This window comes from Chiloscyllium punctatum, chromosome 32, assembly GCF_047496795.1.
Source record: "Chiloscyllium punctatum isolate Juve2018m chromosome 32, sChiPun1.3, whole genome shotgun sequence".
In the NCBI taxonomy this organism is placed as follows: Eukaryota; Metazoa; Chordata; class Chondrichthyes; order Orectolobiformes; family Hemiscylliidae; genus Chiloscyllium; species Chiloscyllium punctatum.
In genome coordinates, this window is record NC_092770.1 from 6,199,484 (window position 1) to 6,341,879 (window position 142,396).

General features: G+C 40.3%; 3 protein-coding genes across 6 annotated transcripts; 1 reads left to right on the forward strand and 2 right to left on the reverse strand.

Moving 5' to 3' along the window:
- The first annotated feature begins 8,832 nt into the window (after nt 1–8,832).
- LOC140457847 (interleukin-1 receptor-associated kinase 4-like) lies at nt 8,833–35,693 on the forward strand. 3 transcript variants are annotated; one of them, XM_072551540.1, is made up of 12 exons: nt 8,833–8,929; nt 12,213–12,377; nt 14,317–14,462; nt 19,624–19,827; nt 21,448–21,608; nt 25,289–25,362; nt 25,453–25,567; nt 25,690–25,799; nt 27,950–28,133; nt 32,313–32,375; nt 32,715–32,873; nt 32,960–35,693. In XM_072551540.1, the coding sequence occupies exons 2-12, from the start codon at nt 12,217–12,219 to the stop codon at nt 32,999–33,001; spliced, it is 1,419 nt and encodes a 472-aa protein (XP_072407641.1). In that variant the 5' UTR covers nt 8,833–8,929; nt 12,213–12,216; the 3' UTR covers nt 33,002–35,693. The 3 variants fall into 3 exon arrangements, with proteins under 3 accessions (XP_072407641.1, XP_072407640.1, XP_072407642.1); XM_072551539.1 differs by lacking the exon at nt 8,833–8,929 and adding an exon at nt 8,950–9,262; XM_072551541.1 differs by lacking the exons at nt 8,833–8,929; nt 12,213–12,377; nt 14,317–14,462 and adding an exon at nt 14,642–17,338.
- Nucleotides 35,694–42,189: 6,496 nt separating this feature from the next.
- Nucleotides 42,190–57,918, reverse strand: slc35e3 (solute carrier family 35 member E3). Its single transcript, XM_072551543.1, has 5 exons — nt 57,224–57,918; nt 53,281–53,391; nt 51,223–51,381; nt 49,695–49,777; nt 42,190–48,362 (listed from the first exon to the last, which is right to left on the reverse strand). The coding sequence occupies exons 1-5, from the start codon at nt 57,620–57,622 to the stop codon at nt 48,176–48,178; spliced, it is 939 nt and encodes a 312-aa protein (XP_072407644.1). The 5' UTR covers nt 57,623–57,918; the 3' UTR covers nt 42,190–48,175.
- Nucleotides 57,919–67,774: 9,856 nt separating this feature from the next.
- nup107 (nucleoporin 107) lies at nt 67,775–119,655 on the reverse strand. Of its 2 annotated transcripts, none has more exons than XM_072551545.1 (28): nt 119,530–119,655; nt 118,127–118,221; nt 112,894–112,977; nt 112,335–112,432; nt 111,109–111,259; nt 107,431–107,534; nt 105,733–105,860; nt 102,273–102,321; nt 99,324–99,395; nt 96,173–96,261; nt 95,409–95,484; nt 94,993–95,106; nt 94,799–94,889; nt 94,626–94,702; nt 91,933–91,992; nt 91,652–91,797; nt 91,496–91,544; nt 88,196–88,265; nt 87,917–88,035; nt 87,390–87,428; nt 83,575–83,725; nt 80,250–80,362; nt 79,770–79,872; nt 76,879–77,039; nt 76,348–76,473; nt 76,155–76,268; nt 72,417–72,584; nt 67,775–68,647 (listed from the first exon to the last, which is right to left on the reverse strand). In XM_072551545.1, exons 1-28 carry the CDS (start codon nt 119,553–119,555, stop codon nt 68,540–68,542), a joined length of 2,781 nt encoding a protein of 926 aa, XP_072407646.1. In that variant the 5' UTR covers nt 119,556–119,655; the 3' UTR covers nt 67,775–68,539. The 2 variants fall into 2 exon arrangements, with proteins under 2 accessions (XP_072407646.1, XP_072407645.1); XM_072551544.1 differs by having other exon boundaries at nt 118,127–118,242; nt 119,530–119,648.
- Nucleotides 119,656–142,396: the final 22,741 nt, after the last annotated feature.

The window sequence follows — 142,396 nt, forward strand, 5'->3', positions numbered from 1 at the left end:
TTCAGCCGCCATTATACACAGTACCTTAATATTAAGTTCCAAATACAACTGACTGGTCTCTGTACTAGAAAATCAGCAACTGATCAATATAATTGATTTGGATTATTACCTGGAATGAATTTCTACCCTATTTAGTTGTGGAAATTCTGAGCTACATATGCGGACGCTGAAGATTCTAATAGTGCCCTACTAAATTTTCTGAACTTGATTAAATTTATGCATAGAGGTATTTTCTGAAGCTGGTATGTGTGCACAGTTGGCAGTTTCAAAATTACATGTAAAAAAGAACCTATAGTGAAAAATTACATTATAGCAGAATTGCAATTTTAGCTAACATAGAAAAGTACAGCACAGAACAGACCCTTTGGCCCACGATGTTGTGCCAAGGATTAATCCTAATATAAAATAACTTAACCTACGCATGCCTCAATTCACTGCTATCCATGTGCATGTCCAGCAGTCGCTTAAATGTCCCTAATGCCTCTGCTTTCACCTCCACCACTGGGAACGCATTCCATGCATTCACAACCCTCTGTGCAAAGAACCTTCCTCTGATGTCCCCTCTATACCTTTCTCCTAATATCTTAAAACTATGACCCCTGCACCAGTCAATCCTGCCTTGGGGAAAAGTCTCTGGCTATTGACTATCCATGCCTCTCATTATCTTGCATACCTCGATCAGGTCACCTCTCTTCCTCCTACTCTTCAGAGAGAAAAGCCCGAGCTTAGTCAACCTCGGGCAAGCCCTCCAGTCCAGGCAGCATCCTAGTAAACCTTCTTTGCACTCTCTCCAAAGCCTCTGTATCTTTCCTATAGTAGAGCGACCAGAACTGGACACAATATTCCAAGTGTGGTCTCACCAGGGACTTGTAGAGCTGTAGCAAAACCTCGCGGTTCTTAAACTCGATCCTCCTGTTAATGAAAGCCAAAACACCATATGCTTTCTTAACAATCCTATCCACTTGGTGGCAGCTTTGAGTGATCTATGTACTTGAACACCAAGATCCCTCTGTTCCTCCACACTGCCAAGAATCTTATCTATTATCCTATATTCAGCATTCGAGTTTGACCTTCAAATCTTGGATGATATAAGAAATTAGACAAAAGTAAAAACAGACACTTATTGGAAGAGAGGAGTTAAAGCAGGGCAAGTGTTGAATGTCCAAAAGATCACTGATCCAAATGCTTTTATTTCCAATTTCCACTAATCACGTGGGTTGTTTTCTTTCATTTGCCACCAATCCGAAAGATATATTATTAATTCAGTTCCTTGATTTTAAATAACCAATCTTTCTTTTCCTATTCCAATGCTGGAATTAAAGACTCAGATTTAAAGTGCAAATGTCATTTCAGCAGAAACCAATCAGAAAAAAAAAAGATGAGTTGAGACAATGACAATTTGGAAAGTGGAGCAATTGAAGCTGAGAATACAGCCCTGGATTTTCAAAATAAATTAGAACAAAGTATTGGGGGGCGGAGACATGTTAACTATGAATACTTTGTAAGAAGCTTTGGGAATAAAACTTGGCAGCATGTGTGATAGGTACACTCGTTGTATGGTAATCAAACATCCCAGGATAAAGGAATGGGCAATCCTGGGTATTATTATGCTCAGCAGTTGGAATGTTTACTTATAATGGAACAGCCATGAAGTGAATTGTGTACTAAGCTATGTAACTAAAGCATAGTTAAAGTTTAAGGCAATTATGCTTATATTGTAGTGTTCCAGTTAGACTACATGTTGAGTTATGTGGAAGTTCTAGCCACTAAAATGTAAGAAAGAAATTCATGACTTGGGAATAAAAATCCATATGAAGGGTGATCCTAATTGGAATATCTTACCACGAAAGATTCTATAATTAATATTTTGAATGATGAAATGATAAAATGATCTATACCGTTCCATATAGAAATCCACTTCTTGTTTTCAAAATTATCCATTTTATTGGAGAAATCAGGATCAAACTTTCCTGTTTGCTGTGGTCAGTGATGAGGAATGTGAAATTTAAAATTGTTACTAAAAGAGGGAAAAGGGTTTGAGAAACTTGTGGAGTGGGTTATTGGAGTGTGAGATGCTTGGCCACAGTACAGGAAATAGGGTGTATAGAACAATTCAAAATGAACTCCATGATGGTTTGTTTTCTGTTCTGGTGACACCAACTTTCTGGGAAGAATCACATAGACAAACTTTATACAAACTTTGCAGAAATACATCAGTATACTTAAGCATTTTGAAACCAAGCTACACAGCTAGACAGGCATGTTTCAGTTTGCCATGCACATTATACAAATCAAATGTCAGAAAGCCAAGTTGCAGGATTGAAAAGTTAAGTCTTAGAAAAGCCCTAATTTGCAATGAGATTCTGCTCAATTTAATTAGATAAAGCCATACTGTGTAGCTGCATAGAGAATTCCAGAGATACCTGGACAGAATGATTTAGGGCACTAAAGGCATATAACTTAGAGGCCATCTCCTTAACTCCAAGCAGACCAATTTATCTCTCTCCAAGAGGGACACTTATTAGACAAGTGAAGCATTGACAACAGGTAGTACTACAACTGGCATGGTCAGCAGTTCAATTTACTATGAATATGATTGCACTGTCACCATTCTCAAGACCACAGATTAGCTCTATCCTACCAAACAATGATTCTAATAGTTGGAGTTGCAGCACATCACCATTATTTGTTTACTTTTGCAATAAGTCATTGAAGACCTCAACTCTTGAATTTTTGAGCTCATATTCTTACACTTAATTTAAAAGTAGCATCTATTAGCAGTTATTGCAAGCCCCAGATTTCTCAGAAACTATAAAGTGGCCAAATGCAATAATCAAGTAGATGAACCAATCTGGTAACATTTTGTGATGCATCACAAATGTTAATGTTCTTTACATCCACACCTAAAATGAAGTAGCAAGTATATTCGTCACAGATTGCTCAATGTTGAGAGACTTTGGCCCCTATTATGAGATAATTTAAATAATATTTCAGCATAAATTATGACTTTTCAATTGACAGAAGCATAAATTCAATTTTAATGTTATATATTTAAATTACAGTAACAGTAAATTTCTGTGTAATTGAATGAGTGCTTGACTGGATAAAGTGATTTTATCATAGACTTTTTTTTAACAGATTTACATTCTACTGCAGGACATTGCTATTTAGAATATATAATTCTGATGAAAAGAAAAAATATAAATACAAGCCTACTTTACAAAAATGTATAAATACATTTATGTATTAATAAAGACCTAATCATTTATTTGGTATGCCATTGTAAAGTACAAAATGCATATCAATTATTGGTTATAGCAATATAACATGCTGGCTTAGCACAAATTATATATAAATATTTATATTATTAATTATAGGGAAATATTAATGTAACTTGCCAGATGGGAAACCCACTGGACTAGGTGAAATACTGATTTTACCCTCTGATAATTGAGGCCAATGTGAATATAACCTGAGGGTTGGGAAACTGATGGAATTGGGTGTAAAACATTTTACACCACACACAATTTTATTCTCCATGAAAGTTAATCAGTAATATTGTTTGGAAATCTAAAATCAGCATGCAGCTTGATCTAGTGGGTTTTCACTTGGCAAGCTTAAATTGTCTCCTACACCTCTAACCATAGGATTTGCTTTAAAATGTTTTAAATCCCAGTTATTCATTTGGGCACAAACAAGAACATCTTTCGTTTTATTTAGTGTATCATTGTTGTCCATAGATTGCTTATCATGACTAATTTAGGCCATATCACAATGGGAAAGTAGAAGATGCAGGCTAGAAGAACTATCTGCCATTATAACAAACCCATGCTGTCAAACTAATCCTGAAGAAGGGCTCATGCCCGATTCTCCTGCTCCTTGGATGCTGCCTGACCTGCTGCGCTTTTCCAGCAACACATTTTGAGCTCTGATCTCCAGCATCTGCAGTCCTCACTTTCTCCTGTCAAACTAATCAGCCCTTGTACATATTCTGCAAAGTGTTAAAATAAAACACACCAGACAATGTCAGTATCTTTTGCAATAGTAAGTAAAATAATTCATAAACACAAGTTTATGTAAAGTCCACACAGCGCAGATTTTAAAGTTTGCAGTTCCCTCTTTTAATGAGCTGAATCTGTGACACTGCATCACAATTGATGAGCTGACGCCCTCTAGTGGAGAACGAGCGGTTATATTAGCAGGATTCCCAGTTAGCATTAGAATTGCAATCAATAAGAGAAATTCAGATTTCATTTATAAACTTCAAGATCCTAATTTGAAAATGTACTAACGTATACCTCTATAATTCCTTGCTGACTGGCTAAAATAGGAACATCACTTGGGCCAAGGTCCCCCCAAACCCCAAAGACACACCATCCTGACTTGGAAGTATTTTACCATTGCTTCACTGTTGCTGGGTCAAAATCTTGGATCTCCCTTCCTAAAAGTCCTGTCCATGCACCTGCACTAGATGGATGGCAACAGTTCAAGAATGCAGATCTCTCTATCCTTCTCAAGGGCAATTAAAGATGGGTGACAAATGATAACAGCCAACAATATTCACATCTCGTGAAAGAATGAAAATGAGGGTGGCAACTTCTGCTTTCTACTGAACATACCAAGGATTCAGGATATGATTTAGCAATTTATTGGTTAAGTATAATCTTGAGCATCTCCAAAGGTGAAAGTAAACAGAATCAATTTTTTTTACTGTAGCTGAAAATTTTGAAAACATATATTACAAACAGAAACATAGAACCCTTCTAATAGCTGAATTTCAGTAATTCATCATAATGTGATCATGATTGGTCATTATTTTTGAAAGCTGGTTTGAGCACTGCCTAAAGTCAAACACATGTACTCTTACCTCTACTGTCATACATTGCCCACTAAAGGGTATGTAGGAGAATAATTAATTCTCAATACAAATAGATTGCGTGTTTAAATGGAACTTTAAATTGAAAGCCACAATAGTTCAACTCTTAAAAATGAACAACTGAAATATAACTTCTATCCATACCAATAACTGCATCATAGAGTGTAGTAATCAAACAGAATTTTGGCTCGCAGTCACTAGTGTGTGGTACATACTGTGAAACAAGTTGTACCAGGAATTATATTGTTCATAATGTTTAGCTGTCTGCTACACTAAAGTTAGAGAGCAAGAAAATCTGTATCCATATTCTAGTCCATGTGTATTTTTCATATGAAAATACAGTCAGGATCAAGTTAATATGCTTTTGTAAAATCCACAAGACATTTTAAAATTTGTTTTAGTATCTTAAGCATAAATAAAGGTAATTTCAAGGGTGCCTTTGCAAAGAAATTCCAGAGAAAGGTGCAGTGGGTTTTGTCATGGTTCATCCTGCTTTTGACGCAGGACTCTGTATTCCTTCGTCTGCTCCCCAGGATGTTCAGCGAGATAAGCATCAACTGCACCCAGAGGACCATGAACTTGGTAAAAGATACTCTTTGGTCTTCCCAAAACTTGTTGGTCTTCCGGAACAAGGTGTTGACCCTGACTGAGTATTGTAGACTCACACATTCCACGGTCCAGGACTACAGTACATAGTACAAAGCTTCGGGCAGCTGTCACCATGGCACGGTTGGAAAAGACCACTGTCCGAGGCTATTACTGCCAAAATGGAGTCTGTTCAGTTATCGGACCCTCCTAGTACCTCAACTATATGTAAATATAATCTAGTTCAAGTAAGCGATGCCTTTGGTTTTGTTTGTTAGATAGAATCAAACTCCAATGCTTGTTTGTTTTCTTCATATGCTACTGAACAGAACTGCTTTACTGATTTTTTTTGTGAATAAACTATATTCTGGAAATGAAAAAATGAACAGAATGAACTAGAGTGAACTTGGAAAATATGTTAAAAGGTAGAATTGTTGGTGTGCAATGCAACATATTTAAGGAGATATTTCACAACTTTCAGCAATGATATCTTCCATTAGAAATAATGTAAGAAAGATGAACTATCTATAACTAAGGAATTTAAGAATGGTGTTAAACTGAAAGGAAAAGCATACAATATGAAAAATCAGATGGTTTTTAAGAGATGTATTTTATCCTGGATGTTTTTATGAAGAAAGATTGAGACAGAGGTGACAAGCAGTCTGCTCAAAGCCAACAAAATAAACATTTTGAGAGATCTTGGGTTTATTTTTAAAGTTGGAACAATAGAAGCAGCCTGAATGGGTGGGGTCAAACGCCCACAAAACCAGGAGTTTTAGTTTTAGCTTTCTGCATTTGCTGGGGTCTTTAAGATGGATGTGGAAGCACTTATTCCTCTCTCTGTTAGATCTAAAAGTTCGGGTTCTTTTCCTGCTCTCAGGATTGCGACAATCTATTTTACTGAATTTGCCTTTGCCAAGGCAAAGGATGTTACCATATTGGAACAGTTAATCAGTAGTAGTTAAAATATTTTTTGTTAAGCATTTTGAAACAGTTAAGCCAATTATTTTATTTTTATTTTGTCTGCATAACTGTAGTGCAAAAATAAAGCATGTTTTGCTAAAATCAAGAGGTTTGACCAATCAAATTCCATGTGAAATGCAACACCTTATACTACCTTTAAAAGAAGAAAAAGTTAGGTGTAGGCTATCTTCTTAATATATTTTGAGGGTGTTTGGTCTAGTCCATAACACATACTAGATCAGAAGGCTGGAGTGATCTTAGAACAAACAAGGAATACCTAAGAAAAAGAGAGAAATTAGAACATGAGCTAAAGCTAGCTGGAAACATAAAAATAGATGGTAAAGGTGTCTAAAAATACTTAAAAAGGAAAAGAGTAACTAAAGCAGGTATTGCTATCTTAGATGATGAGTTAGGGGAATAATGAGAGACAAGAAACTGGCAAAAACTTTGAATAGGTATTTTCTGTCTGTCTTCACTACCAAAGAAACAAAAAAACCCCAAGAATATTTAAAGAGATGAATGGGAGAGAGGAAATTAACCATCATAATATTCAGGAAAAGGGAGAAAATAAGAAAATGATCAGCTATTGCTGACAAGTCTCTTAGATACGGTAGCCAGTATCTTAGGATTTGAAAAGAAATGGCTGCAAAGACAATATATGCGTTAAGTGCAATCGTCAATAATTCCACTGATTTTTTTAAAGGTTCCAGTGGATTGGAAGACAACAACTTAATACCTCTATCAAGAAAGGAGGGCATCAGAAAGCAGGAAGCTGTAGACCAGTTAGCCTAACAATTATCATTGAAAAAAACATTGAAATGCATTAAGGTGGTAAACTTAAAAATCATATCAATAGACATCAATTTGGTTTTGTGAAATGGATATCACATTTCACTCATTTATTAGGCTTTATGAGGAACTTACTGGCAAGGTGATTAAAGGGGACTCGATAAAGATGATGCTCGAGAATTTCAAAAAAGCTTTCAATGATAAGGTGCCATATCAAAAATTCCTACATAATGTAAATGCTCATGGTGCAGGATTTGCAAATAAGTATCATTAGAGGATTGGCTGGCTAACAGGGAGGAGGGTGTATGAATAAATGGGTCACTTTTGGATTGTCAAGCTGTAATTAGTAGAGTGCTATTATGAATTGTGAACATTGCTAACAATGCCAGCATTTGTTGCACACCCCTAATTGTTCTTTAGAAGATGGCAGTGAATTGCATTTTTGAAACATGACACTCTAAATGATGCAGGTACTCCTACAGAGCTGTTTGGAAAAGAGTTGCAGAATTTTGATGCACTTGTACAGTGAAGAACAGCAACATAGTTCCAAGTCAGGATAATGTGTGACCTGAAGGGGAACTTTCAGGTGGTGTTCTCATGCATCTGCTGCCCTTGCCCTTTTCTACTGGGCAGGTCATAAGTTTGGAAGCTGTCAAATGAGACTTGGTTAGCTGTTGCAGGGCATCTTGTATCTAGTATGGGTTTACTCATTCCACAATTTGCAAACTCAGATCTGGTCTTTTAGCCATAGTATTTGTATGGCCGTTCCAGTCCAATTTCTGTTCAATGGTAACCCAAATATTGATGATGACTGGTGACAGGTGACAATCACATGGGACATCAAGGGGATATTTATAGATTCTCTCTTCTTGGAGCTGCTCATTATTTGGTTCTTTTGTGCACATAGAGCAAGAAAGTTATGATGAATCTGTGCAGTACACTGGTTCAGCACTACACCAGGAAGGATGTGAACATATGGGAGATGGCACAGAAAATATTTACAAAAAATGCTGGAGGTCATAGCAGGTCAGGCAGCGTCCATGGAGAGAATGCAAGCTAACATTTCAAGTCTAAATTACTCTTCTCAGAGTTCTTATGAAGAGTTACCTAGACTTCCTTTCTCTCTTTGGATGCTGCTTAATCTGCTGCGACCTCCAACATCTTTTGATTTCAGTTCAGTTTCCAGCATTCGCAGTAAGTTGCTTTTACAAAAATGCTCCCAGGAATGAGATGCTTCTGTTACGTGAATAGATTGGAGAAGCCAGAACTGATATCCTTGGGAGAACAGAAAATTATGAGAAGATTTGACAGAGATGTTAAAACTCTTGGAGGTCAGAAAAGTGTGTGGTTGGGGCCCCCATCCTCTTGGTCTCATCCTCGAAACTGCAGGAATCAAAGATGAACATCCCTGGACATAACTACCCAGTAACCCAAGAGGTAATCAAAGACGAGGGGGAAAAAAAAACAATAGGCTGATTGATCACCAAATATCACCTACTCAACCACTAAAGAATGGCTACCTTCTATTCGTAACCCAGTCTTGAATTTAAAGAGAAATGAGGAAATAGCAGGAGGAAACAGACTCTGAGAAAAACCTTCAAAAAGCAGAACTCCAACTTCCGGTCACCGGGAGGAAACGGGTGCGTGGGGCGTGGCGAGCGGAAGTGACGTTGTCAGAGCGGTTAATTACCCGGAGTGAGGATTAGGAGTGAGCGAGTGAGTGAGGGTTGTGTTGCCATGGTAACGGGAGGGGGCGGTGTGGGCCCCGCGCTCCCCGCGCTCCCCGCGCGTGCTGAAGTTCAGCCCTCGCGGTATTCGGGAGTTTGACGGTTGGTCAGGGTCGGCGCTGTCCTGCTGTGTCCCGCCCATAAGGTGTGGAGTTGCGGTGAACGCCATTCGGCTTCCAAGGCTTCATCCGGATTTAAATCATGTCGATGGTTCAGTGCAGTCCCTGGGGACGGGAGGGATGAACTGCCTTACTCCTGGGCCTGTATCGTTAAGTTTTGAGTTGTACAGTCTTGCAATGGCATCAGAGTATCTTACTGTAAGGTACATATCATCTTCTCATAAAACGTCATTTATTTCAATAACAACGGCAGCAGCCTGTCTCTAATGCGGAGTGTTTGTCCGGGGGTGGGGGGTTCACACTCCAGTATAGTGTTGATGCAGTGTCAAGGGTGATAATTTAAAGCAAGATCCTCTCTGCCCTCACAGCTAAAAGCAAACGATCCCATAGCACTATTGTTAAAATAAAGCGAGTCGTTTTGATGCCCTGGACAGTATTTATGACTGGACCGATGTGTCTCTGTCGATATTGCAGTTGTTGTTGATGGTAATGTGTTTTCTATCCACACAGTAAAGTTGCTAAATTTGATGATACGAAGATGGATAAGGTTCTAAAGAGGACATAAGGTGGCTGCAAAAGGATATAATTAGGTTGAGTGAGTGAGCAAACCTGTGACAAATTGAGGATAAATGGAAAAATGTGAAATTGTCCATTTTTGGTGGTGAGACTGTGTATAGGATATAAGCAGCAGGGAAAAAAGTTAAGGTCTGAGTTTTGTGAAACGGAAGGTTCAGCTGAGCATGACTCCGATCAGATAAAAAACATAGTTAACAATAGGATGTGGGTTAACAAGGTGGAAAAGCAGTCATTATGTAGAGCCATTTAACAATATTGGAAGCATTCAGTTATGCAAGATCAGCTAACAAGGGGAAAAATTTTCCATTGTATGAATCAAGTTAACAAGATTAAAAACATTCATTGTATAACAGTGAAGAGCTTGGTCTCTGCTATTGATACTCGTTGATTGTACGGGTCACCCAATTAATGTATGTTTTCTTATCTGAATGCTCCTGAATCTGGGCAGCACGGGGGCACAGTGGTTAGCACTGTTGCCTCACAGTGCCAGAGATCCAGGTTCCTCCCTGTAAAATGACTATAGTTCATTGAGAAACTGCTGTTCCAGAGAAGACTGTGAACTCATGTCTCTGTGCACATGGGCGATCGATCTCTCTCTCTCCAGGGCCCATAATAAAGATGGAGGTAAAACTACATTGTCTCTGAGGGTTTTTCTTTTACTGGTAGGGGAAGGAATGGGACGACAGTGGGAATAATCTAAATTATGCATAATTGGAAAGTTCTCAGGTGCAAAAGGATTTGGTGTTCTCATGACACACAAAGTTGATGTGCAAATATGGAAAGTATTTAGAAAATCTAATAAAATGTTATCACTTACTGTGAAGGGAACTAAATACAAAAGTAAGAAGTTTATGCTTCAGCTATAGAGAGCATTAGTGAGACCACATTTGGAATACTACATAGTACAGTATTGGTCTCTGTTTAAGGAAAAGTAAATACATCAGAAGCAATTCAGAAAAGGTCTACTGGACCAATTCCTAGAATAGGTAATCTGGCTGATGAAATTTTATCCACTGGAGTTTCAGAGGAAGTGGGTGACTTGATTGAACATTTATTTTTGGATTTTTTTTGACAAGATGGATGTAGAAAGGATGTTTCTTGTGGGAAAGTTTAGAACTAAGGATCACTGCTTAAAAATAAGGAGTTATCCAAAAAGAGATGAGAATTGTTTTCTCCGATTTCAGTCTTTGGAGCTCCCTTTCTCTGGGGACAGTGTAAGCAACATTGTTGAATGTTTTTATGGCAGTCGTAGATGGATTCTTGATGAGCAAGTCAGTAGAAAGTTAATGGAAGTTAAGTGGGAAGAATAATCAGATCAGCTATGATTTAACTGGTAGAGCAGGTTTGAGGCCAAATGGCATAGTCCTGTTCTTAATTTGTATAATCATAGTTGCTAGGACTATCCTTGCACTCCTTCTTGAGGAAAGTGTGGCGTCTGCCACTCAAATACGATTTGCACATCTTTAAAAGCTTGATAAATGAAAACAAGCCCTTTCATTATCTCCACTCTGACATCCTTTGGTTCCTGCGCTACAAATCATCTGGATGAGGCTTTAGATCTACCCTATCCATTGCTAGCTTTTTTGGCACCTTTCAACTTTCAGACTATCTATTGTCTCCATTTCTACCAGTACTTTATCAGACTGCTCTTCTTTAGTAAACACAATACAAAGTACTCTTTAAGTATTCTGGTCTACACTGTACTAAGTATATATCACTGTTTTTGACTGTAATGGCACTCAATCCATCTCTTACTACACTTACAACTTCCTGCACCTTTTTTGATCACATTTTATGTTAACTGTCTTTTTATGCCCATGCTATGCTTGCAAATTTATTTTCCACTTCCTTTCCCTTCTAAACTTAATGTATTTGACCTGGTTTTCATTTGAAGAATTCACCTGACATCTATCATGCCCACTCTTTTTTTGTTTCACTCTTCCACCTCCAACGTATGTACCCTTTATATCCTTCCTTAAATATGGAAACCAGAATTCTACGCCATATTCCAGCTGTGATTTCACCAACACTGCAATTGTAACAAGACTGGATTATATTTGTAAAGGGATTGGAGTACAATGAAAGTCACCATGCTCTTTGTCTTTCTACTTGCTTACTGCACCTGCATGCTAACTTTGAGTTCCTTGTACAAAAGCACCCAAGTCTCTTAACGCTTACTCCTAATTTCCCAACACTGATTTTAACTGTTAGTCAGCTGCTTCCTTTGATCAACAGAAATGTGATTGAGGCTCAGCTTTCCAAGTCGGCTGAGTCTGCCTGCTGTTGCTTTCGGACAGAGACAAAAAGACCCTGCAAATTCTGGAATCCAAAATAGACAGGCAGGAGGTTGCCTGGCTTGCTGTGTTCTTCCAGTCTCCTGCCTGTCTATGTTGATTCCAGACAGACAGGTTGCAAGGTTTGTCAGCTCTGCTAATAAGTGAAAATTGATCCTTGAGTTTTCTTTTGCAAACATTTGTCCCATTTCCTCCCGAGCTTTTGCCTTCTGATCCTGGTATTATTTATGTTTGTTTTGCTTTTGTAAAACTGATTCAAATATTTATTTTTTAATAAATGAAGGAAAATGAATAAATCATTGACTCCACAATCCTACATCCGCCACCTGAAGCAGAGGCTCATCCAAGAACTATCAGACATGCTGGATCCACAAGATGGTTGGAAGAAACTAGCAGTAAGCATAAAAAAGTCTACAGGAGAACTAAGATACAGCCAGTTACATATAAGGTAGGTAAGATTGTTGAAGGGATGCCATTAATTGAAGATAGTACATGATGCTGAGGAAGATCCCAGTAAACACCAAATAAGTTGACCTTTGGCGCACATTCACTGCTAATTTGAAGCCAGTGTTAATTTCTAGCCAATTACCATAGCAAAATCTGGAAAAGTCAAATAGTTAACCACTTTTCAGGTTGATACAAAAGATCACATGGTCAAACACAATTACTCTACATTTTAAGTCGATCTGTGTGGAGTTCTTTCACACCTTTGGAGCAGGTTGAACATGAATCCAGGCCTCCTTGCTCAAGAGTTCAGGACACTACCACTGTGACATTACTCAAATGTTCTAAAGATAGTAATTTGTACCTATGAAACGTTGGCTTAAGAGTCCAGCTTTAAGAAATTGCTTTTAATTACAGCAAAACATCCAATCTACACCCTGCAATATTAATTGCAGATACGGATGAAGTTTATTCTCGAAGTTGTTTTACACTATCATGCATGGAACTGATCAAATGCAGAAGGTATCAGATTGAAAAGCAACTAAGCATTTAATTCACTTACGAGGCTGGCTTTTATGCCTCCAACCCTCCCACGCTGGTATTGAGATGAGAGGTGTGGGAGTGGGTAGCTCGTAAAATCTATGCCATGGCACCAATGTCAAAACTTGCACCCCCTACCTGCTACAGTTTTATCAGAAGTATGTGGGCACTGAGAGGCCAGTCTGCTTGTGAGTGAGTTGAGACTGTTGACTGCCCACAAGGGCCTCTCCCAGCTGCCACCAGTATTTAATCAAATGAGGAGAGACCCCTGCCAAGCCTGGTAGCTTTCACTACATGTGTGATGGTAGGAAAGGGGGAGTTTTCCCCAAATATACCTTTTAACGCCAGTTACATGGCCCCTTACCATGCAGTCCCAGCAATGGTAACCACTGCTAGCAGTGCTACTGCAACCAGAGAGTAGTTGGCCAATAGATTGCCCTTCAGCTCTCAGAGGCAGGACGTTCTCTCTACAGCGGTGTGGAAGTCTTGCCTTAAACCAATAATGGCCTGGTGACCCTAAATGTACACAAGGCGGACTTTGACACCTTCATATCTACTTGGCCATACTGTGTTGGTGTGCAAGGATTCCAAAATGTTAATCCAGCAGTTATAGGTGTTTTTAAAATATATCTTTTAAAAGTTGCTTAGAAGGCACTTCAAAATGGATGTGTCCTCTGCTTTATCTGCAATGGCAGGAGGCAGCTCCTTCCACACTGATACCAGAACCAAAGGGACCATTGATTTGATTTATTGTCACATGTATTTATTATAAATACAGTGAAAACATTGTTTAGTGTCCCCATGTATGGCGCCATGTTAAAACAGAGAAAATAAACCAAAACACAGCATAATGTTCCCCATCCAGATGGAGAGCTTGCCTATTGCCTTTAATTAACTGTTGACTATAGAGACTTTTATTCAGCTTATTGAAGAGCATCAGGACACACTATAGCCATAGAGATGTACAGCATGGAAACAGACTCTTTGGTCCAACCTGTCCATGCCGACAAGATATCCTCATCCAATCTAGTCCCACCTGCCAGCACCCAGCCCAATATCCCTTACCTAGGAATCAACCTGTTCAGAGATGTTATTGCATACTCTGGAGTAGATGGGATATGAACCCAGGCCTCTCTGGTCTGGGGCAGGGACACTACCACTGCACCAAAAGAGGGGCCCCTTGAATGTTAAGTATATTCATTAGACATTAATCCGCCAATTTATGGAAAGTCAGTGCTGGGTGACTACTAATGATATTGCACAATTAGGATACATCTCTTTGGTTCTGATATCTGGGTGCCAACTCAAAAATCTGTCCACGGTTTCTTGCTGAGGCAGCATTAGTTTTAATGTGGACTTTGGCCAAACAGTTTTACATGGAACCAAACAATTTTTGTGTTCAGGAGATTTGAAGGATTGATTCCTAAGGGCAGGAGCCCTACTGCAGAGCTTCTGTTTGACTGGGGAACAACCAATGCCACAGTCAATGACTTTGTGGAAATCTTGATCCAAAATAATTTTCTAGCTGCAGCTAGCTTGGTACTTCCAGGTAAGGAATTTTTTTTTAGTTTACTGTATACTTGACTCGAATATTAATGTAAGCATTTGTTAAAAGTTGTCTGTTGTGCTTTGAAAAATGCAAAGCATTGAAACATCCTATGTAGTAGCATTTCCAGCAGCGCATGCATTCTTACTTTTGCTTTTTCTTCTGAGTTGTGTATTATAAATATTTCAAGTATTCTTTTCAAAATAACATCATGATAAAGAATTAAATAAGCCTTTTCATTCAGTCCTTTTTGTCTAATGAGTAGATCTCCCATGAAGTTACGGTTAAAGATGATTAAATAAAGTCAAACAGCATTTATTGCAGGAGATTAGTGATATTTCTGGGCTTAATTTTATGATAAATGTCAGCAATTGCAAAAAAACTGTGTAAAGCCACTTTCATGATTATTAAAAGTATATTCACCTAGATATTTTTGATTAACCTTTTTAAAAGGTAATGATGTTTCGTATAGATAAGATGTAATTTGTAAGAAATTTGTGTAGCAGTGTTAGGAAGTTGGAGAATTGGTGGAGATGACATTTGAAGGATGGGCCTGGAGCTTGCAAGAAGTAATCAGAGTGCAATTCCACACCCCCAAAAACCCCAGTAGTGGTAAGAAAGGCAAATAATTTGGTGAGCTAGGCTTGGTGAGATACTTGCATTTGCTTATCTCATCTGTTACATGCTTTGTCATCTTGCCAGCAATTAAAGCCCTTAAGTCAATTACCAGCCCCAATGTTCCAAGTGCCACCAGACAATTACCTGCCATCTTGGCGGATAAGAAAATTGACTGGACACCCCGCCTGCTAGGTTAGGGAAGGAGGACTCTCCATTTTCACCAATCTGGAACCAGTCAGGTTAGCAATTTGGTGAAAGAAAGTTGCCATTAAAGTTACACCTTGTCTCTAACCCCCAACTGTCCTACCCTCATGACCTCCACTCTGCAAGATTCCAAAATAAACCACCTACCTTCTCACTATTGGATCTCAAGGGGTGCAATTCTTCACTAACTCAGTTAGCAAGAATAATAGAGTCATAGAGATGTACAGCATGGAAACAGACCCTTTGGTCCAACCCGTCCATGCCGACCAGATATCCCAACCCAATCTAGTCCCACCTGCCAGCACCTGGCCCATATCCCTCCAAACCCTTCCTATTCATATATCCATCCAAATGCCTCTTAAATGTTGCAATTGTATCAGCCTCCACCACATCCTCTGGCAGCTCATTCCATACATGTACCACCCTCTGCGTGAAAAGGTTGCCCCTGAGGTCTCTTTTATATCTTTCCCCTCTCACTCTAAACCTATGCCCTCTAGTTCTGGACTCCCCAACCTCAGGGAGAAGACTTTGTCTATTTATCCTATCCATGCCCCCTCAGCCTCCGACACTCCAGGGAAAACAGACCCAGCCTGTTCCCTATGGCTCAGATCCTCCAACTCCCGCAACATCCTTGTAAATCTTTTCTGAACCCTTTCAAGTTTCACAACATTTTTCCAAAAGAAAGGAGACCAGAATTGCATGCAATATTCCAACAGTGGCCTAACCAATGTCCTGTACAGCCGCAACATGACCTCCCAACTCTTGTACTCAATACTCTGACCAATAAAGGAAAGCATACCAAATGCCTTCTTCACTATCCTGTCTACCTGCGACTCCACTTTCAAGGAGCTATGAACCTGCACTCCAAGGTCTTTTTGTTCAGCAACACTCCCTAGGACCTTACATTAAGTGTATAAGTCCTGCTAAGATTTGCTTTCCCAAAATGCAGCACCTTGCATTTATCTGGCAGGCATGATATGTTACCTGGGAGAGTGTCTAATCAAATGTTTTCAGATATTTTACGGAGAGGTCAGACTTATACAATCAGTCCTGGTATGTTGGTTGTGTCATAGTCATACAGCACAGAAATAGACCCTTCAGTGTAACTCATCTGCGCCAACTAGACACTCCAATTTGAGCTCGTCTCATTTGCCAGCATTTTGCCCATTTCCCTCTAAATACTTCCTATTCATATACCCATCCAGATGACTTTTAAATACTGTAGCTTAACCTGCCTCCATCTCTTCCTCTGGCAACTTGTTCCATACATGCACCACCCTCTCCGTGAGTGTGGCCATTTTAGTGGGAGGAGCAGATAAGTTGCCTTGGATAAAAGTGCAGTAGCAGATGTTGGCTCAACACGGTGAAGAAGATGCGGGCAGGATCAGACAAGCGTAGAACTATTTTATTGATGCTGCTGGAAGGACATGAAGCTATGTAAGCACAGGGACATTAAGAACCAATCTGGGAGGAATCAAACAGAAGTAGAATTAAGCCTGACGAGAAGAAATAAGAAACATTTGACAAAAAATAACATGATGAAATCATTTTACAGCTTAAAGATAGTCAAGAAGACTTGTTGGAGATTTTTATGTTTAGAAAGAAAATTATGGGTTCAGTAATAGTGTCAGTTCTACAATGTACACTACTTTATCTTCCACACATTCCTGAGTTTAGAAACTCATCCACATCAACCTCTTGAATTTAAATTATTTAAAGTGACAGTTTAAAAATAATTTAATAAAGTTGTTGCAATGTTTTATTGTGTAAGAGATGGTGATGATGAAAATTTCTCATTAACTCTTAAGGGCAGCATAATTGCCATTTCTTAGCTCTCAATTTACTTCTCTGTCCTTTTACTTTTATTAGATATTTTACGCAATTTACTTAGCTTCCCAACTTTTTTAGTCTTCTGGCTAAAACTGTACCTTCTGGCTCAGTTAATCCCTGCTTCTATGTCAAGACATGCAAGTTGTTCATGTTCTCAGAATGAACGTTCAACACTCCACACTTTACATCTCCTTGTATTGGGGTAGAACCAGATTACATCTGCAATTGTAAGTACATATACTCAGAAGGACATTTTGAGATTTCATAGCTAATGGACAGAAAATCTAACTTATTTACCATTTGAAGATACAAGTTTAATTTAACATGCCAAATATAAATGAAAAAGAGTGGTCTTGGTGATTTACCAAAGCATATGTGTCTTGTGCTAATGGTAAATGTTGAACTTCATAAATCTGATATGCATGTTACATGTTTAAGTTTGCAGTTTATTACACTTGATTTATGAGTCCTGCTGCTTGGAACATTTTATCGTGCTATCGCACAATCTCCAATTATAGTTTTCTGACTTAGCCATTTTCATCTGAATTGCTAGTCATGTTCTTCTTTAACCACATTAGCTCTGGCTGAGTTGGTAGATCTCTCACCAGAATAGAACACTCTGGTATCAAGTTACACTCCTGAAACTTGAGCACCAAAGTCTAGGTTGCACTCCTGTGTAGAGCTCAAAACAAAGCTGTAATGTTGCAGGATGACAAGTTAAAGCAACATTCTGTCTGTTCTCTCAGGTGAATATAAAAGATTCCTTGGGAGATAACTCTGATGACCTGACCAATATTTATCACTCAATCAACATTGTGAGAAACAATTTATCTAGTCATTTATGCTGTTTGTGTTTGTTTTGCACAAGGTCTGTGTAACTTGTTTTCTACACTACAGCACAGAAAGCATTTCGAATGTACTTAATTGACTGCAAGGCATTTTATGATGTCCTGAGGTGATGAGCTGTATAAATAAAATAATTTTCAGTTCTTTCCAGTAAATTATTCTTATGCATCAACCACTGAAAATATGATAAGTCCAATTTGCTAACCCAAGATTCTGAAGGTATTGACATTGTCAGCTATTCCCACCAGTAGAACAGTATATCCAATCCAAAAGAAGAATGCCTTGATATATCATAGCTTCAGATTAGCAGATTGCAGGTGAGATTGTCATGTTACCGTGCCAACTAGTTAGAGCAGAGATCCATGCTAAATCATCATTTGGTTTCAAGATCTGACAGAGAAAGAACATTCAAGCCCTGCAAGTGTGGCTGAGCCTGTGAGAAATTTGTGCGTTGGTGATTGGAGAGAAAGTGAAGTTGCTACAAAGTGAAAACCATGGCACAAAGCAAAAAGCAGACATTGCTAAAGAGTCAGAGAATCCACCATCAAGTTTGTCAATGTTTTGAAGTACAAGGCAAACAAGCAAGCATTCTCTCCAGCAAGAAAGAGGATGAGAATGGTTCCCTAGCATTGAAGAAGCTGTTAATGTGGTTCAAGAGAACTATGCCATCTCTGGTAATTCTGCAAGAGGGGGAAGCTGCCCTAGCATAGAGGCTGGGCCACAAGGAGTTCACCTGCTGTGATGGATGGCTGGACTGATTCACGACATTTTTCAACTCTGGTACTCCAGCATCTGCAGTCCTCACTTTCTCCTAGTTGATCTTAACCTACTGCGAATCCTCTTGCAAGGATGCCTACCTTGAAGAAGCTCTCCTCCTCCCTCTACAAGGATCTCAAGTGAGTCCCTCTCTCACTGCACCCCTCAGGTCATCTCCTCTGCCCTGAAACAGACTCGCTACTACAGCCACATCTCTTTCCACAGCACCTGCCTACGGAACCGACTGACCCCGCATGGACTCCGGACTACATTCGGACCAACACAATTTGGACCCAACCAGGACAACCAGTACCTGCAATAAATCCGAAGCCTCCAGCAACAGACCTCCCTCTGGATCCTCATTTCCACTCTCGCAGCCATGCACCATCACCTACACTCCCTGCAGTTAGCCCTTCCCCAGCTCAGGACAACACTCTCCCAGACCTGCAAAGGACCTCTGCTGTTCTTCATCCTCAGAAAAATTCATACACGGAACAAACACTCTTTCCTAGCCATTATCAAACATCAAAGAAAGTAAGTACAAAAAACTTTCACGTACTCACCCTCACACTCCGGATTCCTCGACCGTTCCTGAACCTTCTCGCGACCTCCGGAGCCGCTCGGGTGCCATTGCCCATGCGGTCGTTGCAGCCAGCACTGCCGCAGTGAACGATGATGTCACTTCCGTCCCCACCGCCGCACGGATAACACCCACCACCGACCATGCAGCCTCCGTGATCGCCGCCCAGACAACCGCCTCCACGATCATCAGGAAGACCATAGTTGTTTTAACTATCCTTATGTCTATTTCTAAAGGGGAAGAGGGATTTATTTAGCAGAACATAATACCATGACCTAAAGGTTTTATTTAGTGCTTTTTTAAACTATGATTTATGATTTTACTTAACAGATAAAGTACCATTGACTACACCATCTGCTTCATTACCTGAAAAAAATGATACCCGTATCTGTGACTCTGCCTATAAGCCAATTCTACAGGTCTCTAATAACGAACACACCCGCCTCTATCCAGACAGCAGCACTGAGAAAGAAACTGCCTTAATGGTAAACAGTTCAACACCACCATGTTCATCTTATGACAGTTCAGAAATAAGTAAGTCAGTTGTTTTGCAGCATTGCATGTATGATATATGAACAATGTGCTTAAAGATTTCAAAATAAATTTTAATTGTCATGCTGAAGAATTTGCAGAACTTGAAATGGAGTGCCCAAAACCAAGAATTAATAAGATTACTCTGTTCAAAATGGGATATGTAACATCACTATCATTAACTTGTACCCAATGCATATGCTGGTACAATTAATTGTCCATTTCATACCCACAGATACCAAGCAATCTGCTTCATAGCCATTGACTTGTAACATTCTTTTCTGGTGTGACATCAATAATAAAAGTTGCAGTGCTTATCTTAGGAGTATTTTGCCAGTCAGATATTTATCCTCTTAATGTTCTACTCGATTCTAACATTCCTTGAATTAGAAACTTGGTGGTATATTTTGACATCCAGTAAAATTCAGTCTCATTATTCTCATGGACAAGGATTTAACCGGAGTAGCATTTTAGAACTAAAACACTACTCAGGTTAATTCCTTGTCCATAGAGATCGTTTCTGTTCAACCTATTAACAATAATTTTGAAACAATTTTGCCACTGACAAGTTAGAGGTATTACTGCTGAAATTCTGGCAGCAGAAGTAAAGAAAATTGTAGCCAGCATTTTATATTTGCAAACTGGACTGTTGCTGTCCTATGAAAATGAAAATCTCATGTGATGATGTTGTGTTGTGAACCTGTACTATGGTAGTGAACAGGTGCCAAAATTGGCAGCTATTTAAAACAAAATTATTAACGTGCTGTGAGCTTGATAACAATCAATTCAGCAGAAAATTGAACTGGCCACATAATAATGTGGTTGGTAAGGGTTCTTGGCACAGTGGTAGATTCCATACCTCTGAGCCAGGAGACCTGGGTTCAAGTCTCACCTGCTCCAGAAATATGTACGGTAACATCTCTGAATAGTTTTTTTAAGGAAAGAGAAACATAATTTATTTGGTTTGGTAAGGTAGGCAAGAATAGGAATACCACTTTAACTGCGATGAAAAGAAAGAAGGAACAGAATGAGTATCATGATGAATAAGGGACACCTCCACTCTCATTCGTGTCTCTTTGTTTGGTTTCCAAAACCCACTCCTTCCAAGCCTGCATAAGTGTCCAATTGCTCACTAACCATCAATGTTTCTTGCAGACCCAGCCATGCCTGTTACTGAGTTCTAACACTGCTGGAGCTGCTAACCAGTCTAGTTTGCTCGAAGATCAAAGGCAGAACCTTTTTTGTTCTACTTCTGTGAGATGGCCTTTTTTTTCAGTCAACTGGTTCACAGCCAATTGATGATAGGGGATGGGAAGTGACTATAAAATTCACTCGAGTTTTACAACAATATTTAATGGCTCCAAACTCAAGTCATTTTATACATTCTGTAAATACTTTTTCTATTATGTCTCAATATTTAAAATGACCAATTATGTGTAAGTAATCCTGTTCTTTGAGTGTTAAGATGAATATCAAAATTAATATGAAACATTTCTATGTAAAGGCTGATATCGCTTAATGTTAAAATGTGGTGAAATTCAGGAAACAAAATATTAATTAGATTTTAAAAATTTGGGAACTATCATTTTGGTAGTTTACTAATGTTCTGAATTTCTCTTTCAGATCTTCACAATTTCAACTATTATGAGTTAATGCAGAGGACTGGTAACTTTGATGAGCGTCCAGTATCGGACGGTGGCAGTAAGATTGGTGAGGGGGGGTTTGGAATTGTCTACAGAGGCTACATAAATAACAGAATGGTGGCTGTGAAAAAATTGACAGCAGTGAGTATTAATTTCTAATGTATAATTGAGCTGCAAGCACATTTTTTTATTTTGCCTCATTTTATTTTTTATGAAACTAAGTTATAGATTGATTAAGTTTTTTGCTGATCAATAATTCAAGAAAAATATTATGAATTGTACCAGAAATCTGTACAATTACTATGTGTGTATTTAAGGTGATTGAGAAAAGAACGAGAAATAACATGAGGAATACCTTTTCTAACAATGACTGATTAGATTCAGGAATGTATTATCTGAGAATGTGTTGGAAGCAGATTCAATTTTGGCTTTCAGACAGGAAATGGGTAATTTTCAGAAGAGTAGACTGAAATTACTGGCCTACAGGGAAAAGATGAAAGAGTGGGACCAGCTGAGTTGCCTTTACAGAGAACTAACATGGATACAACAGACTAAACAGCTGCCACCAATGATGCAATAATTATTCTATGGGGCTAAATTTTAAAGTGCATCATGCCACCAACCCTCACCCCGCCCACCACCACCACAACCAGTACCCCATATACCTTGTCTAAAACATCTGTAAACCAACGGCCCATTAAAAAGCCCTGTGGCCATTATATGCTCAATGAGTTGTTAATTATCTAAAAACAAGACTACGTTTTCATTCTTTGAAGGGATATAGGTGTCATAGAATGTACAGCACAGAAACAGACTTTTCAGTCCAACTCGTCCATGCCAACCAGATATCCCAACCCAATCTAGTCCCACCTGCCAGCACCCAGCCCATATCCCTCCAAACCCTTCCTATTCATTTACCCATTCAGATGCCTTTTAAATGTTGCAATTGTACTAGCCTCCACCACTTCCTCTGGCAGCTCATTCCATACACGTACCACCCATCACTAACAAGGTTGGCAATTATTTTTCACCCATAATTTGCTTGAGAAAGTGAAGGTGAACAACTTGTTTGAATTTTTGCAGTCAGTCCATAGGGAAAGGTAGATTCACAGTGCTCAGAAGGGGATGTTCAAACACTGAACGAATTCATAAGTCCAGTGTACTTGGGACAAAAATTTAGTACACAAAGGAAAATCATCAAAAACTATCTTCCATGATACAAGAAGTACAGAGGAACCTTGATTATCTGGCATCTGATTATCCAAATATTGGATTACCCGGCAAGATCCCGATGCTTGGCTAAACTGTTATCCAGCATTTGATTATCCAGAATTCAATTAATCGAACAACATACTTCCCGCCCATATCCTTCGGATAATCGAGGTTCCTCTGTATTTCAAATGGTCTTACAAATATCAGAAATAAAGATTCAACCATTTAACCTCAACAGTATATCTCCATCTCTTCTCTGTTCTTTCTATATATCCTCCGTGCTATCTGTCTCCTCTCTCCTCTCCTTTGCTTTCTTCACCCCCAACCTACCTTCAAAGATGCTGGCAGACGGCTGTAAAATCTTTTTTTTGATTCTGATTATTATTGCATGTCACTTTGCCTCAATTGTGAATGGTCCTACCTCTGTATCATTGTCCTGAGTTCAAATTCCACTCCTTAATCCATGTAGGTCAGTACTTAAATCTAGTTCTAGGGAGTGGTGTCAGCCATTCTGTCTTTTGGATAAGACACTTAAAAGTAAATTCTTACATTTCTTAAAAGATTCTCTACCAGGAAACTCTAAAGAATCTCTGAAATTAGATCAAGGCCATTCAGGAATAAAATAGGGAAGCATGTTTTCATTCAAAGGTTGTGAAGTTGTGCATTTTTCTCCCTTGCATAAATGCTGTTGCTTTCAAATGATGTTTGCAAGACTGAGATGGACAGATTTTAATTAGGTATGCTTGTCAAAGAATGTGGAGCAAAACTGGAATCGAGTCGAAGTACAGATCAGGTACGATAAATTTGTGGGGTTGAAGGGCTGACAGGTCTTGTTCTGTGCAAAGAAGAGTAGGAAGTTTTTCACAGTCGTCAACTGATCATGTATCACTTGAGTAACTAGTGTTTCTGAGTCCTGTTTGATTCATTTAAGGATTGGAACGTTTACATCTGATCGAGCATGTTATGACAGTCCAGAAAGCATTACAAAACTCTTTTAAAATCATGAGATTTTTCAGTATATGTGCAAAAAGGAGTTGCCATGTGATTATGTGGTGCATTCATTGATCAGTATTTCTCCCTCAGTCACCCTCTCTATATGAGTTTGTAAATATTGCAAGTTGTATCAATTTTTAGTGTGGTGTTGTGCTTTAACTTGACCTAAAAAGGTTCAGAGACTAGGCAGTTAAATAGGAAATGCAGTGGTAATGTGAAGATGTTAATTAGGTTTTTATTTTAAATATTAGATTATGACAGTGCTTCCTTTACATCTTTCCTTTCAAGTTCTTATATAGATTTCAGTACTTGATTATAATGTTCAGAGCATAGAATTTACAGAACCAATTTTAAATTGTTGGACTTGATTTGTCTATTGCTGCTTTGCCACATAGAACCACAGTTAGAATTCAGATCACCTCTGCTTTAGAACACTAAAGCTAGGAGTAGGTCTGGGCACTTCAGTCTGCTTGGCCATGGAATACGATCATGGTTGATTTCACCTTGGCCTCAACTCTCCTGCCCATTCCCACAATCCTTCAACCCATTAAGTAAAAATATGTCTAACTCCTCCTTAAACTTACTGTACATCCTAGCATCCATCTCAGTCTGGATTAGTGAATTCTATAGATTCATAACCCTTTTCTGTTTTAAATCTGCTACCCATTATCCTAAAACTAAGACTTCTCATTCCAGATTGCCCCACAAGAAGAAACATCCTCTCTCGAAGTCAACTTTGTCAATCCCCTTAAGCATCTAGTATACCTCAATTATAATTCCTGTCATTCTTCTAAACCCTGTAGAGTGTAGGCTGAGAAGAAACTGCTCAGTCTGTCTTCATAACACAAACCCCTCATCTCTGGAATCAAGCTAGTAAGTCTCCTGTGAACTGACTCCAGAGCAACTACAGTGCAACAAGTAAAACTGCACAAAATTTCACTAATGTCTTGTACAGTCGCACCAACATTTCCTTACTTTTATACTCTATCTCTTTAGCAATAAATGCTAAAATTCTCTTTGCCTTCCTTATCACCTGCTGTTCCTGTGTATTAGTTTTCTGTGATTCAAGCACCCAGATCCCTCTGCACCAAAGCACTCTGACATTTCTCTCCATTTAGGTAATTTCTAATCTTCTGACCAAAATGGATAACCTTATACTTCATTGATTCCAGGTGCTGATTTTGGCCCATTCACCTGACCCATCTATATCCATTTGTAAATTTCTTATTTCTTCATTGCAGTCCACTTTCCCACCTATTTTAGTGTCATCTTCAAATTTGACTACAGTTTTATCCTTGTATCCCAAGTTATTAGTCAGCATTGTAAATAGTTGACTGAACCCTGTGCTACATCTTGCCAACCAGATAAAGACCCACTTATCCCAATATTCTGCTTTCCATTAGTTAGCCAATCCTCTATCCAAACTAATAAATTATCTCTGACCATAAATATACTTTCTATTACATTATTTATAAACAACAATAAAAAGCATTTATATTGGGCCCGTAAGTTTCGTACAGCAATTCACATAATGCAGCACCAAGCAACTTTTATTATTAAATGACGTGTATTTTAGTCACTGATTATAAAACTCAGCATTTAATTTTATTGTTTAGGCACTGGATCAGCATAATGTCAGCATGGGGGAGCTGAGACTTCAGTTCAGTCAAGAAATTAAAACTTTGGCTAAGTATGTCAAGTTTTTAGAAATAGTTTACACCAATAATTCTCAAAGAATACTGTTTAATCTAATGATAGCCATAATGTGACATATTTATAGATTAAAGCATGAAAACCTGGTTGAGTTACTTGGCTTTTCCAATGATGGAGAACACCCTTGCCTGGTATATGCTTATATGCCTAATGGGTCACTGCTAGACAGATTGGCATGTCTGGTAAGTACAATTGTACTTGGTAACAGTCAAAATGTGGTTATATTTATTTTGAAGAGCCTGTTTAACAGTAAACTATAATATTCTTTTCAGTATTAAACTGATTCATTCCAAAATCCTTTCAGAATAACACAGCTCCACTTTCTTGGAATAAAAGATGCAATATTGCTGGAGATACAGCCAATGGACTAAAATATTTACATGACAATAATCATATCCATCGTGATGTTAAAAGGTAAAGAACATAAATATGTTTACTGTTTCATTGCACTTCATATTTTGTTCTCAGGATATTTAATTTGATTATTGCTGAGAATAAAACTTGCATTCATCAGGACATTTCACAAGAAATACTAAACTAAAGGCAGAATAACAATGATACTACTGATTACTCGATATCATTAGAAGTATTTCTGTGGAGAATGCAGCAGTTAATGATAGACAGTTAACAGCCAGTCTTTTTAAAATTTTAAACCAGTCAGGTTGACTTAGCCAAAAATATGTTCTTCCCATCACACAAATAAATAATGTAGTACAGTAGCACCTTGACTTACGAACTTAATCCGTTAAGGGACCCGGTTCGCGAACCAAAAAGTTCGCGAACTGAATCAATTTTTCCCATTGTTCGGATAGCGTAAGAATGCTTGATCGGCTGTTCACAGCGCACGTGCCAAAGACGAACTGAATGAGATCACGCGGGGCCCGAGAGCTTTTGCATTCAACAAGCGCATAGCAAAGCAGAACAATGAAACCAAGTGGTCGCACACAGGCTTTTTGCATTCGTATCTTGAATTCCGTACGTACATTGAAGCAAACTTTTACATACTGTTCGTAAACCAATTTGTATGTGAACAGGGTCGTTCGTATATCGAGGCGCTACTGTATATGAATTTCAGTGCCAATGTGATGCTAGGTGAGTATATTGTCCAACCCAAAGACTGACTGATCATTTCAAACAGAATGACCCCATCACTGTTAACAAGTAAAGTGCTAACTATACATAACCAGCCCACGCTTGCAAAACTCTCAACAGTGTCCAACATTAGATGTGATTCCATTATTCAACAGCATATGCTATATAAACCTGAGTCTAAAAAGATTTATGCTGATGACCAATTTAGGATTGCGTAATAGGGCATGTTTGCATATCCTGGAAACTACAAATTAATGAGGTCATAGATTCGTTCACTGAGCTGGTGTGTTTTTCTGCAGACGTTTCATTGCTTCATGAGGTGACATAGTGTGGGTCTTCAATAAAGTGTTGGTGGTCTATCCTGCCTGCTATTTGTGTCTCTGCTTTTTTGATACTTCCAGTTCTGTATTGGAGTGGTTTGTATATGGGGTCCAGTTTAATGTGTTTATTGAGTCAGTTATGGTTGGAGAGCCAGGCCTCCAAGAACTCTCTTGCATCAGAAATACGCGAGAAAATTCTTTGAGGCCAGGCACTCCAACTGTAACTCACTCAATGAACACATAAATACCAGGTGTGATAGACCACCAACATTTTATCGAAGATGCACTGATAATGTCACCTAGTGAAGCAACAAAGCGTCTGCAGAAATACACACCAGCTCGGTAAATGAATCTACGACTTCATCCACCATCTGAGCTATGAATCTTTTCAAAAATTCTAAACTTCATATTAATACACAGGACCATATACTTTGCAGACAGGAAGAACATGTACATTCACTGTATCTGTGTGAATACAGCAAAATAAGCATAATTTTTTCATTCATTTCTCAGAAAAATACATTGATGGGATTCAACATGCTTTGTTTAAAATGTAAACAACATTGGCAGATAACTGTCAGTTATCATTAACTGATGTATTCTCCATGGCAACACTTCTGTCTATAGTCAAAAACCACTTGCCAACAAATCTGCACTCTCCATTTGTATAGTATAAATGTTGTTCTCCCTTTGGGTATTTCTTGCAATTTGTCCTGAAAAATGTAAGATGAAAAGCTCTGACAAAAATCAGTCTTTTTTGCAGCAATATTCAAGTTCTGTACTGCAAAATTAATTTTTTGATAATTCTAATTCTTACAGTTGTCCATAAAACGAAAGTCAAATAAATTATTGATTATTAGAACCCCTGCATTATAATGGATTCTTTCACACACCTAGTTCACACTGTACAAAATAGTGCGAGGAAACATAATTTTAACAATATTTAATTAATATTTAATTTTCAGCATTGAAGTTTCCATTTCATAGTTCTTTCTGAGGCACAGTACTTAATATAATATAATGAGCACAGAATATGAATTTTAGTAACCCTAAGAAGCTGATATAATATGCATATTTGCCATGACTTCAACATGCCCTTGCATATAGATTTTTGCTCCTTAAAGATTGTATGCTGGTCATTTTGTTTTTCAGTGCAAACATCTTGTTGGATGCTCTATTTGTTCCTAAGATTTCAGACTTCGGACTTAGTCGAGCATCATCACGTTTAACACAAACAATGTTAACTGAGACAATTGTCGGCACAACTGCATACATGGCTCCAGAGGCAATGCGTGGGGAGATTACTCCAAAGTCGGATGTTTTTAGCTTTGGCATTGTAAGTAATAGTGATATTTCTCCTGAGGTTCAACAAGTCAAATTTTTTCCACTTAGTAAAACCGTTTGAGTGTATATCTCAGAAAACTAAAGTTACTTATAAGCTTCAAATGTGTATGAAAGGATTTTCCCTTGCCCTTCGCTGAAAACGAGCAGCATGTTCTTGACTTTTTTCTGAGAGCTATTGGCAGGCGTTTGGGGTGGTCTTGACTCTCAACCCTGGAATCTGGGCTGGAGTCCATCCTAAACACCTCTGGAATAAGTCAGGGAAACCCACACATTCTGTGTGTGTTAATTTTATATTCACTAAATAGTGACAAAAGCACAAAGTAAAAATGAAGTTTTAGAGCCGTGATCAGTGTAAGTTACAACAAAATGACAGGGGGGTGCCAGTAGCATGGTAATAATGTCACTGAACTAATCATCCAGAATCCCAGACTAACATTCTGCAGACATGGGTTCAAATCCCACCAGGGCAGATGGTGAACTTTGAATTCAAGATTGATAAATAAGTTAGCCTGATAAATAAGTTAACCACTGTTCATTGTCATTTTAAAAAAAACCCATCTAGTTCATAAATGTCCTTTAAAGAAGGAAATCTGTCATCCTTACCTGATATAAGTGATGAAAAATGTGTTGCTGGAAAAGTGCAGCAGGTCAGGCAGCATCCAAGGAGCAGGAGAAATGACGTTTCGGGCATAAGCCCTTCTTCAGGAAGGGCTGCTCCTTGGATGCTGCCTAACCTGCTGCGATTTTCCAGCAACACATTTTTCAGCTCTGATCTCCAGCATCTGTTGTCCTTACTTTCTCCTAATACTAGTGATGCCTCTCAGTAGTGTGGTTGACTCTTAACTACTCTCTGGGCAATTAGGGATGGGCAATAGCTGCTGTCCTAGTCAGTAACACCTATATCCCATGAAAGAATAGAGAAAACAACCAAACAGATTGTAGTGAATTATACTGCATATTCCATATTGCACTTAACCCAATTATCAACAACATCCTTTTCCACTTCTTTCATCTTTTGTTACTGGGTCACTGTTATTTTCAACCACACCCATCTGATCATACAACGAACAATCCAAGCACTTGTTTCTTTTCCCACTGTTGTATTGTTACCTCTGGAGTCCTCCAAAGATCAACTCTTAGCCCTGTTGTCTTCCTTATCTACAACTGCCCTTTTGCCACATTGTTTACACACATAGGCTTTCATATACACTCATGAGCTCTGAGCCTCAATCATCTTAAGACTGTTAGACATCCAGTCTTAGTAGTCTGTAATTTGTTCCAATTGAACATTGAGAAGTCTGAAACTATTATATTCTGCCTTTCTACAAATTCAGTGCCCCTGTCATTTTGACCATAGCCTCAGGCTGACCCAGATTATTTGCAGTTTTACGGCATTGTTTGACCTTGAGCTAAAGTTCCAATTCTGTTTACTCATCATGAATAAAAACTCAGAAAATCTGCTGCTTTTGCTCCTGTTTTCACCTTCCTGCTCCAAAAATCCTCAACTGTTTTGTTGTCTCCACATTTTACTAGTTCACTGCTGTCTTGCCATCTCCTCACTGTTGGGAATCACAACTTTAACTGCCTCAGGTCATATGAGTAGGAGTAGGCAATTCAGCTTCTCAACCCCACTCTGCTGTTTTGAATCATTAGCTTGCCATCCATCTTGCAATTTTTCTAGTTTGTCCCTCCATTGTTTGATGCTTTTAAACAGAAATCTTTCAGACTCTGTCTTGAACTTACTTAATAACTGAAAATCCACATTGCTTTGAGGTGAAGAAGTTCTAAGTCATCTCATTCCTAAATGGTTTACCTTGTTTGTATACACAATGGCCAGAGGAAATATCTTTACTGTATCTACTCTGTCTATCCCTTTAAGAATTTTGTAAGTTTCTGAGACCACCTCTCATTATGATTGTGGTTGTAGGAGGTCAGCCATCTGAGCTGTGATGCTCCTCACTTGCCTGGATGAGCATCTCCAACAACATTAAGGAGCTTGAATTCCGAAGTCAGCAGTCTATGCAAATAGCTTCCAGTAGGCTCCAGGAAATATTCACTTATTTCTTATAACTGGGAAAGCTTTCCTCAAAACATTCAGCAAATCTTGAACTGGAGGATAACTAGAAAGCAACCAATTCAAACTATGGTTTTTCTACATTTTCATCATTTGGCTGGCCAGCACTGTTCCATCATTGATTGATCAATTCAACATCCAATAGCTGCCAGTTCTTGAGCATAACATATCCTAGTGTTGAAGTGTCTGCTGTAGTCTTAAAACAATTACTAACCTGTAATTAACTTGCCAGGTCAGTTCCCATAAGAAAATGTCAGTTTGCTCTTTTTTTCCAAAAAAAATCAAGCTGCTGTTAAAGTTTACTTTTCAAATTCAGCTCCAGACCAAAATGAAATATCATAATAATGAATGCCTCAACACATGTTCTTGCCCACTCCCTCAGCCTAGTTAAATCACTTTGAAACCTGTTTGCATCCTTTTCACAACTTGTGTACCCACCAGGTTTTGTATCCTTTGGAAATTTGGAAGTTTACAATCGGTCCCCACATCCAAATCATTTATGTAGATTGTGAACAGCTAGGGGTCTAAGTACTTATCCCTGTAGTTGTCCACTGGTCAATCCTGTCAATCTGAGAATGACCCATTTATTTCTATTCTCTGCTTTCTGCCAGTTCCCATTCCTCATTCTGTGCTATTACTTTCAATTCAATATGCTTTAGTTTTTGTTTATTAACCTGTGTATGACTTTATGGAAAGCTCTCTGAAAATTCAAGTACATCGCATCCACTGGTTCTCCCTTATTGACCGTTAGTAACAACCTCAACAAAACTATAGCTTTATCACATATGACTTTCCATTCCTAAACCCATGTTGACTCTGCCAAGTCAAGCAATTGTTTTCTACATATCCAGTAATCACATGCTTTATAACAGATCTTAGTATTTTCCCTGGTCTTGTTATCAGGCTAACAGGTCTGTAATACCGCATTTTCTGTCTCTTTAAACAATGGGGTTACATTTGCAATGTTGCAGTTTGAAGGCCCTACTGCAGAATTAGAATTTTAGAAGATGATAACCATTGTATCACCATCTGTCGTCATCTCTTTCAATACGTGGTAATGAGATCCTGAGATTTTTAATTTTTCAGCCCAGTTAATTTTTTCCAAAGCTAATTTTTTAATTAATATTATTTCTTTCAGTTCCTCAATGTCACTGGATACTTAGATCTTAATAGTGTCAGCCTTGTTTTGTCCTACTCTTTGAAGAAAGACACAGTACTTATTTAACTTCTGTCATTTCTCTATTTCTTTTCATAAATTGTCCTGTCACTGCCTCTATTGGGACCACATATGTCCTTATGAATCTTTTCCTTTTTTTAAAAACATACCTACAGAAGCTTTTACAATTCATTTTATGTTTCTTACTGTTTTACATTTCTATTCTGCACTCTTTCGTTATCAATTTCTCTTTTGTTGAATTCTAAAATTTTCCCAGAAGTCAGGTTTACAATTCTTTTAGCAACTTTATGACCTTTTTTCTTTGTTTTAATACTGTCTGAAAGGAATGTATGTCTTTTGAAAACCAAGCATTAATTCTGACTATAGACTCCTCGTTTTGAGTAAGGGTGTTTCATAATTTCCCATGAATACACTGATCCTGTTCCTTATTATTGGTACTATCCTATCTTCTTTTTCCTTTTTGCCTAAACCACATAAATGTAAATATTCTTTTGTTTTAATTTCCCAGTCTTTAATCCATGTTTTGGAACTCCTTCTGTTAACCCTTTCTTGTCTCAATCTCTTGCTTGAAGTACACATTTAAAATCCAACTTCTTAGACACTGCTGCTCCATTTTGTTGATTACTCTTCTGAGAAAACAGTTTTGCCAATGACCTCCTTCGGGATTTCTTTGTAGTCAGGCACCCTGTCTGATTGAGGGACTTGGCATCAGGAAGAGGTAGAAGTGGTTGATGAAGGCTGCCACCAATAACCCCCACTTGCCAGGGACTGCAGTTTCAGGCTAAATGTGTTGGACATCATCCTCCCCAGTGGAATTGCAGATTCACTGACTGGTATTGCAAGCTGTTGTAGTTTTAAAACATTCAAGATAACTTGTGAAAAATATGAGTAACTGTTCTATTCCTCTTGTTGCACCATAGGTCTTGTTAGAATTAATAACAGGACTTCCACCTGTTGATGAATCGCGTGAACCACAATTACTGGTAATGCAACATTTTCATATATACATTTGTAGAAATGACCTGGGTATCAATGCAACTTGATACAATTGATGTCCAGCTGGGGAAGATTTAAAAAGTTTCAATCCTCCCTCCCAACTCCTGCTTTGTCTCTCCCCCTTCAGTCTAAGATATCAGATTCAACAACAAAAGAACACTGACAAATCTAAGGATTTAGATACACTGATCAACCATTGAATTCTTTAATCAATGAAATACAATGTTTATAAGTATCAAATTTGATTTCCTTACTGAGGTCTTTAGAATTCCAGTAAATAATTATAGGTGCAATCTGATTTTTTTACTTTACCGTTAATCCTCAAGTTTGATATCAAAGAAGAAATTGAAGATGAAGAAATGTCTATCGAGGATTACATTGATAAAAAGATGCAGGATCAGGACTCTGTGACAATTGAGAAAATGTATTTAACTGCAAGTCAGTGTTTAAATGAAAAGAAGAATAAGAGACCAGATATTAAAAAGGTTTGTACTTTGTTATATTTATTCCATTTACAATTATATAAATATTTTTTAAAATATTGCATTAAAAGCAGTTATGTTGTTTACAGGTATACGATTCATTGCAAGAGATATCTTCAGTTGCTTCATAATGAGAGGAAGTCTGGAGCCTCTGTTACAAGTCACATCAAACGTTATTGAGAATATAATACAAAGTTTGGATTTCTGATAGCCACATTATTCTGGTTGGTGTTGTTTGAGTATGAGATGAGGAATCTCAAATTAGACATAGGTGTCATCTTTGTAAACTCCAGCAAATAGAGGCTTAAACTGCTTAATCTCTCCTTTATATGACAAGCCTTTCATCTCTGGAATTAATTCTCAGAATTGTTTCTCCCCCCTTTATGTTTTAGTACCTTTTGGAAGTTTTCTAAGAGATCTACAGTGAAGACAGGCACAATGTATCTATTAAATTCCCTTAAATTTCCAGATAACCATCAGTAGGTTTAGTAACTCTCTTCCATTTAAGTACATGTAAAATCTTAACATTTGTTTATATATTACAGGCTAGCTTTTTCCTCATACTCTTTTTAAGCCTATTCTTTGCTGTTTCTTAAAACTTGACCAATCTTCTGATTGTTACAAATTTGTACAGTTTTTCTTTAGATTGATGTAATCCTTAACTTCTTCATTTAGCCACAGATGATGTCTCTTGCCTTCTCACTGGAATAAATCTTCACTGAATGTTCTTAAAATCTCCTTAAATCTCCACTGCCATATCTTTTAATCTATTTTCCCAGTTCAGTTCTGCCTTCATAGATACTTCTTAATCAACCTGTTCAGACATGTAATAAGTGTAGTGCAGGTGGGACTTGAAAACAGGCCTTTTTGCTGAATTTACATAAACTGTATCCACTAAATCCCTCTTGAAATTCAGTCAATTTAAATAAAACTAAGGAGTGAACATAAGGTAAAGGCAGATAAATAGAATTAAGCTACAAATGAACCATTGTTTAACAGAATTATAGAATAGGCTCAAGAGGCTGAATTGCTTGCACTTTTGTATATATTGGGAATATTTCTGTAACCCTTATGTAAAATCTAAAACATGTCAACTAACTGGGTCCCAGCTCAAAAGTAAAATACTGTAGATACTGTAAACCTGAAATATTTACAGTTTTTTGTATGATCAGTTCCACAGCAGCTCTGAAGTGGTGGTGCTATTCCCAAGCATTTTTAAAGTCTATTTTCTTATAGGCAGTCAAGATTGTAAATTTGGAAGTGCAGTCAAAGGTATTTTGGCAAGTTACTGCAATGCACCTTGATTTGGATACACTGTCAGTGGTGAGATGAATGAATATTTAACATGGCAGGTTGGGTGTCAGTCAAACTTTTCTTTAAACTGTGTTGATCTTGACTGTTATTGACTCGCTCATTCAAGAAAGTGAAGATGTATTCCATCACACTTTGATTGTGCCTTATAGATGAGTAACAGACTGTGGTGAGTCAGGAGATGAATTACTTTATGGAGAATTTCCAACCCTTGACTGCTGTTGTAACCACTTTTTTTTTAAACAGCTGGTTCAGTTAAGTATCTGGTCAATGGTAACTTCCAGACTAGTGTCAGTGAAAAGTCTTTGTACTTGCATTAATGCTCCTCTTGGGCTGACATTTTAGACTGCCAATTTAAGTATTTTTAGTCAGTGTACACAAGCTTGATTCTCTCCTTTACATGAGTCAATTCTAGTTGTCTGTTTATCATCTATAAGATTGCGATTCTATTTTGATTCTGATAATTACTTTTAAACTTCACAGATGCTCTTGGTCTGTAAACAGTACTTATACCACTTTGTTACAATTTTGGCAGAGATTGAGAGTTCAGTTGTGTGGCCAAAGCAAAAATGCAGTTTTCACAGTAATTTCTTCTCTCGTATAAACTGAGATTTTTACCCTTTCACACAACGTAAATGAGGCATGGATGATAACCTGGTTATTGCATTATCTTTGCACTATGTGTGTTCTTCTATCCATTTAAAGAAGAAATGTCAGAGCATATTACTGGAATTAAAACTAATAGGCAAGTTTGTTTACAATTCAAGATAATTACAAAGGGAAACAGCAAATTAGTAGTAGCAATGTACTAAAATTGTGTTTTTGTAATGCGAAGTGTACTTTTTTTTCTATGTTGTAATACTACCTCACTGAACTGCTAAGAAATTAAAATGAAGTTGATATAGTGATCATTGCATGATAAACCCATTCATTACCCATTGATTTTAATGCTTCTTCTGGGGCTATTGCCAAACGTATTTAAACCACTTGAGCATAAATACTATTTTGATAGACTACTGTACAACTTTCTAGAAAAGAAATGACTGGTCAGTACTTTTCTAATAGAAATACGACTTCTCTTAGACTCAACTGTTGGTGCTGATGTTATATTTGCAACTGCCCTACATACTAACTTCCCTGATGAATTATTAAGTATAATATTTTCATGACTATTGTATTTTAGAATGTAGCCATTTGCAAGCCTAGATAATGATTTAATCTGTACATTGGCTCATTATGAGCCATTAATAAATTTCTAAGTATAATTTAGAATTTGCTATCTGTAAAAACATTTATAACAGTCAGAATTGAGATGTTAACAAGTGAAATATTTGTCATTCACATGTTAGATTTAAGATTGCACATGTGGCAGATTATTTGCAATGTAAAGTGCAACAAAATCTTTATAAAGCCATGATGGTCATGTATATGTGCTTCCATTTATTTTGTAATACAAAACTGAGAATATATTTGATCTATGAAAAATTCTTTGAATTAAAATCATAAAATCAATTTCTACACCAATTTGTTTCTTTAACGGTTAAGAAATAACATTGATCATATTTAACCCACTACTATATTTCACTGCAAATAAATGTTAAGTCAAAGTGTAATTTTTATCCCATAGCAATCCTAATCATACATCTATTGTAAAGATTTCAATTGTGGTTAATAATACTCATTTTCCAACAAGAGAATTTTCATCAAGTACTGCATAAAATATTGAACAACCAATGCTTAAATTGTGTAATCAGCAAGCTCTTAGATTGTGCAGGATGCTACTTAAAAATTGAGAAAAGCGAAGACATGCAATCGTGAAAAAGTAAAATCACAAACTAATATTTTAGGTTAAAAGTAAGACTGTTACCTTCTACGTGAGTTATCATTCTGATGGATTAACATGATTGATTTGGTCGCAATGGAATAAAGCAATACTCAACAGCACTAAAAAATTCTTATTAAATATTAGTGGATTTATTTGTTTTGTAACATTACAAACTACATACATTCTCATCATTATAATATTTCACCATCTAAACCACTCCATGGTGACCAAACATCTGAAAACAAACCTTCCAGCTCAGCGAGCAAACTTACAACCTGAACCTCAACCTGAGCTACAAATCTTCTCAAAAACCATAAACACTTTGGTCACTATCTGAATGACTTGATCATTTGTCACACAGCCAATTTCTATGGCTTCATTATATGAATCTTCCTTGTCTTCATCACAATCATTGGTAGTCCAGGTAATCTCAGCATCATTGCTCCATAAGTAATCAGCCTCAGGATGTACATTCACCATTCTCCATTTTGGATTCACTTGTTCACAATACTGGTGATCAATTTCACTGTACCTGTTTAAATCTATTGGCAAAATTTTTATCAAGAATGTGTTTACATAATTCTGCATTTAGACAAATATTTTCACCTCTAGGTATGCACTTAGACAGCCCCCACCCTATTCCCTTAACCCCACATTTACAATTGTTAATCCACCTAATCTGCATATCCCTGGACACTATGAGGCAATTTAGCATAGCCAATCTATATCACAGGGTTGCTTTGTCCTGAATGGTTTCAAGCTGCTTCAACTTTGTTGGGAACTGTATCCACTGAGGCAAGTGGAGAATCTTCCATCTCGATCCTGAATTGTGCCTTGTACTTAGTGGACAGACTTTGGGAAGTTAGATGGTGAGTTCTTGCTGCAGGATTCCTAGCCTTTGACCTGCTCATTGGTATGGTATTTAGGTGGCCGGTCCAGTCTAGTTTCTGGTAAAACAGAAACTGCCAAGATGTACTTGAAGACGTATTCAGTGATGGCCATGTAATGAACATCATGTGGTGATGATTAGATTCTCTTGTTGGAGGTGGTCATTAGTACCACACAAGTGGCAGGCAACATTAGGTATTTCTGGCCAGCCCAAATGTTGACCAGTTCTTGCTGCATATGGACACAGGCTGCTTCAGCAGGAGAAATGCTGAACATTGCGCAGTAAACATCCCCACTTTTAACCATACAATGAAGGGATGATCATTGCTCAAGCAACTCAAATCATTGTTGAAGAGGAGAGAGACCGTATTGTTGAAGAGGAGAGTGTGAAACGGACTGGTAAACTAGAAGAGATACTTGTTGGGAAAGAAGATATGTTGGGCATTTTGAAAAACTTGAGGATAGACAAGTCCCCCGGGCCTGACGGGATATATCCTAGGATTATGTGGGAAGCAAGAGAGGAAATTGCAGAGCCGTTGGCAATGATCTTTTCGTCTTCACTGTCAACGGGGGTGGTACCAGGGGACTGGAGAGTAGCGAATGTTGTGCCCCTGTTCAAAAAAGGGAATAAGGATAACCCCAGGAATTACAGGCCAGTTAGTCTTACTTCGGTGGTAGGCAAAGTAATGGAAAGGGTACTGAGGGATAGGATTTATGAGTATCTGGAAAGGCACTGCTTGATTAGGGACAGCCAGCACAGATTCGTGAGGGGTAGGTCTTGCCTTACAAGTCTTATTGAATTCTTTGAGGAGGTGACCAAGCATGTGGATGAGGGTAGAGCAGTGGATGTAGTGTACATAGATTTTCGTAAGGCATTTGATAAGGTTCCCCATGGTAGGCTTATGTGGAAAGTCAGGAGGCATAGGATAAAGGGAAATTTGGCCAGTTGGATAGAAAACTGGCTAACCGGTCGAAGTCAGAGTGGTGGTAGATGGTAAATATTCAGCCTGGAGTCCAGTTACAAGTGGAGTTCTGCAAGGATCAGTTCTGGGTCCTCTGTTGTTTGAAATTTTTATTAATGACTTGGAAGAGGGGGTCGAAGGGTGGGTCAGTAAATTTGCAGATGATACGAAGATTGGTGGAGTTGTGGATAGTGAGGAGGGCTGTTGGCTGCAAAGGGACTTAGACATGATGCAGAGCTGGGCTGAGGAGTGGCAGATGGAGTTCAACCCTGTCAAGTGTGAGGTTGTCCATTTTGGAAGGACAAATAAGAATGTGGAATACAGGGTTAATGGTAGGGTTCTTAGTAAAGTGGAGGAGCAGGCGGATCTTGGGGTCTATGTTCATAGATCTTTGAAAGTTGCCACTCAGGTGGATAGAGCTTGTAAGAAGGCCTATGGTGTATTAGCGTTCATTAGCAGAGGGATTGAATTCAAGAATTGTGAAGTGATGTTGCAGCTGTACAGGACCTTGGTTAGGCCACATTTGGAGTACTGTGTGCAGTTCTGGTTGCCTCACTTTAGGAAAGATGTGGAAGCTTTGGAGAGGGTGCAGAGAAGATTTACCAGGATGTTGCCTGGAATGGAGAATAGGTCGTACGAGAGGATAGGTTGAGAGTGCTAGGCCTTTTCTCATTGGAACGGCGAAGGATGAGGGGTGACTTGATAGAGGTTTATAAGATGATCAGAGGAATAGAGTAGACAGTCAGAAACTTTTTCCCCGGGTACAACAGTGTTACAAGGGGACATAAATTTAAGGTGAAGGGTGGAAGGTATAGGGGGATGTCAGGGGTAGGTTCTTTACCCAGAGAGTGGTGGGGGCATGGAATGCGCTGCCTGTGGGAGTGGCAGAGTCAGAATCATTGGTGACCTTTAAGCAGCAATTGGATAGGTACATGGATGGGTGCTTAAGCTGGGACAAATGTTTGGCACAACATCGTGGGCTGAAGGGCCTGTTCTGTGCTGTATTGTTCTATGTTCAATGTTCTATTGGACCTAAAATCCAAATATGAGGCATACCTGTAATGGTATAGTGGAACTGAAATGATTGACCTTCAAAAATCATAACCTTCTTTCTTTATGCTACAGCTGACTCTGAAAATTGAAGAGCTTCCCCACCCTTGATTCACATTGACTCCAGTTTTGCCAGGGCTGCTTAATGTCATCCTCAGTCAAATACTGTCTTGATGTGAAGGTCTTGTCTTTGGAGTTTGGCTCTTTTCTCCATGTTTTAACCAGAGTTGTAATGAGATGAGCAGCAACTACCTATGGTGGAAATCAAACTGAGTGAGCAGGTTATTGCAAGTACCACTTGATAGCACTGTTGATGACCGCGTTCATCTCTTTGCTGACAATTGAGAGTAGACTGATAGGACAATTCCTTCTGATGTCATTAATGCCCTATATGTGGGCAGGATATACCTGGGCAATTTTCCAGTGCCAGATAGATGCTAGCATTGTAGATGTACTGCAACAGCTCAGCTGGGCATGTAGACTTGTGCTTCAGAATAATTGACAATGTTGTCAGGGCCCATAGCCTTCATAATATCCAGTGCTTTGGCAATTTCTTTATATTACATGGAGCTGGAAGACAGGTGTCTGTGATATTGGAAGCCTCAGGCCTTTCTTCAGCACTTTTGACTCAAGATGAATGGAAATGCATCAGCGTGCTCTTTTGCACTGATGTGCTGGGATCTCCTATCCTTGAGGATGAAGGTATTTGTGAAGTCTTCATCTCAGTTGTTTGATTGTCCACAACGACATGGTGTTGCAGCAAGTGCAGAGCTTAGATTTGATCCTTTGGTTGCAGGATCACTTAGTGTCTACTGTTTGGATTGTGAATAGTCCTGTCTTGTAGCTTAAGGAGATTAACACATTCTGCTGAGTTCTGCTCCGGACATACCCTCCTGTACCCATTGAGCTAGGGCTGATCTACCACAGGAAACGTCAGACCATATGGTTACAGATTATAATTGAATACAATTATTCTGCTGCTTATCGCATGCAATTCTGGTTTCCTTCCTATCGGAACGATGTTGTGAAACTTGAAAGGGTTCAGAAGAAATTTACAAGGATGTTGCCAGGGTTGGAGGATTTGAGCTATATGGAGACGCTGAACAGGCTGGGGCTGTTTTCCCTGGAGCATCAGAGGCTGAGGGGTGACCTTATAGAGGTTTACAAAATTATGAGGGGCATGGATAGGGTAAATAGGCAAAGTCTTTTTCCTAGGGTCGGGGAGTCCAGAACTAGAGGGGAAAGATATAAAAGAGATCTAAGGGGCAACTTTTTTACACAGGGTGGTATGAGTATAGAATGAGCTACCAGAGGAAGTGGTGGAGGCTGGTACAATTGCAACATTTAAGAGACATTTGGATGGGTATATGAATAGGAAGGATTTGGAGGGATATGGGCTGGGTGCTGGCAGGTGAGACTAGATTGGGTTGGGATATCTGGTCAGCATGGACGGGTTGGACCAAAGGGTCTATTTCCATGCTGTACATCTCTATAACTCTGATGATGGTTCACATTAAATTATAGATGCTCAGTTTTGAGCTGCTGGATCTATTCAAAGTCAACCTGATTTAGCCATATATGGTAGTAATGCCACACCTCACAATGGAAGGTATTCTCAATATGTCTTTGTTTCCACAATGACTGGTAGTGGTCACTCTCCTACCTATATTGTCATGCACATTTGTGATAGATTGATTGGTGAGGACGAGGTCAAGTCTTCTTGAAATTACATTCTAATTTCACCATTATCCTTGGTGAGATTTGAGCCTCCTACAGCATTAGCCTGGGGTGCTCAATTACTTCTCCATTGACAGTATCACCACTCCTTTGCCTCGTCTTGACATATGCTCAAGACTTGGCATTCCAGCTACAGAACAAGGATTTTTTTTTAAAAGTGAAGATTATGTAAATTATTTTAGAAAATGGAGACTTGCACCAAATGCTGCCAAGGCTGTTGGTTCAACCTTCCACATGAACAACTCAAAGACCAGAAAGAAACGCATGTCCACTTCTGAAATCAACTGACCCAAAACACCTCACTTGTTACCATATGTTGTCCTATTGGCAACTCCCCCAAAACAACTTCAGAACAATATTAATCTCACAAGAAAACTGGCAGGTATGAACTTGTCACTTATTACGCATTGTTTCACCTGCCTGATTTATCCAAGAGCAGAAAAATTGTAGATATCCTGGACGGCACGAGGATTATTTCTGGGCCAACATGGTTCAGACAGATTCTCACAATAGCACTCTGAACCTTTTGTTGCTGCAGGAAAATCATCTTCAAAGAATACTATCAGCTAACAACTACAAAATTGACACAGAACCTCAAACAAAAAAATGTGTACCTGTCAGAAATCATTTAGTTCTTACTGGAACACACTCCATGCCCCACAAACTGATGACAAAACTACTCTTTGATGGCATATCCTGGTTAACTTCAAACATCACTAACTGTAATCTGATTACGACTTAGGTTAATTAAGTCCTAGATTTCAACCCTCTATGGAAGATATCAGCAAATCTCACCGCTTGAGAACAGACCAAGGAAGATGTGGTCACTGGCTCTCCAAGTGGAATATGAGGAATAATCCAAATTGTGACTACAGCCATTCAAGTCATACCTTTGTGCACACACTGAATTCCTGCCCAGAAAGACAGACTTCTGGTGACATCATAATCTTTCACATTAATGCCAAGGGGATTATTAATATGAACACTGAACTATAATTGTTTTTTGGTTCAGTCACCTAGTTAATTCTTCTAAATGGATCAGACATGTATGTTTTTCAGAGAAAGTGAGGACTGCAGATGCTGGAGATTAGAGTCAAGACTGTGGTGCTGGAAAAGCACAGCAGGTCAGGCAGCATCCGAGAGGCAGGAGAGTCAACATTTCAGGCATAAGCCCTTCATCAGGAATGAAGGAATTCCTGATGAAGGAATTCCTGATGAAGGACTTATGCCTGAAACATTGATTCTCCTGCTCCTTGGATGCTGCCTGACCTGTGTTTTTCCAGCACCACATGCTTGACTGTATATGGTTTTGGACAAGTTGGAATCTCCAATATTATGAATCTATTGGGGAAGGCAGTCAAAGTACTTTCAAGCCCTTTTTTAAAAGAACTTGTGACACTGACGATCTCAGTTCTGTATCTAAATTAGGATTCTGATTCAATGTACTATCTTAAATATCCTCAATAACCTTTTCTTCAGCAAATGTCTGGATTAAGTATAGCAAACCACATGTAAAGTTAGAAAAAAAAACAAGGAAACATGGAAGTCAATTCGTACAAATATACTATTTTGTAGACATAGATGTAAACTTACATTTTCATTCAGGCGTACCATGGTAAAATTATGCAGCACCATGTGAACAGTCAAGTTTTCATACAATATCTTTTCTACTGTAAACAAAATGCAGTTTGTCCCCTTGGTTTTAATTAGCAAAATATAGCACTTAACCATAATGACCATTTGAAAAAGCAAGGGCATTAATGAAAAAAATTCAAAAATGTTATCTTAATGAAGTTTGATCAAATGAAAATTAACTTGTTCATTACAGAGCTATTCATATATAGATATGATTGATTAGTACCAGTGCACAAATCAGATTATCAAATCTGAAATGTTTAAAAAAACATTCATTGCCCAGGGATTTATTGGGTATGCAGAGATCAAAGCACCAACAGAAATGTTTAATCAATTTTGAAGACCTGATTTGTTCATACAGTGAAAATCAAATAGGATGATGACTGGAATTCTTGACAAAAACTGAAATTTATAAAATGACTCATCTAACCAAAATGTATTCAAGAACAATAAAACTAAATACATGGATGATAACTTAAATCTTAGGATTTTAACTGTAGTAAGCAAGGCTTTAAAAAAACTTTCAAAACATTCTGCTGCTGATTTGTAATGATACAGGAAACAGTGACACAAGATTCAAACTGAACAATACTAAACAATCAATCTTGTATCAACAGTTCAATAACGGTTAAACTTGAGATTTTCTCAATAGTGACAGCTACTCTTTTCTACAGAACTGAAACAGTGAACTGAATTTGTCTACAGGTTTCCCAACATCCCAACCAACGCATTTCCAAGTCTGGATGTACCATTAGCATGATATTCCTGGGGGCAACCTCCACACTTGCTGCTGTGTGAATGATAGTGGGCCAACTCCCAGCGCAACAACTGTGGTGTCTTTCCCACAAGTCTGGAAAATTCTGTCCAATTTCTTCTGTTTTTTTCTTCCTATAGACATTAGTATTTCCAGCATTTTTTTGGTTTTATGACAGGGTCTCTTTTCTCTTTTGAAAGGGCAAAAAAGTACTTGAAATTCTATTTTATTCCTCACAAAACTATTTGTAAGCAATCTTATTTATCTGAGATTATATTGGGCAGGACAAAAATATTCTGTAGATGTTAATTATAAAGAATATTGTTATACATTCATTTCAACAGGTTCTAAACTTTTAGTTGTCTCTGCCCAGAGTTACTGACAATGTCCGCATTAAAAATGTGAGAGTACTAGGTCCTTAAACTGCTGCAGACCATGTGACACTCATACTGCTTGGGAGACTATCAACATCTTCGTCTGGCAACAATAAAGGAATAGGGGTTGTTTTGAAACTTTGGTCCTTCAGACAGTGTAAGTCAACTAGATTTAGCAAGTGCAGCCAAGGAAGCCTTGGCAAGTTGTTGCAGTGTACCTTTGTATACAACACATTTCAGTCATGAGGTACAGCTGATGGAGGGAGTGCACACTCAAAATGGTGGATGAGGTGGTAAGGAGTGGTATGCTTTGTCCTGAATAATATTAAGGCTCTTAAGTATTGCTGAAACTGCAGTCATTTAGGGAAGAGTAATTTGCCAAGCTACTAAGTGCCTTGTAGATAATATAAAGGTTCCTTGGAGTCAGGAAGCAAATCACTTAACTCAGAATATTTTTTAATTAGATTAGATTACCTACAGTGTGGAAACAGGCCTTTCGGCCCAACAAGTCCACACTGACCCGCTGAAGCGCAACCCACCCATACCCCTACACTTACTCCTTCACCTAACACTACGGGCAATTTAGCATGGCTAATTCACCTGACCTGCACATCTTTGTGACTGTGGGAGGAAACCGGAGCACCTGGAGGAAACCCACGCAGACACGGGGAGAATGTGCAAACTCTACACAGTCAGTCGCCAGGCAGGAATTGAACCTTTGAAGAGGTGACAAGCAGGTTAGACCAGGGAAATCCAGTGGATGTGGTCTATCTAGACTTCCAAAAGGCCTTTGATAAGGTGCCACACGGGAGGCTGCTGAGCAAGGTGAGGGCCTATGGTGTTCGAGGTGAGCTACTGGGATGGATTGAGGATTGGCTGTCTGACAGAAGGCAGAGAGTTGGGATAAAAGGTTCTTTTTCAGAATGGCAGCCGGTGACGAGCGGTGTCCTGCAGGGTTCAGTGTTGGGGCCATAGCTGTTCGCATTATATATTAATGATCTGGATGAAGGGACTGGGGGCATTCTAGCAAAGTTTGCCGATGATACGAAGATAGGTGGACAGGCAGGTAGTACTGAGGAAGTGGGGAGGCTGCAGAAGGATCTAGACAGTTTGGGAGAGTGGTCCAGGAAATGGCTGATGGAATTCAACGTGAACAAATGCGAGGTCTTACACTTTGGCAAAAAGAATAAAAAGCACAGACTACTTTCTAAACGGTGAGAAAATTCGTAAAGCCAAAGTACAAAGGGATCTGGGAGTGCTAGTCGAGGATTCTCTAAAGGTCAACATGCAGGTTGAGTCTGTGATTAAGAAAGCGAATGCGATGTTGTCACTTATCTCAAGAGGGTTGGAATATAAAAACACCATTGTGCTACTGAGACTTTATAAAGCTCTGGTTAGGCCCCATTTGGAGTACTGTATCCAGTTTTGGTCCCCACACCTCAGGAAGGACATACTGGCACTGGAACGTGTCCAGCGGAGATTCACACGGATGATCCCTGGAATGGTAGGTCTAACATATGAGGAACGGCTGAGGATCTTGGGATTGTATTCATTGGAGTTTAGAAGATTAAGGGGAGACTTAATAGAGACGTACAAGGTAATACATGGCTTGGAAAGGGTGGATGCTAGGAAATTGTTTCCGTTAGGTGAGGAGACTAGGACCCATGGACACAGCCTTAGAATTAGAGGGGGTAAATTCAGAACAGAAATGCGGAGACATTTCTTCAGCCAGACAGTGGTGGGCCTGTGGAATTCATTGCCGCAGAGTGCAGTGGAGGCCGGGACGCTAAATGTCTTCAAGGCAGAGATTGATAGATTCTTGTTGTCTCAGGGAATTAAGGGCTACGGGGAGAATGCGGGTAAGTGGAGTTGAAGTGCCCAGCAGCCAGGATTGAATGGCGGAGTGGACTCAATGGGCCGAATGACCTTACTTCCACTCCTATGTCTTATGGGAACCCGGGTCTCTGGCGCTGTGAGGCAGCAGTGCTAACCACTGTGCCACCGTGCCACCCACCCTGATCTGTTCTTGTAGCCACAGAACGTCAGCTAGTTGGTCCAGTTAGTTTCTGATCAATGGTAAATTGCAGGATGATACAAGACATGAAATATCGAAAGACAGATGGATGTAAGTGTTCCAGACCACTTTTCAATCTAAGCAAGAATCTTGTCCATGTCCTTCGCAATATTGTATATGGGCGATTTCATTATCTGAGGAATATTTAACAGAACTAAACATGGTTCAGTGAACATCTCCACATACAACTTTCCAACAAGATGGCTAGACATAAGATACTATCCTGAGGAACTTCTGCAGCTATTTCCTGGGGCTGAGGTAGTTTAACTGGGTCTGAAAGCAGCTATTCTTATTCCCAATTCCTTTTAACTTCAGTTTTACAAAGGTGTTCAACTGCCTTATTATCACTGAATTTCCCACTATCGATATCTTAGGGGTTACCATTGACTAGAAACTGAACTGGACTAGCCACATAAATATAGTATTTACAAAAGCAGGTCAGCGGCTAGGATTATTGCAATGAATATTCTCCCAAAGCCTCTACAAGGCACAGGTCAGGAATGTGATAGAATACTTTCCACTTCCTTCGATGGATGCAGCTCCAACAACAGTTAAGAAGCTCAAGACCATCCAGAACAAAGCAGCCCACAAACAACCAATCCCTCCATTACCAATGTCTGGTGGCAGTAATGTGTACCATCCACAAAATGAACTGCAGAAATTCACCAAAGCTACATAGACAGCACCTTCCAAGCCCATGACCACTTCCATCTCGACAGACAGGCCAACAGATACAGGAGACTACACAATTTCTAAGATTCCCTCCAAGCCGCTCGTCATGCTGACTTGAAATACATCACTATTACTTCACTGTCACTATGTCAGAATCTTGGAATTTCCTCCTTAACGGCACTGTGGGTCTACATCCAGCCTGTGCTATAGCATTTCAAGAAGGCAACTTACCACCAGCTTATCAAGGTAACCAGGGATGGGCAATAAATGGCCCAACCAACGACATCCATATCCCAAGACTGAATAATAAAAAAGCCACATTCTGTCAGATGCAGCCATGACAGGTGATGCCATTTTTAAATCTCAACCCTGAAATTTAGTATTTTTATCCAAGTTTGGACTATATTGAGATCAGAGTGTTGAGCAGTCCTGATGGTACCCAAGTCAAGTATGTTACTGGGAACCATCTTCGATAGCACACAGCAATGGTGTCTTCCATAACATTAATGATACTGAGTGTAAACTGATGAGGCTGTCATTGATCAAATGGATCTGTCCTGCTTTTTGTGGACACAGCATACTTAGTCAAGTTTTCCAATTTGTCATATAAATGTCAATATTGCAACTAGAGGTGTGGTTAGTTCTGGAGCACAAGTCTTGAGCACTGCAATCAGGATTTTAACGTGGCTCATGAACTTCGCCATTTCCTCCATGGTTCACCATTACTTTTTATTGCAGTGAGAACATGAAATTGGCCGTTAACTGGTTCCTGTATTGGTGGAATGTGAATTGGTGGCAGAGATGGATCATCCATTTGGTATTTTTGGATGAATGTAGTTGCACATGTTTCAGCCTTGTGTTTGGCATTCATGCTGTGCTCCACCTTTTATTGAGTTTGGAGCTGTTCTGTTTTCCCCTTAACATCTTTGCTTCACGTTGTCTGCCACCATTCACAAATGGATATGCTAATTTAGACCACTGCACATAGATATTAGTTACACAAAGCCACGTGTATTCTGAACCATGCTTTCTACAACAATTATTTGCATTTATTATTTGGATTCCGGTTTCAAGATAGACAAAAAAAATTCTACTTTGCGAGAAACATTTTAAGGCTCTGTTTTACACATGTAACTTGCAAGAAACGATCACCATCACTGATAGTGATCCACTGAATATGATCCAATTTTCCCATGGAAATTGCCAATATGTTACAGCAGAAAAGAGAACTTTGTCATTTTTGTATTCCTTTTCCTATCAACATGTTCTAAACATGTAATAAAAGCAATGAAAAATAATTTTATTCCTTCCTCCCACCACCACAATAATTTGCCCAGTATAATACATAATGTGCAAAACACATGTAAATTACAAATGTCCACTTTCAGAAAATACATGATTAAACCAATTTTCACATTATCTGTACATTTGATTTTGTTTCCAAGATTCAGAAAACTTATCAGCAATTTTATGCATGTTGGACAATTCTATAGACATGAATAATCAGTTTGACATGCTTTCAGATTTAAAGCTGAATGAACTTTACATGACATACTAATTGCAAGGAACGTCCTTAAAAGCAATTACAAAAATAACCAGGATAAGGTGGTGCCGGCGTTGGACTGGGGAGGACAAGTCAAAAAAAAAATTACACACACTAGGTTATAGTCCAACAGGTTTATCTGGAAGTAAATTTGCAAATAAACCTGTTGGACTATAACCTGGTGCTATCTGAAAAATAACTAGAACATAGCACATGAAAATTGGTCAAATACATAAATTTCTATGTATGAGCAGCAACCATCTTCTGCAATAAAGTGAAATACTCAATTGTATTTCATTAAATTTTAGAGATGCTATACTTATTAAGTACCTTGGAATTGGTGCTCACTAGCAACACTTTGGGAAAAGAAAACACAGAGGAACCTCGATTATCCGAAGGACATGGGCAGGGAGTATTTCGATCAGTTAATCGAATGCTGGATAATTGAGGTTCCTCTGTATAGGGAACTCAGAAGCATTACTAAGGCCTTTGAGCCAATTTATTTTTTCCTTCTTCTTGTTCACGGAGTTTAAAATGTGTGTAAAACAAAATACCACATAATGTACACAAAATCCCCAGACCTTGATTAAGTGAAAGAGGATCTTTAAACAAAATATAGCCTCCCAGTAGCGTAATGCAGAACTTGAAATGTCCAAACATGTTGTATCTGAATGTTAACATGTCAAGGAACAAGTCTCTGGAAAAGACTGCATTTCTTCCTGCTTGGTTAAAGCACAAGAAGTCAAGATTCATTACAGAAATCACAAATAAAGGAACATTGGATACTTTGGAAATACTGCAGACAATATTATCGCCTCATTATTCAAAGCACAATTTAAAATCTCACTCTACTTGCAAATCTGTACTTCTTCAATGACCAGCTAGGTTTTACTTTCGGATTTTATTTGTGTACAAGGGAAAAAGTGAGAGAAATTCCACAAATTCACATGCTTGCTCAAGGAAAACTGTAACCATAAAATCTCATCTGCTCCCAGCCATAGCAACTTATTCACATGCATATTACCATGTTTCCCCTTTATTGTAAAAGCTGGAATCATGCTCCCTTCAAATTTTATTTTCTTAAAATTTGGAAAATGTTCACTTACACCAGCAATTCTTTTAATGAAGATCTAATGTCTTAGAATCAGGCACCTATTCTTCAGTGCTCCCTCTGTAACATTGTTTTTAAAATTGTACAGTAACCTTCAAATGTAGCTTCAAGGATAGATTAACTTAAAACTTTGTCAACTTAACCTTTGAAATGTAACCTAATATTTTACAAACCAACAAATTAACATCCATCAGACAGTTCAGTGAATGGTGAATAATCATATTCAAACCATTTTTAAGCCTTTAGCAATAGACAGCTTTTAATCAAATACATTTCTTTGCACCTTTTCCAAAACGAACTGCTTTTATGTATTTATTCACATGAATCATTTTCCAATTCCTCAAAAGATATCTGCTCAACTGTATACTGTAGTTCACACTTGTTTGGTATCAGTCTCCTTGACAAGAAAATAGATAAGGAGGCTTGTGCATATCTGAATCATTCTCTGGTATACATTTACAAGACAGCATAATTGTGAACTCATTTATAAACACAGTGTAATGTTCTGGAACATACTAACTTGTTTAATTATAAAATACAGATCTCTGAATAATTCCTTATGCAGTGAACATAACCATATCAAATTAGGGAATTGCCAAGCGAAAGCTGAATAATTTCTGCTGGGAGGAAAATTCCAATTTAAATATCAAACATCATTGGCAAAGGGCAGATCACCTAATTGTTCCAAGTGCTAGTTAACTTGTTTTACGGAGATGCTTGACAGAAAGAAAAATGTGTGTATATATTAAGTATAGACACTCAAAGCAACCCAAGTTTTAACAAAATTGGGTTATACCATATGTGGAAAAGAAACATCTGCATATATGCAATTGTAACAATATATTAAATGGTCACGACTTGAAAGCAATACCAAATGCAGAAGGATACGTGACAGGTGAGGTATTTCCAATAATCCAGTAAATTGACAAATTCACCAGAAAGGCAATAATTCCAGAAAGCAACACCATCATCTATAAAAGATAAGTCTTACATTGTGTTCATTGCTTTTAAATTATAAAACAGAAAATAAAGTATTACATGTTTATTATTACCCATTCTCACTATTTCTCAAATATACTTTATTTACTTCAACATATTCTGTCAATAAAGCACACTTGGATTTAAAGTTTAAAATTACAAAACTGACAATAAAAGGCAAATGATTCCTAGTTGGAGGGAGCCAGCAACATCTGCAGTTTAAAAAACTATTTCCTCTGGATGGTGTAGCACTTTGGCATGAAGGCTGGAACTAAGAATTGAATATATGAATTCTACACACAATTAGTATTCTGCAGTGTTACAAGCCTCACATTACTTTTAATTTTATTTTAAAAATGACACTGGAGTGCTGAGCAAATTGCCAGAACTTATTGAGTAGCTTCAAAGATTAAACATGCAAAAGCAGCCTGTATTTAGTCTGTGGTGACTAACTCACTTACTGACTTCCCAAAGCCTTGCTGCCATCTATGTATTTCCCTTTATTGTAAAGGCTGGAACCATGCTCCCCTCAAATTTTGTATTTTTTTTAAATAAGGAAAATGTTCAGTTCTGCAAGCAATCATTTTTAAATGAGAATCTAATGTCTCAGGTTCTTATCCTTTTGCTCCCTGTACTCAAATCAGAAGTTGTTGGACTTATTTGACCTGTCTGGATGAGTTCAGCTCCAGTAATGCTCAAGAAGCTCAACACTATCCAGGACCTGCTTGTTTGGCATCAGGTCTGCACTGTGTATTATCTATACAATGCACTACAATAAGTAGTCAAGGCTTCATTGACTGCATATTCCCATTCCATGACTGCTACTGTCATGAAGGACAATTAAAGCAGGCACACAGCAAAACCATCCTCCCAAAGTTCAACACTATCCTGACATGGAACTGTATCACATTTCTTCGTGTTCACAGGGTAAAGATCCCATACTGCCTCCCTATACCTATAGCACATGGAAAACAATGGTATAAGGTGGTAGCTCACTATCATCTTTCTAAGAGTAATTAGATGCTACCTTTGTCAGAGACACCCAAATCCAAAGAATGAATTTAAAAAAGTTTTACCTCAAGCCAAAATTGATCTTACACATTCATTTAGCTGTCTATCTGTTAACAAATATTTATTATCCAGACACTTGCAGAACAGAACTTGGAAAAAGTCACCAATAACACAAAACTCTTACCAAAATAGCTATTTCATTCAGCATTAACAAGAAAGACTGATGGGAGAAGTTAGAAATTTCACCTTGGTACAAAAAAATGGAAATCAAGATGAAGGTACAGTGTTAGACAAAGAACACAGAACTTTCTTACTCAGTGACTGTGTGGACAGATTGAAAGAGATAACAATGAGAAGATTGGAATACAACCTACAGTCCCATATTGTAAAAACTGCAAGAGTAATGCAAACATTCCAGAAATCTTACCAATGCTGTACTAGACCAGTTTCCAAAGATGCTTCCCTCTCCAGTCACTGGTTCAAAAAAAGGAACAGTGAACATCAGAATGATAGATGACATTGGGGCCTGGTAGTATAAGAGTTGCATAGAATTCACCTGCAATTCATGTTGTTTAGCTCCTACCCACTGTAAAGTGAAACCAATAAGAAAAACATATTACACAGATGATTAAGTATTAATTTAATAGCTTGTAATGAAATTATGATTCTTATTACTATTAGGTCAGAAGTGCTCAATAGAGTGCAGAGAAAGGAAAACATAGACAGGGCTGTCATAGGTTGCACTGGAGATGAGATCGATGTCATGTAAGATTGGGGTTCTTTAAAAGGGAAGAATGAATACACAGAATTGAAGCAAAACATCAGGCATACAGAAATAACTAATTCTGTGTACTTCAAGCCATTGATAACCCTCCAGAGAGGAATCATAATACATACTAGAATGGCAACTGAATGATTAAGTGTAGTGATCATAGAAGAACTTATTCAATTTTACTGGCTCTGTTGAGGTATTTTTTAAAATATATATTCATGTGATTTTTATCACAACTCAAAAATAATTTCAACAATGAGTGTTTGAATTTATAGTCTTCAACATAATTGCTTTTTGTAAAACCTTTTCATTTATGTTTCAGTAAAACACCAAAGCCAAGTTGCTGATCCAAGACTTTTTAAAAAATAAATCACAACACTCAGTTATTCCATGAATGCAGCATTCTCTGTCAGGAAACTATATCATAAGCATGTTCTTAGTGGGTATTTGTTAACTCACGTATGACGATTTTTCATCTTTTTAAGTTAACATGGAAAAAAGCAGAATCTGCCTTTTTTTGCAGAAAGCACCCAACAAAGGGAGCCAACCCTTCATTTTATTCCCACACGTTAGAAAAGCTTAACTTAGCATTCTACATATTCAACACCTGATGTGTTACATGGAACTTTAATTATATGGGCAGATTCAGTACTAAACAGATCCGCACGCATGTGGATGAATAAATAAGAATGATCTAAAAAGGACCTAACAGTCATTCTAAAACAAAGCCAGAAACAAATGATTTCTTTTCAAAGTAGCAACCAGATGATAAATAGTTTACAATCCTACTTTCAACATATTTCAGAAAGTTGAAACAGGCTTTCAGGTTGGACAGCAATCAGTAGCAGGAATCATGCTATAGCTTACGTCAGCTAACATAACAGCAGTCAGACTAAACTGAGAATCTTCCTGTTATATCTGGCATGTTAAATAGTGCATTCAAGTCAGAGAAATTAATACCTTTGTGCAAGATAGGAAATTTTCCGCAATTTAGTTCCTAAGTTCAAGAAGGTCTAAGATTTTCTTTGTTTCTGTGAGCAACACAAGTCTGTACCACAGAGGCTTAAGGACAACACAGGCAACTTAACCGCACGTAACATTAATTTGCAGATGACGCACATTATTGATACTAACAGTACTTGGTTGACTGACCTACATTTCCATTACTCAGCTACGAGCCCTTTCTAAACCTCTACTCCATGACACTACAGGACTAACCTACAAAAAAAGAAATATTTTGGGCCCTTTTGGGCTAAGTTATCAGGTCCCATGGAGCCAACTTTAACAGCCATATTAAAATGTAGCAACACTTCAATATTGAAAAGGTCACTTGTTGCCAATTGGCTTCGACTAAAATGGCAAAGTAAAAGGTAAGAAAACGTATGAAAAAAAAAGCAGAACAAGCACTTAGAAAACTACAATGAAAATGCATTATAAGAATAAAAACAAATAATCCAGGGAAAAATACCAATTTTAAAAAATGAACCATTTCCTCAAAATACTGCAAAGTAGATTTCAAATTGATTTTTTTTAACAAGTATTCAGCAAAACACTTGGAATAATTATGATCTTGAATGTAGTTGTCTAATGCAAGTACTTCTGATGATCCTTTTTGTGAGCTCCACATATCAGGAAGTTTAGGTTGTGATCAAAACAAAGTATTTTAGTATTTATTACTTATAAAAGTATACAAGAAAAATCAAACGTACTAACCACTTGATATATTGAGGTAACCAAAACACCAAGTGTTGCAAAAAGTATTCCTAGAAAATTAAACTTCACATCAAAGTAAGAATTCAGAAATACTCCCAAAGTAATAGGGATCTGTAAGAAATAATGGGAGATGGTTATATTCAATCTAACATTCCTAGCCACACAGATTAGTACATTTTCCTCAAGAGAATAACTAAATATAATACACTGTACATCTAAAACTGAAATTTCTGTTTGGACGAAAAATAGGGCTCTAGATGTTTAAAAAGTGAAACTTGATTTTTAAAAAAATGAATATTTACCAATACATTAGTAAGAAACAAATGCAAAATACAGATTTCAAAGATTCCCACAATAACAATTGCACGGTTGTAAGATACATAGGATACTTGCAATATCTAATAATAAAACAGTAAGCTATGTGAAAATGTTGATTCAAACAGTAGCCTTAAAAAAAACCTGTGAAACAGGAATTCATTCATTGCACTTGACCTGCATGTCATAAAAAAAATCAACTTCGAACATATTTTATTCCATGAATATATATTAGAAAAGGCAGGGACTGTGCAGAACAGTTGGCTTATTCATGGTTTTAGGGGTTTGGTTGCCTGGCTATTTTACTTCGACTAGAGATAACAATGATTCATCATACCTTGACTTATTTCAGTAGTGAGTCTTAAAATATTTGACAAATCATTAAGGTAAATATATATATTTACCTTAAAGTAACTTGTTTATAAAATTTGATTGCATTTAAGTTAGAAAAAGATTCTAGGCAAAAGTACTCCAGTCATTACATTCAATGTTGACCCATTCCAACGTAACAGTGATACATTATGATAAGATTTGCTAATGCCAATGGTGTGATACTTACAGAGCTAACTATTGTATGTAGAACCTAGACATTATTGGCTGATTTTATCGGTTCACATTTACTGCAACTAATATTTGCTTTTCTCTTTGATATTGGCACGTAAAGGTTATAAATAATTTACTGATATGACTGTACTATGTGTAGCTTTTTAAAAAATTGTTCATGGGACGTGGATGTTGCAGGCTATGCCAGTATTCATTGCACATCCCTAATTGCTATGCAGAAGGTAGTGGTGAACTGCTGTAGGCCTTGGAACACCCACAGTGCTATTAGGAAAGGAGTTCCAGAATTTTAAGCCAACAACACTAAAGAAATTGCAACATAATTCCAAGTCAGGATGGTGTGTGGTTTGGAGGAAAACTTGCAGGTGTTGCTACTTGCATCCGTTTTCTTTCTCCTAGACGGTAGTGGCCACTGGTTTGGACGGGGTTGTCAGAGAAGCCTTGGTGAAATGTTCCAGTGCATCTTGTACATGGTACACACTGTGTATTGGTGTTGAAGGGAATGAATGTGGAATGTGGTGGATAGGATGCCAATCAAAATGGACAGCTTTGAGGATGCTCTGTTCTGGATGAGGTCAACTTTCTTCTATCTTGCTGGAGCTGCACTCATCCAGGTAAGTGGAAAGTACTCCAGACTTGTGCCTTGTAGATGGTATTGAGGAGACAGACAAGTACATTTATAGAATTTCCTGCATTTGATCTGCAGTTGCAGCACAATATTTCTATGGCCAGGGAGAAAGAGCTTATGCTTGAAATGTCAGCTCTCCTGCTCCTCGGATGCTGCCTGACCTGCTGTGCTGTTGGAGCACCACACCTTTTGACTCATTTCTATGGGCAGTCCAGTTCAGTTTCTGGTCAATAATAACCCCAGGATGTTGATGGGGGAATGTAGCCTTAATGAGGTCAGTGAACATCAAGAGGTTCATAATTAGGTTCCTTCTTGCTGGCCTGGTACTTGTGGTGGAGGTGTTGCTTGCCATGTAATAGGCCAAACCAGAATATTGCCTGTCTAGCTGCATATGGACACTGCTTCAATATCTGAGGTGTTATGTTTGGTGCTGAACATTCCTATTTCTAATCTTAAGACGGTCATTAATTAAGCATCTGAAGATGTTTAAGCCTAGGGTTGGGATTGTTGTTCCTTTGGTTTTATTTCAGTAAAACTAATGGAGGATTTAAGATTTAGGAGTTCTATAAAAATATGTAAAGCGAAGTTGCATATTGAGTTTAATTTTGTGAACATTAAAGCTACTCCACCACCACTGACAATAGAGTAACAGACAAATACTTAAAACAGATTTCTACAAAGGTGCAGAAAAATGGATTATTGGTAGTCAGTTTAGTACCATGCAACCAGCATGCAACCATGAGGGGTGACCTTATTGAGGTTTACAAAGTCATGAGGGGCATAGACAGGGTAAATAGCCAAGGCCATTTCCTCTGGGTTTGGGCGAGTCCAGATCTAGAGGGCATAGGTTGAGAGTGAGAGGGGAATGATTGAAAAGGGACCCAAGGGGCAATTTTTTCATGCAAAGGGTGGTGGGTGTACAGAATGAACTGCCAGAGGAAGTGGTGGAGACTGGTACAATTACAACATTTAAAAGGCATCTCTCCCTGCCACGCTTTCTCCCTGTAACACTCTGTCCCCGCCATGCTCTCTCCCAAGTGATGGCAAATGGGACTAGATTAATTTAGGATATCTGGTTGACATGGAAGAGTTGAACCGAAGGGTTTGTTTCCATGCTGTACATCTCTATGACCCTGCATGCCTCAACATATTTTTTTAATTGCATGGGTTTCAACTTTAAAGAACAGTCTCCTTCTGAGGTATTTTATAAAATCCCTCTAGGGATATTCACATAAATAATATTCATCAACATTCCATTATGTAACCTAAATTCTGGATAAAATTTTAATTTCATTAGGCATTATATACCCTAAAAAAACTGGCTCTCTCCAATCAACTGAAAATGTTCAAGTTGTAATTTAATGGTAAACATACTGCTATGATTGAGTAGCTGTGGTGAGCAGGTTTCCACTTCAGATGCATTTAATTCACATTCTGCTCAATACAGAATGGCACTGCATAATGAAACTTCAAAGTGATTCAGTAACACTAACTTTTAATGTTCATCTGCTGACAACATTGGCAATACTGTAGATGCAGCTAATGGCATAGGGATGCTACTCAGTCTTTTAGTTAAAGACAAAGTGACATCAATGCTGAAAATGATTGAATCAGAAGCATGCTCATACATAAGTGAACTGTAAACACAATACTGACATATTCCCCACCAATTCATCCATATACCATACAAAGTGTTGGAAAACAACTTGTTAGATTGAAGTTCAAACACTATTGATTTCCCTAGTGTTTAGATTAGATTAGTTAGTGTGGAAACAGGCCCTTTGGCCCAACAAGTCCACACCGAAGCGCAACCCACCCAGACCCATTTTTCTACATTTACCCCTTCACCTAACACTATGGGCAATTTGGCCAGGCCAATTCACCTAACCTACACATTTTTGGACTGTGGGAGGAAACCGGAGCACCCGGAGGAAACCCACGCAGACACGGGGAGAACGTGCAAACTCCACACAGTCAGTCGCCTGAGGCAGGAATTGAACTCGGTCTCTGGCGCTGTGAGGCAGCAGTGCTAACCACTGTGCCACCCTTGTTATTTTGAATCAACAAATTATTGTAGAAAAACAAAGTTTTGCAGTTGCTGGGAACCAGAAATTAAAAATAACAGAAAATGTTGGAGATACAATGAATTTGTTGAAGGAAACTTTCTCATGGATGCATCCAGAGGTGCGGAGTATTTGCAGCATTTTCTGTTTTTATTTAAGTTGAAAGCTTGTGTATATATTTATAAAAGTAGGTTAACCTGAATCACATAATGATTTATGTTTGTCAACTGTCTTGACATTTCTGATTCAAATTTGGTGAAAGTTAAGAGTAGCAACGTGTTTTTCAGATAAAAGAGGCGAAACTTAACGCCAACATTTCACTCCCCTCCCCAGTCCAAAATGTTTAGTGCTTATTATTAGACTTGATGGTTCTTACCAATGTCAGTTTTATCCTGGTAGAGAAGGTTTTCTTGTAGTAGACAGTCTGTATGACTATAATGACTGGAGTGGTCATGGCTTTAGCCAGCTGATAGGTGCCAATGGTGTTATTCTGGAGGGACAGGTTTGTGAAAACAACAAAGCCGCAGAAACTGAGAGCCAGCAGCAGGATCTTGTTGGGTTTGAGAGTTTTGGGGGAGAAAATGTTGAGCCTCTGGCAAATATAGAGCCCCAGGGCGGTCATGATAAAGTGCAGCAACGTTAGGGTCATATTGGGGAAGCCATACTGCACATAAATCCATTTGTTAACGAAGACGATGCAGATGGAAGCGGACAGGTTCACCAGGAGCCCGAGTAAGAGCCGCCCGTTCAGGCTGACAGCCTCCGAGAGCCCCATGGTGTCCGGCCCCGACCCTCGATCCTCCTGCTCCTGGGGGGGGGCGGAGGTCCGAGCCCCAACTCCCTGTGCTCCCCACGCTGGGTGCGGCTGAGGATGCTCTATGCGAGGTTGCTTTATGTAAACTGCTCCGCTACCTCCCCTCCATTTTGAGCGAATATGAACAGCTCAACGCCTGGCCTTATGCACAGGCCCCGCCGGATCGTCACCCTAACGACCACCTCCCCCGCCGATAGTGGCAGAATCCACTGCGTTCCCTCCGCACACCCGGACAACCCATTCGTGGCAGAATCCACACCACCCGCCCCCCACATACGTCATAATGACTCCCTCATTTTCGTCACAGTCCGTCCCTATACGTCACAGAGAGCTCCTCATCTCCCTCACACTCCCCCATCACAGAGAGCTCTTTATCTCCCTCACACTCCCCCCATCACAGAGCTCTTTATCTCCCTCAGAGCTCCTCTCTCCTTCACACTCCCTCATCACAGAGAGCTCATCTCCCTCACACTCCCCCATCACAGAGAGCTCCTCATCTCCCTCACACTCCCCCATCACAGAGAGCTCTTTATCTCCCTCACACTCCCCCCATCACAGAGCTCTTTATCTCCCTCAGAGCTCCTCTCTCCCTCACACTCCCCCCCATCACAGAGAGCATCTCGTCTCCCTCAGAGCTCCTCCTCTCCCTCACACTCCCCATCACAGAGAGCTCTTTATCTCCCTCACACTCCCCCCATCACAGAGAGCTCCTCATCTCCCTCACACTCCCCCCATCACAGAGAGCCCTTTATCTCCCTCACACTCCCCCCATCACAGAGAGCTCCTCATCTCCCTCACACTCCCCCCATCACAGAGAGCTCCTCATCTCCCTCACACTCCCCCCATCACAGAGAGCTCTTTATCTCCCTCACACTCCCCCCATCACAGAGAGCCCTTTATCTCCCTCACACTCCCCCCATCACAGAGCTCTTTATCTCCCTCAGAGCTCCTCTCTCCCTCACACTCCCCCCATCAGAGAGCTGCTAATCTCCCTCACACTCCCCCCATCACAGAGCTCTTTATCTCCCTCAGAGCTCCTCTCTCCTTCACACTCCCTCATCACAGAGAGCTCATCTCCCTCACACTCCCCCATCACAGAGAGCTCCTCATCTCCCTCACACTCCCCCCAGAGAGCTCCTCATCTCCCTCACATTCCGCCAGAGAGCACCTCATGTTCCTCACACTCCACCAGAGAGCTCCTCGTCTCCTTCACACTCCCCCCCCCATCACAGAGAGCTCCTCATCTCCCTCTCTCACAAGCCCCCCCCCCCGGAGAGAGCTCATCTCCTTCACACTACCCCCATCAGAGCTCATCTCCCTCAAACACACTCCCCCCCCATCACAGAGAGCTCCTCATCTCCCTCCCACACACTCCCCCCCCATCATAGAGACCTCATCTCCCTCACACTCCCCCCATCACAGAGAGCTCTTCATCTCCCTCTCTCACACACACCCCCCCACCCCGAGAGAGCTCATCTCCCTCACACTCCCATCACAGAGAGCTCTTCATCTCCCTCACACTCCCCCCCCCCCACCAGAGAGCTCCTCAACTCCCTCACACACACTCCCCCATCACAGAGCTCATCTCCCTCACACTCCCCCATCAGAGCCCCTCATTTCCCTCACACTCCCATCAGAGAGCTCCTCGTCTCCCTCACACTCCCCATCACAGAGAGATCATCATCTCCCTCATCAGAGAGTTCCTCATCTCCCTCACGCCCTCATCACAGAGAGCGCTCAATCTCCCTCACACTCACCCAGAGCTCCTCTTCTCCCTCACACTCCCCCAGAGCTCCTCGTCTCCCTCACGCTCACCCATCGCAGAGAGCTCCTCATCTCCCTCACACTCCCCCGTCACAGAGCTCATCTCCCTCACACTCCCATCAGAGAGCTCCTCGTCTCCCTCACATTCCCCCATCACAAGAGAGCTCATCTCCCTCATACACCCCACCAGAGATCCTCACCTCCCTCACATTTGCCCGGAGAGCTCCTAGTCTCCCTCACACTGCCCCCCCTCACAGAGCTCCTCGTCTCCCTCACTCTCCCCCCAACAGAGAGCTCCTCGTCTCCCTCACATTCCCCCATCACAGAAGCTCATCTCCCTCATCACAGAGAGCTCATCCCCCTCACACCCCACCAGAGAGCTCCTCGTCTCCCTCACACTGCCCCCCCATTACGAGAGCTCATCTCCCTCACACTCCCCCATCATAGAGAACTTCTCTTTCCCTCACATTCCCCTAACAGAGAGCTCCTCATCTCCCTCACATTCTGCCAGAGAGCACCTCATGTTCCTCACACTCCACCAGAGAGCTCCTCGTCTCCTTCACACTGCCCCCCATCACAGAGAGCTCATCTCCCTCACACTCCCCCATCACAGAGAGCTCATCGTCTCCCTCACATTCCCGTTATAACAGAGAGCTCCTCGTCTCCCTCACTATCCCCCATTACAGAGACCTCATCTCCCTCACAGTCCTGCATCACAGAGAACTCCTAGTCTCCCTCACACTGCCCCCCATCACAGAGCTCCTCGTCTCCCTCACAGTCCCCCATCACAGAGCTCCTCGTCTCCCTCACACTCCCCCATCACAGAGAGCAATCTCCCTCACACTTCACCATCACAGAGAGCTCATCTCACTCACACCCCCCAGAAAGCTCATCTCCCTCACACTCCCCCATCAGAGAGCACCTCATGTCCCTCACACTCCCTCATTACAGAGAGCAATCTCTCTCACACTCCCCCATCACAGAGAGCTTCTCATGTCCCTCACACTCCCCCAGAGAGCTCCTCGTCTCCCTCACATTCCCCCATCACAAGAGAGCTCCTCATCTCCCTCATACACCCGAGATCCTCACCTCCCTCACATTTGCCCAGAGAGCTCCTAGTCTCCCTCACACTGCCCCCCATCACAGAGAGCTTCTCATGTCCCTCACACTCCCCCAGAGAGCTCCTCGTCTCCCTCACGTTTCCCAGAGAGCTCCTTGTCTCCCTCACACTGCACCCCCATCAGAGAGCTCCTCATCTCCCTCACACTCCCCCAACAGAGGGCTCCTCATCTCTCTCACACCCCCCAGAGAGCTCATCTCCCTCATACTCCCATCACAGAGATCTCCTCATCTCCCTCACATTCCCCCATCACAAAGAGCTCCTAGTCTCCCTCACATTTCCCCCATCACAGAGAGCTCATCTCCCTCTCACACTCCACCATCACAGACAGCCCCTCGTCTCCTTCACAGTCCCCCATCACAAAGCGCTCCTCGTCTCCCTCACATTTCCCCCATCACAAAGAGCTCCTCGTCTCCCTCACACTCCCCCATCACAAAGAGCTCCTCGTCTCCCTCACACTCCCCCATCACAGAGAGCAATCTCCCTCACACTTCACCATCAGAGAGCTCATCTCACTCACACCCTCCAGAGAACTCATCTCCCTCTCACACTCCACCAGAGAGCTCCTAATCTCCCACACACTCCCAGAGAACTCCTCGTCTCATCTCCCCCAGAGAGCTCGTCTCCCTCACACTCCCCCATCACAGAGAGTTCCTCATCTCCCTCACACTCCCCCAGAGACCTCCACATCTCCCTCACACTCCCCCAGAGAGCTCATCTCCCTCACACTCCCCCATCAGAGAGCTCCTCACACTCCCCCATCACTGAGAGCTCATCTCCCTCACACTCCCCCATCAGAGAGCTCCTCACACTCCCCCAGAGAGCTCATCTCCCTCACACTCCCCCATCACCGAGAGCTCCTCACACTCCCCCAGAGCTCATCTCCCTCACACTCCCCCATCACAGAGAGCTCCTCATCTCCCTCACACTCCCCCAGAGACCTCCACATCTCCCTCACACTCCCCCAGAGACCTCCACATCTCCCTCACACTCCCCCAGAGAGCTCATCTCCCTCACACTCCCCCAGAGAGCTCATCTCCCTCACACTCCCCCATCACAGAGAGCTCCTCACACTCCCCATCACAGAGAGCTCCTCACACTCCCCCATCACTGAGAGCTCATCTCCCTCACACACCCCCAGAGAGCTCATCTCCCTCACACACCCCCATCAGAGAGCTCATCTCCCTCATCCCCCCCCCATCAGAGAGCTCATCTCCCTCACACCCCCCCCAGAGCTCATCTCCCTCACACACCCCCATCACAGAGAGCTCCTCATCTCCCTCACACACCCCCATCAGAGAGCTCATCTCCCTCACACCCCCCAGAGGTCATCTCCCTCACACTACCCCCAGAGTTCCTCATCTCCCTCACACTCCCCCAGAGTGCTCCTCGTCTCCCTCAACTCACCCATCAGAGCTTCTCCTCTCCCTCACACTCCCCCATCAGAGCTTCTCCTCTCCCTCACACTCCCCCAGAGAGCTTCTCCTCTCCCTCACACTTCCCCAGAGAGCTCCTCCTCTCCCTCACACTTCCCCAGAGCTCATCTCCCTCACACTCCCCCAGAGAGCTTCTCATCTCCCTCACACTCCCCATCAGAAAGCTTCTTATCTCCCTCACATTCCCCCCCCATCACAGAGAGCTCCTCGTCTCCCTCACGCTCTCCCATCACAGAGCTCGTCTCCCTCACACACCCCCGTCTCCCTCACACAGAGCTCATGTCCCTCACACTCCCTCATCACACGAAGCTCATCTCCCTCAATAGAGAGCACTTCATCTCCCTCGCACTCCCTCATCACAGAGAGCTCATCTCCCTCACACTCCCCCATCAGCGAGCTCTTCGTCTCCCTTACACTCCCCCAGAGAGCTCCTCATCCCCCTCATAATCACCCATCAGAGAGCTCCTCATCTCCCTTACAATCCAGAGAGCTCCTCATGTCCCTCACACTCCATCACACGAAGCTCCTCATCCCCCTCACAGAGGGCACTTCATCTCCCTCACACTCCCCCATCACAGAGAGCTCCTCATCTCCCTCGCACTACCCCCAGAGAGCTCCATCTCCCTCACACTACCCCCAGAGTTCCTCATCTCCCTCATACTCCATCATAGACAACTCATCTCCCTTACACTCCCCCATCACAGAGAGCTCCTCATGTCCCTCACATTCGCCCCCAACACAGATAGCTGTCTCACTCACACTCCCCCATCCACACATCATAAAGAGCTCCTCATCTCTGCCACCAACATTTTCCCAGTGTCTGCCTCTGTTCCTACTCAAGGAAAAACAATTCCTTAAACAAAGCCACTGGAGGTGTGGCTTTCTAAAATCATGAGCGGGATGGATATGATGAATAGCTGAATTCTTTTCCCCTGGGTGGGGGAGTCCAAAACTAGATGGCACAGGTTTAAGCTGATAAAGGAAAGATTTAAAAAGGACCTAAGGGGCAAAGCTTTGACACAGAGGGTGGCTTGCATGTGGAATGAACTGCCTGAGGAAGTGGTGTTTGCGGATACAATTACGTTTAAAAGACATCTGGATGGTCACATGAATAAGGTAGGTTTGGAGGGATATGTACCAGGACCAGGCAGGTGGGATTACATTAGTTTGGCATTATGTATGACATGGACTGGTCAGACTGAAAGGTTGGTTTCTGTCTTCTGTGATTCTGTGTAAAAGGGACATAAGGGTCAACGTTTTCATGCAGAGGATGGTGCCTGTATGGAATGTGCTGCCAGAGAAAGTGGAGGAGGGTGATACAATTACAATATTTAAAAGACGTCTGTTTGGTATATGCATAGGAAAGGTTGAGAGGGGGCCAAATGCTGGAAAATGGGACTAGATTTGTTTAGCCTATCCGGTTGACATGGACAAGTTGGATGAAAGGGTCAGTTTTTGTGCTGTATAACTCATAATTGCCAAAGCAAAATCACAAATTAAAGCCATAAGAAACTGTTCCCTCCTTATCTTTGTTGCAGTCTTTGACACAGTTAATCACAGTATCCTCTTCCAATGTCCCCTCTTCCTGCTCCATAGACCAGTGAGCCTGACATTGGTGGTGGGCAAGTTGTTGGAGGGAATCGTGAGGGACAGGATTTACATGTATTTGAAAAGTCAAGGACTGATTAACAATTGTCAATATGGCTTTGTGCACAGGAAATAGTGTCCCGCTAACTTGAGATTTTATGAAGAGGTAACAGAGGATTGATGAGGCAGAGCAGTGGATGTGATGTGCATTTACTTCAGTAAGGCGTTCAACAAGGTTCCCCATGGGAGACTGGCTAGCAATGTTAGATGTCATGGAATACAGGGAGAACTAGCCATTTGGATACAGAACTAGCTCAAAAGTAGATGACAGAGGGTGCTGGTGGAGGGTTTTCAGATTGGAGGCCTGTGACCAAGGATCAGTGCTGGGTCCACTGTGTTTCATCATTTACATAAATTATTTGGATCTGAACATGGGAGGTATGGTTAGTAAGTTTGCAGGTGACAACAAAATTGTAAGTGTAGTGGACAACAAAGGAGGTTACTTCAGAGCACAACATGATGGGCTAATGGGTTGAGGAATGACAGATGGAGTTTAGAAAAACATGAGGTGCTGCATTTTGGAAAGGCAAATCAGTGCAGGACTTATACACTTAATGGTAAGGTCCTGGGAGATTTGCTGAACAGAGAGACCTTGGGGTGCGGGTTCATAGGTCCTTGAAAGTGGACTCGCAAGTAGATAGGATAGTGAAGGTGGCATTTGGTATGCTTGCCTTTATTGAGTCAGTGCATTGAGTATAGGAGTTGGGAGGTCATGTTGCGGCTGTACAGGTCATTGGTGAGGCCACTCTTGGAATACTGCATGCACTTCTGGTCTCCTTTCTATTGGAAAGATGTTGTGAAATTTGAAAGGGTTCAGAAAAGACTGACAAGGATATTGCCAGGGTTGGAGGGTTTGAGCTGTAGGGGGAGGCTGAATACACTGGGGCTATTTTCCCTGGAGCGCCAGATGCTGAGGGGTGACCTTAGAGATTTACAAAATCAGGACGGAAATGGACAGGGTGAATAGACAAGGTCTTTTCCCCAGAGTGGAAGTGTCCAAAACTAGGGGACATAGGGAGGGGAAAGATCCAAAAGGGATCGGAAGAGCAACATTTCCTCACACAGAGGGTGGTACATGTCTAGAATGAGCTGCCAAAGGAAGTGTTGGAGGCTGGTACAATTACAAAATTTAAAAGTCATCTGGATGTGTATATGAATAGGAAGAGTTTTATAGGGATAAGGGCCAGATACTGGAAAATGGAACTAGATTTATTATTTATCTGGTTGGCATGTACAAAACAAGTCTGTTTATGTGCTGGATATCTCTATGACTCTGAAATATTGGGCACACTGCAATCCTTGTCCTTGGTTCCAGTCACAAACTCTAGTCCCTCTCTATAATCTGAAGCATACTGACATCATTCACAACCTTGGTGTTTGTGGTTGAGCCTGCAAGGAGTTTCTGACCATGTCACGGAGCCTTTTTACTTCTACCTCAGCAAGATCTTTGACACACTTGCTATAGAAACTTTCACCAATGTCAGGTTCTTTGAGATATAATCCGTAGCTCCGATCTCCACAGACTTGAGCTTAACCAAAGGTATGCTGCTTGCACCTTAACTCATTTCCAGTCCTTTCACTCATTGTCTGTCTACTTGCCAACCTACCCTGATTCCTAATCTGAAACCACAGCATTAATATCCTTATTTGTTTTCATATCATTCCATTCATTTGGTCTTCCCTGTAGCCTGACAAGCCTCCATTCTACATTTCCAATTCTGGCAACTCAAATTATTAATCACCTTTCCTGATATTGTTATCTGTGATTGCCTATCTAGAAATTGATTTTTGATATTCAATGCTCTTGTTAAGCATCTTAATATATTTAATATACCAAAAAATGCTTTAAATGCAAACAAATAAAATATTCCTCACATAATAGCAAGAATAGGGAGTGTTGCTCCTCACTAAAATTGCAAGCATGATAAAACACAGCCAATTTCTCTTGCTTGTCAGTTTCAAAGTGACAAGTGAATTTGTAAAGGGATTCATGATAAAAATCACTGACAATTCTGTCTCAAGAAATTCAATGAATTCAATGGTTTGTTTCCTATTACTTTTCCTAAATAAAAGGTAAACAGTTGTTTTTCAGAGGTGAATGGCTATCTTAAGCTAATCACAGCCTTCAAACTGCATTGATTATACATATATTGAAAAACTTAACACCTTAGTTGTGATTATTGAAAATATAAAATTTGGCTGCAAATCAATGTTCCATTTAGTATTATGGAAAATGATTTTCATAAATACACAAGATTTCACCCAAACCAACACCAGACATCTATTTAGTTACTTTTGGAAGTAGATCACATTGAAAGGCAAAAAAGACAAATGAACAGAGAGAAAAATGTAGGATTTTTAAAAATTTGGAGACATGTCAAGCAAATAAAAAGATTCTGACTATCATCATCCATGTTGCATCGATGGCAAGTGAAAACAGACTATTTGGTAATATGAATGAGTGACTGTAATGCAGTGCACACCACTTGATCAGAAACCACATCAAAATTGCAGAGATTTAGTCAGAATCATACATTATAGAAGCAGGCCCTTCATTCTATTATGTCTATGCTGACCAACAAATACAAAATGAAACTAATCCCACTTACCAGCACTTTGTCCACAGCCTAAGACCTGGCATTTTAAGTACTCATCCAGATGCCTCTTAAACATTGCAAGAGTACTCAACTCCACTACTTTGTTAGGCACGTTCCATTTACCTACCATCCGAGTGAAAAAATGTCTTTTCAGATTGCCTCTAAACCACTTGTTCCTCACCTTAAACATACATCCTCCAGTCTGAGGCACATTTGTTATGGGGAAAGATAGTTCTCAAGATCTACTCCTGCTATGCCTCTCAATTTTGTATGCTTCAATCAGATACCCCCTCAGGCCTCCTCTGCTCCTATAAAAACAAATCCAGCCCAACCAGTCTCTCCTTAAAACTCAGGCATTTTACCACAGGCCACCTCCTAGTGAATCTCCACTGTACCTTCTCCAGTGCAATCACTTGCTTCCAAATTGTGCAGTTCTGGTCACCACACTCAGTACAGTATTCCATCTGTTTAATCGATGTTTTATAAAGTCAGAACAAGACTTCCTTTCTCCTATATTCTATGCCCCAGCTAATGAAGGCAAACATCCTGTATGTCTTCTTCACCACCCTGTCCACCTGTGTTGACACCTTCAGGGATCTACAGAATTGTACACCAAGGTCCCATTGTTTCAGCTATGTTGAAGTAATTTAGACATTAGATAATCAGAAAGATGATTAATGGTTTCTTGGAGATTTACCAGTATGCTCAATGCATATGATACATGTGATCTGCAGAATTCATGGAATAATTTTCATGACAAGAATAGATTCCATCAGCACATTTGGAATCTTCTCAACTTTATTGGCAACCAATAATTATAAAAGAGAATTTTATAATTTTGGCAATTACTTAAAAAAATACAAATCTCAGTTAAACCTACAATTTCTTCCTAAGAGCGCAACAAAACACGTCCCCCCCCCACCCCCACCAGTCTCCCCAATACCCTCAAAATCCATTTCTCACAGCTGACAGAATCCCCATATAACACAATTTCCCCAAAGGTTTAAAACACGGGTATTTATAATGTAATGAAAATATTCCTTCCCTGCTCCTCCCAAATTTTAAAATTCCCTCCACAGTGACGGCTATCACAGAACGCAAGTACTAGATTCTAGGATCTTGACCCAAGTTGTCGAAATTCCGGGACCACTCTCCATCAACACCATAGACTAGAATCTATGTCCTATCTAAACACATATCATTTCTTTCCCCAGTACTGCTAAATATTAGAATAAAACAAAAGAACTGCATATGCTGGATTCAAGCAAGATCAAAAAGAGATACTCAGTAGAAATTTCTGACATATGGTCACTGGTCTTGAAAGGTTAACTGTGTTTCTCTAACCACAAATGCTGTTGAGCTTCTCCAGCACTTAGTTTCTGTTGCTAAATACTGAGTTCACTTATTTGTTATCTTGAGTTTAGTACCAAAAGGCCACCCAGATTTTGATGCAATGGCACACAAAAAGTTGGGAAGGCTGGGATGCCTATGAGTAAACCAAGGAAAGTCTAAATAATCTAAACACATGGGTAAAAATTAAAACGTAAGATTCAAAGGGCAGACAGCAGAACAGCTGCAAATGGATTTATTTTTAATTTATGCAGTTGTTATCTTTTCACTTAGGCTATGAGGTTGCTGCATTCTCCAATCAGAAGCTGGTATTTATTAGTACAGAGCAGATTGTGATGTCAATCTCAAGTAGAACTGCTGTTGAGTTCAGGAGTCTGCAGGCCTGTTTAATGACTACTACTACTTAAACACTGTATAGATCATGACTAAAAACAAATGGTGGAAACCATAACACAAATTTTGTTGTTCAGAAACTAAAGTGCTACCCCACATCATGTGCTTCACCAAAGTGTTTGGCCAATGGCATTAATTTAAAATTTAGATAATCAGAAAGCAGAGTAATGGTGCACTTAATAGAATGACCAAATTGTTCCTTGCTGATTTGTCAGCATGTTCAATATGCAAGGGATGCATGTGGTCTGTAGAATTCATGTAATAATTTTACTGACAGAAGAATAGTAGGGTTAATTTCATTAGCACAACATTTAGAAACTTTTCTACTTTATCGGCACGTAACAATTATAAAATAGAAGCAATCAGATGACAATACTTTGAATAAGGTGGAAAAAGATTTTCGTACGAAATATTACATACACATTCAACAAGATTGAATATCCAAATATTATCAATTGTCTGATCATTGAACTTTAATCTTCCAAAAGAGGAAGGAGTGTAAAAGAATCTGCAAATTGCTAATACTTATTTTTGGATAGAATCAAAGTCTCTTGCAACTCTTGAATATTCACTAGGATTGTAATTCATATCCTAAGGGATCAAGATTCTGATCCAACAGCATGAGTGAAGACTCTCGCAGCAAATGCAAGAAGTTTGCAAGTTCCTCTTTCGAAAATACCTGTTATTTGGAAAAACAAAAGAAAGCCTAAATTAAAACTCTATAGCAGTTTTATATACAATACTTGATATATCACATTTCACCCTTCAACATTTGCAGCAGGAGCAGTGACAGCAAGGACCAGTGAGCTGCCAGGAAGGTAAATGTCCCTTTTCAAGACTTACCTCATGAATAGGCAGAGCGAAGGCTCAGCAGGAGTACACGCGGACACGGGGATGGCTAGTAACTGATATATCACGGAGGTAATCACACCTAAGCTACAGGATAAAAAGTAGCTGGGTGTCAGAAGAGGGAAAGGGAACAGACAATAGTGCAGGGACCCGGTGACCATTCCCCTCAATATAAGCATACTGTTTTGGATACTGTTGTCGGGTGGGGGGTGGGGAGAGAAGTAGGAGAGCGATAATGATAGGAGATTCAATCATGAGAGGAACAGACAGGAGATTCTGTGGTTGCGAGCGAGACTCCAGATGATGTATTGTCTCCCGGGTGCCAGGGTCAAGGATGTCCCGGATCGAGTGACTGGGGGGGGGGGGGAAAGAGAGAGAGAGCAACCAGAAGTCATGGTAGATATCAGCAACAATGATATAGGCAGGGAAAGGAAGGAGGACCTGAAAAGAGAATATAGGGAGTTATGTTGAAGCTAGAAGGCAGGATGAGTAGAGTAGTGATCTCAGGATTGCTAATGGTGCCATGTGCTCTTGAGGCTAAGAATAGAAAAAGTGCGTGCAGCTGCAGGGCTGGTGTAGGAGGGAAGACTTCAGATGTGAATCATTGGGATATCTTCTGGTGAAGGTGGGACCTGTACAAAAAGGACAGCCTGCACCTCAACTGGAGGGGCACCAAGATCCAGGATGGGAGGTTTGCTACAGCTCCTCAGGAGGGTTTGAATCAGATTGGCAAGGGAGCTATGAATCAGATGATGGAGTAGGTAGTGAACAGCCAGATACAGCATGCAGAGAATCTGTGAGGAGAGATAGGCCCTAGATAGGGCAAAGGTACAGTCAGTATGATGGGCTGAACTGTGTTTATTTTAATGCAAAAAGTATCAGGAAGAAGGGTGACAAACTCAGAGCATGGATCAGTACTTGGAACTATGATGTTGTGGCCATTATGGAGACTTGGATATCCCAGGGGCAGGAATAGTTGTTGGATATTTCAGGATTTGGATAATCCAAAATGATTTTTTTTAAGATGGTGGGGGTGGAGGAATGACATTGCTAATCAGGAATAGTACCACAGCTGCTCAAAGAGAAATTGTCAAGGGGGGGGGGGGTTGTCTACAGAATCAGTATGGGTGGAAGTCAGAAACAGGAAAGGAGCAGTCACTTTATTGGGAATTTTCTATAGATCCCCCAATAACAACAGAGAGACAGAGGAACAAGTTGGGAGGCAGATTTTCGGAAGATGCAGAAGTAACAGGGTTGTTGGCATGGGTGACTTTAACTTCCCGAATATTGATTGTTTGGAGTAGTTTTTGTCAGGTGTGTCCAGGAAGAGTTCCTGACACAATATGTAGATAGGGGCTAGATCAGAGTGGTGCTGGAAAAGCACAGCATCCGAGAAGTAGCCCTTTCCTGATGAAGGGCTTTTGCCCAAAACATAACTCCTGCTCCTTGGATGCTGCCTGACCCGCTGTGCTTTTCCAGCGCCACTCTAATCTAGACTCTGATTTCAGCATATGCAGTTCTCACTTTTGCCTACAATATGTAGATAGGCCAAGTAGAGGGGAAGTCATATTGGATTTGGTGCTTGGTAATGGACCAGGCCAGGTGTCAGATCTCTCAGTGGGAGAGCATGTTAGTGTGAGTGATCACACCTCCATGACCTTTACTATATTCATTGAGAAGGATAGGAGCAGACGATAAGAGAAAGTATTTAATTAGGGAAGGGGGAATTACAATACTATTAGGCAGGAACTGGGGTGCCTAAATTGGGAACAGATGTTCTCAGGGAAATGCATAACAGAAATGTGGAGGCTATTTAGGAAGCACTTGATGATAGTGCTGGATAGATTTGCCCCACTGAGGTAAGAAAGGGATGGTAGGTTGAAAGAGCCTTGGGTGACAAGGGATGTGGAACATCTACTCAAGAAGAAGAAGGAAGCTTACTTAAGGTTGAGAAGACAAGGAATAATAGACAAGGTTCTAGAAGGTTCCAAGGTAGCCGGGAAGGAACTGAAGTATGAACTTAGGCAAGCTAGAAGGAGGCGTGAAAAAGCTTTAAGTGGGTAGGATTCAAGAAAACTCTAAGGCGTTCTACACTTAGATGAGGAAGATGAGGATGGCCAGAGTGAGGGGTCGGTCAATCAGGGATTGTGGAGGATTTTGGAGGGAACTGAGTCTGAGGAAGTAGGGGAGGTCCCTAATGAATACTTTGCTTCAGTATTCACTACTGAGAGGGACCTTTCTGGCATGCAAACAGTTAACCCAAGTCGACACCCACTTGATGCGTGTCACTTGGATGTGATGTGCGGGGGGGTTTGGGGGGGGCAGGCCTCAATTCTGTCACAAGGCCCATTTTACTGACTGGGTCTGCTCCTCCAGTCAGATTTTAAAAAATTTCACCAAACTGTCACTTATTCTGAATTCCGAAAATCTGCAGGTCCCAAGCATTTCAGACAAAGGATTGTGCACCTGTACCATAAAACAGTAACTTTATAGATTACATGTTGTATCATGCATCTTAAATATAAATCTATAGAAATTATTCTCGATAAATTATTTAAACACTAACTCAGATTTAACTGAAATGTTGTACCCAATTCTTGGTGTCAAGGTGTGATAACTTTTGAGGAAGGGCAGAAAGTATTTACAAGAATGGTTCCGGGGTGAGCAACTTAAATCATGTGGATGGACTGAAAAAGCTAGAGCTGTTCTCTCTGAAAGGAAGGTTGAAGGAAAGTTGGGTACAAACGTTTTCAAAACATTGAGTCGTCAACCAAGATATATTTTTGATTGTCAGAAGAGTCAAGAACCAAGGAACACCAATTTAAGAAGAATTGCAAAGGTTTGGCAAGATGACAAAAAAAAAACTTGAATGTTGCAAATGGATAGGATCCTGAATGTATTATCCAAATATTTGGGAAGACAAATTAATCATGGCTTTTAAAAGCAAGTTGGATAAATATATGAAGAGGATAAAACTACACGGGGGGGGGGGGGGGGGGGGGGGTGGGAAGAAGACAACGGAATGAAACTAGCTGAGTACTTGTTAGAGAAAACTAGGATAAACACAAAAGAGGGATCTCCTTTTCCGTAAACGATCAAAGATACTACAGCAATGGACTAGCTTAAGTGAAAAGCAGTTGCTGCAAAAATCAGCTTTAGTTAATTCACAAAAATAGCAGTTTGACTCTTCCAAAAATAACTAGACACTGACATTTGAGTCAATTCTTCATGTTATTGATAATGATCACTTTTTTGACAAGAGCCTTTTCAAAAGCTTAGAGTGCAATTGTAAACACACATTTAAGCAAGTCTGCATATTCATCGAAGTCATGAATAGTAATGCAGTAAATCCATTTAATCTCTGCAAGAAATATTTCAAAAGCTTTTAGGTCTCCTGAACATTTTTTTTACATGTCATGGAGAAGCAATAGATGCTTTACCTTGATCTGAATTGCATATTTAAATATCATGACTGAAAGAGATTTACTGAAGTCCTACTTTTAGAACATTCAAACAATTTAATAATTTATTATGGAATTTTATAAATAAAACTAAGCAAATGGTACTAAATTGGTCACAATGTATAGTACCCAACTTACTTGATAAAGCTTATGTTGCTCTGATGCAACAATATCAGCCAGTTTTAAGCACTGCTGGTACTGTTTAGTGCTGTGTAGTACTGTGTGAAGCAAGAAACACATCATTGGTAGACAGAGCTGGCGTAATAAATTCAACTGGTGACTGCGCTCAGCATCTTCTTCAGCATCCTAAGGTACATTAAATACTTCAATTAACTTTAGAAATTTTGCTGCTCCAAATCAACTACATTTCATTGGAATATTGTGTGAAATGGAGCTGTTTTTGCTCCTTTTGAACTGAAAATTTTGCTAAATCATTAAAGCCAAGAATCACTTTTTAAAAACTTGAAGAAAGTAAAAACATTTCAATAAGTAAATGAAACATTACTATTTCACTTGTAATAAGAGCATAGGAACAATATGTAGATGACCATTCAGTTCTTCAAGCTTGCGCCACTATTCATTACAAACATGGCTGACCTTCACAGCCTGAATTCTACTTTCTTTTTCACACCTGCATTCTTCAATTGCCTGAGAAATCGAAGACTTACCACAAACTTGAGCATCCACAACCCTGTTAGTGACAATTCTAGACATCTATATCCCTCAGAATTAATACATTTCTGAACTCATTCCTCAAAATATCCTAACTCATTCCTCTATTTTAGATTCACCCACCAAAGGAAATAGCCTCTGTTTATCCTGTGAAGTCCCTTCACGATCTTTGTTTCAATTAGATCCACATTTACCCGCCTAAAATTTAGTCAGTACAGGTATAACTTACTTATAATATCTTAAAGAGAAGCAATTACTTTGAAACTATATGACAAATCTCTGTATTTGTTTAGAATTAAGTATTATTGCAGTTCTGTAAATCAGTCATTTTAACTACGTAGCTCTATTTTGTGTATTTCACCACCTCAGCTTGAACAATGATTATTTATACACTGATTTTACATTCACACCATAGATTAGGCTGGATATAACTGTTACTCTTGTTGTTTTTAATTAATTCTATTCCAAGCATGAATAAATTCTGTTAAAAACACACATTCTATAGAACGTAATAACATTGATACCTATGCATCAGTTAAGACATATGGGACATTAAACCTGATTGCTCATGTATTTAACATCACATACTCTTTTGTTTCAAGTAAGCAAACTCTCTCAAGGAAATTTATTACCTCAGCAGAAAGACATGAGACTTAATAAATGGTTGCATTTGCTGTAACTGCCGACAGGCATACACTTAGGGCAGCATGGTGGCTCAGTGGTTAGCACTGCTGCCTCACAGCACCAGGGTCCCAGGTTTGATTCCAGCCTCAGGCGACTGTCTGTGTGGAGTTTGCACATTCTCCCCATATCTGCGTGGGTTTCCTCCGGGTGCTCCGGTTTCCTCCCACAGACCAAAGATGTGCAGGCCAGGTGAATTGGCCATGTTAAATTGCCTGTAGTGTTAGGTGCATTAGTCAGAGGGAAATGGATCTGGGTGGGTTATTCTTCGGAGGGTCAGTGTGGACTTGTTGGGCCGAAGGGCCTGTTTCCACACTGTCGGGAATCTAATCAACCTGGACATCAGGAGTCACAGTATGAGGAGAAATTATACAAATTAGGCCTGTTTAGATGGTTAAGGGGTGATTTGATCAAAGTCTTCAAGATATTAACAGGGAAAGGCAGGGTAGATAAAGATAACTATTTCCATTTATTGGGCATTTTATAACTAGGAGTCATAGTCTGAGAATTATGGCCAGACTGTTTGACATTAGAAAGCACTTCTACACACAAAGTGTGGTAAATGTTCACACCTCTCTTCTTCAAACAGCAGTGGATGCTGGACAGTTCATTTTAAATCTGATACAGATAAATCTTTATTAAGCAACGGTATAGGGACTTGGGCCAAATGCAGGTATTTGGAATTAGGTCATAGATCAGTCATGATCTGATTGAATGGCTGAACAGGCTTGAGTGGGTGAATGGCCACTCCTGTTCCTACGTTCCAGTACAATCAGAGAGCCTAAGATGTCAGTGCCTGAGACACCTGAGGACTTGCATAATGGCTTCATACTTAAAAATTTCAGGTAGCCACCTGGTATCCCTGAAATGAACTACAAAGCTGTAGATCCAGAGGACCACTCAGTTACTATTTTATGATTCTTTTCTCTGACAAGAGTGGTGGTGACATATTTTGAGTTATTGTTGGGATACAAACAGAAAATAGGAGCATAAGTAGGTCGCCTGGTCCTTCGAGCCTGCTCTGCCATTCACAATAATCATGGCTGACGATCAGCTCAGTACCTTGTTCCAACTTTCTCCCCATACCTTTCAACCCTTTAGCCCCAAGAATTAGATCAAACTCCGTGAAAACACGCAATATTTTGGCCTTATCCCCTTTCTGCAGCAGAGAATTCCATGGGCTCACCACTTTCTCAGTGAAGAAATTTCTTCTCAGACCTAAATAGCCTACCATGAATCCTTAAATTGATCTTTGTTCCTAATTCTAACTTCCCTTGTTTCTAACTGTAGGGGACCTGCATTTGACTTCACTAATCTTTTTCTCTTCCCATATCTACAGAAATTTTTAGAATCTATGTTCTATGTTCCCTGCAAGCTTAGCAACTATGAATAGGAATTAAATTTTATTGTCGTGGGTACTCAAGTACTGGGATACAGCAATACAGTGAAAAATGTCTGAAGTCGCTACTTATTGAAAGAAATGTACAGCAGAAGTGCAAATACTTCAGAAGCATAACACTGTACAGCGCCAGAGACCCGGGTTCAGTTCCCACCTCAGGCGACTGACTGTGTGGAGTTTGCACATTCTCCCTGTGTCTGCGTGGGATTCCTCCGGGTGCTCTGGTTTCCTCCCACAGTCCAAAAATGTGCAGGTTAGGTGAATTGGCCATGCCAAATTGCCCGTATTGTTAGGTGAAGGGATAAATGTAGGGAAATGGGTCTGGGTGGGCTGTGCTTCGGCGGGTCGGTGTGGACTTGTTGGGCCAAAGGGCCTGTTTCCACACTGTAAGTAATCTAATCTAATCAAATACCTGATTCGCACCATTCTCTGAAGCATGACTGTACTATCAAACTCTAAACATCATTTCTCAGGTTATTTCTGATGGAGACCTTTAAATTAACTGGCAGTTGAAACTTAGCATTTCCCCCTTCACTTCACTTGGGGAGTTCTGGTATGGAGTATTTCTGAATGGTGTGTTTCTCTCAAAACTGGGTACCATTATTTCGAAATCAGCCCTAGGTTAGGCTTCTACCAGTAATGCTACTACACAGAGAATGCGTAGGCAGCCAGAGAAAACATGCTTTCAAAATATTCTACCAAAGCCATATAACATTGTCAACTACAATGAAAATCAAACCTGCATACATTAATGGCTGATATCGTTTTCTGATTTTGAAGTACAAAATAATAGCTCTATAGGGCAAGACAGAATTAAGTTGCAACCTGTCGATTTGACTGCTCCTTATTCTAACCCAATTAATTTCATCTATTATTTGCATGTCAAGATTCAAAGTTATGCAGAAATCAGCTATTACAACATTGAATTCTGGTGAATTACTGATTTGCTATATGCAAAATTAACTGTCTATGAAAAAAATGAATGTAATAAAAATCACTGATTATTAAATAGAACCTTAAAGACACCTGAAAGCTTAGATGAAAAAAACCTTCTTTCCTCTTGACTTTTACTAATTAAAAATATTCAGAATTTTTGGTTAATAAACATTCCATTTAGAGTTTACCTCTCTGATGTCAATCAACCATCCTCCATTCACAAAAAGCAAGACATTACAGATCTTCTCTTTTACTTCTTTGGTGAGAATTTCCAATTCATCACTCCAGTTCTTATAATCACTCTGTTTGGAAAAGGAAATAATCAACACCAAATACAGGATAAAACACATTGAAACAGCTGAAATTGTATATATTTTGAACCTGAAATTGCTTCTGTTTGTGCTCATGAGCCACTGTCTCTGTGAAACTTGCACTTGCAGAAATGGTAGGTTCCATAGGTGCTGACTGCATGCATTTAAACCATTTGTTGAACATCTCATGAGCTTCCTGGAAAAGAGCACAAGTTATAAAATTTAGCTTGTTGAAACAGAATATAGAAAAGACTACATCCTCTTTAACATGGGTGAAAAAGATGAAATAGGACTTTTCACAGGTGAGAGACCATTGAAGTCTTACATTTGAAAAATAGCTGACATGTATTTATAAACTTCAATTACAGAAGAAAGTAGGAAGAAATTTTGGTCAGAATACAAAACCTCCCAGCAGATTCTATTTTGAAATCATAAATTTAATCTTTAAATATTCATATAACTCCAATTTATGATCAAACTTTTCTGTTACAAACAATGCTACAATGAGAACATGAAACTGGGAATCCATTAATCTAAATTATATACCTGTTCCAATTGCACTGACCAGCTTGAACTGTGAAATTTCCTATAATAACCTTACCAGATAAGCCCTTATGCACAAATGTTCCCGGATAGCATTTTCCTCCTCTGCTGGAGGCATGAAATCCATTCCATATTCTTCCCAGCTCGCATACACTTCAGCTATAGAGTCTTGTGGAATTTTGCTGAACACTTCTTTTGCAGCTTCATGTTTTTTTGAAGCTGGAAAAAAAATTAAAGCATGTAAGTTACAAAACACAGGTAGTATTCAGGAATTGCTTATTTCACTACAGATGAAAAGAATCAATTGTGTCTCTCTGGATTCATATCTACAAACTATGATAAGTAAGAGATTCTCAGCCTCTACAACAATTTTCTCAGAGGATTTTAAAAATATATTGTATATAAAATAGAATGATAGTGAACCTGAAACAGTATTTTCAGTTATGAACCACTCATAGCAAATCTCACAAAGTATACCTTTACAGGCAACAAACAACAGCTCGAACGAGAACTAGAAAGGGTGGATATGGATTAATTTAAGGGACATCAGAGGCTGCAATAACCAGAAGACAATGCTTAATATTCTAAAGATATAAAATGAGCTGATAGAATTTACCATTCAAACCACTTATTGTTGTGAAGTTGAAGGAGTGTACTGTATCTTTAAGAGAGAGTGAAAGCTGTTTTGCACTGAGTGCTTGCAGGCATCTGTCATGTGACTGACTAGCAGTCTCACAGTGTACTGGAAAATTGAAAATGTCAGATTTGGCTGTGAAACAAATACCTGAGTTTTGATTGCTGTTTTGACAACCACTCGATTTGAACCAGTTTAAATTATGACCCAGGATACTAAAAATCAATCTATTTTGAACTTATTGTTTTGCCAACATCAAACCAATGAGACAATCAATGCTGGGGGTATAAAGAAGCAGACATTTTGACAATTAGACCGTGAGACCAACTGCAAATTGACAGAGTAACTGCCAGCAAAACACACTCTATCAAAGGTACTTTTTTTCACATGAAACATCTTTGCAGCAAAAGACCAAAGCCAACCCAGGAAAATCTTCAACCAGAGGGAGACCGATACCAATGACAGCCACTGTTTGGTTTTGAAATTAAGTTGACTTAATTTGAATGAGGGTTTTTATTGGAACAGTATATTGTAGAAGAGTTGGAAGCAGATAACAAACATTTAAAAGAAAGGAGGCTTAAGAGTTGTAAATAGTTGTTGTTTGATGTTCATTTTTAGAGTTAAAGAATAAATTGATTTTTTTTTCTCTGTCACTCATACGTTAACAGATTATGGGGCGAGGTGAGCTCTTCTGGGTGTTTGGTTTAATTAGCAGAAGGGTTCACCGCTGTGTCATAACATTATGGAGAAACAATTCAAAATTATTGAAAGGTGATTTTAGTAATATTAATACTTGATCAATATTGCTGAAAAAGAAAGTGAGGCCTGCAGATGTTGCAGATCAGAGTTGAGAATGTGATGCCCTGCATCAGGAATGATGCAAGGGCTTATGCCTGAAATGTCAATTTTACTGCTCCTCAGATGCTGCCTGACCTACTGTGCTTTTCCAGCACCACACACTCAATACTGCTGAAGTACTAACACTAACATTATGTAAGCAGTTATATTTCAAGGTAGTTAACAATTTAATTAATCAAAGGATTGCTACCGTCAAAAACAAAAGTGCAAATGTGGGATATCCCACATCTATAATACAGCAACTGACAAGCATGAGAAAGTCATGGGGAAGAAACAAATCAAGGACAAACTATAGTCAACAGTCAGTATTATTGCACATGTTTGGATACATATCATAACCAGAGAACAAGAAACATCTTTCAACTATAGTAATGCACTGAGTAATTATTTTTTTCATCCATCTATATTTAAATTGTTCAACCCTACAATTGAAGAACACAGAATTTTACAAACAAGAAGGGACTATACAGCAACCCCTTTCAATACAATTGAAAAGATGCACAGAATTCCTGCAGAAACATCACCAAAGATCAGGCCATTATTCAACTTACAACTTTGGGAAAGGGAGAAAGGGTGAGAGATCAGACTAGATTAGATTAGATTAGATTAGATTAGATTACTTACAGTGTGGAAACAGGCCCTTCGGCCCAACAAGTCCACACCGCCCCGCCGAAGCGCAACCCACCCATACCCCTACGTCTACCCCTTACCTAACACTACGGACAATTTAGGATGGCCAATTCACCTGACCTGCACATGTTTGGACTGTGGGAGGAAACCGGAGCACCCGGAGGAAACCCACGCAGACACGGGGAGAACGTGCAAACTCCACACAGTCAGTCGCCTGAGTCGGGAATTGAACCCGGGTCTCTGGCGCTGTGAGGCAGCAGTGCTAACCACTGTGCCACCGTGCCGCCCACTAGGTTTGATTCATTTTAATGAGGATGGGCGAGAAGATTTTAGGAGGAACACGTTTGCTAATTCATGCTCCACATTTAGTATATTTAAGTACAGGGGTCTGACTGAATGCCAATTCCAAGCTATGCTGTAATAATTCAGCCTGTGACTAATAAAGCCTAGTTGCATACCAATATCAAAAAAATGGATCTTACAATTTAAATAACTTTCTGGTGGGATGTGTACCACTTGTTACTGCATCTGCTTTCACTAATTTGGAAGGTAGCACATTATCAACTTGTGATAAGGTGAGTTCTTCTCATCAGCCATACTGGAAGGCTAGTTACTGCCTGCAAAATGGGTATGGCACAGCAGAACTTATAAGCCTGAGAATATGTATGGCTATTTATTATCAAGTTATGCCCATCTAATAAACACCAGACAAAAGAAATTGTCTCAATTGCATTTATTGTGAAAACAAAATCCACAACTAAAGAAAATTAAATAATTACAATGTTTGAGTTTTTAAAATCTGCATACGAGGAAATTTAACCACATACCCAAGAATTTCCTCATTATGGCATTGCTCTGTTTCAGTGCCTCTGCTCTTTGTGTAGGATCAAACACCAACCACTCGATTACATTAATCTTCATATGATCTTCCTGCAAAAGTTACTTTTTATTTGACTTAGCATGTACAATTCAAAATAATACAATTTGTTTCTGTTAAAATGTTTTCTTTAATGCTAATTTGCATTAAAATCAACCCAAAATCTCTAAAGCAACATATTTCAAAAATGAACATATCATCAATAGTGGGAATCCTCCACCAAATGAATCAATCGCAATAGTACAATGATACAAAATAGGAGACATTCGGAAAAATAATTCATAATTTTGCAAAGTAATGGAAGTACATGACTGCACAGTGGGGGTAAATGGGCGCGCATGCATGTGCATGTGTGTCAGTGAACAGAAGTGTCTTTTACCATTAATTATCATTTAAGGTCACAGCAGTTCCACACAAAAAAGATACTCACTTTTGTAGTTGCAGTATCCAGAGATGGTGATAGATCATGATGAGTAAACTTGTCGACATCCTTTTTCCGGATGTTTTCTACAACACATTTGGTCACAGCTGGTACGTCAAGGCCTACAAGATATTTTGGAAAGACATTGCATTAAAAATATTCATAAAGGAAGGTGTGACAAACAAGATTACTTATTTCTTAAAACAAAAGCCATATTAGGGTCATAGGGATAAACAGACCCTTCAGTCCAATACGTCCATTCCGACCAGATAACCTAAATTCATCTAGGCCCATTTGCCAGCATTTGGCACCTATCCATCTAAACCCTTTCTATTCATATACCTCTCCAAATGACTTTTAAATGTTGTATGTAATTGTACCAGCCTCCATCACTTCCTTTGACAGCTCATTCCATACACGCACCACCATCTGCATGAAAAAATTGTCCCCGAGGTCCCTTTTAAATCTTTCTCCTCTCACCTTTAAGCAATGCCCTCTTAGTTTAGGACTCCCTCACCTCAGGGAAAAGACCTTGTCTATTTACCCTATCGATACCCCTCACGATTTTATAAACCTCTAAGGCCTCCAACTCTTCAGGAAAAACAGCCCCAGCCTTCTCAGCCTCTCTCTATGGATCAAATGCTCCAACGCTGGAAACGTCCTTGTAAATCTTTTCTGAACCCTTTCAAATTTCATTATATCCTTCTACAGCAGGGAGACCAGAATTAATGCAATAATCTAAGAGTGGCCTCACCAATGTCCTGTACAGCTGCAACATGACCTCCTAACTCCCATATTCAATGTTCTGACCAATAAAGGAAAGCTTAACAAATGTCTTTTTCAATATCCTATCGACATACAACTCCACTTTTAAGGAACTATGAACCTGCACTCCAAGGTCTCTTTGTTCAGCAACATTCCCCAGGACCTTACTATTTAGTATATAAGTACTCCGTTGATTTGCCTTTTCAAAATGCAGCACCTCACATTTATCTAAATTAAACCCCATCTGATCAAGACTCCTTTGTACGGAGGTAACCTTCTTCACTGTCCACTACACCTCCACTTTTGGTGATATTCACATTTGCAGATTAATATGGTGGGCTAAACCATGGCCATTTTGAAAACAGCAATGAAGTATAAATTCTGCATAAATCTAATGCTTTGCATGTTTCAATTCAGAAACAAACTTGCTGATTCCCCAAAACACTCCCTTTTTTAGTATTTTTATAATGATGAGGACTTTCTTGAAATGATGTCGCAAACCATGCCAAAATTTAAAGCAACTATATTGAGTATTCTTGACAAGTCAAACTTGACATTAAACAGCATAAATGACAGACTACAAAGGAAAGGCAAAGCTTACACCATATTCAGGTTTTATCCTTGGCTTGCTGAGTCAGGTAGTCATTTATTCAAGCTATTATTCAGAATTCAAAACAATTTATGCTGAGACTTCATTGCTGTATTTGAGAAGTATCATGTTTCACAATAAACTTTAAAACAAAGTCCATTTTTGTGCCCTCAGGACAAATACCATCTGGAGAACAGTAGGGTTCTCTTGTTATCCTGGACAACATCCATTCCTCAAATGCCACCAAAAACAGATTCATTTCATTCATCACATCACTGTTGGTGACATATTATTATACACAGATTGGTAACTAGATATTCCTAAATCACAGTCGAAAAGTGTGGTGCTGGAAAAGCACAACCAGTCAAGGCAGCATTGGAGGAGCAGGACAGTCGACGTTTCGAGTTTCTGGCGACTGACTCAACACGGACAAAAACTCCCACAGCTACCTAGACTACACCTCCTCCCACCCTACCTCCTGTAAAAACACTATTCCTTAATCCCACCTTTTCCTGCTCTGCCGCATCTGCTCAGAGGAAGACCAATTCCACCATAGAACATCCCAGATGGTCTCCTTCTTCAAGAACCGCAATTTCTTCTCCCACATGGTCAACAATGCCCTCCCGTACATTTCCTCCACTTTCCGCACCTGCGTCCTTGAACCCTACCCCTCCAATCGCAACAAGTGTTTCATCTCCTGAAAACTCCGAGCCCCAGAGGAAATCAATTAACCAAATAATCAATTATCCAAACAAAATAGTGCCGCCCAACTGTTTCAGCTAATCAAGGTTCCTCTGTATTTCCCTCCTCACCCCTATTTGCGTCCCACAGAAACCATTCCCTCCGTGACTCCCTTGTTAGGTCCACGCCCCCCCCACCAAACCATCCTCCACTCCCAGCACCTTCCTCTGCTACCACAGAAATTGCAAAACCTGCACCTACACCTCAGCCATCAACTCTGTCCAAGGGCCCAACAGAGATTTACCTGTACTTCCACATGTCATCTACTCTGTCCGTTGCTCTCGATGTGGTCGCTCTACATTAGGCAGACAGGACGCCAACTTGAGGAATGTTTCAGACAACAACTCTGGAACACATGCACCAAACAACTCCACCGCCCTGTGGCCGAGCACTTTAACTCCCCCTCCCACTCCACTAAGGACATGCAAGTCCTGGGCCTCCTCCACTGTCAACTCTAAACACCCGACGCCTGGAGGAAGGAGCCTCATCTTTCGCCATGGGAGCCTCCAACCATAAAGGATCAGTGCCAATTTCACTAGTTACCCCTTTTCCTTCCACTAACCTTATCCCAGTTCCAACCTGGTACCACCCTCTTGAACAGTCCTATCTGTCCATCTTCCTTCCCACCTATCTGCCTCACCCTCTTCTCTGGCCTATCACCATCACCCCCATCTTCATCTGCCTATTGAGTTCTCAGCTACCTTCCACCCCAGCATACCCCCCCAATCATTTAGCTACCCCCCCAAACCTCCACCATCATTTGTCTCTCAGTCCCCTTGGGTCACTCCTAATTCCTGATGAAGAGCTTATGCTCGAAACATTAACTCTCCTGCTCTTCAGATGCTGCCCAACCGGATGTGCGTTTCTAGCGCCACACTTTTTGACTCTGATCTCTAGCATCTGCAGTCCTTACTTTCTCCATTCCTAAATCACACTACTGTCCATATTAAGTGAAGGTCTTAAGTAAATGAAAAGTGCTAGTTGACTTAAGCTGATATAAATGCAAAGAATGTAAGATTTTGTTAAAAGAGATTGATTTCTGAAAGTCAAACTCAACTCCCATGAATACATCGTACTGGGTCAGCTTCAGTTGGTAATGTACTTTGGGTAGTAGAGTTTCAAAAAGAAGAAAACAAAAATAGTTCATTCAAGAGGCTCACTTGTTATTTTGGGATTCAGAAAGCATCTTTTTAATATGAAGCAAACATTATGGGATAACATATGAGCTTCTCTCCTTACCGGCTTCTCTTGCCAGATCTAGACAAAGTCTCCGTTGCGAAGTCTCTGTGACAGTTTCCAAAAATGCAGAATATTGAGTGACAGCCAGCTCCGGAGGCAAATGGCTGACATAAAATGCTATTAAATTTGTGTGGTTAGCTTGGATTAGAAGCTGGAAAAGATAACATTCAAAGCTAACAATGTTTGAGGGTACACTTCATTAAACTGCAATAAAGAAAAGTTAAATTATTTCCACGGTTTAAGAAGGCACATGATTGCATATACCTAGGCAGGCAGCTGAATAATTGTGGAGAAAGTGAGGACTGCAGATGCTGGAGATCAGAGCTGAAAAATGTGTTGCTGGAAAAGCGCAGCAGTTCAGGCAGCATCCAAGGAACAGGAGAATCAACGTTTCGGGCTTATGCCCGAAACGTCAATTCTCCTGTTCCTTGGATGCTGCCTGACTGCTGCGCTTTTCCAGCAACACATTTTCAGCTCTGATCTCCAGCATCTGCAGTCCTCACTTTCTCCTCGAAGATTTTAACCTACTGCGAATCCTCTTACAAGGGTGCCTTCCTTGAAGAAGCTCTCTTCCTCCCTCTACAAGGATTTCAGTGAGTACGTCTCTCACTGCACACCCCAGGTCATCTCCTCTGCACAGAAACCCATCTGAATAATTGTATCAAAATTAATCCTTTTAAAATTACAACAGTGAAGTAATCATCCAGTAGAAATTCTTATACCTTTTATAAATTGAAAGAAGAAAAAAATTGCACTTAGATTGAGACATGTTTATATCATAAATGGCTTGGCCTAGCAGTTTAATTTATCAGTAAGACAAGATGATACAGGAGCAGAAGTAGGCTATTTGCCCATTCAAGTACACTCCACTATTCGATCATGACAGATATATTTCTCAACCCAATTCCCCAGCCTTTGCCCAAGAACCTATCTCAGTGTTAAAATACATTCAATGACTTGGCTTCCACAGCGTTCTGTAGGAATGAATCTCAGAATCACCACCCTCTGGCTGAAGAAATTCGTCATCTCAGTTCCAGAAGGTTACACCTTGGCTGTACCCTCTGACTATTCTGGAAATTTCAATGAGATCTCTCTCATCCTTCTAAACCTATTGAATACAGACCTAGAGTCCTCAACAACTCCTTGTATGACAAGTCCTTCATCGCTGGGAGTATTCTTGTAAGCCTCCTCTGCACTGGCTCTAACATCAACACATCCTTCCTTAAATATGGGCCCAAAGGTGCTCACCATATTCCAAACACAGTGACCAGAGCCTTATAAAGCTTCACCAGTACATCTCTGCTATTGCATTCTAGCTCTCTCAAAACAAATGCTAACAATGCATTTGTTTTCTTCACTGCCAACTCAACCTACATGTTATTTTTTAATAGAATTCTGAACTCAACTCACAACTTCCTTTGTGCTTCAGATTTCCGAAGCCTTTCACCATTGAGAAAGTGACCTATGCCTCTATTTTTCATACCAAAGTGCATAATCTCACACTTTCCTTCATTGTATTCATTTGTCACTGCGTTGCCAACTCTCCTAGCCTGTCCAAATCTTTCTACAGCTTCCCAGAGTCCTCAACACTACGTACTCTGGATTAGTGGTGCTGGAAGAGCACAGCAGTGCAGGCAGCATCCAAGTAGCTTCAAAATCGACGTTTCGGGCAAAAGCCCTTCATCAGGAATAAAGGCAGTGAGCCTGAAGCGTGGAGGGATAAGCTAGAGGAGGGTGGGGGTGGGGAGAAAGTAGCATAGAGTACAATGGGTGAGTGGGGGAGGGGATGAAGGTGAAAGGTCAAGGAGGATAGGGTGGAGTGGATAGGTGGAAAAGGAGGTAGGCAGGTAGGACAAGTCCGGACAAGTCATGGGGACAGTTACTGAGCTGGAAGTTTAGAACTAGGATGAGGTGGGGGAAGGGGAAATGAGGAAACTGTTGAAGTCCACATTGATGCCCTGGGGGTGAAGTGTTCCGAGGCGGAAGATGAGGCGTTCTTCCTCCAGGCGTCTGGTGGTGAGGGAGCTGCGGTGAAGGAGGCCCAGGACCTCCATGTCCTCGGCAGAGTGGGAGGGGGAGTTGAAATGTTGGGCCACGGGGCGGTGTGGTTGATTGGTGCGGGTGTCCCGGAGATGTTCCCTAAAGCGCTCTGCTAGGAGGCGCCCAGTCTCCACAATGTAGAGGAGACCGCATCGGGAGCAACGGATACAATAAATGATATTAGTGGATGTGCAAGTAAAACTTTGATGGATGTGGAAGGCTCCTTTAGGGCCTTGGATAGAGGTGAGGGAGGAAGTGTGGGCGCAGGTTTTACAGTTCCTGCGGTGGCAGGGGAAAGTGCCAGGATTGGAGGGTGGGCTGTTTGGGGGCGTGGACCTGACGAGGTAGTCGCAGAGGGAACGGTCTTTGCGGAAGGCGGAAAGGGGTGGGGAGGGAAATATATCCCTGGTAGTGGGGTCTGTTTGGAGGTGGTGGAAATGTCGGCGGATGATTTGGTTTATGCGAAGGTTGGTAGGGTGGAAGGTGAGCACCAGGGGCATTCTGTCCTTGTTACGGTTGGAGGGGTGGAGTCTGAGGGCGGAGGTGCGGGATGTAGACGAGATGTGTTGGAGGGCATCTTTAACCACGTGGGAAGAGAAATTGCGGTCTCTCAAGGAGGCGGCCATCTGGTGTGTTCTGTGGTGGAACTGGTCCTCCTGGGAGCAGATACGGCGGAGGCGGAGGAATTGGGAATACGGGATGACATTTTTGCAAGAGGTAGGGTGGGAAGAGGTGTAATCCAGGTAGCTGTGGGAGTCGGTGGGTTTGTAAAAAATGTCAGTGTCAAGTCGGTCGTCATTAATGGAGATGGAGGGGTCCAGGAAGGGGAGGGAGGTGTCAGAGATGGTCCAGGTAAATTTAAGGTCAGGGTGGAATGTGTTGGTGAAGTTGATGAATTGCTCAACCTCCTCGCGGGAGCATGAGGTGGCGCCAATGCAGACATCAATGTAGCGGAGGTAGAGGTGGGGAGTGGTGCCGGTGTAATTACGGAAGATCAACTGCTCTACGTAGCCAACAGACAGGCATAGCTGGGGCCCATACGTGTGCCCATGGCTACCCCTTTGGTCTGGAGGAAGTGGGAGGATTCAAAGGAGAAATTGTTAAGGGTGAGGACCAGTTCGGCCAAACGAACGAGTGTGTCGGTGGAAGGGTACTGTTGGGGATGTCTGGAGAGGAAAAAACGGAGGGCTTGGAGGCCCTGGTCATGGCGGATGGAGGTGTAGAGGGATTGGATTTCCATGGTGAAGATAAGGCGTTGGGGGACGGGGAAACAGAAGTCTTGGAGGAGGTGGAGGGCGTGGGTGGTGTCTCGAACGTACGTGGGGAGTTCCTGGACTAGGGGGGATAGGACAGTGTCGAGGTAGGTAGAGATAATTTCAGTGGGGCAGGAGCATGCTGAGACAATGCCTCAACACTACATATCCTTCCATCTATCTTTGAGCCTTGTGAAAAGTTAGCAAACATGCCCTCAGTTTCTTTGTCCAGATAGTTAATGATTAATGAGAAGAATTGTAATCCCAAGAATGACCTCTGTGGAACTCCACTATTTACCAGCTGCCATTCTGAAAACAACCCGTCTCACTAGTCCCTGCCTTCCACCAGTCATCTAATCCTCTATCCATGCCAGTACCATACCCCTAACACCATGAGCCTTTATTTAATTTAGCAGCCCCCTATGCAGTACTTCGTCAAAAAGCATTAAATCAAAAACGTGATGTATTATTTTGTTTATTTAAAAAGATAATTTTTAGAAAATGAAAACTTATTTATCTTACCTCTATATAAGTCTTTAATATGTCAGTACAAACATCCTCCTGAAAAAAGTAAATCATCATTTAATAAATAATTTGTAGCAGATTTTAACTTGTCTGGTCGAAAAACAGACAGGTGCAAGGGGCAGTTTCCACTTCAATCTGGACTTTACAGAAGAAAAGTGCTTCTCTTTAATGTTGATCCAGATTTGTTTTAGGATAACAACTACATTTACAGCTCTTTCACTCAAGTCAAGAAATAAGGAAGTCGAATAGCAGTCCAGTCATTTTCTAGGAAGAAATTAATTCTCTCAGAAGCAATTTCATCCACTCTTGCGATAGGCTGTTTGATGAAAAACCAAGTAGTGGCATTTACTGTCTGTTTAGCAGACAATTAACCAGATGAAATTAATCTAAAATTTGGTTCTAATCTTCAAAGAATTTGTAATCTGAAGTAAACTGAAATGTTGTTTTAAGTTTACGAATACACTGCACTCATGGATTTGAATTTTCAGCATATGGCAACATTCAGTTGCAATAAACAGGTTTACCTTTGTCTGTAGGCCCAAACTCCAGAAAAACAATACAAGGTGGGTCATGAATCGAAGGAGGTGTGCTGGGAGGAGAGATCTGCATTTTTCTAGCCAATCCTGAAATTCATCCATTAAACCTATTATTCACAAACAAAAAAAACTATTGCATCAGATAGACAAGACAATACAGATTTTTTTTTCCCAGAAGTGTGCAATTTACAGAAAATATGTCAGAATCTTGCAGTGCACATATTTGTTTACTTTCATTCAATTTAATTAAAAGAAAAAAAATCTTACCATCAATGTCTCCCAAGATTATGAATTTCTGAATTATATGATAATGAGCTTTATTCTCTTCCAACACTTGCTGCAAATATTAAACAAACAGTTTTAATGGCATAAATATTGAATAATGCCTAAATACCTCAATCAGGTCTCCCATCAGACTTCTCCCCTCCAAAGAAAAGAGCCCAAAGCTATTCAGTTTTTCTTCATACCCGAAATACTCCAGCCCAGGCAATATCCTGGTGAATCTGGTCTGCCTTTCTGTAATGCAATTGTTCAATTTTATAACATGGTGACCAAAACTGCACATAGCAATCTATCTGTGGTTTACAGCATAACCTACCTGCTCTAATATTACATGCCTTGATTAATAAAGGCATTGACCCTGTATGCCTGATCAGCCACCCTACTAACTGCCCTGTTGCTTTCAAGGATCTATAGACATGCACACCCAAGTCCCTCGGAGCCTCAGTACTCTTTTGCCTCATTAAGTGTCCATAAAGGCATCAAATTACACTTCTTAAATTCCATCTGTGTCTGTGTCTGCTCTGCCCAACTGACGATCCTGCCAATTTTGTCATGCAGTCAAAGACTTTTCTCCTTGCTGTTTACCACACCATTCTTTGGTCATCTGTGAACTCACTGGTCAAACTTCCTGTAATCATGTCTAGATTAACAGCAAAGAACCCAGCAGAAAATCATGCAGTGTTTCACTGGACACAGGTTTCCATTCACAAAATGCACCCTTGAACATAACAATTAGATCCAATCTGGCAAACTGCCTTGGATCTCATCGACTCTTAACTCTTTGCCCAGTCTCCCATGTGACTTCTTGTCAAAAGGCTTACTGAATTCCAAACAAACTGCATTAGCCTTATCTACACACCTTGTTCCTTCTTCAAAAATTTAATTAACGTTGTTAGACATGATAGTCTCCTCATAGATTGGCAGATTGTGAGATAGAATATTTGAAGGAGATGCTACAGTTCTCCCTGGATTGATTTATGTCAGTCAATAAGAGTTTTATTGGCATTAGTGCAACTGCCTGATGTCAAGCAATACATACGTAATTATGTATGTATTGTTTGACACTAGACAGTTGCATTAATGGCTGTAAAATCTTATTGACAGATAAAAACAAACCAATCCAGGGAGAACAACATCTCCCTCAAATATTCTATCTCAACCCAGTCTGGAAATAAGCAGTAGTTTATTTATTACAGGAGAAACAATTACTAGTTATAACATTCTGACACACTCCCTGGAGAAATATCTTGTAGACCTGGCCCTGATAAGAGTTATTTGAAACGCCTCCTGTACAATATCAGTATGAATGCCAATAGCATTGTCCTCAATGACTTTTTAAAAATTTGATCATGGCATGTGGACACTATTGACATCAACATTTCATGTCCATCCTCAATCTCCTTACAAAAGGCATGGTGAGCTGCTGCAGTACTTGAGATATAGGGACATCCACAGTGCTGTGGGATGGGAGCTCCAGGATTTTGACCCAGCAATAGAATGCCACGTCAGAACGGAAGTGGCGTGTTGTTTCCATGCAACTGCTGCCTTTCTTCTAGATGGTAGAGGTCCTGAGTTTGGAAGGTACTGTTAGAGAACCTAAGAAAGTGGAAACCTAAAAATTCCCCTCCTATGAATATAAAAAAATAGAAAACCTAAGTAAAAGATGAATACTTTGATGTGAAATGACACTATGTTTTTCATTTGTATTTAACAAAGATATTAAACCTTAGTAATGCTTAAAACACACACACCTGTTCACTCCATTTGTTTTTGCTCAATCTTCCTTTTCTAACATTTTTTAAACTGCTTTCCTTTACAAGTTTAGAAGTAGCCACAAACATCAGCTCCATCTTTATATTTACAAAATTGGGTTTAATGTTTCCTTTCAAAGACAGGTTTCTACTGTCAAAAGGCCATCACCAAAACATATGGTCTCATATAGAGCTAATAAAAATGTATTCAGCAGGATTACACTATTTTTAGATTGAGAGACCTCAGACATGAATGAGCAAGCTCAACTATCAGATTTTAAAAGATCACTGTAAAAGGAAATTGCAAGTGCTTTCTAATGATCCTAGTGAGGTTTCACCTCAAAGTTGGTTCAACTTATTTTTCCTTTAAGTCTTACTAAGCAATTCAAACCCACAAAGGACCTTCTCTCCAACTTTTACCAACAATCAGCTGTTGGCAGCCACTAGGCCAATCTCTACTTTTCATTTGGGGTTTTTGTTTGGAGAAATTGGAGAGAAAATGTATAGCCACTAGCCCACATTATGGCACAACTGAAATAGCATCAACCATTGCTCAATGACTCAATACTCCATGTCATGTTATGTTACACCATCATGTAGTCCTTGCTGTCTTCTAAATAAATTTAAAACTTTTATCCCCATCTACAAATTGTGACACACTTTATTACTGCAATCTTAACTTCAATATTCTGTAACACTACTCTTTACTTAAATCTGAATTACATTCTGGATTAGCGGTGCTGGAAGAGCACAGCAGTTCAGGCAGCATCCAAGTAGCTTCGAAATCGACGTTTCGGGCAAAAGCCCTTCATCAGGAATAATTGCCTGCTTTCATTTCAAGAGGTAGAAATACCTGTCGTAGTCCAACACCTCATAGTTTCTTTAACCGTCTCTCCACCTTTGTAAAAAGCCTCTTCTAAACCTTTCTTTTCAACAAGTTTTCAAACATCCCAAATTCCTCTTCTCAGTCAACTTCCGTATGATATTTTTTAGATTTAGATTAGATTACAGTGTGGAAACAGGCCCTTCGGCCCAACAAGTCCACACCGACCCGCTGAAGCACAACCCACCCATACCCCTACATTTACCCTTTACCTAACACTATGGGCAATTTAGCATGGCCAATTCACCTAACCTGCACATCTTTGGACTGTGGGAGGAAACCGGAGCACCCGGAGGAAACCCACGCAGACACGGGGAGAACGTGCAAACGCCACACTGTCAGTCGCCTGAAGCGGGAATTGAACCCGGGTCTCTGGCGCTGTGAGGCAGCAGTGCTAACCACTGTGCCACCCACTTTTTTTCTTTAGATTAAAATGATAGAAAAAATTTCAGATATTAAGTTGCACATAAACAAAGTAAAAGGAAAACCTGAAGGGCACATTAACCTCAGACTTCACAAAGAAAACAATTTGATTTAAATTTACCCGAACAGTGCATGGAAAAGAAATACTTAGCTGCTGAAATTTCCAAACCAGAAGTAGTATTCATTTGATTCAGGAAAATAACATTTCATATCAATGTTTTCTCTTACTTTTTTGTCTGTTGCCTGCAGCTCTTCAAATATTGCCTCTAAAGTCCAACTGAAAATGTACAAGACAGGATTCACATTTATTTGATCTGAAGAAACTTCATTCAAAGCATTTCATTTGTTTTGCAAAGTCCAATAAAAAAATGAGTTTAAACTTACTTTGCTTCAGTATACTCTTTAGGCAATTCTTCTAATTCACTAACAGGAGTACTCAACGCACGGATTTCTTGTTCGACAAGATTATCCACCATAACCCTGAAGTATGCCCAAACACAGTCTTCCCAAGTATCACACACCGAAAGGAGCTACAACATATAACAAAATCATTGCAACAGTGTAGGAACAGACTATTTCAACATTTAAGGCAAGGATGTTACTCTAAGAATCCTTTTAAGAATTGGGATCGTAAGAAGGAGATGATGAAATTTTGCTTATGTTACCTGCTTAAGATTTCCACTTAAAGCTGCATAGATTGCTCGTTCATATCTGTTAAACTGCTCCTATAAAACCAAATTCAGAAATTCAAAGCTATACAGAGAAAACATCAGTGAATTGCTTAAACATTTATAGCTCTCATTAATATAGATTTTAATGCAAAAAATCCCTTTTTATAAAATGATCCTCAAACAGAAAAATTTTCAAAGCAACTAAAGTTAACATTATAAAGGAAGAAAAATATATATTAATTGAAATAAACAGAACAAAAAAATTACTGTCAAAATAAACAAACACTCTACTTAAGGCTTCAAGATGTTTGCTTCATCATCTTTAGAGGAATTGAAGGGGTGCATAGGAACATGGCAGCATGGGAGCAGGAGTAGCTATTCAGCTCATCAGCCGTACCCCGCTGTTTATTGCGTAGATGGCTAATTGAACGGCTTTGTGTCTTTTACCCACGTTACCCCTGTGGACCTTTGCACCAATGATGTTTGGGAATTTGTTGACCTCTGTTTTAGATGTGCTTGGGGATTGGGCACACAATGCTCTCTGACATTGAGTGGAAGAATTTTCTTCTCATTTTGGCCCTAAATGGAGACCTTTCTATTTTTAAAATATAAGAGGAAGTGTTGGAGGCAGATACAATCACTACATTTAAAAGGCATCCAGACAGGTATATGAATAGGAAGAGTTTAGAGGCATATAGGCCAAATGCTGGCAAATGGGACTATACCAGTTTAGGATATTTGGTCAGCATGGATGAGTTGGACAGAAGAGTCTGTTTCCATGCTGTATAACTTTATGTCTATTCATTCAGGTTTGTATAACAACAGCAAGTTAGAGGCTACATTATACAGTTTGCTCATTTTTTTCCCATAAATAAATTAATACAGCTATTGGCTTAATTATGGATAGAATGACTAACAAGCAAGTTGAATGGACAGCAGAGATGAAAAATATTTCAGACACACAAAAACATGACTATAATACAATATATACTCATGGTTACTGCTGCACAATACCAACATGAGAGCATGCTGCTTGCAGCATATTGCAGGAGGGAACAATTATGCTTCCCGTGTGATAATATGAATTACTGATCAACAGTACAGCCATAGCACAACACACTTTCAAAAACAAACTATTTAACATTACCAGTTAAATATGGTTACAACTGTTTTTGTTTGTAAATAATTACTAACACCTTCGTGTTTTGCAATAATTAACAAATCTGTCACAGTCAATAGAGCACAATCCTCAGCTGAGATTATTCAAATTCGTCAGCAACCCCAACTAACTTTTTCTACAATTTTCAGTAAATTTTCTCTATCGCAGCTCACAATGTAGTCCTTTAGATTGGTGAAACCACACGCAGACTGGTTGACTGCTTTACAGAACACCTGCGCTGTCCATAAGAAAGACTCCGATGTTCCAGTTCTGTGGTATTTAGAGTCATAGAGTTGTCTATCATAGAAACAGACCCTTCGGTTCAATATGTCCATGCCAACTAGTTATTCTAAATTAATGTAGTCCGATTTGCCAGCATTTGGCCCACATTGCTTTAAATATTTCCTATTCATGTACACATCCAGATGCTTTTTAAATGTTATAATTGCACCAGAGTCCACCACCTCTTCTGGCAGCTCATTCCATATATGCACCACGCTGTATGAAAAAGTTGCTCAAATCCCTTTTATAACTTTCCCATCTTACCTTAAACTTGGACTCCCCTACCCTGAGAGAAAGACCATGGCTATTCACCCTGTCCAATTTAATTAAATCATCTTGCTCCCTTATCAACCTTTACAATGCAAGCCTGCTGCAGTGTTGCAGTGAAGCTAGATTAGGCACTTTACAGCCTTCAGGACTCAACGATGAGTTGAACAACTTCAGATCATGAACACTCTCTCTATTTTGGTCCATCATGTTTAGCTTGTGTCCTATTGACTTTCAGCAAAGCTCATTTATTGTTTCCCTATTCAAGCCTACTATTACCACCTATTTTACATTTCAATCTCCCTTTTACCATGATTAGTACTCCCTTTGTCATTTCCATGGAGTATCCTCATAATATATTCATTTTCTCCCCTTCCTGTTAGTCAACAGAATAAATCAAACACCATTTTCTAGTCCTTTTCTGTTCCAGAGTGTCTTTGGACACAAAATATTAACTCTTTTTCACTCTCCGCAGATTCTACGAGAATTGTTGGGCCTCTCCAGTATTTTTATTTCAGATGCTCAGCATCTGCACTACTGTACTTTTAATTTTCTGTATTGATCTGTACAAGGAATTAGGAATTAAATTATAGAAGAGGAATTGGTCAGTTTAGATTAACTAGTTTCTGATGATTATAAGCTAGATTAATGTCATGTTAATGCTGAACAAAGCAGAGTGGATCCAAAAGAAAGATATAGAGTAGTTTTATGAGCTGCCCAATTAACATTTCATTTTTACAGAAAATTGCATTATTTCAAGTGGAAATGCTGTCCAATACCTTGTATCTTATAATCTGCAAATCAAAACTAAACTTACTGCAAAGTTTTAAATTTCCATGCAGAAAAACCTTGATTGAGTATGTTACTGCATTTCTGAAAAGCAACTAAATGTTTTGTATACAGTTGGAGGTTCAATGCTCATAAACAGATCATAAAAGAGTTCTTTTACAACCATGTTTTTAATAATGTAGTAGCTTACATCTTCAGCCATCCTCCAGCAACAAGCCTTCCAAACACTTCTGTTTGGGTTCCCTTCTACAGGTTCAAGAACTGTTCCTGAAATCAGATCAAACAGGAATTGCAACAATTCAGACAACTGTTTCTTATTGATTTGAATAGCTAATAGACATTAGTCCAGAATAGTATACTCACCGCCATTAAGATTTGGGTCATGGTATAATTTCCAGCCTTCCAGAGTTGCAGCTCTCCAAGCCTGACCACAACGTTTGCACAATCTCTGAGCCTGAGTGATGTTAAATAATATTTACTGAGTGCATAGATTTCTCATAATCACTGTATGTGTTTGTATTTAAGAAATATATGCCAAAATAAAAGAACTGTTTTACCTCATCGGTCATCCCAGCTCGTATAAGAGCAAAGAGATATTTCATAAATCTAGCATCATCTTCCCTATCCAAATCTGCAAGAGGCATTTTCTGTCTGATAGGAGCATCTGGATCCTTGGAGAAAATGGGCAGAAAGGTTTAGTTAGAATTGTGTTTTTACATCCATCACCATGAACTTCAAACACAGGTGTAGGTGCACTAGAAGTGGTTAGTTTTAATATATTTCCCAATGCTTTAATCACCTCAAAGCCAGAATGACTCAAAACTCATCAGAAAATTTTGTTCCGCTAATGATACAAGTCTATTTAACACGATAAGCAAAGTGTTAATCAGAATTAAAATGTTAATCAAAATTAATTTTTTCCACTAAATATATTAGGGTCAATTTCAACTAAAGCAGAACAAAACTGTATTACCAGCTCAGTCACAAGTTGCCTTGAAAATCCAGCAACACCCGATCGCTGTTGTGTTAACACATGTAGTGTATTTTCCCTACAAATGGGATTTAGGAAACACACAGTAAGCATTATGAGAATTTATGTATTTATCAACTTAAAAGCTTTTTAAGCATGCACTGCTTTCCTTTATTGGAAGGCTCAAAACTGGTTATTCTCTAAGGTGATCCACATCCCCACAGCCACTGATGCCCATAGACCTATGAATAATCACTTCAGCCAAACACATCCTTCCCATCTATATAATCCAAGAAACAAAGATCTAGCCTGTCCAATGACTGGTATGTACTTGAACCAGAACATTATTGAAACAATCTTGATTCCTTGTGACTAAACAGAGGAAAAAGAAACTGATAAAGCTTTAGACAAGGCAGATGCAGCTAAATCTTAGCAAGAAAGAGATTAACCTGCTGCTGAAAATGTTTCATTATACGATGTTCTCCTAGGCTTATGGGGAGCAAGAACATTGGCATGGACCTGACAGGCTAAATGGTCCACGTCTGTGCTGTAAATATGATACAAGGTTCCTACTACTAGCTATCATGAGAAACGTGTTTGCAACTGTCAAACATCATAAGTTAATACTGAAATAATAAAAAGGAAGAGAGCTACACAAATCCAATTAACGATCAAAATGAAACAAAGATTTAACCTTTTTAACCATCTAACTTCCATCCTGTTCTTTAGGACTCACCCACCCTCAAAAAAAAACCTCTGGTTCTTACCAGTACACAGATTTTGCATAAAATTCAATGTTCTCTGCAAAATTTCCAGCTTCTTCTTTGGCAATACTCTCTAACCAATCTACAACGATCTATGGAGTTTAAAAACAAAAAAATGTTACCGTGCTTTTTAATGAAAGTAAATTCTTCATTTGCTGGGTATTGGACAAACACCTGAACAAAACCTGATCAAAAATCATGATTAGTCACTTGGCAATACAGAACTTGCATATGGTGAACAAAGGGATATGCTGTCAAAACTTTTCATTTTGATTCACCACAACAGACACATAAATAACAAAGTTAAAGAGAACAACAAATTATACTACACAAGAGAAAGGATGCCAACTGGTTGGTCGTACTTGTTCCCATTGAAATTAGGTATTCTAGCATTTGTCTTAGTCAGTGAAAGACTATCGATTGTTACATTCCTGGAAGGGGATAACATTCCCAATTTTACCAAAAGCCAAGGAACCGCACATGCTTAAAATTAGAAAGAAAATCTGAAATTGCTGGAAAACCTCAGCAGGTCTGACAGCATCTGTGGAAAAAAAGCACAGTTAAAGTTTCAGGTCCAGCAACCCTTCTTCCGAATTGACTGCAGCTAGCAACAAGTTGGTATATACACTGAGGATGGGGTGTGCACAGTAAACGATAAGTAGGGATAGGTGTATCTCCAGCTACTGTTTACTCCTTCCCCCAACCACTATGCTCAGCGTACATACTAACATTTTCCTAGCTACAAACAGTTCTGAAGAAGGGTCACTGGATCCGAAACCAATAATAAAGAGAAGCAAATAAAACTGGAAAAATGTTGATAAATGTTATGTAAGCTAAGACAATGTGAATCTTCATTGGAATTTTACTACAAATAACTTGTAGATGGTTGTATTTTCCACTTCTCCACTGGAAAATCATAACATGCGACACGCTGATTTATAGCAAATGCAACAGGTTGACAGCCAATGACTAATCTCTTATTTAAAAGATAAAGGTTGAAACATTTGCAATAATCTTCAGCCAGAAATGTTGAGTGGATAATTCATCTCAGCCTCCCCCAGAAGTTCCCATCAGCATGGATGCTAGACTTTAGCTAATTCCATTCACTTTGTTATATCAAGAAAGAGTTAGATGCACTGGACACTGCAAAGGCCATGGGCTCTGACAACATTCCAGCAATAGTACTGAAGATGTGTTTCAGAAAGTGCTGCACACCTAACCACGCTGTTCCAGCACAGTTATAATATTGACATCTATTAATATTGAAAGTTGTCCATCTATGTCCTGTGCACAAAAAGCAGCACAAACCCAACCAAGCCAATTACCATCAATGTACTATCAAGCAGCATTTGTTTAGCAATAACCTGCGCACTGACAGTGTGGGTTCTGCCAGGACCACTCAGCTGTCAATCTCATTACAGCCTTGGTTCAAAGGGCTGAATTCAAACTGTGAGGCAAGAGCCCAATTGACCAGAGTGTAGCATCAAGGTACCCTCGCAAAACTGGAGTCTGTGGTAATCAGGGAAAATAAATCTCCACTGGTTGGAGTCATAGCTGGCACAAGGATAAATGATTGAGCTTGTTGGAGGCCAGTCATCACGGTTCCAGGACATCTCTGCAGGGGTTCCTCAGGATAGTGTTTTAGGTCAAAACATCTGCAGCTGCTTCAAAGACATTCCTTTTATCATAAAGGCCAGAAGTGGGGAGTGTTCAGAACCATTCTTGACTTTTCAGGTACCGAAGCAGTCCCTTCCAAATGCAGCAAAAATTGGACCATATCCAGGTTAGGACTGACACTCAGTAAGTAACACCTGTGCATCGCCATGAATAAATGTCGGCCCAGCCAGCAAAACGCACTCCAATGAATGAACTTTTTTTTTTACTAATAAAAGTCACAGAACTTCTGCATACACAGTTGTACAACATAGTGACTTTAAGCAGGTGGCTTGCAACCATTGGTCAATGAATTCCTGACCACAGCTGGAATACTGCCGACAGTTTTGGCATCTTTATCTAAGGAAAGACATATTGGCATTGGATGCAGTCTAGAGAAGGTTCACTGAAGCTGATCATGGGTAGGGAGGGATTGCCTTATGAGGAAATGTTGAACAGGTTTGACATGTATAGATTGGAATTTCAAAGAATAACAGGTGACCTTATTGAAACATACAATACGTTTTAAAGTTCCAGTTGCAAAAATGACGTATTGAATTTATAAAATGCTGAGCTCAGAAATAATATCAGGCAGATTCCAAAGTAAACAGACTTAGGGTGGAAACTGGATTGCCAATATTGTCTCAATAATGTTTAGTACAGACTTCCACAATAATGAACCAGGAATCAAACTCATATCACATAGATAGGAAATTGCCCATTTTGAGGGGTCTCTGGGGAAAGACTAAATCTTTAAGGCAATACTGCACATTTCTGTGCTTACCAATGGCTGTGCACTAGCCATCATTTTAGATATGGGGGAACAGTGTTCTCCAAAGCGTGCAACAATATCAGTCTTAAAAGGAAAACTGAAGCTATATACAGGGCACTCGCTTATTAAAGAAAATCTTCGATAGATAGTCCAATTCTCAAGCGCACCAACACGGCAATCAAAGGAGGTTCCACAAGGTTTGGAGTCCTGGAAATAGCTTGTGTGGGAATGTTGTACCTATTGCAACCAAATAGAAAATGGTGCAGTATCTTTCAAAAGGAAGTATAAATCAGGAAGCAGAGAGAAAACACATCGACAAAATTCCAAACCAGCAAGCAATGCAATTACCTGCATTATTCCCAGCTGATTTGCAGCAGAATATTCAGGACAACGACCAGCATTAGCAGTTGCTGTTTTCTTTAGCAAGAGATAATGTAGAAAGTGCACAGAAATCCCAGTAAAAGATAGTACGTATACTACAAAGGACTCGTGCCATAGTTTCCTGTGACCTGTACATCACAGCTGCACCATTACTCACATGCAAGTATACAGACACATTTTACTTAAATTGATAAACATACTCCAATCCCCAATCACTTCCTTAACTATTTTCATAATTTAATGCAAAATACATTCATAACCTGCAAAAAATTCTCAAATTATACCATAAACTTTTCAAATATTCACAAGCCATACAACATTCCTGGTTTGTAAATAACACAGTAGTACCTGACACTGTCGTATCAGTGAGTCACGTTGGAAAAGCATTTCTACAATGGTCTTTTCAGTGGCATTTGGGGCCTGCAAAAAAAAAAATGTTTTATGAAAATGTAAATTAGTTCATTTTTTAAATATTCTGAACATTCTGCCTACTGGATTATTCCACCTACAACACAACTGCATATTTCCCCAGGAGGGTCAATTACTACAGGATAATACATTTGATTGCCTTCATGAGAGGATTTAAAAGTAGTCAATGAAAAGATCATGCACCATGTATAAAACAACTGATAAATAAATCTTCCACTACTGATAATTTTCTTCATTCTGATAAAGTTAAAGGATGCTCTAACTTCCTTAGATGAAAAACGTTTTATATAGTGAACTTGTATTTATTTAGTACAAGCAAATGTTAACACAGGAAGCTCATGTTTCAATTAAGTTTTTTTTAAAATTTCTCATAAATTAAGCTATAAGCAATAATCTGTAAATCTGTATAACTTAAAATGTATTTCATAAAAAGTTTAACAATTTAGGATAAGTAGAAGTAAAGACTTCCAACCAGTTGTAAACAATTATTTATTTGTAATAAATAGTAATTCTTATTAAATTCAGAAATCCACTCCATGCATCCTGTTAACCAGGATCTAAAAATACAAGTTATTGGAGAATTTTGCACCCTTTGATAAAATCTAAATTTGTGAGGACTCCAGAAATAGCATACTACCCCAGCAAGGCATGTCAAACTGTACCATATATTCATTTTGCTGAATGAGATCCTGCACCTAATCTGTATTGGTGAGATGGCTACTATCATATCTGTTCAATACTTTTAGGCATGTTTTGTGACTGCCTCAAATTAAAATTGGATTAAATTACATAACATAAATAATCTTTCTGTGCATTTTAAATGGTGCATCTCAGCAGCTCTTGGCTGCCATGGTTCACAGCAAGGAACATGTTAAATAAAACTATCACTTCTCAAATGCCTCATTTTACGCCACTGTACAAAAAAAGTTGAAAGTTGAAACTTACATGGGGCATAATCCTCTTAATTTCTCATGCATTTACTAAGAAAGAACCTGAAAGGAGGTGAGAAAAGCCACCACACGGATGTGGCCACAAAAATAAATTAAACAGGTGAGGTTCAGCAAGGGAAAACAAAAACTCAGGTGGGTATTGGTTGAAGGTCTCCAATAATGCCATCTTATCCTCTAATAAGCAGATTGCTTACAGAGATCATAAAGTTAAGCTAGTGAGTCTCAAGTTTTATGGTTTGCCTATGCTACCTTTTTTGAATATTAATACAGTGAAACCGCTATTATCTAAACGAGATGGGCGGGCACTATTTCGGTCGGATAATCAATTATTCGGTTAATCGGTTAAATGCCATTCCTCAGGGGCTCAGTTTTTTTAAGTCAGCTTCTCATTCAGGAGACGAGGCAGCAGCACACCACGCGCAAGCCTCCACCACTGCTGCACCCCATCTTGTCCAATATCGCCTGATCAAACACCGTGCCCCGACCCACACCCAATGTCGCCCCGATCCATCGCCGCGCCCCCCCCCCGCCCGGCGTCGCCCCAATCCATCGCCGCACCCCCCCTGCCCAACGTCGCCCCAATCCAATACCTTACTACCCGCCCACTGCCTGCCCCCAACCCCACCCAATTCCGCCCCCTGCCTGCCCCCAACCCCATCTAATCCTGCCCCCCGCCTGCCCTCAACCCCACCCCCACTGCCCCATGTTGGAAGGTTGGATCTGGGATAAGGTGGGGGAGGGGAAATGAGGAAACTAGTGAATCCACATTGATGCCATAGGGTCGGAGGGTCCCAAAGCGGAAGATGACGCATTCTTCCTCCAGGCGTCAGGTGGTTAGGGAATGGCGATGGAAGAGGCCCAGGACCTGCATGCCTTTGGCATAGTGGGAGGGGCAGTTTAAGTGTTTGACCATGGGACGATGGGGTGGGTTGGTTGGTTGTGCAGGTGTCCCGAAGATGTTCTCTGAAGCAGTCTGCGAGTAGGTGTCGTATCTCCCCAGTATAGAGGAGACCACATCGGGAACAACGGATACAGTAAATGACGTGTGGAAGTGCAGGTGAAACTTTGATAGATGTGGAAGGCTCTTTTGGGGCCTTGGATGGAGGTGAGGGGGGAGGTGTGGGCACAGGTTTCGCAATTTCTGCTGGGCTGGGGAAGGAGTCGGGAGGGGAGGGTGGATTGGTGGGGGGCTTGGACCTGAAGAGGGAGTCGTAGAGGGAACAGTCTTTACGGAAGGTGGATAGGGGTGGAGAAGGATATATATCTCTGGTAGTGGGGTCCGGTTGCAGGTGGCGGAAATGGTGGTGGAGGATGATGCGATGATGAACAATCCCTTTCAATTATCTTCATTATTTAAATGTCCAAGCCAAGCACAAACAAACCAAAGAACTACAGATACTGGAAATCAAACGCAGAAATTGCTAAAAAGATGTGGCAATATTTTAGGGGTGGGGGGGGAAGCTGCTCATAAATGACCTTTACGGTAACTTCATCATTGCTTCATTGCTACCTGATCAAGCATCCATACAGGTTAGGGGAAACCTGATTGAAAACAGTGCTTTCTCCAAATTGATTGCAACCCAAACCTTCTCATGAATGCAGAGCATAAGTTGGCCTTGGTAAGTTACCATACATGTATGGCTGTGCATAACCAGTTTAAGAGCCTGGTTACTTAAATTAATAAGCCATGCAAACCAAAACAATATCAGAATTAAGAATCACCAGTAGCCTGACCTCTGTGCAGACAGAGATCAGAAGTCAAGTCTATAATTTTATCATTTCCTTGCGCTGCCCTTTTTGTAAGTTATTGCATGGAAGAAATGAGTAAACCAAAAAATAACTGACTTCTTTACAATCAATATGTTTTGTTGGTCAATTATGAATATTTTCATTACATATCTCAACTAGTCATACTTACAGCTACTTCAAACATCATGCCTTCTTCCACACTGGATTCAATTCTGTCCCTGGAAACAATATAGCAAACAAAATCAGTTAGGGAAAATACAACTCTTTTCTTTTTAAAAAGTGCAGCAACTTCTTACAGCCACTATACATCATTGAACACTAAAATTACTTCCATGTATTACTGATCTAGCCCAGAAGATAAAAGTAAAAGCAATCAAGAATGTGTGGACTTGAGTCATATTATTCCACCATTCTTTTTAGGATTTTCTTATCCTGTATGTCCACTGCTTATATTTTCTAACGTCTTCTGCTATCTTTACAGAAGTTGAAGTCTTCTTAGAGAATGGAAACAGATGTAGCCCATGAACTTGCCACTAAACTGCTCATCTTTAAGTATACTGCATTCATATACAGATTTTTTTTTAAAAATCAACCTGCTCAAATGTGTGATGACACACCTGAAGCTGATGGGAACCTGAACCCAGCACTTCCAGCTCAGAAGTAGGGACACTATCATTGTGCCATAAGAGCTGCCAATTTGCATTTATACAGTGCCTTACACAATCTTAATATCCCAGAGGCATTAACAGCCACTTAAGTATTTTTGAAGTATACTTAGTGACTTGAAGCAGGAAACAAATCAGTCAATGTGCACATGACAAACAGCAATGAAAAGTATCTGTTTTTTGTAACATTAATTTAAGGAGAAATACTGGTCAGGACAGCAGGGATACTCCCCGACTCTTCTACAAAACAGTGTCATTGGATATTTTACATGCACCCAAGGTGAAAGACAAGTTTCTCCGTCAAATGTCTCAGCTATACCGTGGTAACCTAGATTATTATCCTCAATCCTGGAGTAGACCAGAACTCTCAATCACCGAGTCAGAGACAAGAGTACTACTAAATGAGCTACATCAGTAATAAAAATCTAAGACAACTCAAAAGTAAAAGGTAAAGTTGCCAGAGTGTTACCAGACTATAGGACCGCTCTCTGATTAGAGAGAGATGGTGGTTTTAACCAGAGGATCACCACATCTCAAGTGGGGATAGATGACGAGAAGGAAAATCATTCATGGTAACTCCAGTGGGAATTAAACCCAAACTGTTGGATCACAAACCAGTCGTTCAGCCAACTGAGCTAACTCACACCCTCCACAGCAAATGGCAGCAATCATTTACTTTTACATTTTCCTCCATAATAATAATCACTACACTGCAGAAATATTCGCTGCTTCCAAAGCACTGTGAGACATCCTGTAAAGACACTACACAATTTAGGTTTTATTTTGTTATTGCATGAAAATATCTGCTTATAAATTATGTAGGTCAATGAAAACAGATTTTTGGTTCCATCGATGTTGTTCCAGTGAAATTTGTAGGACAATTTTCCAATCAGTAGAAGCTGATAATGGGAAATGGGTCAGAGGAACATAACAGTAATTTTTAAAAAATATAATGGTTGCTCACAATTAAACACCAAAATGTTTGTCAATTTAAATGCAGGCATGTAGTATAGCTCGGATATGGTAACATTTCATTCATCGGTCAAACTGCTTCTGCCAATTTATAAACTTTATGTAGCGATGTCAGTGTTGGACTGAGGTGGACAAAATTAGAAGTCACATAACGCCAGGTTATAATCCAACAGGCTTATTTTAAATCACAAGCTTTTTGGAGCGATGCTCTTGAGTCAGGGGAGAAGTGCAAGTGTATTGCACTTCATCTGATGAAGGAGCAGTGTTCCAAAAGTTTGCGATTTAAAATAAACCAATTGGACAATAGCCTGGGGTGTTGTGTGACTTGATTTTTTTTAAATGCACAGAGATAGTAAGGCAGCCTTATAACGGAAGGTCAATCTGACTTTTTAAAATGGAGGGGCCAGGTAAAAAGTTCTCCTTCTAGCTCGAAGATAGATAAAAACTGAAGCATGTAGAGCTGACCCAGAGGCCTTGTCATTACGTATAAAATGCATAGAATGTGTAAATGTCATAGAAATACGCAGAAAAAAATCCATAAATCTATAATGTCAGAAGTGATTATAAGACCATAAAACAAAGGAGCAGAAATTAGGCCATTCAGTTGATTCAGTCTGCTCCACCATTCAGTCATGGACAATAAGTTTCTCAACCCCATTCTCCAGCTTTCTCCCCATAACCTTTAACACTTTTAACAATCAAGAACTTATTTATCTCTGTCTTAAATATATTCAATGACCTTGCCTCTGCAGCTTTCTGTAGCAATGAATTCCATAGATTCACCACTCTTTGGCTGAACAAGTTTCTTATCTCTGTTCTAAAGGGTCTTCCCTTGAAGGCTGTGTTCTCCGGTCCTAGTCTCTCCTGCTAATGGAAACATCTTCCCAACATCCACTCTATCCAGGCTGTGTAAATTATGTAAGTTTCAATTAGATCCTCCCTCATCCTTCTAAACTCTATCGAGTCCTCAAACCTTCCTCATACATTAAGACTTTCATTCCTGGGATCATTCTAGTGAACCTCCTGCGGACCTGCTCCAGGGTCAGGACACCCTTCCTGAGCTACAGGGTCCAAACATTTCTTGCAATATTCTAAATATGATCTGACCAGAGTCTTGTAAAGCTTCAGAAGTACATTCCTGCTTTTACATTCTAGTCCTCTCGAAATAAATGCCAACATTGTATTTGCTTTCCTAACTACCAACTGAACCTGCAAGTTTACCTTCAAAGAATCCTGGACTAGGCCTCCTAAGTCCCTTTGCACTTCAGATTTCTGAATTTTTACCCCAAATAGAAAATAGTTTATGAATCTACTCTTCCTACCAAGTGCTTAACCTCACACTTTCCTACAGTTCACATGATTATAATCGTACAATAGAGCAAACAAGGCTGTTACTCTTCACTTTTGATGAAGCAAACTAAAGACCATCTGAATCTCTTCATGTGAAATTTCTACCATTGCATTTCTTTATCATCTTGAAGTAGTTTGTTTTTGATTATCATTGCACAACTTAAATAGAGATCCAATACCATGGCAGAAATCTATCATTCAATACATCACTAAATACATGCACAAATTATAAAGATATCCATGATAGTTGAAGTAAAATGCATTAACTCAGTCAAAGTGCAATATACTACAGCAAAATAAACAGTTTCTGCTTTTATTCCAAAATTCTAAAAACAATCTTAAAAATTAGAATCCTAAATGATAGACTTTGGCAAATAAATGACTGCGCTATCAGTTTTATCTTCATTGACAGACTCAGTTGGTTATTAGCATCCTGTGCAGCAAGATAGAAATATACAAATTAATAACATCTGTAACATTTGAGCGAATTGCGTGCAACCAAGCAAGGCAAAAGGCTACAAATCCTAAGTGCAAGAGGGTAACATGAGCTTGAGTAGCCACCGAGAAATATGATGCAGCTATAATATGCAACTGCATTTTATTCCATTCCTAACAGTTTTGTACTAACATTGAATGTTGTACCTGTAAAGAGATCCAATTAAACGCCAGGTGACCATTTCTTGCTGAAGGAACCAGAGAACACTAGCTGTTTTTGAAAATTTCTGTTGCCCAGGGATTGCACGGTTTACAATCTTCTGAAGTATAATTACCTGAAACAATTGAACATTTAGAAGTGCTTATTTCTTCTGTTTAAATGTGCATTGTTCATCTCTACCCAACTGCTTCAGTCGAAGTAAAATATACACAAAGTTACGCAAGGCTAGATTTCTCCTTGCACGTCACATTTTTAGAAATACTTAGTTGGAACATTCAAATCAGTCACAATGTTGCAATTTATCTTTACCCAGTATCTATAACTAAATATTCCTTGAATAACAATCATCAATTTACAACTGCTTTCTGGAGACCAGAAAGAACAAAATGATAACCATAGTATACTTGCCAATATTCTTAACTAAGAAATCAATTTCTCTTAAAATTACACCCAGGTATTTCATACCACACAGCAATATTGGTAAAATAAAAAGTATAAGAGGCAACTGGTCTTAAGTTACAAGAGCGTACAATTTTCATAACAGTTTGGAACACGAGACAAGCTTCAATAGCATATTAATATTTTTGATTTATATAATTCAATTCGAATTATTAGCAAAGACAAATATTGTAACTTTCTTAAACCTAGATTTGTTAGCAGTAGCGATACTAGATGCTGCACAAAAGCAGAATGTAAAATTAATGGACATATCATTTCTAGAAAACAGATGTCCCACATTTATGGGAAGGTAATTTGCCTCTACTTTTCCAGCTCATTTCACTTTGAGCCCTACAGGTTGAGAATATTTTATTAAGTACTTCAGTTTTGTGAAGTATTAATGCCAGTTTTTTTTACTTCAAAAGGGTACTGGATAATTAAGACCAATGTCCAAATTGATAAAATATTGATCAGCAACCTGCATAGAGGTCTAATATGAAAGCACTGCTATGACTGGGAAGACCCTTCACAATGATCCTGCCTTATATGTTCATTAAAGTGAGAAATTCATCTGAAAGGTAAGCCTAGATTGTTCACTTCACTCCACAGAATGATGAAAGATTCAGTTAACCGGTTATGAATTCACATATTTTGTCAAACTGGTTTCTGAAACAGTTTAAAAGGGTACCCAAATTCATTAATAATTGTTATTAATAAATTAATTTAATAATAAATACATTTTACTTGTTTGTTTATTCCCTATAAATCTATTTTGTGGTTGTAGCATGTATATGGTTTGAAGTATTACTCTTAATTTATTTGCTGAAGAGCTAAGAACTGCCACACATTTCCAGGGAAAAAATTCAATGAAGAGGTTTTTTTTTAAGGCTCCATCACAAAACGCACTAGCCTATCACTTTTTAAAACTGCAAGACGTCTCAAAAGGAGCTATTAAATTTTGAATACACACAAATGACAAGCTCTAGAGCACATGCACGCTTTGTTCCACTAATTATATTTAATCTGCCTATCAGTTAAATTCTTTGAAAAATTAGAAACAAGTATAATTCAGGCTCTTCATTAATTAAGTAACTTGACAATAAACAGCATTACAAGTCATACGACTTATGGAGATACACAATATTCTCAGACACAGAAACAAACTAGGTTATTTGATATAATTTATAAAACAGAAGCTTCTCCTCTACCAAAAACTAGTTGCAGAAGCCAGGTTTTAAAAATCTTACCTGGTCCATGCAATTGGCTTCATAAGATTTGATCAAATCAAAGATAGCAGTAGATGAATGGGCCAAGAACACTTCCAAAAACTTTGAAAACAGAACAGCTGAAGCTGTCAAAAAGCAAAGTACAAAACGTGGAATGGAGTTAATGGACTCTGAAATATAATACAATATACATGCAAATTTAGGTGCAAATTATATGTTTGCTATCATCAAGTGTGTTCAGACTTGCACATTCAATTCTGCTGTCTCATTTTAGTTGCAAAATACTACTGAAGCTTCTAACATTCAATATGTGCCTTGTTTTATAAAAACGGAACTGCTTTTCATTACTTTCAAATGACACTAAGCTGGGTGGCACCATGTGCTGTGAGGAGGATGCTAAGAGGCTGCAGGGTGACTTGGACAGGTTGGCAAATGTGGATAAATGTGAAGGTATCCACTTTAGTCATAAAAACAGCAAGGCAGATTATTATTTGAATGGTGGCAGCAGTTTAGGAAAACGTGAGGTGCAACGAGACCTGGGTGTTACGATGGAACAGTCGCTGATGGTTGGCATGCAGGTGCAGTAAGCGATGAGAAAAGCTAATTCTAAAAGCTCCCAGATTCCCATAAATTTAATTTTGTTAGGATTCTTGGTCAAACTGGAGATTATTGGTGAAAAAGTGCTCATAATACTGTTAACGACACTATCTACACTTTCCTAATGATCAAGTGTTGATTCATAAGCTGATTATTGGATCGGTCGGATTGATCCTGCTACTAGCGTGCAATTGCTTTTAATGGACAGAACGTACTGGGCAATTTCAAGCATGGTTTGGCAGGTTTGAATACAGTACATTCTTATGTACATCAGCCAGGATATTAGCAGATACTGGATTAGTGGTGCTGGAAGGGCACAGCAGTTCAGGCAGCATCTAGTACATTTTATGCACACAAATTGTTTCTTGATATCTCATTGAAAGAATTGAAAACTAACATCTATGATGCCAGTGACTTCACGAGGAGACTGAGAGGCTCATTCATTCTTAATTTCTCACTGAGGATGTTCACAAACTATTCTGCCTTGTCTCATGCACCCAAATGCTGAGTTCCACCATTACTGAGGACAGTTAGTTAATTAATTGTTCACTACCATGCACAACGAGATTTGGCAGGACTGAAGTGTTTTTACATGATCAGCTTTTTGTGGCTTTACTTAGCTTTTTCATAGTATGTTGCTTCTGCTGTTTAGTATGTATATAATCCTGTGTTGTAACAGAACCAAATTTATATCTCATTGTTCATTGCCTGCTACTGCACCTGGTACTCTCCAAATTAAATCACATGTGCTCCCCTAGCTTGATGGGAATGATAGTGAGGATATCCTGAGCAAGGAGGTTACAGAATAAAGTGGAATACAATTCTGCTGCTGATAAAAAGATTGCACATCAATAACTCAGTTTTGAGTTCTTTGGAGATTTTTGAATATATCCCATTCAGCATGATGGTACCATCACACTACAGTGTGAAGGGAGGACCTCATCTTGAAAAGGGCTGTGCAATGGCATTCATCCAATACAATCATGGACAAATGCAGCCCTTCGATAAGGAGATGATGAGGTTAAGTCAGGTTTTCCCTCACCACCTGCCCCAGTCAGTCAATCTAATAGATGTGTCCTACAGGACTCGAACAGCTCAAGTCAGCAGTGATATAACTGAACCGATCCCACTGATGTACACTAAAGTCCCACACAAGGTACACTGTATCCACTTGCTACCCTCTGCTCTTCCCAAGACTGAGTAGAATCGTGAATACAATCCAGTCCATCACACAAACCTGTCTTCCATACATTGACTCCATTGATACTTTATGCTGTTTCAGGAAACCAATTAATATAATCAACGACCCTGGTTACACTCTCTTCCACCTTTTTCTGTCAGGCAGAAGACATAGAAGTTTGAATACATGTCTGAACAGATTCAAGAACACCTCCTCCGCTGTTATCAGACTTTTGAACGGATGTCTCAAATTTTAATTCTGATCTATCTATCTGCACCTTCCCTGTGGTTTAAACACTGTATTCTGCACACTGTTCTGCTACCCTGATGCATTTTGTATGGTACCATTTGCCTGTAGAGCAAACAAAAATCCTTCACTGTATCTCGGTACACATGACAACAATAAATCAACCTTGAACTCAAATCTCAAGTGGTGATCAGCATAGAGAAGCAGTGATTCTACATTTGAGGGAAGGTGGTAGATGGCAATCAACAGGAGGTTTCCATGTTCGCTTTTGATGAGTTTTGATGGAGTCAATATTGGGGACTGCAATGGCCATGGCCTACATACAGCAATGTACTGCCACCTTTCCCAATTTTGCCACAAATTCCTAAATGTTGAAGAGGAATTTTGAGGGTTGGTTGAGCAAGGAATGGCCTTGTCATATCTGGCACTTAGATCTGTGCCAGGTATGGAACAGCCCTTTCCTGAAGAAGGGCTTATGCCCGAAACGTCGATTCTCCTGTTCCTTGGATGCTGCCTGACCTGCTGCGCTTTTCCAGCAACACATTTTCAGCTCTGTGCCAGGTAGTCCGTCAATTTTATTCTGAATTTACCTAACTGGAGTGGCTTGAAGCAACATTGGTTAGCCAATTCAGAAAACAGTAATGTGGTAATGACATTGCTGGTCTGGAGTCACATACAGGCCCTAAAGAGGTCATTAATAACCAAGATGAGTTTTTATTTAAAATATGGCAGTTCCTTGGTCATTATTATTAAGACTAGCAGTTTATTCCGGATTTTTTTTTAAAACAATCAACAATTTAAATTCTGCAGATACCATAGTGCAAGCTGAACTCATCTCTGGAGAATTAATTTAGACCTTTACACTTTTAGATTTCTCAGGTTTCAAAATTGTGAAGACTTAAGCTCATCAATGGAACCCACTGAAGACTATTTTCAATTTAATTAATATCAAGTCAGCATTGTGACATTCCACTCTCCATATTTTTTAATATTGAACTGTTCTCATTGATCGATTCAAGATGGCCGACATTGAGCAACTCCTTGAGAGCTCCCTGCAGCAGACCAACTCTAATAGTTCTTATAACCATTAACAGATCAGCATTTTTTCCAGATAAACATCTAATTGAAATATGAATGAGGCAGAGCCCAAATCTTTTGTAATAAAGAGCATTTTGAGGCTTTTGCTGCAAATATACTTTACCTCATTACAAGGATAGCATGACTACTTAGGCTGTAATTTTCCACTGATCATGAAACAGCACCACATATGCAGGGTAACTTGGTAAAACAATAACAATGTATAATCCCAATTGAATTTTAGCAGAAACATTCTCAGTACCTGCCAAGAATCAAAACATGTCAACTAAGTCACTAAAATGTATAGCACTTGATAAAAGGCACAGCTATGATGAAAGTGCCTCGCAAGCATTTCACACTGAGGCACAGTGAGCACAGGGTGATTTTGATACACTTATCTCCACTTCAGTAAGTTGAGATGTAATGTTCAAGGTAAGAAATACTGATTATATACTTTACCAATGGTGAACTGACACTGTGAATGTGATTCCACTCATGGCCTCTGCAAATAGACTGAAGATTTATATTTCCTGGACCACCCAGCCCCACATAATGCATCAATGATTACCTACAAGTTTATGATCAAGCCTATTTCTTACCAGTTAATCCTGGATCATCCTCCCTTAACATCACTGCACTAACAGTCAAGTCTTCTGAAAAGCTTCTTGGTGAATCAGTTGTGGCTTTCATACTAGTCTTCTGCGGAGTGAAAAGAGGTGCAGTGTCCTCGGCATCTTCTGCTATATGTTGCTATATAAAATGTTTAAAGAGTCAAAAAGCAGAAAGCAATTTTAAAATTATCCTTTTTGGCCATTAATGATAATTCAGAACTTTAACTTCTAATAAAGACTAATTATTATTCCAGTTTCATTTAACAGACCGCAAAAGGAAGTAAACAGTGTACTTTTCAGTATAGTGAAACCAAATTTAAGATGCCTTCTTTCTCCACTCCACTCTTCCTACAATAGTTCACTGTATTGATGTTTTATGGTGATTTTGTATTTATTTTCTTTGCCTTACTTTCCAACATTTCCAATTCAACAAGTTTTGATACCACTTTGTTTAAAACAAAAAGGAAGTAGTATAACTGATATTGCCACAAATTACCGGAAGCATGTCAACATTCAGAGGACAAGCTAAAATAGGACTGATTTTATCAGTTTGAGACTTACTTATGCCTGGGCTATTAACCAGTGACTTAGGTTTCATCAGTGATCGCAAACCTGTTTATGATGTACCAACATGACAAACATGTACCAACCACCAAATATATCCAAAAACACTGGCTCAAAGTTATCTACAATAATAAGGTGGTTATTAGTGTTTGTCATTTTTCCAGGTTAAATCTGCAGCTTCTGCAACCTGCACAAGTGCAGTTAAACATAGAAATTCATGCATTACTGCCATAGGACACCATGATTCTTTACAGGCTACATAGTTACAGTTCTTACCAATAAGCTTAACATTCAAATGACTGCCAAGACCTTAACTTGCCCACTAATTCTGGATTTTTAGGGAGGAAAGAGGATGAAATTTGTTCCTTTTTGGAATTACTGACGATGTTAGGACTCATGAATTCTGAGTCAGCTTTTAATGACATATTAGTGATTGCTCTGGTCCTAAAACTGATGCTTCATGTGTCAAGGCTCATTCTATCTCAAGAAAATTCAAGTTGACAAGATATATATTTTTTTGTCTTTTCCTTCTCTCTCTTTCAATGCCATATGCATTTCCTAATCTTTCTTACTACAACCATTTACATTATTGATTTATTTCAAAGAAGAGAAACGATGAATAAATCTTGGAATTAATGTTTTATTCTCACCAAATGTGTATCTGGTACAAGTAGAGTTGGTCTAATTGATCCTAAAATTGATGACCCGTCCGTCTGCTTTAGAGGACAGATTCGAGTCTGTGGTGTATCTGTAATACAAACCAGAAGTTAACTTCAATAACTAACATGAATATCAGCTCAGAATATCCAAACTTAAGTAATATCATGATGGCGCAAATAAAATCAGGGTTGCACAAGAGATCAGAATTGAAGGAGATTGCAAAGATCGGGAGGGGGTGAGAAATAAAGGAATTTGAAAAGAAAGGAAAATCTTTGAAATTTAAGATTTTTTGAACTGTTATCGAATGTGTTTTAGTGAGTACAGGGCAAATGTATGAAGAGAGCTTAGAGAAAGGTACAACAGTTAGCAAGCTTTGGATGAGCTCAGGTTTACAGACTCTATATTGTGGGAAGCTGAGCACAGTCAGGTCGAGAGGCATATCAAGGTTTCAGCAGATGTGCTGAGACAAGGTTAGAGATAAGTGATGTTACAGAGTGGCAATAAGCAGTTTTACTGGCTCAAAAGTCAGTTATCCTAATTAATACTTACAGAAGTCTTGGAATATAAGAGCTGTAGCTCGAGTAGCTGTTACAAGATGGAAGCTGGAACTTTCTTTATTGTGCAACAATATTTCTAGAGAATGAGTTAAGCAAAGTTGGATCTGAAAGTTCACAAATAGTCATCACTTCTTTCCAACAAATCTTTATTGGTACTTGTTCTACATTAGTACCAGAATCCCCAAATTAAAATATAGACGATATTTGAACTGTCACTCTTCAAAACTGCTCTATTACCCTTGTGTTGATTCTTCCAAAAGTCGTTGACCATGATGTAATTATTCATTACCTCAAAGGATTTCTTGAGTCTACAGCATAGAAACAAGCCCTCAAGTAAAAGCAAAATACTATAGATGCTGAAATCTGAAACAAACAGAAAATGGAGAAACTCAGCAGATCTGGCAACATCTGAGGAGAGAAAATTAGTGTTAATACTTTGAATCCGATCTGAATCCTACTCAGTGTTTCCTGACTTACAGCCAGCTTGCTATCTATTTTGCCAACGACATCAATTTTAAAGACTCATGACAAAGGTCAGAAAATATCATATAGTATCTTACCCAAGGTCTGTTGCAAATCTAATATATTCACTAAATTACCTGATGCTACTCCTTCAAAGGATTCAATTAATTTTCCAAAATGCTGTAATTCTTCTCTTTCTAGATTGCACACAAATTGTGCCTATAAGTAAAAAGTCCATTATTTTTCAAACAAATGTTAACTTTTTTTGGGTTCCCTTGACTTGCCCTTTTTTCCTTAACTATGAAAACAGCATGCTCGTTACACTGGCAACCTTGTCCACATTTGAACACGTCCTCTTCAACTTTATAAATCATGTGTCATTCAATCATACAGATGAGGAGTAGGTGTAATGTCATTTCAACAAACTCTCCAAGTCCAACATTCTCTCTTAAAAGTCACTCTCCAAAACGGTGTTCATAGAAATACAGGTCTTTTTATGCAGTTTCTTATCCCATTAACAAAAGAATGCTCTGTTTGTGCAATATTAATAGCTTTATTCATCCTCTAGAACTCCTCAAAGCTCTATCTGCTTTCCCACTTTTTTCTTCGATACAAAATTATTTTGCTCATCTTTCATTCAGCTTCCTTCAGATCACATGTTCAACATTTAAATCTCCTGTTTTACAGTCACAGAGATGGACAGCATAGAAACAGACTCTTCGGTCCAACCTGCCCATGCTGACCAGATATCCCAACCCAATCTAGTCCCACCTGCCAGCACCCGGTCCATATCCCTCCAAACACTTCCTATTCATATACCCATCCAAATGCCTTTTAAATGTTGCAATTGTACCAGCCTCCACCACTTCCTCTGGCAGCTTATTCCATACACATACCACCTTCTGCACGAAAACGTTGCCCCTTAGGTCACTTTTATATCTTTCCCCTCTCACCCTAAACCTATGCCCTCTAGTTCTGGACTCCATGACCCCAGGGAAAAGACTTTGCCTATTTACCTGATCCATGCCCCTCATAATTTTGTTAACCTCTGTAAGGTCACCCCTCAGCCTCCGACGCTCCAGGGAAAATAGCCACAACTGTTCAGCCTCTTCCTATAGCTCAAATCCTCCAACCCTGGAAACATCCTTGTAAATCTTTTCTGAACGCTTTCAAGTTTCACAATCTCTTTCCGATAGGAAGGAAATCAGAATTGCATGCAATATTCCAACTGCGGCCTAACCAATGTCCTGTACAACTGTAACATGACCTCCCAACTCCTGTACTCAATACTCTGACCAATAAATGAAAACATACCAAACGCCTTCTTCACTATCCTATCTACTTGCAACTCCACTTTCAAGGAGCTATGAACCTGCACTCCAAGGTCCCTTTGTTCAGCAACACTCCATAGGACCTTACCATTAAGTGTATACGTCCTGCTAAGATTTGCTTTCCCAAAGTGCAGCACCTTGCATTTACTTGAATTAAACTCCATCTGCCACTTCTCAGCCCATTGGCCCATCTGGTCAAGATCCTGTTGTAATCAGAGGTAACCCTCTTCGCTATCCACTACACCTCCAATTTTGGTGTCATCTGCAAACTTACTAACTGTACCTCTTATGCTCGCATCCAAATCATTTATGTAAATGACAAAAGGGAGAGGGCCCAGCACCAATCTTGTGGCACTCCACTGGTCACAGGCCTCCAGCCTGAAAAACAACCCTCCACCACCACCCTCTGTCTTCTACCTTTGAGCCAGTTCTGTATCCAAATGGCTAGTTCTCCCTGTATTCAGTGAGATCTAACCTTGTCAATCAGTCTCCCATGGGGAACCTTGTTGAATGCCTTACTGAAGTCCATATAGGTCACATCTACCGCTCTGCCCTCATCAATCCTCTTTGTTACTTCTTCAAAAAACTCAATCAAGTTTGTGAGACATGATTTCCCACGCACAAAGCCATGCTGACTATCCCTAATCAGTCCTTGCCTTTCCAAGTACATTTACATCCTGTCCCTCAGGATTCCCTCCAACAACTTGCACACCACTGACATCAGGCTCACTGGTCTATAGTTGCTTGGCTTGTCCTTACCACCCTTCTTAAACAGTGGCATCATATTAGCCAACCTACAGTCTTCCGGCACCTCATCTGTGACTATCAATGATACAAATATCTCAGCAACAGGCCCAGCAATCATTTCTCTAGCTTCCCACAGAGTTCTCGGGGTACACCTGATCAGGTCCTGGGGATTTATCCACCTTTACCTGTTTCAAGACATCCAGCACTTCCTCCTCTGTAATATGGACATTTTGCAAGATGTCACAATCTATTTTGCTACTTTCTATATCTTCCATATCCTTTTCCACATAAAATAATGATGCAAAATATTCGTTTAGTATCTCCTCCATTTTCTGAGGCTCCACACAAAGGCCACCTTGCTGATCTTTGAGAAACCCTATATTCTTCGAGGAGAAAGTGAGGACTGCAGATGCTGGAGATCAGAGCTGAAAATGTGTTGCTGGAAGGCGGAACCCTCCAACCACAAGGGATGAACTTAGATTTCTCCAGTTTCCTCATTTCCCCTCCCCCGACCTTGTCTCAGTCAAATCCCTCGAACTCAGCACTGCCTTCCTAAACTGCAATCTTCTTCCTGACCTCTCCACCCCCAGCCCCACTCCGGCCTATCACCCTCACCTTGACCTCCTTCCACCTATCGCATTTCCAACGCCCCTCCCCCCTACCTTTTATCTTAGCCTGCTGGACACACTTTCCTCATTCCTGAAGAAGGGCTTATGCCCGAAATGTCGATTCTCCTGTTCCTTAGATGCTGCCTGACCTGCTGTGCTTTTCCAGCAACACATTTTCAGCTGAGGCCCTATATTCTCCCTGGTTACCCTTTTGTCCTTAATGTATTTGTAAAAACCCTTTGGATTCTCCTTAATTCTATTTACCAAAGCTATCTCGTGTCCCCTTTTTGCCCTGCTGATTTCCTTCTTAGGTATACTCCTATTTCCTTTATACTCTTCAAAGGATTCACTCGATCTATCCTGTCTATACCTTACATATGCTTCCTTCTTTTCCTTAACCAAACCCTCAATGTCTTTAGACATCCAGCATTCCTTATACCTACCAGCCTTTCCTTTCACCCTAACAGGAATGTACTTTCACTGGATTCTCGTTATCTCATTTCTGAAGGCTTCTCATTTTCCAGCCGTACCTTTACCGGCAAACATCTGCCCCCAATCAGCTTTCAAAAGTTCTTGCCTAATACCATCAAAATTGGCCTTTCTCCAATTTAGAACTTCAACTTTTAGATCTGGTCTATCCTTTTCCATCACTATTTTAAATCTAATAGAATTATGGTCGCTGGCCCCAAAGTGCTCCCCCACTGACACCACAGTCACCTGTCCTACCTTATTTCCCCAAGTGTAGGTCAAGTTTTGCACCTTCTCTCGTAAGTAGACATATTGAATCAGAAAATTTTCTTGGACACACTTAATAAATTCCTCTCCATCCAAACCCTTAACACTATGGCAGTCCCAGTCTATGTTTGGAAAGTTAAAATCCCCTACCGTAATCACCCTATTATTCTTACAGATAGTTGAGATCTCCTTACAAATTTTTTTCTCAATTTCCCTCTGACGATTAGGAGGTCTATAATACAATCCCAATAAGATGATCATCTCTTTCTTATTTCTCAGTTCCACCCAAATAAAATCCCTGGATGTATTTCCAGGAATATCCTCCCTCAGCACATGGATCAATGCACGTCCACCATCACACTTAAGCAAGCAAATACTTGTTTCTTCTGATTCCTCAAAAACAGCTTCATTTTGAATCTTTCGTGTGGTTACACGACCAGAGGATTTTACCTCCATGAGCCGGAACCTTTCTGTCATGAAGCCAAGAATGTCTTCAAATTTAGTTATAAATTTTCATTGTTGCTGAGTGTATCCAAGAAACTGTCTATTCTTTTTTCTTCTTTAATCTCTCCATACAGAACTTGAGTATTACCTGCACAAATTTAGTCAAAGTTTTTACCTTGAACTCACCAGGTAAATTGTGGTGGGGGGGGGGGGGGGGGGGGGGGGGAGAAAGAGAACAAAACGGGAAAACAACTTTCATACTATATTGAGGAGAATGCGAATTGATTGGGAAGTGGACTGTAATTGGTAGAGATATTGCTATGAAGAGTACACCAGTGGACAAACAGATTTATGAAAACCCTGATATAAACTACAGATTATAATCAAGCATACTTTGCCACAAATAAAATTGGACAGATGAAAATTATGCATTTTAATAACCATTGCAAAAGTTCAGAAATAAGTGTCTAGAATACTGGAAAAGAAAAGTCAATGCCCTATTTGTCTTTCAATTCACAGCTTGTAAGAGAGGATCGCTCCTGCCCTTGATCATTCCTCTGCCAACTTTTCAAAAAATCCTTTGAATGAGATATTGCCAAGCTCCATGTTCTGAAGGCTTATTCTTGGTGGGTTGATTCTTTTTGAAATATTGATAATTATCTTCAAGTCCTTCCCTAATAAATGTCCCAGGCCATATGCCTTACAATCTAGATGATAATAATAGTTTCCATACTTCATTTCTTAAAAATGACAATATTCCTGAGTCACAAAGATAACTGAGAAAATGTCCAAGGGAATTAAGAAAATAAAAGGAACACAACATTTCACATAGAAAATATAGGTTAAATGTTTCCACTGGAGGCGCTTTGGTCAGAATGGTATTAAGCGAAAAGGATACCGTCAACATGTTTTTTTGTAGCATTTCGCCTCAGAGAAGTTCTACTAGTCTCGGAGTTCCGGACTATAGGAGATGGGAAGTCTCCACTTATTTGTCTGAAATAAGATGATCTATAGCTTCAGAAAACAATGCTAAGATATTAAAGATAGCTACAAAACTTCATACTGCTACACAATTCAAACTTATGTTATTGTTCAATAATTTCGTTCTAAAAATGACTAAAAATAAACTATTGATGTTACCCGCCTTTAAACAGGAAAATGAAGATCAAATTCTAAAGTTTAAAAATCCAAAGCAAATACATTGCACCTTCATGTAAAACTTTCTTTAGTTTCCAAAGACCCCAAATGAAACCTTGCTGCTACCTTGTATCTGCTCCCCACCACCATCTCTCCCATTTACCAGGCCAGACACAGATTTTGCTCAGTTGCTCAAGAAACACCATCATCATTTTTATCCCTTCCCACCACCTGCATCCTATTCCATCCCCGCCTTCCAGCTGCAACCCCTTCCATCCCACGGCACCTCCCGATTCCTGCTCTCTCCCGCAACTCTCCACCTCCTGTTCTCCTTCCCCTCCTCTCCCCCACTCACCCATACCCTCCTTCCCCCACCCCCACCTTCCCCCACTCACCCATACCCCCCTTCCCCCCACCCCCCCCTTCCCCCACTCACCCATACCCTCCTTCCCCCACCCCCCCCCTTCCCCCACTCACCCATACCCTCCTTCCCCCACTCCCCCCCTTCCCCCACTCACCCATACCCTCCTTCCCCCACTCCCCCCCTTCCCCCACTCACCCATACCCTCCTTCCCCCACCCCCCCTTCCCCCACTCACCCATACCCTCCTTCCCCCCACCCCCCCCTTCCCCCACTCCCCCCCTTCCCCCACTCCCCCCCTTCCCCCACTCCCCCCCTTCCCCCACTCCCCCCCCTTCCCCCACTCCCCCCCTTCCCCCACTCCCCCCCCTTCCCCCACTCCCCCCCTTCCCCCACTCCCCCCCTTCCCCCACTCCCCCCCCTTCCCCCACTCCCCCCCTTCCCCCACTCCCCCCCTTCCCCCACTCCCCCCCTTCCCCCACTCCCCCCTTCCCCCACTCACCCATACCCTCCTTCCTCCAACCCCCACCTCCTCCATCCCTCCAACCCCCACTGCCCTTTCTTCTTCTCCTCCCACCGTCCTTCTTCCCTGTTTCTTCTTCTCAGCCCCTCCCCATTCCCCTTCGTCTCCCATCCTTGTCCCCACTCTCCCGATCCCACACTCTCTCCTCTCCTCTCCTCTCCTCCCCTCCCTCTCCTCCCTCTCTCCCTCTCTCTCTCTCTCTCTCTCGCACCGGGCCATGGACATCATTCTGGTTTAAGCCCATCTCACGCGGGCGCTGAAGATAAAGTCGCTCTTCCTACCTTTCCAATAACTGTATTTTTGACATGGTGAATGCAGACGAACTACCGCCTGTTGATCCCCCAAAAACAGCAAAACTAAACCGCCATCTCCATCTGCGCGCAGCGTAACCGCCGCCTCCTTCAGGATCAAGAGGCAACGCATTCTCTCCGGAGCTCAGCGCCAAACTGAGCGCCCTCTGTGGCTGGCGAGCAAATTGACGTTGACTCCTTAACAAGCATTTCAATGCATAGACTAAGTTGAAAATCACACCTTGACCTCGAGGTTGGAATACAGACAAGACTCCAACCTCTCAAATTTAATGCATTGTCTGAGCTGAGATGTCACCTTTCTTTTTATAGAACCTGAAATTATCCAGGAATGTGACTTGAAAGAAGTCCTAGGATGTACGTATTAATGAATTGAAACCTGCAACCCATTCTAACCGATTAAAGACTTCAAGCAATCTAGCTTTGTTCAGTACATTGCATCAGTTGTATGACACTTTAATCTTTTCCTATAAATTTTATGTCCTATGATCCTGCTCCACTAGATACCTGACGAAGGAGCAGTGCTCTGAAAGCTTGTACTTCCAAATAAATCTGTTGGAATATAACCGGTTGTGTGAGTTTTAACTTTGTCCACCCCACTCCAACACCGGCACTTCAACATCATTCCATAGACCACAAGACCATAAGACATAGGAGCAGAAATTAGGCCACGTGGCCCATCAAGTCTGCTCAGCCATTCAATCATGGCTGATAAGTTTCTTATGCCCATTTCCTGCCTTCTCTGATAACCCTTGATTCTCTTGACAGTCATGAAGCTATCTATCTCTGTATTAAATATACTCAATGATCTGGCCTCCAAAGCCTTCTGTGGCAGTGAATTCTGTAGATTTACCAATCTCTGGCTGAACAAGTTTCTTACGTTCTCCATTCTAAAGGGTCTTCCCTTTACTCTAAGGCTGTGCCCTTGGGTCCTAGTCTCTCCTGTTAATGGAAACATCTTCCAAACTTCCACTCTGTCTAGACTGTTCACTATTCTGAAAGTATCAATTAGGTCCCTCCCTCATCCTTCTAAACTGCACTGAGTATTGATCCAGAGTTCTTGAGCATTCCTCATATGTTTAGTCTTTCACTCCTGGGATTATTCTTGTGAACCTCGTCTGGACCTGGTCCAGGACCAGTACATTCCTCTTGAAGTATGGGGCCCAAAATTGCTCACAATTCTCTAAATGTGGTCTGACAAGAGCTTTATAAAGCTTTTAAATCCTAGTCCTCTTGAAATAAATTCCAAAATTAACCACACCAATACTCAAACCTCTTATTGAAGAAGGCAGGTGTTGTTTGGAGGATCGTATAAATGAGTTTATTTGGAAAGTTGGTGATCTGTGCTCTCTTTGAGACCTCAACTTTGGGTCTGTGTTCCCAATAAAGTCTATTGATGCACATTGTGCCTTCCAAAAACTTTTCCATTTTGGTCAATGACAAGTCAAGGACTCACAAGAGACAGCAGATGTTTTGACCTCTTCAGGGATGCTCTGAGGATATCTTTAAAGAAGAGAGGAATTCATTTCCATCCTGAGATTCTCATGTCACAACCATATTACAACTAGAACAGTTGCTTTGAGAACCTCATGGTAAAAACAATGACTGCAGATGCTGGAAAGCAAATACTGGATTAATGGTGCTGGAAGAGCATAGCAGTTCAGGCAGCATCCAACAAGCAGCGAAATTGACGTTTCAGGCAAAAGCCCTTCATCAGGAACCTCATGTCAGTCATACAATGATTTCTGCTGCTCAGCCAAGCTGTTTTTGAATTATTAACACCGCAGTTCTGGGCACTTATCTTGGGAGAGGATGCCACCTGATTTGGAGAATCTTGTGAAGGTACCGCTGGTGGTACTTCTCCAGAGTAAGTAAGCGTGAACACAAACAATAGAGACTGTGGTTCATCCCAACAATGACAACCAAATGTTGGATGATGACCAATGTCTAATTTAGAGTCAATGATGGTTTTCTGCATTTAGCTCCTATCTCTTCAAACTGAAATCAAAGGCTCTGTGGGACTTGTAGCACTTGTAGCACTTGTCCATGTCATGGACAATGACAGCTTTCTTCTCTCTACTGACCTAATCATTCTTCTTGTAAGAACTGGATCCATTCTTCCAGTTCCTCAGCATCTATCACATCATGTAATTGTCTGCTCCAGTTGTGCAGAACACAGCACATCTGGGTGATGTGGCACACTCTATTGGGACTGTACTGTAGGGTTCCACCCCATTCCTCCCAAGACCAGTCCAGGCAGCGGAATCCTATCTTGAACAACCCTGTCAACAGTTCCACTATGGCCATGATTGAAGTTTTGAATCTGTGCTCCACATCAGTCAGGAGTTTAGGTAAAGGTGCCATAAGCCAAAGTCACAGTGGTTATCATTGTCCCCCAGTAACCAACCTTGTAATGTACCTGGAATTCAAACATACCAAGTTCATGAGAGTGCTCCAGGATGTAAGAATGATGGTCACCTACCAAAGTAGTGGGTAAGTACCTGTAGAAGTGGTAACAATAATCAGAGATAACCTGAACGTTAACCGAGTGGAAGCCCTTCTTGTTGATGAATTCCAAAATATTGTGACATGACCCTCTAAGTGCCGTAGTGTGTAGTCACAGACACACATGGGAAAGCAGCTGTGTTCCCATATTGTCCTGTCAAGGCTGCAGTGCCAATCTCATCACAGGGGGGACAAAGTGAACCAAATGAATTGGCATCAGTCAATGTTGTGAAGCATTTGTGGCTGCATGACTGAGAGATCTCACACAGGTCACACAGAAATTCAATTTGACTGTCACTTTCACAGCCACCAGGAGAAGATGGCCTTCTGCAGCCCTCAGGTCTCACTATCAGTGAATCCAGAACATACCAAGCCTCACTCATCCACATGAAAAGATGTTGAGGCCTAGAAAAGATGCATCCTAATGGGGTCCTGTTTCTACAACCTCTCACTGAGTTGGGTGCTGCAGGGGTCTGCTGCTGTTTCTGGATTTGCTGTTGGTCCTAGTCCTTGTGCATCCTGCTTCACTTTCTTAGGAACATAGCCACAGTGACCAAAATCTACTAGCAACACAGCCCAGGACCACTCAGTGGAAATGACCTAGGTTGAGAACACAAGAGCCATTTATGACATACTCTGCAAATAAAGGCTGAACATACTTCATCATCTGGTGAGACATATGCTGCATCCCAATTATTCGTTCAGCTTCAACCTCAACTTGGTGAAAGATGGCTCAGTGACCACATTACATCAAAAGGGACCATCTGGTGTGCTCTGACCCTCTTCCTACCCAGACCCATGTTGTGTATTCAACTTTTCATTGTATTCAATATAGACAATCATTAAACTTATATGATAAATGTTGGGCCTGCACCTCCCACAACAGTTTTGGAAAATACATTCACTGTAATACTTCTGTTCACTGCACAAACCTCCAAGGTCTGTGAATGGCAGCGACTTCCAAAACCAGAAGTGAGTATGTCTCCAGAAATGAGTGTTTCAGCACAGTAATCTGCATGCACTGACCCTGTACATGGTAGCGTGGTCACACAACTTAGTAGGAAAGTTGCTTGGAAGTTGCACAATTAATGGTTCACCTTGGGCAATGTTGAACTCTATTTGAAGTCATTGCTGTTGATCTCTGCATCACTGGGATGTCAAGATTCCATTTGCAAGGACCAATGGCATGGTGCAAATCACTTTTCACCAGCATTTGAAGCCCAAGCTTGTTAATTTCTCAGATGTTGCATTAGTCAAAGAAGCAATTGCAAATTAAATGCAGCTGGAGTTTGTAATCACCACCTTTATGTATTTGTCACTTTAAGTACTGGTGTTCAGGAGACATGAACTCTGTGCTTTCATCCATCAAACTGACATTACTCCGCCCATCTTGCACCATGTCCCAGTCACTTTGCAGCTTCATTTCACATCTAGAGAATGGCAAGTGGATAGCAGGGACTGCAGCTCATCACCATCAGCACCCAGCTTTGCCTGTCTGCCAGGTACCCACCCTACCATACCCACAGAGCTCCCATTGTCTCCTTTAACATCACACTACCCCAACAAGTTACCACCAATCACCAACACACACCCTCCCCCCACCCCCCGCCAATCTGGACTTCCAAAACATTGAACTTCAACTCCAACTATCCCCTGCCTCCTGAGCACTGATATTATACCTTAATGGTGCCCAACAATCTCCTTCATATTGTCACTCTGGAGGCCACAGTGCTGGCCACCTCCAGCAACCTCCCCATCTGTTGCTTATCATGCCCTTTGATGCATTTGAGCACATTCCTCAGATGCCTTGAGATCACACCCCAGCTATCACTGTCTGTGTCCCCACCTCTTCAAATGCATCTCGCAGCCTTCACTTGCCCCCACCTCAGCTGGACTCACCATTTAAAGACATTGGCTAAATGAGCATGTCAGAGGCTAGGGATCTTGCAATGAGTAACTCAACCCCTGACTCCCCAAAGCTTCTTCACCATCTACAAAGCACAAGTCAGGAATGTGATGGAATCCACTTGCCTGGATGAGTGCAGCTCCAATAACACTCAAGAAGCTTGGCATCATCCAGGACAAAGCAGCACACTTGATTGGTACCACATCTACAAACATTTACTCCTTCCACCACTGACGTTCAGTAGCAGCAATATGTACTATCTACAAGATGCAAGGCTGAAAATCACCAGGACTTCTAAAACAGCACCTTCCGAACCCATGACTACTTCCATCCAGAAGGACAAAGGTAGTAGATACTAAGGAACAACACCACATGCAAGTTGACCTCCAAGCCACCCATCATCCTGACTTGGAAATATATTGCTGCTTCTTCAGAGTCTCTGGGTCAGGATCCTATGATTCCTGATAAAGGGCTTTTGCCCAAAACATTGATTTTCCTGCTTCTCAGATGCTACCTGACCTGCTGTGCTTTTCCAGCACCATTCTAATCTAGACCAAGGTCCTACAATACTTGCCCTAACAATATTGTGGGTCTACCTATGGCTCATGGACAGATGGGAGGTTACCAGTACTCAGACCTCCACAGGGGGACTATGAAAGAGATGGGTGGGCATCATTAAGGTAGAATGTAGAATTCCAGTAAAGCATTTTATAAGGTTCCCCATGGTAGACCATTGCACAAAATATGGAGGCATGGGATTGAGGGTGATTTAACGGTTTGGAATAGAAATTGTCTAGCTGAAGGGAGACAGAGGGTGGTGGTTGATGGGAAAGATTCATCCTGGAGTTCAGTTACTCGTGATGTACCGCAAGGATCTGTTTTGGGGGCCACTGCTGTTTGTAATTTTTATAAATGACCTAGATGAGGGCGTAGAAGGATGGGTTAGTAAATTTGTGGATGACACTTAGGTTGGTGGAGTTGTGGGTAGTGCTGATGAATGTTGCAGGTTTCAGAGGGACATGGATAAGCTGCAAAGCTGAGCTGAGAGGTGGCAAATAGAGTTTAATGTGGAAAAGTGGGAGGTGATTCACTTTGGAAGGAGCAACAGGAATAAAGCGTACTGGGCTAATAGTAAGTTTCTTGGTTTTGGAGATGAGCAGAGAGATCTCAGTGTCCATGTACCTAGATTCCTGAAAGTTGCCATCCAGGTTGATAGGGTTATTAAGAAGGCATAGGGTGTGTTAGCTTTTATTGGTAGAGGGATTGAGTTTCAGAGCCATGAGGTCACATTGCAGCAGAACAAAGCTCTGGTGCGGCCACACTTGGAGTATTGCGTACAGTTCTGGCCACCACATTATAGGAAGGCTGTGGAAGCTTTAGAAAGGGTACAGAGGAGACTTACCAGAATGTTGCCTGGTGTGGAGGGAAGGGCTTATGTTGAGGGACTTGAGGCTGGTTTCATTAGAGAGACGAAGGTTGAGAGGTGACTTAATAGAGACATATAAGATAATCAGAGAGTTAGATACGGTGGACAGTGAGAGCCTTTTTCCTTGGATTGTGATGGCTAGCAAGAGGGGACATAGCCATAAATTGAGGGGTGATAGATATAGGACAGATATCAGAGGTAATTTATTTACTCAGAGAGTAGTAGGGACATGGAATGCACTGCCTGCAACTGTAGTAGACTCACCAACTTTAAGGGCATTTAAATGGTCATTGGATAAACATATGGATGAAAAGGGAATAGTGTAGGCATCAGATCAGTTCCACAGGTCGGCGCAACATTGAAGGCCAAAGGGTCTGTACTGCGCTGTATTGTTCTATGTTCTATGTTCTAATGTCAGTGCTCAGGAGGCAAGGAGGACAATTGGACATGAGATGGGATGGGGATGAATGGAAATTGGTTGGGCTAATCAATGTTCAAGAAGGCAGCTCACCACCACCTTCTCAAGGGCAACTAGGAATAAGCATTAAATGCTGGTCCCAGCAGCTCACACATCCCAAGAGTGAGTAAAACAAAACTCGCTAGACGGTAGTCAGAAATACCTCCTGCCTGTGAGTGACCTGAGCAGACAGCCAACTGTGGTCCAGATCCTGGACTAAATGCAGACTATTCCCATAACTGAAGAATGGGCACTCTGTCATAGATAGTAACTGAATGGAGAACTGGCCTCCATCCAGTACCCAGTTACAGCACGGTCAATTAGCACATGCTGCAGTGTTAGATTGATATTCAACACCTTGGTGTACTGTAAAGCAAGACGTTACCCACCCATCACCAACAGATTCCTACTGACAAGCAGCATGGTTCTGTGCCTGCATCAAAGAGCATGTCAGTACAGCATTACTGATGTCTTGCCTGTTGTCAGTGCTAACAGCCAGGACACAGCTAGGCAAGTCAGGCTGAGATGCTGTGAGCATGCAGGTAGGTGCCAAGAGAACAAGTGAGCAGCTCTGCGATACAGCCTGATCCAATCTAACCATTTGGTGCCAGTCCTTGTGCACAAAGTTGGCTTATAACAGCCTTTTAATCTAGTTGCTGGCATGCCCTGCAATGGAATGGAGAGGTTCCATGATGCTCGTGAGAGGTTGGACAATGTTGAATATTGTCAACATTAATGTGACAATTCTGACAATGTATATTCTTTTCCCCATATATTATGAAATATTAAACAATTCTATAGAATATTGTCAATTCTCAACATCTGGCTTGTTTGGCGTGTTTGCTGAGAAAGCAAGTTGAATATTAATAAGGTGAGTTGTGGCATTAATAAGGCATTTAACAAGCTAAAATTCCCCTTAACTGGAAACTTGCCACACTGCTCAGCAAAAAGCATAAAGGGTGTAGTTAGGTGCTCACCTCATCAAGAAAGGTTTTGCCAGACTTCTCATCTGATTCTGCCACAAATGTTGCCATATTCCACAATGCTCAGTCCCCTACATGATCCCACCCATAGGAGATGCCATGTTTGTAGCAAGTAAACTGCAATATCCTTTTGTCTGATTATACAATTATTCAGTTCTTTTCAAAGAGATACAATTCTGTGCGACTGTAGGGGAGTCCTACTCAGTAACATAAGATATTTGAGCAGACATTGAAAATCAGAATTGGTGTGTACTCAGATTTTAATTATGCCAGCAGAATGGATTTGTGAAATAAACCCATATAATGCCATTCACTTGCCATCAGGTATTGCATAACTTCTGGAATGTGGCTGTTAAAATTGCTGAATTCCATATACACACTTCCAAAACAAAAGTAGTGGCAACCAAATACAAGTGAATGATAATTACAAATTATTGTCTGTAATTTTCCATCTGTGAAAATATTTATATGCAAAGTAATTGCAACTTGATGTCTCAGTGTCAAGTCTCAACATTCCTTCAGATTAGTATTCAGAGCGATTGAGCGCATTATTGCAGGGTAGATAGTTCAAAGAAAGCTATTAGCACATTTCAGTAGTAATGTCAAATTCATCCTGTTGCTTACTTGGTTCAACTAAGGAATAAATTTGTTCTTTTAAAGGCAATGGTCCTGAGATAGCTTTAACCCTTTGCAGTAACCTACACCATTACCATTCAATTGTTGCTTCAAGACAGCAAAATTACTCCAAACCTGATCTTCAATATTCCATTAATATGGGGCATCCAAGCTGCTGTACATAATCAATGTTCAAACATGGTCTCTATTTAAACTTTGTTTTGCTCCACTGGTTTCTACTGTTTGAATTTCACAATTTGAAAGTTTGGGATTGTCTCCTGAAAATTACTTCACATTAATTCAAAAGAGCACATAAAATAGGATGAGCATAGTCATTGAACCAACTTTAGCTTTTTCATCAAAACAGCCATCCATGGTTGCACCTTTTTTGAGAAAAAATCCAAAGCTTTCTCCTCTGCCTAAAGGTCTGTTCCAATTGTTGATAACTCTGTGTCAAGAAGAATTCTCTGAATCTAAGATTAGCTTTTACTAGGTTCATTTCTTTTCATTGTATCTTACACCTAGATTTTAATTATTTTGGGTAACTTTCTCAGTTCAGCATGTACTCCTATAAATCATTGCTCAGGGACTTCTTTCTGTCCTGTAAGATCAAGTGGTCTCTCGTCTTCCCTTGTAACTCAGACCTCCGCATTAGGGTTTGTTCCACTGCCTGCAGCATTTGAAGGCTTCCCTTGTTTTGGTCAGATGAAGCTTGCATACCATGTTCAAGATACAGCCAATCCAGAGCACTGTAGTTTGTATTGTACTATAATGCCCTGACTTGAATTTAACATTATATTTGTTTTTTTTATTGTTGTTTTTGGATTGTTTCTTAGTCCAAAAAATGGACTGGGCCAACTGTTGGTGCTAATATGACAGTGTCGTCACTGGTTGACCACCAAGTAGATTTTAAAAAATTTACTCACAGGATGTTGGTGTGTCTGACAAGACTAATATTTATTGTCTATCCCTAATTGCCCAGAGGGCAGTTAAGAGTCTACCACATTGATATGGCCCCGGAGACAAAATGTGTGGTGCTGGAAAAGTACAGCCAGCATCCTGCTCCAAATGTTTGGACTCTGATGTTCAGCATCTGCATCCTCCCATTCTCCCTGATGTGGTCTGGAGTTACATGTAGGTCAGAGTGGCAGTTTCATTTCCATATTCTTTATCAAACTCAATCATCTGCCATGATGGGATTTGAATCCAGGTCCCCAGAACATTAGCTGAGTTCCTAATTAATAGTTAGCAATAATACCACTAGGCCATTGCCTTGCTGTGCCTCAGCTTTGAGTTTTTCAGGTAAGAAGACTGAAACCATAGGTTTGGCAATGTTTAGCAACAGCTTGCTGATCATGGAATTAATGATTCATGGGCTTACAGATGGCAGATCAAATTGGAGAATTTCTGCAGTATTTCTGTGCATCATAGGCACAGAATAAGTCAAAGAGGGCTCTTCCCTTTAGGATTATCAGAAAAGCAAATGTAATATGTATTAGCAGCATGGACCTACTCACTGCAATTGTATTCTGTGCAAACACCTGCCTCTCTGGGAGGCATTGCTGTTTGGGGGGAATTCTGCCAGTTTAGCAGGAGAAATTCCCGGACATTTTATGATAATAAGAGCAAGATGATGAGGTGGATGCTGTGTGTATATGATTGTAATGAGGTCAGCTAGGTAGACCTCATAGAATATGAGTTCTTTGATTGGGGCTGTTAACCTGGTCTAATCAGAGACCCCTCGCTGACAGATAAGACCAGGAGTGAGCATTGCTCTCTGAGGAGGGCACTGCTTGTCACTGGACACTTGGGTGTTTCTGTTCTTCCTGGTGGTGGAAATTGAATAAAGATTTGTACACCTGTTGTCTTTCACTGTGTGTCACACCTGCTTACACACAACATGGGTGTGAGGAAAAATATAAGCAAAAAAAAAGATCAGGAGTGTCAGACATCCTGTTCAGTTAGAGCTGGCTCTGAAGGAGCTGGATTATTGTCAAGGACTCTCCCAAGTGTTAATAAAGGGTGTCTTGGTGACATTATACCAACCTCTATGGAGTTATTTCAGTGTGGATCATTGAGCAGCTTCCCTTGTTTGCTAATGACCACTGTGCTGAATTGCTGCTGGACGTTTGTAAGTGTCCCTGTGCTGTGGGTGTTCATATATAGCTCTTCTAACCACTTCCTTGTCTGTCAGTCATATTCTTCAGAAGTTCTGGGTAACTCCAATCAATGTCAGGTTCCTTGCCTGATTTGGTTGCTGTCGGGGCACCACTTCCTCTTGCGTGTAAGACCTGAACAGTCTGTCTGCTGTAGGGCAGTTTTGAGAGATGGCATCTGCACTGTTTTTAAACAGCTACTTATCTTTCTTATTGTCCGGTATTTTTAAATGTACTTGGAGCTGTGAAGCAATGGCAACAGATTTGATTTTGGGATATCAATGTAGTTGTTGCTGGGCTGCTTCCAGGTGACACAGGAGTTTCCATGTCTTTCAGCTTGAGTGTATGCAGTCAATTTTCTGTGCTGTTTTCTCACATCAAGCCATGATGTTTATTACTGGGACTTTGAAACCAACACAGTTTGAGTGCCTTCCTGTGCAAGCGCACCTCCTGATGCCCACAGGAAATACATCCTCCTCAAAGAACACCACTGGCTGACAGCTAGTGAGGTATACAGTATACACGCATGCACACACATCTCAGAGCTAAAACATAATATACGTTCTCATCTGAAATCCTGTAGTCCCTAACAAAACATATTCAACATCCTACAAAATGATGAGTCTCAACTCTTGATAGCACAACACCAAGTGGAACCTGGCAACTGACCTCAATGGTAAAGTTCCAGGTTTCAAAGCTTCATGGAAAATCTGGTCATCCCTCAACACTTGAGGTTGACTAAGAAAAATGTAGTCACTTGCTTCACCATTGGAACTTGAGGAATAGCTATAATCTGTCACCCAGGTCGGACCATCACACATGTACTGAACTCCTGCCCTTAGAAATCTAGCACCAGCTGCAACACAACCATTCACATGGCATTTGCTGAAGCTAGTGAATGGATTGTTTATCTTGACATCAAATAAAAGTGCTTCTCCAGCCGTACAAATACCAAATATTTAAATGTACCCCAACAAACCCCAAACTACTTACCCACCTTCTCTAAATTTGCAGTAGCTAAATTTTAGCTACTGAAATTTTTTGTCTGATGTCCTCTCTGAAAGATCATAAGACCATAAAATGTAGGAGCAGAGGTATTGATTCAGCCCATTGATTCTGCTCTGCGATTCATTGAGATCATGGCTAATCTGATAATCCTCAACTTCACTTTCCTGCCTTTTTCCATTAATCCTTGCTGCCCTTACTGATTAAAAATATTTCTATCACAGCCTTGAAAATACACTACAACCTAACATCGACAGCCTTCTGTGGTAAAGGATTCTCACTCTGAGAGAATACATTCTTCCTCATATATGACCCTTTATTCTGAGATTATACCCTCTAGTTCTGGACTTGCTTCCACCCCCTTCTCCCAAAAGAAAAACAGCCTTTCTGCAACTACCCTGTCTAGTCCCTTTAGAATTCTATATGTTTCAATAGGATTGTTTCTCACTCTTCTAAACTGCAATGAAAACAGGTCCAAACTACTCACCTCTCTCATAAAATAGTCCCTCCATACTCGGTACAAATCCAGTGAATCTTCTTTGGATTGCCTCCAATGTCAGTATATCTTTCCTCAGATAAGGGACCCAAAGCTATTCATAGTACTCCTTCTGAAATCCTGTAATCCTGAACAAATCATACTCTGTACCCAACAAAGTTCCAAGTCTCAACTCTTGATGGTACACTATTTGGTTGATTCAGACAACACCAAGTGATACCTGGTAACTGACCTGATGGTGAAGTCCCAGGTTTCAAAGTTTCATGGAAAATCTGGTCAACTCTCAACCACTTGAGGGTCAATTTTATTTGATTAAGTGGCCTAAAGCGCCATATCAAATACCTTTTGAAAATCAAAATATATTACATCCAATGATTTCCTTTTATCTAAATAAAAACCAAAAGGGCTGCGAATGCTGGCAAGATTTTCCCCATTCTCTTTAACTTGTTTATATCCTTCCATAGACTCTTTGTCTCATTCTGACTAGTTGCCTTCTCAAATATTTTTGTAAAGTCCACAAAGTTAGCAATCATACATCAATTTTCCTCTGGCAAGTCATTAATACATATTGGAAATAATTGTGAGTGCAACACTGATTCCTGCTGCACACAGGGTGCCAGCTTCACAAATGCCTCCCAATATCCTAACTCTCTGTCTTCTATTAGTTAGTCAATCTTCAAGCCATGCTAATATTCTATCACCATCACCATCACCATGGGCTCTTATTTAATTAAGTAGCCTCATGTGCCATGTTGCATGCCTTCTGAAGATCTAAATATACCACATCCATTGGTTCCCCTATATCTATCCTGTTCATTATCTCCTCAAAGAATTGTAGTAAATTTGTCAGGCATGACTTCCCCTGCATGAAGCCATGATGATTCTGCTTGATCATACCATGTATTTCTAAATTTTCTGTTATTCCATCCTTTATAAGAGACTCCAAATAAGAGAATTAAGTTAAATGACTGAGAGTGTCTATTTTATGTCTCCTTCCTTTTTTAAATAGACGTGTTGCAGTGGAAAACAGCCAATGTCACACAACATGGAAACAGACCTTTTGTCCAACTAATCCATGCCGAACACAATCCCAAACTAAAATAGTCCCATCTGCCTGCTCCTGGCCCATATCCCTGCAAACCTTTCATGTTCATGCACTTATCCAAATGTTTTTTGAACATTGCAATTATGCCACATCCACCACTTTCTCAGGAAGTTCATTCCATAGGTGACCAGCCTTCTGTGTAAAACATTTGCCTCTCATATCTTTTCTAAATCTCTCTCCTCTCACCTTAAAATGTGCCCTCTAGTCTTGAAATCCCTTACCTCAGGGAAAATATAATTACCATTAATCCTTTTATCTATATTGATCATTTTATCTGGAACATTTCCAGAATCTAACGATTCTAAATTTGAATGCATCCATCAAAACCTTTTTAAATCACCTTGTTTTTAAAAATAAACTTTATTAGATCTGTTCTGAAGAAGGGTCACTGGACCCAAAACGTTAACTCTGCTTTCTCTCCACAGAAGCTGCCAAACCTGCTGAGCTTTTCTGGCAATTTGTTTTTGTTTCTGATTTACAGCATCTGCAGTTCTTTAGGTTTTTATCATCCAGGATCTGTTTGGTTCTTGTTGCATTATTCTAGAGAGAAATGTGCGAATAAGTGAACTATTTGATTCAAAGTGAAATAAGAAGGGATCAGACCAAATGGAAACCTTGAGAAACTATACACTTATGGCAAAACAAGATCAGCCATCTGATACCTGGCCGCAGAGTGCACATTTCGACAGTTGTAATAATAGGAGATTTTAACTTTCCAAACATAGACTGGGGCTGTCATAGTATTAAGGGCTTGGATGGGAGATATTTGTTAAGTGTGTTCTAATAAACTTTCTTATTCAATACATGGATGTACCTCCAAGGATCAATACATGACATTCTGTTGGGAGATAATGCTGGGCAAATTACAAAAGTGTCAGTGGGGGAGCACTTTGGAGCAAATGAACATAATTGTATTAGTTTTAAAATAGTTATGGAAAAGAATAGGCCTGATCAAAAAGTTAAACTTCTAAATTAGAGTAAGACCAACTTTGATGGTATTAGACGATCTTTGAAAAATTGATTGGGAGAGACTATTTGCCGGTAAAGAGACATTTGGGAAGTGTGAGGCTTTTAAAAATGAGATAATGAGAGTTCTGAGACAATATGTTCCTGTGAGTATGAAGGACAATGCTGGTAGGTGTAGGGAATGCTGCTTGACTAGAGAAATTGAGGCGCTGGTCAAAAAAGGAGGCATTTTATATCAGGTATAGACAGGTGGGATTGAGTTGGGGAGGATAAGGGCAGTAGTATACACAAGTGGAAAATCAGGAGGGCAAAATGGGGACATGAGATAGCTTTGGCAAATAGAGTTTAGGAGAATCCAAAGGGATTCTAGAAATACATTAAGGGCAAAGGAAGTACTAGAAAGAGAGAGTGTAGAAAAGATTTATAAGAATGTTGCTGGGACTGGACAGTTTGAGTTATAGAGAGAAGTTGAAGAAGCTGGGGCATTTTTCCCTGGAGCATTGGAGGCTGAGGAGTGACCTTATAGAGGTTAGTAAGATCATGAGAGGCATGGATAGGATGAATAGCCAAGGTCTTTTTCCCAGGGTGGGGGAGTCCAAAATTAGAGGGTATAGGTTTAAGATGAGAGGGGAAAGATTTAAAAAGGACCTGAGGCGTAATGTCTTCATGCAGAGGGTAGTGTGTGTTTGTGGAACAAGGTACCAGAAGAACTTGCAGAGGAGGTCACAATTACAACATTTAAAAGATATCTGGATGGGTTTATGAACAGGATGCTGGAAAATGTGACTAGTTCGGATTGGGATGTCTGGTCAGCGTGGACGATTTGGAACAAAACATCTATTTCCATGCTGTAAGACTTGATGACTCTTAATCTCTTCATATACTCTCATTTTCCTTCCAAACATGTCGTGCCTAAAACTTGATATAAGCCTCCAATTGAGACCAATCCAGTAGATTAGAAATGTTCACTATAAATTTCTTGCTTTTGCACCCAATTTCTCTAAGCCCAGAATCCTGTATGCCTTTCTCAACCTATCATGCCATCTTCAATGAATTGGTTTGCATTGACCTTCTTCATTCTTCTTACCAAATGTATAACCTTGCATTAAATCTTATCTGCCAATTGTCGCCAATTCCACCAGCTGAAATCTTGTTTAAGAGAATTATCTCCTTGCAGTTGATAATATTCCCAGGTTTTGCATAATTTCCAAGTTTAGCAATTGTGACCTGTGCACTCAGTAGGGTAGAACTTTCCAAAGTGTGGATTGCAATCTCCAATGGGCTTGCCAACTGAAATTTTGGGGTTGTGAATGTGGAGCAACAATTACTGCCATGGAGCTCAGAGTACAGGTACTAACAATTGCACAACAGTTTTCGATCGTTGAAGTTTTTCACAGCAGTTGCTGCGGCCTAACTACCTGATCATGGATGCCTGACTCTAATACCACTGGGAGATAGAGCAACAAACGCAGCACTGCAGTGTGACATTACTATCTAGAGATAGGGTCACAGCAGCTGTCTGTCTGTCATAAATATGTTGGGGTAGATTGCAATATGCTGTGGGGAGTTGATAGCCTTGTAGTATTATCGTTTGACTACTAATCCAGAGACTCTGGATTTGAATCGCACCATAGCAGATAGTTGGATTTGAGTTCAATAAAAATCTGGAATTAAGAGTCTAATGATATTGGAAATCATTGTTTATTGTCATAAAGTCCACCTGGTTCACTAATGTGCTTTAGAGAAGGAAACTGCTATCCTTACCTGGTCTGTTCTATATATGACTAGAGATCAGCAGCATTGTGGTTGACTATTAACTGCCCTTTGGATGATCAGAAATATCCAACAATGGTAATGCCACTGAATACCATGGGGCAATGGTTAGATTTTCTCTTATTGGAGATAGTCATTGCAGTGAATATTACTTACCATTTGTCAATCCAAACTTTGGATATTGTTCAGGGCTTGCTTCATTTAGGCATCAACTGCTTCACCATGAGGGGTCGCAAATATACTGTACATTATGTTATCATCAATGAATACCCCTACTTCTGATTTAATGGCTCTCCAACAATCACAACCATCTTTCTTTGTGCCAGATACAATTCTAAACAGCAAAGACTTTTCCTCCTAATTCCCATTAACTCTATTTTTGCTTGGGCTCCTTGCTGCCACACTTGGTCACACATACCATTGATGTCAAGGGCTGTTACTCTCACCTCATCTCCGGAATTCAACTCTTTTGTTCATTCTTAAAGCAAGATTGTGGGAGGCACGGTGGCACAGTGGTTAGCACTGCTGCCTCACAGCGCCAGAGACCCGGGTTCAATTCCCACCTCAGGTGACTCTCTGTGTGGAGTTTGCACATTCTCCCGGTGTCTGCGTGGGTTTCCTCCGGGTGCTCCGGTTTCCTCCCACACTCCAAAGATGTGCAGGTCAGGTGAATTGGCTATGCTAAATTGCCCGTAGTGTTAGGCAAGGGGTAGATGTAAGGGTATGGGTGGGTTGCGCTTCGGCGGGGCGGTGTGGACTCGTTGGGCCGAAGGGCCTGTTTCCACACTGTAAGTAATCTAATCTAATCTAATTATGAGGAGGTCAGGCACAGAATTGCTCTTGCGGAACCCAAACTCAGTGTCAGTAAGCCGATTATTACTAAGCGCTTCTTGATATGTTGATAACACTTTCCATCGCTTTACTGATGATTGAGAGTAGACAGATAGGGCAGCAATGGGGGTGAGTTGAATTTGACCTGCTTTGTGTGTACAGGACACACCTGAGCAATCTTCTACATTGTTGAGGGAATGCCAGTCTTACAAATATATTGGAACAGATTGGCTAGAGGTGCAGCAAACTCTGGAGAATGTCTTCAGGACTATCACTAGAATATTGTCAGGCTCCGTTGCTTTTGCAGTACCCAGTGTCTCCAGCCATTTCTTAATATTACGTGGAGTGAATCAAATTGGCTGCAGACTGGCATCTGTGATGCTGGGGACCTCTAGGGATGGCCAAGATGCCCAATTCACTTAATTTTGCTGGCTAAGATTGTAGGAAATCCTTCAGCTTTATCTTTTGCACCGATATGCTGGACTCTACCATCATTGAGGATGGGGATATTTGTGGAGTCTTATCCTCCAGAAAACTGCTTAATTGTCCATCACCATTCACAACTGGACATATGACTGTTGAATCTTCAGATTCATTTGTCCTGAAATTGCTTAGTTCTATCACATGCTACTTCTGCTGTTTGAGACACTAATTGTCCTCTGTTGTAGGTTGACACCTCATTTTTAGGTACACCTGATGCTGCTCCTGCACTATTCATTGTCAGCAAACCAGGAAATCAACCTTGATTCAGTGGTAGAATGCAGGTATACTGGGCCATAAGGTTGTGGATTGTACCAGAATATGATGTTGCTGCTGATGGTCCACAGTGTATCATGGATGCCCAGTCTTCAATTTCTAAATCTGTTTGAAATCATGTAGCATAATGACAGTCCTTCCAATATGACATGTCTTCTCAGTGAAGATGGGAGGTATTCACTCTTACTGATACTATCACAGACAAATGTATCTGCAGCTAGCAGACTGGGGTCAAGTATGTTTTCCCTCATCACCTGATGGGGAGTCAGTCCAGCACTCATAGAACATAGAACATAGAACAATACAGCACAGAACAGGCCCTTCGGCCCACGATGTTGTGCCGAACTTCTATCCTAGATTAAGCACCCATCCATGTACCTATCCAAATGCCGCTTAAAGGTCGCCAATGAATCTGACTCTACCACTCCCTCGGGCAGCGCATTCCATGCCCCCACCACTCTCTGGGTAAAGAAGCCACCCCTGACATCTCCCCTATACCTTCCACCCTTCACCTTAAATTTATGTCCCCTTGTAACACTCTGTTGTACCCGGGGAAAAAGTTTCTGACTGTCTACTCTATTCCTCTGATCATCTTATAAACCTCTATCAAGTCACCCCTCATCCTTCGCCGTTCCAACGAGAAAAGGCCGAGAACTCTCAACCTATCCTCGTACGACCTACTCTCCATTCCAGGCAACATCCTGGTAAATCTTCTCTGCACCCTCTCCAAAGCTTCCACATCTTTCCTAAAGTGAGGCGACCAGAACTGCACACAGTACTCCAAATGTGGCCTAACCAAAGTCCTGTACAACTGCAACATCACCTCACGACTCTTGAATTCAATCCCTCTGCTAATGAACGATAATACTCCATAGGCCTTCTTACAAACTCTGTCCACCTGAGTGGCAACCTTCAAAGATCTATGTACATAGACCCCAAGATCCCTCTGTTCCTCCACCTGACCAAGAACCCTACCATTAACCCTGTATTCCGCATTCTTATTTGTTCTTCCAAAATGGACAACCTCACACTTGGCAGGGTTGAACTCCATCTGCCACTCCTCAGCCCAGCTCTGCATCATATCTAAGTCCCTCTGCAGCCGACAACAGCCCTCCTCACTGTCCACAACTCCACCTATCTTTGTATCATCTGCAAATTTACTGACCCACCCTTCGACTCCCTCCTCTAAGTCATTAATAAAAATTACAAACAGCAGAGGACCCAGAACTGATCCCTGCGGAACTCCACTTGTAACTGGACTCCATGCTGAATATTTACCATCTACCACCACTCTCTGACTTCGACCGGTTAGCCAGTTTTCTATCCAATTGGCCAAATTTCCCTCTATCCCATGCCTCCTGACTTTCCGCATAAGCCTACCATGGGGAACCTTATCAAATGCCTTACTAAAATCCATGTACACTACATCCACTGCTCTACCCTCATCCACATGCTTGGTCACCTCCTCGAAGAATTCAATAAGACTTGTAAGGCAAGACCTACCCTTCACAAATCCGTGCTGGCTGTCCCTAATCAAGCAGTGTCTTTCCAGATACTCATAAATCCTATCCCTCAGTACCCTTTCCATTACTTTGCCTACCACAGAAGTAAGACTAACTGGCCTGTAATTCCCGGGGTTATCCCTATTCCCTTTTTTGAACAGGGGCACAACATTCGCTACTCTCCAGTCCCCTGGTACCACCCCAGTTGCCAGTGAAGATGAGAAGATCATTGCCAACGGTACTGCAATTTCCTCTCTTGCTTCCCACATAATCCTAGGATATATCCCGTCAGGCCCGGGGGACTTGTCTATCCTCAAGTTGTTCAAAATGTCCAACACATCTTCCTTCCTAACAGGTATCTCTTCTAGCTTATCAGTCCATTTCACACTCTCCTCTTCAACAATACGGTCCCTCTCGTTCGTAAATACTGAAGAGAAGTACTTGTTCAAGACCTCTCCTATCTCTTCCGACTCAATACACAGTCTCCCACCACTGTCCTTGATCGGACCTACCCTCGTTCTCGTCATTCTCAGGTTTCTCACATACGCATAGAATGCCTTGGGGTTATCCTTGATCCTATCCGCCAAGGATTTTTCATGCCCTCTCTTAGCTCTCCTAATCCCTTTCTTCAGGTCCCTTCTGGCTATCCTGTATCCCTCCACTGCTCTGTCTGAACCTTGTTTCCTCAACCTTATGTAAGCCTCCTTCTTCCTCTTTACTAGACATTCAACCTCCCTCGTCAACCAAGGCTCCCTCACACGACCATTTCTTTCCTGCCTGATCGGTACATACATATCAAGGACACGTCGTATCTGCTCCTTGAAAAAGTCCCACATTTCCACCACATCCTTCCCTGACAGCCTATGCTCCCAACGTATGCTCCTCAAATCCTGTCTTACAGCATCGTAATTTCCCTTCCCCCAATTGTAAAAACTTCCTTGTTGTGCGCACCTATCTCTCTCCATAACCAAGGTGAAAGTCACAGAATTGTGGTCGCCATCACCAAAATGTTCACCCACTAACAAGCCCACCACTTGTCCCGGTTCGTTACCGAGTACCAAATCCAATATGGCCTCCCCTCTGGTTGGACAATCTACATACTGCGTTAGAAAAGCTTCCTGGACACACTGCACAAACACCGCCCCATCCAATCTACTTGATCTAAAAAGCTTCCAATCAATATTTGGGAAGTTGAAGTCGCCCATGACTACGACCCTGTGGCTTCTGCACCTTTCCAAAATCTGTTTCCCAATCTGTTTCTCCACATCTCTGCTGCTATTGGGGGGCCTATAATAAACACCCAACAAGGTGACTGCACCTTTCCTATTTCTGACTTCAGCCCATACTACCTCCAGAGGCAGATCCCCCTCAAACTTCCTTTCTGCAGCCGTTATACCATTTCTAATTAGCGATGCCACCCCCCCTCCTTTTTTACCACCCTCCCTAATCTTACTGAAACATCTGTAACCAGGAACCTCCAACAGCCATTCCTGTCCCTCATCTATCCATGTTTCCGTGATGGCCACAACATCGTAGTCCCAGGTACCGATCCACGCCTTAAGTTCACCCACCTTATTTCTGATACTCCTTGCATTGAAGTATACGCACTTGAGCCCATCTCTGTGTCCGCAAGTAGTCCCTGTCAGTGCTACCTTCTCCACAGCCTCCCTACAGTCTTGGACATCCTGACACACAGCTAGCTTACTTGCTGGACTACAAGTCCGGATCCCATCCCCCTGCCAAATTAGTTTAAACCCCCCCGAAGAGTGCTAGCAAACCTACCCCCCAGGATATTGGTGCCCTTCTGGTTCAGGTGCAACCCGTCCTGTTTATACAGGTCCCACCTTCCCCAGAATGCAGTCCAATTGTCCAAATATCTGAAGCCCTCCCTCCTACACCATCCTTGCAGCCACGTGTTCAACTGCACTCTCTCCCTATTCTTTGCCTCTCTGTCACGTGGCACCGGCAACAACCCAGAGATGACGACTCTGTCTGTCCTAGCTTTTAGCTTCCAGCCTAACTCCTTGAGCTCTTGAATGACCTCCCCGCCCCTCTTCCTACCTATGTCGTTGGTGCCAATGTGTACCACGACTTCTGGCTGCACACCCTCCCCCTTAAGGATTCTGAAGACACGGTCCGAGACGTCTCGGACCCTAGCACCTGGGAGGCAACAAACCATCCGAGAGTCTCGCCCATGTCCACAGAACCGCCTGTCCGTCCCTCTAACTAGAGAGTCCCCTATAACTAGCGCTCTCCTCTTCTCCCCCTTTCCCTTCTGAATCTCAGAGCCACAGACCCCTTCACTGCAGCTTACACCTGCAAGGCTGTCCCCCCCAACAGTTTCCAAAGCTGCATACTTATTTTTTAGGGGAACGACCACAGGGGAACCCTGCACTGCCTGTTTCTTCCCCAAAAAACACTCATGTTGTTTAGGACTCAATCAGCTCAGTCAGTAGAGGTGCTGACAAGCCAATCTTCGTGATAAACATTGAAGCTTACATTTGATCTATGGCATGAGGCGTCATGGGGTCTAGAATCAATGTTGAAGACACTCAGGCCAATTCCTTCCTCCCTGTGTACCACATTTTTATTCAGACTATCAAACAAATGCCAGGCTCCTTAAATCTGTCTTAAAAGAACCCAAGGAAAAGTCCAGCAAAATTAATGATGGTGGACAAGATACTGCATTTGGAAAGCTGAAAATCATATCCCTTCCCACATTTTGTTTTCTTAACTATCATTTTGGTCAACATTTCTAGTTTGAAAAAAAAAAGACGATGCGACGAAGACCTACTAAACCCTTCTGTGAAATGATAGCATTGATATTCTTAACTGAGAGGAGCTTGCTACCAATCATTCATGACAGTAAAAACTTTTCCATTAAGCTGAATTATGCTTGCAGTCCAAACACCTTAAGCGTGAGACAGAGCAGTGGTAGAGAAGGAACCAAACCCAATCAACAAAGGAGCTGCCCACTGTATTACTGATACATATTCCAAAGCAAAACATTCTATGAATAAGGCACATGAGCTGGGCAACATCACTAAGAAGTATGTTTAAATAACAATAATTATGATATGTTATTAAATATGGTTCAAAAGGTAGGTTTTATAAGCTCCTTGGATGCTGCCTGAACTGCTGTGCTCTTCCAGCACCACTAATCCAGAATCTGGTTTCCAGCATCTGCAGTCATTGTTTTTACCTCGTTATAGACTAACATTCCTGCTCAAGATTCACAGCTGGGATCAAGAAGGAGCAAAAACAATAGAGGTTAAAAAAGCAAACACAACTATGAGGAAGGTGATATGCTTGAAGCATATGGTATGTACAAACAAGATGGATTGAATGAAAGAATCAAAACAGGGAATTCACAATTTTGACTATAGATTAGACCCACAGTCAGATGATAAGAAAACAAAGCTGTAGACAAATTGCTGAAAGTTCAGAAAAATAGGACAGTAATCATTTGAGAGAGCAACTACCCTAACATTATCTGGATCAAAAGTATAGAGGATAGAATTCTTAAAGTGCATTCAAGAGAATTGCAGAGCATGCTCAAGGTAATGACCATCAGTGGAAAATACTTCAGCAGTAGTGATCAAAATAGGTTTAGATTAAAAATTGTGTGATTACAAAAAAGAATAAAGATAATATAAACATTAAGTTTTTAATTTCTACAAGTCCGATTTTGCTGCTTTGAGTTTTGATAGGATTTGAAGGAAAATCTATATGAATGCGAGAGTTCAGAACAAATATTCCCATTAAGAAAAATAATGTGACTCTCCGATTTACACCCCCTTGATGTCAAAGAGCAAACAACAAGCAGGCAAAGTAACATTTCAATAAACAAGGGTTTAAAACTATAGAAAGCTGAGAGAAGCACAGGTAGTGTAGAAATGAAATCAAAAGAAAATTAGTAAAAAAAAATGCAGAATACTGGCAAGTAAAGGAAAACCTAAAAGTATATTATGAATACATGAAAATCAAGAGTAACCAGGGAAAAAGCAGGACCAATCAGAAAGGAAAAGGTAATATGTGGAGGCAGAAGACATGAACACAGTTCATAATGAAGACCTTACATTTGTTTTCATAAAAAGGGGACAAAGCAGACACCATAGTTCAGGAGGACTGTAATATGCTTGATGGGATAAAGAGCAAAGGAGGAAACATTAAGGTGTTTAGGATCTTTGAGAGTGAATAGTCACCAGACTCAGATGAAATGCATCCCAATGTCCTGGCATCCATCCTGCAGAGTCAAACAATAGCAAAGGGACTATTCTTCTCTCTGGATGTAGGCATCAAGAACTGCTCATGCAGTTGCTTTAGCAAGTTGGGTTGAATAGCCTGAGTAATGATAA

Bases quoted from the DNA above. Each gene is read 5' to 3' on its own strand.
- LOC140457847 (XM_072551539.1), top strand. From the start codon at position 9,180: ATGAACTGCCTTACTCCTGGGCCTGTATCGTTAAGTTTTGAGTTGTAC. The intron at 19,828-21,447 runs GTAAGTCAGTTG...TTTCTCTTTCAG, and splicing joins TTATGACAGTTCAGAAATAA to ATCTTCACAATTTCAACTAT. The intron at 25,568-25,689 runs GTAAGTACAATT...AAATCCTTTCAG, and splicing joins TAGACAGATTGGCATGTCTG to AATAACACAGCTCCACTTTC.
- slc35e3 (XM_072551543.1), bottom strand. From the start codon at position 57,622: ATGGGGCTCTCGGAGGCTGTCAGCCTGAACGGGCGGCTCTTACTCGGG. The intron at 53,392-57,223 runs GTAAGAACCATC...TATTTCTTACAG, and splicing joins CCAGGATAAAACTGACATTG to ATCCCTATTACTTTGGGAGT. The intron at 49,778-51,222 runs GTAAGATTTCTG...TATCTTTTATAG, and splicing joins ACTGGTCTAGTACAGCATTG to ATGATGGTGTTGCTTTCTGG.
- nup107 (XM_072551544.1), bottom strand. From the start codon at position 119,555: ATGTCAAAAATACAGTTATTGGAAAG. The intron at 102,322-105,732 runs GTACAACATTCA...TATTGTTTCCAG, and splicing joins TTAATTGGATCTCTTTACAG to GGACAGAATTGAATCCAGTG. The intron at 76,269-76,347 runs GTTCAAAATATA...TTTTCCAAACAG, and splicing joins ACAAACAGAAGCAATTTCAG to AGTGATTATAAGAACTGGAG.